The sequence below is a fragment of the Catharus ustulatus genome, chromosome 16 (assembly GCF_009819885.2).
Source record: "Catharus ustulatus isolate bCatUst1 chromosome 16, bCatUst1.pri.v2, whole genome shotgun sequence".
Classification (NCBI taxonomy): Eukaryota; Metazoa; Chordata; class Aves; order Passeriformes; family Turdidae; genus Catharus; species Catharus ustulatus.
In genome coordinates, this window is record NC_046236.1 from 6,239,215 (window position 1) to 6,383,393 (window position 144,179).

General features: G+C 39.8%; 3 protein-coding genes across 7 annotated transcripts; 2 read left to right on the forward strand and 1 right to left on the reverse strand.

The window, feature by feature from the left end:
- Nucleotides 1–7,333: 7,333 nt before the first annotated feature.
- CIITA (class II major histocompatibility complex transactivator) lies at nt 7,334–35,148 on the forward strand. Its single transcript, XM_042779790.1, has 21 exons — nt 7,334–7,410; nt 13,290–13,425; nt 15,101–15,214; nt 15,622–15,681; nt 17,002–17,085; nt 17,656–17,718; nt 19,631–19,780; nt 20,943–21,083; nt 21,219–21,275; nt 22,030–22,089; nt 23,208–23,273; nt 23,719–25,426; nt 25,540–25,713; nt 26,553–26,624; nt 27,957–28,037; nt 29,044–29,136; nt 29,472–29,555; nt 30,300–30,383; nt 30,851–30,934; nt 31,600–31,692; nt 33,117–35,148. The coding sequence occupies exons 2-20, from the start codon at nt 13,299–13,301 to the stop codon at nt 31,670–31,672; spliced, it is 3,375 nt and encodes a 1,124-aa protein (XP_042635724.1). The 5' UTR covers nt 7,334–7,410; nt 13,290–13,298; the 3' UTR covers nt 31,673–31,692; nt 33,117–35,148.
- Nucleotides 35,149–36,996: 1,848 nt separating this feature from the next.
- On the reverse strand, nt 36,997–45,511 carry DEXI (Dexi homolog). The gene is made up of 2 exons (XM_033074367.1): nt 44,529–45,511; nt 36,997–37,644 (listed from the first exon to the last, which is right to left on the reverse strand). Exon 1 carries the CDS (start codon nt 45,053–45,055, stop codon nt 44,774–44,776), a length of 282 nt encoding a protein of 93 aa, XP_032930258.1. The 5' UTR covers nt 45,056–45,511; the 3' UTR covers nt 36,997–37,644; nt 44,529–44,773.
- A 964-nt stretch (nt 45,512–46,475) lies between these two features.
- On the forward strand, nt 46,476–106,953 carry CLEC16A (C-type lectin domain containing 16A). Of its 5 annotated transcripts, XM_033073888.2 has the most exons (25): nt 46,477–46,627; nt 52,866–52,994; nt 53,624–53,757; nt 54,506–54,654; nt 55,318–55,423; nt 56,940–56,945; nt 57,282–57,405; nt 58,273–58,447; nt 59,380–59,433; nt 61,825–61,938; nt 66,533–66,761; nt 68,128–68,257; nt 72,271–72,371; nt 73,114–73,239; nt 74,570–74,679; nt 75,175–75,219; nt 76,443–76,493; nt 77,201–77,329; nt 80,869–80,989; nt 85,256–85,407; nt 86,108–86,312; nt 86,995–87,162; nt 92,243–92,389; nt 97,910–98,033; nt 101,850–101,933. In XM_033073888.2, exons 1-24 carry the CDS (start codon nt 46,548–46,550, stop codon nt 97,984–97,986), a joined length of 2,862 nt encoding a protein of 953 aa, XP_032929779.1. In that variant the 5' UTR covers nt 46,477–46,547; the 3' UTR covers nt 97,987–98,033; nt 101,850–101,933. The 5 variants fall into 5 exon arrangements, with proteins under 5 accessions (XP_032929780.1, XP_032929779.1, XP_032929781.1 ...); XM_033073890.2 differs by lacking the exons at nt 56,940–56,945; nt 97,910–98,033 and adding an exon at nt 102,272–106,953 and having other exon boundaries at nt 101,850–102,170; XM_033073886.2 differs by lacking the exon at nt 97,910–98,033 and having other exon boundaries at nt 46,478–46,627; nt 101,850–106,953.
- Nucleotides 106,954–144,179: the final 37,226 nt, after the last annotated feature.

Consider the following 144,179-nt stretch of genomic DNA (forward strand, 5'->3'; position numbering starts at 1 on the left):
GATTTACTTGAGGGATCAGGACAATTTCTTTTAGCTGGGTGAGATATAACAATATACCATCAGTAGAGATCAAGTTCTGCCATCAGTTTGGGCCCTAAATATAAATATAAATGTAAATGGGTATTTTAGAAAAAGTATTGATCCTTCATTTAGTTGTGCCCAAAAAGGTGAAAAATAATTTTTGACTATGTGAAGAAAGGAGTATAAATCCCCATTATTGCACAGTAACTGGTTTTGATTCTAAGAAGTGCAGTAGCAGCTGTATTCCTTTCAGTTAGGAAAAAAACAAGGAAACATTGCATATTTTATTAAATACCTTATTCTATCCTCTGTAATCCCTGTGTGGCTTTAAGGCCTTATTTGACTCATGCTGTAGGAATGTCTAGTGCAGTCACCTGGGAAATGAAAGGCTTTGAAATTATTAATGAGTCTACTTCAGCATCATTTTCCTGCTTAGACTGGGCAGTGGTCACTTAGAAACATCCCAAAGACAGGCACACCTAAGCAAAGTCGTTGGCTGTCTTCCAGCCTGGGTGCAATCCCAGCACTTGCATGCAGATTTTTCAGTGTGTTTAGCTTTATATTTCTCTTGATATGTTCAACGCTTCAGTCACTCTCAGCTGCAATTCTTGGTAGTTGTTAATTTTGCGAATCGTCTCTCTCAGATGGAAGACTCCAAAAATAAGGAACTTTGGCTGTCAAAAGTTTGGTTTAAGCTACTTCATGGATCTACTGTAGTAAGCAGAGCTTATCCCTGAGCCCTGGGATCCACTTCTCAGAATGGAAGTGATTTCATCAGAAGAGGTGCTTAGAGTCCCATCTCTCCTTTGCTGCATGAACTTAAAATGCCTGTACAGTCTTACACCAGTATCTAATAGCTCTCCTGCCTTAAGCCTCTATAGTCTTATTGAGAAAAAGAAATAATAATCCAAACCTATTAAATAAAAGCCCCTAACAGCTATCAAACATTTCAGAAGCTTGGTACAATAGGAGGTTGATAAGAAAAATTGAACACTGTTTCTTCTACTGGTTTATCTGCAGAAATAAAACTTAAATTTGCTTATGAAAGCTTTAAGTTGCTTATTCATTGGATTTTTTTACATGTTTCCTTTTACTTTTGTTCCCCCTGGCTGCTAGTAGTATCTACACAGCCTCACTCAGCTCCCTGAGAACCTTGCTGGACAGTTCTTCAACCACTTTGACTGGCAATTTCCACTTCATCTTTTGTTGTGCAGGCTGTGGGTAAGCAGCTCTTGCCATAGTTGCTTGCATTTGTTTTTCTTATTTATTCTGAATTGGTGTCAGGGAGATGGTAAAGGCAATTCCTTTATCAGAAAATATGCAAAGATAATTTAGACAAAACACAAAGTTAGAAAGGGTTTCTAATCTGGTGATGCAGTGAATTGAAAAACTTGTACCTACCATTCTTAATTCTGTGAATTTTTCTGTGAACTTGTGAATTTTTTTGAAGCGGTCCCTACTTCTATAGCATTATTGTTCAATTGTGTCTTTCCTAATTCATTAATACTTCCTTTTCTAGTTCACCATAGAGCTTCAGGTTCCTAATATTCCTTGTACCGAGGCATGGAGAACTTGATGGGAAATCTGAGGTATTAAAATTCCCAAAATCCAGTTTCCTGTGAGATTGAATGGTACAAAGAGGAAGAGATGTTCCAGATTGGTCTGTAGGTCCTTTGATCCCCCAGATAAGCTGTAGAGACATAAAGTGCTTTGTATGGGGTCTGACACATTGGCTGATTATTCTTTACAAGATGCACCAGGTGCTGCTGGACATAACTCACTCTCTGTGGAGCTCTGAACCTCTGCTAGAAGCAGGAGTCCAATCTTTTGGCAAAACTGAAAGCAAGGTTCATGTCTGTGGCCTATCAGCCCATTTTACAAACAAGGCCATGATTTAAGAGACCACAATTTCCTCTATGGCCTGAAGAATGACAAGGCTCAACCTCCCAGCCTAGAAGAGGAGAAGGTTCCAGCTGTGCTGGACATCTCCACAGCTATTCCTGAGAGCTGTTATGCCTGAATTCCCAACTGGAGGGTGTTTCTCCTGTGACTGGGCCTGAATTCATGAGGCATGCACCTTTAAAATCTATAAATAATCACCAATAAAAAATAGTGAAATAAAGTTTGGATAAAGGGCAAGAACCCAAACCTGTTGGTTTCTTAGAGCATACACTGACTGACTGTTTTTAATCCTTCATGCAGAGCAGAGCAGTGTGAGAGCTCTTCTTCTCCACATCAGAGCAGCCCAGAGACCACACTGCAGAACTGCGGCAACATGGACCTGAAGCTCCTGAAAAAGAAAATGGTGTGACCTTTCTGTGATACCACAATCACTGTGTGCAGTTACAGTAACAGCACAGATACTGCAATGGAGGTCATGATAAATGGTCCTTCATTCAACTGACTGCTGGCAGGGCTGCTGTGTGTGGAGTGGATTCTGAAAGCTTTTGTGTCTGGTGTGTGTTTTAGTTGACAAAGATCAGAAATGCTCCAGGGAAGCCCCTAAAATATGTGGTTTCTTCAACTGCCAGTTTATTATTTTTGCCCAGTTTTTTTGCTTCAACCTGAAACTTGACACAGGCTGTGGTTTTTTGCACGCATCCTTTTCCTTGTTAGCTGGAGTTTGCATTTGTATGCTATTTCCCATTCATGCTCTATTTAATTTCAGTGTAAGGGAAATTGCAGGGGGTTTATGTCACATGCTCCAGTGTACCCTTGTACTGGACTGCTTGTATGAATTCCAGTGGTGGTGAAAGGAAAGACAGAAATTTCTTTTGTTTTCTTTTAATTGCCCTTAGCTACAGATAAATGAGAAGTTCTTCTGTTAACAAGATGAATACTATTGTGCACTGCCTGTCCCAATACTAATGCTAAGGGATCTGTGCATTTGTGATGTTCACAGACTACTTGAAAACCAAGGGAAGCATAAGAAGTTTTCTCAATGTCTTCTCCTCCATCTACAGGCCAGGCTGCTGGCAGCTGCTAGTGGAAATGCTTGCTCAGAGCTCCAGGACATGTGTGACTGGCTGTGAGGGGATACACTAATGGGAGAGTGGTAGACTTCTTGTGGAGAAAGAGCTCCACTCCATAGGATAGTTCCCTCCAGAAGCAGACAAGCAACTGAGCAAACATCTTGTGGTACATCATCATAATTGCCACTTAAACATGAGAAAAGCAGATTTTCTGCAAGAGTTTCACCCCTTAAGCAATTTCCACCTGCAAATGTTCCCAGGCAGTGTTCATCATGACCAGGAGATTACAATGGATGTTTCCTCTAGATTGGAGACATACCAAAAGTAAGATGGACTTTGAATGGATGATAAGATATGAGCATTTCGAGTTTGTTCCTGTTTACTCTTCCCATGGATTCCTAAAGAGTTTTCCAACAAGATCTGCGAGATCATAACTTGGGAGGAAGTCTAGTTTCTATAGAGCTGTCCCTGGCTTTTGCTGGGCTATAGGCAAACACACCAAACAATAACAAGCTAAAAGTACTCTGTCTTTGAACCCAAAGCTGATTATCTTGTAACTGATACAAGATAAGGGAAAGGGGACTAGAGAGGCTTAACCTTTGAAGTCTTGGTTCAAGTTCTTCTGCTGCTACAGTCCTAATTTACAATAATCAAATGTGATTTCTATTTCTGGTTTTGTTTTTGCATTTGTAGAAACAAAAAAATTTTCTTACTGTCTTGACACCAGATCAAATCTACCAAGGTTCAAGACATACCCAAATGCCATGTGCTGAAGAACATAATGTGGCCTACATTGGTACACTTTCGTCTACTTCACTGCCCCTTGGAAAAATAGTGACATTAATTACTGGCATTTTACTAATATTATTTGGGTTCCAAAATTAGCAGTAGACTTTGCGCAGCACCGTATTTACTTAGAAGTGATACTTCCCCTCAATGCAGAGAAATCAAAAGCACAAGTTCTCCTTTTCAACTCACTTTCCTCTTTATGATGTATCACAGCACAAACAATGTGTGTGAAAAAGAGAACTAAGTCAGGCTGTGCATTTTTACTGTTTGGTGCTTCTTATGTATCTATTGCTTAGCACTTTCCATAGCTAAGGCATGTGTTTTCTTTTGGATCTTGAGAACACTACCATGACAATCCCTAAGAGAGGTACAGTTGAGATGAAACATCTGTCTTAGCTACAAAAGCTGCATATGAGTTAAAGAGAATCTGTAGAACAGGAAGGGAAGTCATGCAGTAAAGCAAAGTAGTGAACTGCTGATGTCCATAAATTGCACAACTCAAATCATAATAATCAGAAAATAGGGAAATTTGTTAAATAGACTTTCCAGTCTATGAGAAATTGTTGACAGAAGGAATCTGAACAAAAATTCTGCTATGGAAACCAATTTTTGTCCAGAGAGGCCAAAGATGGTAGCTGACTGGAAAACCAGAGCTCAGATACAGAGCCAACATGAAAGGAATTTCCAAGAAAGCACAGTTCCTTGTTCATAATACAGTATTGAAATCCATAGGGACTTTGCAGCAATATCCAGGAGCATTAGAGAACATGGCCCTGAGTGAATACGCACCAGCCCATTCCTGAACGGTGCAAAGCAGAACTGCAGGAACATACTTTGGATAAGTCTCAGGAGCCTTTGGTTACCAATGTTGTGCCTTCCATCACACATACACACTCACACAGGATCTCCTCAGCAGCTCCACCAAGGAGCATTGCTGCTCTTAATGCCAACTTTTCTATTGTGTAACTGACTTCCTGTAGGAAAGTAAAACTCTGATATTTTGGAAGATGTTTTGAACATAAAATCTCAGTCTTTTAGATTGCAGGGGTGGCAGTTTTTCTCTAGAGCTTGTTTTAAAAGCTGTCTCATCAAGCCTTTTCCTTACTAGCTCACCTCAGAAACTAGCTGTGCTTCAAAGTCCTCCAGAATCCTTTCAAGCCTACATTTCTAGTACCACTTACTGTATTTCTTCCCAAATGCTATGACGAGCCTCAGTAAGGCAGCATGAAACACTGCAGGTGAAACACACCAAGATAGCACTCTGCAATGCTGCTGGTCACACCTGCAGCTTCCTAGAGGTCATTTCCTTAAGTGAAGTTAGGAATTCAAAAGATTCAACATTTCTAGTCTAGTAGATGCAAAAACAGATTACAGCCTCGAATATTTGTGGTCATTCAGAATCTCACAAACTTTGGACAAATATTCTCAGAGAGCTGATGGAGCAAGACTCAAAAGGAGAGAAAGACTAGGCATACAGACTGACTAGCATGAGAAGTGAGGGAATCTTTTAACTAACAGAAGATAGAATACAAATTAATAAGAAACCTCTGTAACTTGTAGCCAGTGAACATTGATCCCTTTGTTTGTCAAAATGTATTAATAATGAAAAGTTCTAATAGCTGTGGTGCTGCTATTGTGAATTTGCCACCCAGTCTCCCTTTCTGTGCAGAACTGTAAATAAATCAAATACCTTGACTCTGTGTTGGGATTGGTACCTCTCACACCAGATGAAAAAAACATTTTGGGATAATAAAGGCATGGATGAAAATACAGGAGGAAATCCTCATATACAAATTAAGATAGTTCATGTGAGGGCAAAATACTGACCTCTATTATCATATCCATTCCAATTAAGTCCAAGAATTAATATTTTAAATATAGAAAACCATAGAAAGTAGCCTAGTATCACTTATGCCAGTGCTTCCAATACTACTAAGCATGTTCTGTCTCTTACTTTGGCAGTAGGATAGTGTCCCAGTCAACATCAAAGCAAAGAAGCTGATGGTCACCTGAAAAGCTTGGGCAGTTCTCAGCTGTCTCTTCTTTTCCAGTCTGCTTTTCCCTCGAAGACCACCTTTATAGACTGCTCCACTAGATGATCTATGTAAGCTGAAATCTGGTTCCCCAAACATTTGTTCTTGATGTGTATGAGGACTGCCTCATGGATTTCAGCCTCAGAAGCTGGGGAGATGTTCCTGCAGGGCTGCTGAAGGAGTTTATCACTTGAAGGGGTCATGCTGCACATTAGAATAGAGCTAACAAATAACCATGTGAAATTATGTACAGATTTCTTGTGAAGTGATTGTCTTATTGTTCCCCATTGAAACAGAGCACTAAAATACAGAATCTGTATTTGTGCAGCCTTTCATTATTTTCTGCTCTGAGTGGTTATTTTGAGATGTTGCTTTTCTTTAAAAGTGTGCAGAGGAGTTCCAACACAGCCTGGGTGCGAGAGAGGCTGAAGAGGCTGATGTTCTGCAGCAGAGATCAGATCCCATGTCTGTAAGTACTGGGAAGAGATCAGCTGCTCCCAGGAAGGAAACAGCTTTGTCTCTTCTCAGTGAGCATACTCCCATGGAACCTGGTAGAAGTGGATCTCCTCTGCAAATAGAAAATTCTTACACAGGTCAGCATCTGCTTTGCTCATAGGAGCTGCTGTCTTGTGCAGAAGCCATTTCTTACTGGCACTGATTAAAATCTTGCTGTCTGAAGCAGGGAGTCTGGATGTCCTTGTATTCATCAAAGCCTATTGCCTTTCCCCTTCAGACTCTGGTGGAACTTTTCTTAAAAGCTATAGCCAGTGGAACAACACTACAAAGAGTATCTGTTCACTCTTCTATAATTAATTTCTAATTTGTATAGGTCTATGCACGATTAAAAATAGAAAACTAAGCAAACAGACTTGCAGTTCACCACAAAAGCAGCTATAGGCATCATGAAAGGAAGCTCATGAATGAACTTGGTTTTCAAAAGATTGTGTGTCTTAACACCAGGTAGGCATGGCAAGGTAAGTGATGATTAGATGAACAAACATTCTGTTGGATGCTGCTACAAGTAAACTGTGAACACCATGTGCAAGTCAGACAATCCTGTTTCATAGAACATCCTACTTGTCATTTTGGGCCAATGGCAAGAGACTGCATAAGATGCAAAGCTGGTTTTGTGTTGGTAGAGTCTGTGAACACGTGAAAGACACTTTCACTTCTGTTACACCAAGTGGAGCTGCAAGGTAAGTGCCCACATGCTGTTGGCTTTATTCTTACTGATAAGCTGTTCAACAGTTTGGGGCAGATTTGAACTGGAATGAAAAAGGAGAGCAAGAATTTGGGAAGCAATGGAAACTGTCAGGTCTCATCCAACTCTGGCTTCCATCAATTAGTGACAAGATCAAGCTCTTCTTACAGGGACAAGTGACCAGTAAGGGTAGCACTGATTTTATACTGGGGCTGCTAAAAGGGAGGTTCCTCTTAATTTTCCTTTTTGGAATTCCCCCTATGAGTGTTCTGATCTTTCTTATTTCCTCCTTGCTGCTGTCACTTTCTGTTAGCCCTGGGCAGGGCTGGCAGTTCTCATCATTTTTTGGTACTGAATCCAGAGTGAAAGAGCAGGAACTGTCCAGTTTCTTAAGGTCAGTTTTTCCTCAAACCTTGAATGCATGCTTTTTTCATGGTAAATTCATCTTATCTTGCTTTTTGTACTTATTTGTAATTGCAGTGTGTCAGTATCTGGACTTGTGTTGCTTCAAATATTAGTAGGATGATGTCTGAATGTGGGTGAAATTTTAGATATTTTTTTGTGATTTTGCTTTGTGGCTAGCCCTGCTACTTGCTCAAAGGGTTGCTGTAGTTTGCTTCAGACTTTATTAAGAATATTCTTTTTTTTGTATAAATGTTGTTTCTATGGAAAGTGAAACTGAGAATCACTTAAACTTATTTCCATTTTTTCACAACTCTGGCTAAACAACCTAGAGCTTTACTTTCCCATTGAGGTGGGCTGAAATGCTGTCTGGAGAAAGCCATTAAAATATAGACAAGTGTCTGCTGGGATGCTTTACTTTATCTCACAGCTGGGATGGGAGAGCTGGGGACACAGCCAGGCACAGCTGTGGCGCAGGAGGTGATACTGGACATAAAAGGCAAATTCTGCTCTAAATCACAACTCCAACACCTGCAGGGCACTTGTTACACAGCTCTGTCTGAACTTGTCTATCTCCAGCACCAGACAAGTAACATTGTAAACTCTTTGAAAGGCAAAAACTCCTTTTACCTAATATTTATGGGTTTTTTTAAACTCATCTCTAACTGAGACAAAGAATAACATGGCAGGATATAGATCAGGTTCTTTTTCAGCTCCGTCTCTGTTTTTCTTTCATTTTAGACTATAAAGTCTGTGGAAAGTAACACCATTGCATCAGAAAGATAAAGACTCTCTGCAAAAGTAGTATCTCTTCTTGTGCTGGGTAATGCAACAGAAAAAGTGAAACTAGCTTTTCAGTGTATATGTTTTTCACAGATCTGTAATAGAAACTAAACCTTCAAAGGTAGATATAAATCGAGCTCCACTACTTGCATTTTACAAATAATCAGGACATTTCTGAAAGGAAAAAAATCTATGTGGTTACTGTGGAGCAGAGGAATTATTTGTCATTTATTTGGGAGGAGGAAAAGAAGATAAGTGACTGGAAGATGGAGGGAATTTCAACCTTCCTTACTGCTGGGTGCCCACCTCCCAGAGAAGCTTGTCCCAAAACATTGCCTGCAGCAAAAGCCAGGAACAGCTCTCTCTTTGGAGGAGTGCCTTGTGCACCTTGACATAACCTTTGAGGGGGCACAGAAGATGAGAGAAAACCTTCTAAAGTTGGTGAAAGAAAACAAGGCTATAAAATTGTAGACAATTGTAACAATATTGAACTTTTCAATCAAAGTCGTTTTAAATCAAAGTACTGGTGTTTCACTGGACTCCTTATATACAGCTTGATATAATCTTTTTTTTGTCAGATTGTTTCACTCAGACTCATGTGTAGCACTTAATAGGTCTGGGGTATTGCAGGAAAATAGCATTTGTTCAGCAATCTTTATATTTCAGTTTTCAACTTCCTGTCTTTGTAGCTGTCCCACTCTTCAATTTCTCTGTATTCTAGGACTTGGAATGTTATGAAAGACTTGGATGTTATGTCATCCTCTGGTTAAAAAGTGTGTGATTTGCATGGCACTAGTACTCTTTTCTTTGAATTATCCTCAACTTCCTAAACTGGTCCAAAAGTTAAATTGGAGGGGGATTTCCTCTGCTCCTAAAATGACTTTACAAATTTTCATTTTCTTAACCTCTATACTCCTGTGGGAGATTCATTGTTAGTTCATATGTCAACAGAGGTTTGGGAAGGAAATCCCCTAACACCTCTCAAATCTTCTCTCCTTTATATTATTATTGGAGTAAATGTTGCATTTTGACCTTTAAAATCTTTGTTGTCTTAGATAACATTTGATTTCAATTAGAAGCAGACCCCATTGCCTGGAATATTTAATATGTTGACCCTTTGAAATATAAGGGTCAGTTTTATATATAATATAAATTGTTTCGGGAAAATGATAAATCAAAATGACCTCCATTACCTTTAGAAATCTAAAATGCCCCATCTAGGTCCCATGATTAATATGTGATTTAAGTGAACATCTACTCCTTCTTTGTCCTTGTACAGTGATGGCCACTGTTTCTTTCACTATTTTTCCAGCATTTTTAATTCATATATCACTTGAACTCTGAAAGAGCACTGGAAAAAAGCACTGTGAGTCTTGGAAGTGAACCATATTGTCATGCCATGTATGCTGGATGCCAAGCTGAGCCAAATGCATCCTGAGTCGAGACCTGGCAGTGTCAGATGTACCCAGAGTCATTCCAGAGAGCAGAGGTGCACAAAGGGCACACAGGATGTTGGGTGCACAGGCTGTGCAGCTGGAGCATATTGGCTGCTGGGGAAAGGAGGTGTTATTTAAGGATTTAAAGAACAATATTTGTCTTAACCAGTGTCCAAACCACAAAGGATTGAATCTCTCAATGGCATGGAAATACATTTGGAAGTATGTCCTGTCTTGCCTCCGCCCAGCAGGTGCCCTTGGTGCATGGAAGCCTTGCAGGTAGCCCTGGGGGCTCCTGTCCTGCAGGTGCTTGCTCCTGCTGAGAGCTGGCACTGGCCTTCACAGCCCTAACACAGAAATCATTACAAAATTTGGTATTCTTCTGGTATGAAACCCTGCCAAATAAGTACCCGATTTGGCAGCATGGGGTCTCATGAGACCCCAAAGAGAATGTAATATCAGTAATACATGTATTTCATGTATAATAATGTAATACCATTCCCAAAGGGAATATAGTATCAGTAATGCATGTATTTAATGTATATGAATGTAATATCATTCCCAAATGGAATGTAGTATCACTAAACTAAGTTAAAATAATATATGAAACAACAGAGGAAATGCTGAGCAGTACAGAGCTTATTCACCCTTCACCTCAGACCAGACTGCTGGGATGCTGTGACAAAAAAAAAAGGGGAAGCTCTGGGAAAGGAGTTGCTGTTGTAAACAAGCTTGATAAAGGTCTGGTTTCATTTTGTGTGCTTCGGTTACAATATGCAGCAAAACACTTGCTGTCCCTGATGTGTAATTTTTCTTGCCTCTGATTCCTCTCCATGTAGAAATTTCCATTTTTCAAAAACTTGCTTCTTTATTCACAATATATTTTCCATGGTGGGACCATGTCTTTAATGCAGCAGAATACAGCTGCTATTAAAAAATTTTTGGCTCAGGTTAGAAAGAAATCCCATGATTCTAAATCCAGTGTAGTCAATAGAGAGACAGCTGTATAAGGATTTGTGTCAAAACCAAAACAATTAAAAAAAAAATACCAGAGTAAGCTGAGGGGCATTCAGACTAGTGAAGAAAAAAAAAGGCAAGCAACTAAGTTTTTCATTTTTGACAGAGTGGCAATCTTCATCTTGTTAAGATAGAAGAGTATGTTTCACTCCTGTGCACCTGAGCTATACCATCTTTTACATTCTTGTTTTAAGCTCTGTAGCCAGACTTGGCGCTGCCAAGACTTGCCCTTGGTTGCCTCCTGACTTCTTGCCCATTGTAGCTTCAAACATTTTTGCACTACTTACGTATTTATCCACAGAGAAATGCTATAGAAAGAAAAGTTTAAAGATAGAAAAGCTCTTCTGGCTATAAATTAATTAAAGCTTAGTATTTCCATGCAGATCAAGTAGTCCTACTGAGTCTCTTTCCCTAGGACATGCCCTTTTCTTTGTGCTGTAACCAAGCAGTTTGTCAATCACTGAACTTGGACTGACGGATTTGTCTGCCTTGCATTCCCCTTAAGCCTTCTGCCCAATTTCTTTGACTCTAACCCCAAAATTATATTGACTCAGAGGTAATTTTTTAACAGCTTTAGTCACACAGTCTGGCAAATTTGCCTTCTGAAAGGCCCTATTTGGATTTTCTGTTAATTCAAAAGAAAATGGAAGGGACAAAACAAACTGTTGTAGGAAACAAAAAATTTAATCTGGTGTGTTTATAACCTCATTCTTGGTTTTCAGGCAGGTTTCTCAACTTCTGCTTTCCATTAATAGCTGCCAGGCAATAATATCAAATTTTTGTAATCTTGGTGATGTAGTAAGGCCATAAAATATGAAAAAGGAGAACTATCTTAATGCAGGCTATGCCTACTCATGGAGCCACACCATGTCATGTTCACCTACTTTTCAAACTTCTGGCTCTAGATTTTGGCATTTTCTGCAGCAAATGCAGAAATATCAATTTCCAAGCTGTTCAGAGGCACAAACCCATGGAGGGGTAAGAGGAATGAAGATGAGTTTATAACAAGGCAGCACATGGTAGTGTGTGACGAGGTCTGCTCTGCCTTCTTTCATTACAGCTGCAGTGTTAGGTGTATTTCTCTTTTTCCATGTTGCAGGTAGATTTCATGGTGCAGCAGTTGCTCTATGTTTGCACACCTCAGGAACAGAGATAGATGCAAACAGGGACATCCATGGTCTTCTGCTAAGGGCAGAGTACTTGCGAGCTGTTTATTAGATATTCTTCATTGCAAAATATGGTGCTTGATGCCAAGCTGAAACCTTCCATGGTTGTGGAGTGTGGACATCTATTTTAACAGGATAGAATCTGAAAATTTTGCTGGTTGTTCTTTTCATCCTGGTATCTCAGTATGATGCTGGAGTAAGTCATTTGGAATACCAGCTCAGGTGGCATTTACACATTTACACCAGTGATGTATAAGCACTGAAGAGCCAATATTGGGGTTTGAAATAATTTGATAAAGATGATGAATAAACACACAGTGTTTTTCTATACTTGTGGAATATCCAGGAGGAATGTTTGAACTGATTCTAGTGTCTGCTGCAGTAACTGGAAGGAAATAGAAGGGAATTTACTATGATGTGGAAAAACAGATAAGCTTTATGAATAAATGTAGCTTCTGGATTCTCACATCACATTCACTGCAGTCTCCTAATTTCCCTGATACCTGCTGGATTTGTGCATTATTTATATCCTGACAAGATACTGGGGTTGCCCTTTGTCCTAGTTTAGGGCAAATTTGAAAAAAAAACAAACAAACCAACCCCCCAAGACTCCTCCCCCACCACTGGGTTCGGGAAAGAACTTCCTCAGAGGAATAAAAGTGGAAAAAACCTGTTTATTAATTAAACAAAACACTCCCAACACGAGAGAGGTAAATTAACAACCCCTGATGACAAACAAAACTTTTTCACCGGTGTAGGAGGGTGACAAGCTCAAGGAAAGTCTCTCCTGTAGGTAGCGTTAGTTTCCGGGCAGGATGACTGCTGCAGGTCTCAGCTTTGCAGGGTTCCCGGTGTCCCTCGGTGATCCAAGTCCGGTCCAAACAGGTTTAAAGAGTATACAGAAAAGAAAAAGGGAAAAGAACAAAGAACAAAGAACAGTCCACAGAAAGAGATTGGACTGCCTAACTAATAAGCAAAACCAAACTAAAGCTAGCAGAAGCAAGCGGCATGCGGCGGCAGCAAAGCAGCAAAGCAGCAAAGCGGCAAGCAGCAGAGCCGAGCCAGCAGAGCTAGCCTCCCAAGCACAGACATGGGGGAGGGGAGCCAACTGATAAGTAGACTAAACAAACTTTTGCTTAAACAGGACACACGATTGGGGATACAGGCCACCATAACGTCACCCCAGGACACCCTTACTCAATACCTGGCACTTCTGATCCGGGTGGTCAGACTGCAGTATCCCACTCCTCTCACTGGAGTAAAAGAAAGGTGAGTCTCACTGCAGGCTACCTCTGGATCGCTAAAGAAACTTAGGGTTATAATTCAGTGCAGGTCTTGCTAAGAAATACTAGCTCTCCAGCCTCAAGATCTGTGTCTTGCCAACAGAAAGTCACAGTGCTGGACTTGTGGATTTGACTGACAAAAGCTGTGGCTGTGTCATAGCTGACCGCTGTGCAATTTGATTTCAGAGACAAACCATGGATTCAGTATTTGTGCCTGAAAATGGCTACCTTGATTTACTGAACAGTGATATTGATCCATTGCCTCTGTGTACTTTCTTGGATCCTAAGTCATCTGGAGATGAAGAAGGTGACTTCTCTACAGGTTAGTAAAACACTAAAAAAATACTTGACTGGTTTATTCCTTATGTTATAACTTATTGTTGTCTCCTGTCAGCTACAAAGCCACCTCATGGTAGTTTTTCATGGTGGCTGAGTTAAAGTCTACAAGCACTTGGTGTTAGGATGTGGTAAGTTTGTCTGTGCCTGCAGATACAGTGACTGCTTTCAGGAACTGCCATGTTTTTAAATTGTACGTATTTATAGCATCCTGTTCAGTGAGTCTAACAAAACACACTGTACTGACACTCATCAGGGCATGACAGTGTTTTTCATTTGGATATCATTCCTGTAGGTAGTTTATTTGCAAATATTCCTGTCATAAGCTGGCCAAGAGTAATTGTCAACACCTCTGTGGCTTGAAACCAAAGATTTTGCAAAACAGAGACCTTTAGATGAATTTGTGATGAAGACAGTCCACAAGCAAAAGCATCCCGTTGCCTTCTGAGATCCTAAGGCACCAAAACAATGGAGTTGCATTACCAGATGCCATTTTCCAGCTTTTTGGGACACAGTGATTTTATAATTCTATTACAAATGAGAAAGCAGAAGGGCAAGAATATAAAGTTGATAATTTCTTGCACTTCAGTTCTACAGGTAATCAGATCAGGAGGTTGCCCTGGATCTCAGACTTTGTCCTCCTGACTTTGTGTGGAAGTTGTGGACTGTTCTGCTCTCCCTTCCCTGAGTGGTCTATTATAAAAGTATGAAAGTGTATCTACAGTATGGAGTGTTAGTTGAGCTTACTTTAAACAAATGAGCTGGACCATGGATTGAAAATGGCAATGAGAGGAGAAGAGCTGGAGTATTCCAGATAGGAAGTCTCACAGCTGTGTGCCAAATAGGTGGGAAATGTTGCAAATTAAAGCATTGTGGCTTTCATGAGTGGCACCAATGCCATTAGGCACATGGGCCTACTCATGTGGAGAACTGAGCACCAGAATCTGGAATCATGTTTGTGATTGATCATTTTCTCAGGCTGGGCTTTTCCCTCTCAGCTTCTGGCTGTTAAAAACAGCTGCAGGAGTGTTTTTTACCCCATGGCCTCACTTGTTCAGTGACTGAAAGGATGAATTAGGGGTCAAGCACTGTCTTGTGCTATCACAGATGTTTCACTGATTGGAATACTTCTGAGTCTTAGCAATGTCTGAGATGATGTTGGTAAATCAAACATCATCAGACATGGCACCAGTTACTGGAAGCTAGGCATGTCTGCTGGGAAGATGTTAGCATGGTCCCTGGCAAGGCCAACTGGCAGCTTCACAGGCAATTTGCAGTGCAATTCAGGGATTAGCATGGACACAGATTGTTCTGAACAGGGCATCTGAGTGATAATATCATATTCTGAAGGATTAGAAGGTTTAATAGGCTCTATGAGTCTGTCCTTGATTGTCATAGAATAGATTCAGGAAGTATTTTATTTACTAGGAGACATGAGGTCTCAGAGTTCAGCAAAAGAAAAGTGCTGATTTCCAGGTGACTGTGAATTACTGAGAGTTCAGTTCTGTTTCTTCTCAGCCAACACACAATGAAAAGCCAAAGCCTTCTGCTGAAGTAACAAATCTGCCTGTTCTGCATGTTCTGCTATCTGGCTTTTTTAGCTTTTTTACTGCTTGGTTATGGCATTCATTGAACCAATGCATATTCCTTATTAACTCTAGCTCTTGAAGTTGATGCCAGCAACTATGAACAGGTAAATAATGTGGATTTCCCATATGAAAATGGAGATGGGTTCTACCCCTGTTCCAACACCACGGATGCTTATGCTAAAATAGGTATGAAAGCAATTTTTGTTTTTTTAATCATTATTTTACAATCATTTACTATAGCTATTTCTTATCAATTCTATTCTCAACCTGAAGCTATGGCATTTACTCAAGTAGTCTTTCTCTCATGTGTGATAGATGTAATTTAGAGTACCTGAACCTGTGCAATGTGGGGAAACTGATTAACAGTTGCTGGTGGTTGTTATTAATGTCTCCTTTTGCTTAATACTTCCTTTCTCAACTTCTCTTTTCTTGTGATCTTTATTTCCTGAACAACAAGTTACAAGAAAAAACTTAACTCTTCCATTTTACTTACACTGCAGAGTTCTGTTAATGAGGATAAGCTTACAGGGGTTTTGCTGTGCTGTTTACTGAGTCATTATTGTGTTCCTCATTTTTTTTCCCTTTGTTGCTAGCTGAATTAGTAGAATATGTGCTCAAGGATCAGCAGGAGAAGCAGGTCGAAGACATTTTTGGTAAGATTGATAGAGCAAAGATTAATTTTCTCCACGACAGTTTTCTCTCTAACATGTGCTTCATGCCCCTGGTTTGAACACTAGTAAAGTTTCTATACCTCTGGTATAGAAAGTCCTCTTCTTTCCCCCTGGGTACAGTGTCTCAAGATTTTCTTGGAAAACTTGAGGATTTTATGCACTTTTGCAGGCCTTTCTCAAAGAGAGCAGTTTTGTCCCTGAGCAGCTGCTGATCATGTCACCATGGCCATAGAATATGCACAGCTTCACTGTCCATTGCATTAATAGCCTCAAGTACTATCACACTTACTCTGGGCACAGCAGGGATGATACACATGAGTCCCCAGAGCACTTTGCATGTTTATAAATACAGTTCACACGCACTGATTTCTGTCCAGGATACACAGAGCTGTCTGAGGAAGTGTGTCAAGCTTTACTTCTCACCCTGATTAGTGCAGCAATGCAATTACATATATAATAATTCATTCTTTTATCCATCCTTGCCTAGGACATTGTTTGGCTTGTGGTACCAAATCATTGTTTTGGTCACAGCACAAATCCAGCTATTTACTACTCCAGAAGAGATATATCAATAGGTGGCTATTGAGAAATTCATAGAACAAGAAGGTTTACAGAATATCTGTATATCCTGGTTTATGTTTAAGCAAAATAGTTTGGACTAATTTACCAAAGGTCAGTCTTCCCTAGAATAATTCTGGCTGCAAGAAGCTCACATGGCTTTTTAAATGATTTATGCTGCTCCCTGGTGTGTTTAGAATTTGGGGGTTTGGCACCTAATGGCAATATTTTTATTGGTTTTAGAGAAAAACAGGATACAATATTAGTACTGTACTTAAGTATTTTCCAGTAAAAGCATGGTGTGGATAACTTCAGAGATAACTTCACAGTTCTTGTAACACAGAATATAAAATCTTTTTAGAACCCTTTATTCTGCCTCTTAGACGATCTAATCCCTTCAGTACATAAATTGAGTGGTACTGAGATCACACTGTGACACAAGTGCAATGTTTTACCCTTTGCTCATCATTACAGCATTGAGAAGTACTTATGTTTTATTAGCCATTGCCAGTAGATTAATAGTTTGCAATTCAGAAATTAACACAGGATGACAAAGTCTCCATTCAGAGCTCTGTGGGCTTTCTAAATCATCTGGATCTTTTATCGCATGATTTGGTTTTTATCTTATGTTTGGAGCATATTTCATCTTTGTTCTGTGCTGGTGTGTTTCTCTTGCTTTTACTCCTCTCAGTAATTATTTTAGGAGAACCAAGTTTGACATTGGACCATATTTCATGTTTTTAGCAGGGAACCTTGTTTTGGATGACATTGCTGCTGAAAACACTGAGAAATTTCCTGACATAAAGATGCAGACATGTCTTAAACGAAGTAAGTGTAAAACAGTGAAAAGCTTTGTGCCTGAGTGCCAAACTTTCATTACAGTGCCTTGGCTTTAGCACAGCCCCTACGCACTTATCAGGCAGTTCTCCACTGACACCAGATGTGCTTCCTCTGCCTTTGTTCACACTCATGGGCCGGAACTGAAAGCAGCTCTTCCAAGCGTAGAATTTACAGTTCGCAGAAATTGTTGTCCTGTAACATAACATTAAAGCTGTTATATTTCTTTGCATTTTTGTCATCCTCATGGCAGCGTTGGCTTTGTTTTCAGTGTATCTATAGCTTAGCAAGCATTGGCTGAACAATGGCCTCTTTAACAGTAAGAACAACAGCAAAATCTTTGGCACAAAAATTTGCAGTCTAATTAAAACTTCACAGTCAGAGTGAAATAACATGAGGCTTTTCACGCTCATTTTTATACAGTGGAACTGTACAGTTCTGAAATAGCTGAATTGAAACTGATAACACTCCCTTCTAATTTAAAAAGTTAAAATAAGTTTCATGGGGTAAATTTTAAATTACCAGTATTTCCCCCCTTACTATGACTTTGCTTTCTTTCAGCTTTCCTAGGCTCTGCAGCAGAGAGTTACTGTGATGCTTCAGAACCCAAATATAAGAAAATCAGTAAGTCATAGGAATAGGAAAAGGTTATTGAACATATATTGTCTCATGTTCCAAAATCTCATCCTCTGTTACATATTGTAAATTCCAGAATAGTTTGCTCTTATAGATTTAGTGATTTTAATCATCATGCATTTTCATGCTTCTGCAAAAATTTCACGTTTAGATTGCTCTGACTAATTTATGATATAACAAATCCACATCCTCTAATCTGCAACTATTAAATTGTGCAACTTAGGATCAGCTATATGGTAGCCTAAGCACAGTCAGATCCTTATGCTTCAAATATACTTGTTCCTGCCAGGTGGTAGGAAAATTACTCGCTTAACATCAGCAGAGGCACAGTTGACCTTTTCTAAATCCACATGAGAGAAGAAAGGAAAATAATGGAGACCTAGGTCAGTGCCAAATTCTGTACATTTTATCACATCCACCTTTTTTTTCACTGGACTTTTGGAAGATGTTTCGCTTGGAACAAAAAGGATCAAACCAAGGAAATGCAGAGCTATGACATGAGTCATGTTACCGTTAGGTCATAGCTCCACATGAGTTTGAAAGTCCAGTGAAACATCCTAGGGAAAATAATAACCATGAAGAGATGATTTCTTGGCCCAGTCCATGCTATAAAGTTCTTTAAACTGAAGAAAAAAAATGGAGAAAGGGAATTTTCTAAGTTTTGCGCATTGTTAGACAAGACAACACCTGGGGCCAGCAGGCAGGCTGGAACTTGTCCTCTAGGTGTGAACTGGTGCTAATGTGCTTTCCCAACTGTAGCATAAAGGGGCATGTCAGGCAGAACTAAACCAGCAAAGTACTCTTCCAAAATCCAGGTGAGAGCAACCAGTTTTGATTATTTTATATTGTGTTTCAAATGGACATCTGACTCATTGTATGTCAGTACACCTCACAAGCCTCCTAAAGAGGAGGGGGCCCCTAGGGACCATGTACACATTAGGGAGGGCAGCCAAACCAATGTTTAATCTAGAGATCCATCCAGAGTGCTGGGATCTGGGACTGCACCTCAGCACAGTTCAGGTAAGGAACTGGCACAGACTGCATGAAAGTCAGAGAGAACATGTATGTGCACCATGACTGTGACCCAAGCTGTTTTTACAGTGTTGTAGAGTTCAGACCACAGAAAGTGATGAAGTATAGACTTACTTGTTGCAGCTAGACAGGAGAGAGAAGGAAAAAGTAAAATCAACTCTGATAATACAGTTGTTGTAAAACCAATGAAATTAACAGACTAATTCAAATAAGCAAGTGTGTCTTACTTGATTTGTAGGAATCTTTTGATAAACAGATGAAATTGTACAATGCACAAGCCTCTCTCCTCATTTGTTCTATTCTTAGAGGGAAAAAATGTGAAGAGGAGATGCATCTTTGAAAGCTCTGGTGTTTGTGACTGTTCTTTGAGAGACACTTAACATGCACTTTTTGTCCTTGTAAGCACTGTAGTGTCTAATAGGGAGTCAAGGCCCCCAGTTTATTGCTTGTAGGCCTCTCTGTTCTTGTGCAATACTGAGACAACAAACTGTGCTTGGAAAATTGGTACAGCCAGTGTAAGGCATTGTGATGTCTTACCTGTCAATCATCCATGTGTAGGGTCATTTACATCTGGATACATGTGGAAATAAGGACAGGAAAGATGAAGAAAAAGAAAATTTAAAGACAGAGGTACTGAGAAGAAAAATTGGATTTAACACTACTACAGAATTTAATAAATACATTTTAGATTTTGAGATCGAAATAATTTTCAGAAAGTTATTGTGTATTGTTCTTCCTTTTGGAAAATCAAAACACAACTGATCAGAATCAAGTGGTTTATCATATCTACTGAGACTTCTTCTTTGGTTCCTTTAACTTCTGCCAATGAGATAACTTTCTCCTTTTGTTTTGCCATTTTATTTTAAAGTGGAAGACCCTGTAGTGTCTGCAGGGAATGGCAGTTTCTTTCCTATGCATCTCAACAGCCTCCCAGTGAGCTGCACCTCCCTAACTAACCAGCACATGTCCTTTTCTGTTCCTGCTGCCCATGGGCTGGAAAGAAGCCTCCTAATTCCTGGTACGTAGAGTACAGCTGAGGGTGTGCACCTGCACACAGGCTGATTTACACATGGGGAACACTCTCTTATAAATCTTGTCATTGATTTGAACAATGGCAGGAAAATGTAGGTGTGGCATCTGTCTCAGTCAAGCCCTTAAAAGTGTGGCACTCACTAAAAGAATGAAAAATATCCAAGGGAAATTAAAAGGGCATTGCTTCTAATTGAGTAGAATGAATCTTTCATTTAATTAGCGCAGGTTATATTTACTATATGCTAATCTAAGTAATTACTTACTTGTCGTAAGAATAGGAAGTCACTAAATTTTCATTATTAAACTTTAATTTAGTTCCAATTTCTTTTGCACCCAGAGGTTTGTAAAGGACTGAGGGATAATTACATTTGCAACAGTAGAGCAAAATCTAGGCTGTGATTTAGCTCATGAAAACTGAGCAGTAATCCCACTGATGGGCTCTCTAGGCACCTGGCCTGGGCCTTGCTGGGTAGCAGCGGGTGCTCATGGTACACTGTGAAATGCCAGTGACCAAGGCCCAGTTCAGCACCTTTCACTGTTAAGTCTATGCTGGAAAGGAACCAAAAACAGTGTGTAAGTTGGAATTCTTGAAGTACCTCATGTGAGCTGAAGCAGCATAAAGGAGCAGAAGAAATTCTGTCCCACCTACAGAAACTCAGAGCTATGGCTGATTAAATTGCAAGCACCTAATCATCAAAAAACTTTCCCAGTGTGGGTTGAGAGGGAGGGTGCTTGTTCAACCTGCATGATGTGCAGTTATGTGGGAAGAATGTAGTGCAAGGAAGGTAAATTTAAGCAGATACATACTATTTACACATTTTCTCTTCTCTTGATCTCTGACTATACATTTACAGACTTTGCCTTAAGCACTTTTCCTTATGATACTAGAGTTTGTCTTTCGATTGTTGAAAACAGTGGCTGCTAAAAGCTGGGTAATCCCTTGTATATCATGCTCATTGTACCTTGTAAGAGGTCTTTTTTAGTGGGTTCTATGAATCTCGTGATCCTGTGAATTCTCCACAGGAAAGATTTGTCTAAAAGCTGCCAGAAAGGATAAGTAGCTGTTAGAAAGCTTTTTATCTCTCACAAAGCTTTAGAAAGCAGAACCCTATGAAAATAGGAGAGTAATTATTCTGCACTCATTTCAGGATTGTCAGAACCTTTGACCTCAGAGTGCCTACCAGTCAGTGTGAAAGGGTACCAAGAGAATCCAGGCTTGGCAGGTCCTCCTCAGCAGATATTTAACATTGTTCTTGAAAATGGCACATCTGATGTTATAGTATATCCAGGTAAGAGCAATAGCCTTTTATCCCCATAAAGAGGCATAAAGTGCTGAAAAAATCAATGCTTCCAACAGCAGCATTGATCAAATTCAGTTACTGCTAGCTATGATATGCTGAAAACTATGCTTTGTTTCTTGCCAGTGCTGACATCTTCCATGGAAGCATTCATGTCTCCAAGTTTTCCAGTTAATTTATGTGGTAAGTAGAAAATTGGGGTTTATATATGTACAGCACTTTGAACTGGGAGAGAAACCATATTGCTTCTACTGAAAGCCAGTTCTCCCTGCCATGCTTTATTCATATCTACCTTAAAAATGGATGGTATTTCCTTCTTTGTATAGATCACTGGCTGCTTAGACTGATCCAAACTGTACAGATAAGAGTTTAAGAGCTTCAGATTCAGCAGCCAATCCCCTGTGTTTGCTATGACATCCAGTTTCCAGAATAAGTCAGGTTTAGTTAAAACAATGCAAAGCCCAGGGTGCTGGAGCACCCTCAGAAAGTGGGAGATGATCTGATGCTGGCATGGCCTGAGCATCTTAAACAGTGCTGGCAGCCAGACTGCAGCCAGCTCCTGTGGAATGCCCAAAACCAACATGATGATGACTTATTTGACTGAGCAATACAGAAAGCTAATGCACAAAAAGGATTATACTGAAATCAGAGCCTTGGTCAGGATTTAACAGTCCCACTTCAGGTAACAAACTTTCCTGAGACATTTCTTCCAGCCCTCAGAGAGATGTTCGAACCCAGAGTTTGAAATCAGCGCTGTTTCTGGTCCCTGTGCCCAGTGCAGGACTTTGTTGCCCTCTGGTGGCTTCCACTGCCCCAAAAGCAAAAGTATAACAGCGATTAAGAGGCAAATATCCCTAGGTGTGGGGAAGTCTTTGTAAATTGTATTTACTGTTTATGTGAATAAACAATGCTAATAATTCCAACTGATTTACTGCAGCACAATATACGTATGCCACGAGCCCTGGAATTCCAGATGCAGCAGCAGACAAGTTAGCATGTAAGATGCCCAGCCAATTTATTTTCCTTTTTAAAAGTTCTTCACTCCTGCCTGCTTTGACCAGTTTTCCATCTAAATGTCATTATGGATTGTTTTCTCTGTTTTCTTAGTTAATTAAATAAAAGTAAATCAAAACCCTCCTTTATTTAATATCTTTCTTACTAGAAGCCTGTAGTGCTTCCCTTTTAGAAGCAATTCTGAACTCAAACTATTCTGAAGGTTGCTGGCATGCAGGGTAGGAATTAATTTCCACATCTCTGAAACACTAAGATTTTTATTTCTTTTAGACCACATTCTATGTCAAGATGAGAAAGATGATATTATGGTATGAAACACATCTGCACATATTTAGGGAGATTAATCAGTTTTGGTTTGGGTAATTTTTTGCACATCTCTGCTGTGTGTGGTTATGAGACTCTGAGTTTGAGTTTGTTACAGCCTCTGTCAATTTAAATTCTGTCTTGCATCTGAAAACCTTTTCCTACCAAAAGTTTTGTCAAAACTGATACTCTGCAATTACAAATCTATAGAAAATACGTTCTCTCTGAAAAATTCCCAATTTCTTTGTGTAAAGGAGACACTGTTCACTTGACCCAACTGCAAAAGTCTGCAGTAGTTTGACAGCAAACAGGTGAAAAGAAAATTGGACAGCAAGAGGACTTTGTCAGGGAGAGTAATGGGTAAATACTGTTACCAAGAGTCACTTCTCTGTGACTTTCATCCTTAGTGCCTGGTTACAAGGTGTAGAATAACAAAAGGAAGCTATTGCTTTTGAAGGCATAAAAAAGCACCGTGTATGAACATGAATTTATGCAAAACACTGACATTTGAAAAGAACAGTGGATGTCACCTGGTAATGGTACATCTGCTTCCCACTACTGTCAGAACAGCTGTGGTCTTGTTTGACGCCATTCTGCCTCCAACAGTGCACATCAGCAGAATTCTACTTGTGGGAGAATTTTATTAATTTTCCTTGTAAAATTAACAAAATATCTCTTACTCTGAATATATGCTACAATGAACTTGGAAATTTGCATTAATCTAACTGTTAAAATTAGTAAAGCTGAATCAGTGATTATCTAGGTGTGTTCATCAAATATATTGTTTTATTTCTCCAGATTTAGAGAAATTTCAAGAAATTCAAGATTCCATAATTCCTTCTGAAGAACCTTTCAAAAAACCAGGTAAGTTTAGAACTCTTGAATTTAAACCTTCCAGTATTTTTTGGAAAAAGACTCTGTATTTCTTTCCATACAGAAAAGCTCCTTGTAGGAATCATTCAATAATTTGTGAAGCTGTTCTGAGGGTCTGAGTACAATTCCCAGTTTCAAGTTGTTAGGCTTGGCTTCCTTTACATGTCTAGCTGTAGTACCTACTTAGCAGCTCAGTGTACATAGGTGGTTATATCATCTGTACAGACACCTCCAAAATTATTCAGTTCATAGATCTGAAAGTGTCTGTTGTGCCTGCACTTCTCAGCTGCAGTTGCATGGGATAAATCCAGCCCTATGGGCTTTATGGGTGCCTGTGCTTTCACCATATTGCAGTCAGGCACTTAAGCCACCATGAAATGATGTTGTAGTTTGTGGACTTGTTCCTTCAGTTTGTGTGTGCTCTTTATTTCTCTAGAGCAAGTGGAAACTTTCTGTTCATCACTTAAGGATTATTTCCGAGACACATGCAAATCTGTGACCATGGAGCAGGAAGTAAATCTGGATCACCTGTTCATTGACGGGACACTTGTTCAAAGTCAAACTGAAAGCAAGACTGGAAAGAATAGTGCAAAAGCAATGGAAAAGGAGCTGGTAACCTGCAGCCTACAAGAGAAGGAAAAGATAGCCATTGATAGAAGCCAAATATTTCAAATCCCACAGCGTAAAGACTTAGAGACTAAAGTAATTGTGGTGCTGGGAAAAGCAGGAATGGGCAAAAGCATTCTTGTTCAGAAGATCTGCCAGGACTGGTCCAACGGAGAGTTTCCTCAGTTTGAATTTGTATTTTGGTTTGACTGCAAACAAATAAGCTTGCCTGAGAAGCAATACAGCCTGAAGGAACTGCTGCTTGAATTTTTTGTAAAACCTCAAGAGGGAAGCAAAGAGATCTTTGAGTATATATTGGAAAATCCTGATAAAGTCCTTCTGATTTTTGATGGTTTTAAAGGATTGCATGATCACGAGAATTTTCCTCGTTGCTCAACCAGCCAGCCTGAAAAGGATTTGTGCAGTATAAAGGAGCTGCTTTCAGGACTCATCCAAAAAAAGATACTCAATGGCTGTACTTTATTATTTACAGCAAGACCAAAAGACAAACTGTACCAATACATATCCAAAGTGGATAAGATTATTGAAATTGTTGGATTTTCCCCTCAGCAGAGAGAACTGTACATAACCAAATACTTTGAGGAATCACCCTACTGTGATAGTGCACTGAAATTAATCAAAGAGTGTGAGTACTTGTTCAGTCATTGTTACAGCCCTGTTATGTGTAGATTTGTTTGTTTTCTCTGTGAGACAGTGCTTGAAATGGGAGAGAAAAGTCTTCCTTCAACTCTTACTGAAGTCTTCCTGAAATTTTTTCAGCAGAAGATAATGTTTATGCAAAGAGATGTTACAACCACAAAAAATCAAGAGAGTCTTGCTACCCTAGCCCGTGTAGCATGGTGTCTTGGAGAAAAGCACCAAAGTGCCATGAAAAGTGATCTTATTCCTTCTGAGGAGGTTAAAGAGTTTGCTCTGAAGTATGGGTTTTTCCTGCCATTTGCATTCCCCAGACATTCAGATAGTGAAGAAGAGGAATTTGGGAGCACATTCTCTGATTTTGTCATTCAGAATTTCTTGTGTGCACTTCACCTTTTGTTAGCAGAGGAGCTCAAGGATAAAAATCTAACAAAGTACTTGTCTTTTCTATCCAAGAAGAAAAAGCCTTATAACTGGTTAGATTTAATGCCTAGGTTTTTGGCTGGTTTGGTGTTTCTCCAGGATGACCTCTACTTCTGGTCTTTTTCAAATGAGGATGAAAAACAATCAACCAAGAAGCAGAAGACAGTCTTGAAATACATTAGAAGGCTGCAGATTAATACTCTCTGTCCAGAGAGGTTGCTGGAGCTTTTACATTGTGTTTATGAAACACAGCACAATTATCTTCTGCAGCATGTGGCCTTAAGACTCGAGCCAGACTTGTCTTTTCTGGGCATAGTTCTTACACCACCTGATGTCCATGTACTGCACTCTATTTTGAAAAGGTCAAGAAAAGAGTTTTCCTTGGATTTGCGAAACAGCAGCATTGACATGCAAGGGCTGCGAGCCTTGGTCAGCCTAAAGAATGTGACATCATTCAGGTTGGTCACTCTCTGTACCCCATAGCACCATCCATAGCACTGTGTGTAGATGACACTTTCATGCAACAACAGCAATCACATCTGGTGGTTTTGCATGTTTTGTCACTTCACAGGGCCTCCCTCAGTGACACAGTTGGGCTCTGGAAATCTTTAGAACAGACAAAAGACTACGAACTGCTGAAAGCATCCACAGAGAAATTTGTTCTTGATCCCTTTAAGGCAAAGACGATGAAGGACATCAGTGACCTCTCCAACCTTGTAGAGATGCAGGAGAAGATGAGGAATTGGTAGGATCATTTATGATCAAAACTCCTCTTACACCAGGAATGTATGAAAACAGGGTTTTACCACCAGTGCTGAACAATGGAATTGTCTGCTTGTCCAGAGAAGAAGTAACTAAGGCAGTGCAAGCTCCTGGGTCATCTCAGGGGGTTCTCCTGCCCTATGTGAGGTGCCTGTCATGGCAGGGAGGAGCAATGACAGCACCATGCACAGGAGTCATCAGATCTGCCAATGAAAGAGCCAGCTGTCATTCTCTTTAACCTCTGAGTATGCCATCTTCCCATTGCTTTCAGTTACATAGCTTGGGCTGGTTCTTTCTCCCTGTAGCACCTGGGCATAAAAAAATGCCTGTTCTGCACTGGTCCCAAATGGCCTGAGTCAGTCCTTTAGCCCAGGAGGTAAAAACTTGTGTTGCATGGTCTAGAAACCCTGTGCTCCATCCCTGCTGCTGATGTAGCTGGGGGACTGGCTGCAATTGAAACCATGCAAAAATAAAGTTTTTGGTTTTTGTTATGATGACTTCTATTTTAACATGGGTGAAGTATTTTGATTAAAATATAGACAAAATAATTTCACATTTGACAGAAAAGAGTTGATTTAGAACAATGTATTTTTAAGTTTTATTGGAAAATGAGCAAACAATTGCACATGAAAGGCAATTATTGGATTGAAATGACTCAGATGAAGAAAGGTTGGAGCAGAAGTTACTCTGAAGTTTCCTAGTTCTTCAGTTAATGCAACAGTGGTTTATTTTCTGTAAAAGTTTGCTAACAAATTATTTTTAAAGCACTGGTTTGGTTGTTAAAATATTTATCATACTCCAGTTCTACTGTGTTTTATTTAGTGTGCAAGATGCATCTGGTTGCACCAGCTATGAAATTCCTGCCATCAGGAACCTCAGAAAACTGGAATTTGCGTAAGTGCTAAACTTCTACTGACTGGGACAGTCATGTTTGGGTAGGAACAGTCATGGCTGTTTGTTACAGCCACTGCACTGATGTACAGTCAGCTTAAAGCATTAAGTAAACCCCATTAATTGCTAGCTTGCTTTTCTCTGAACTAGATTTATTAACTTATGGCCAAAACTCAAAATCCATAATTTCTGGCTCCTGCAGCAACACAGATCAACAGGGTTTTACCATTTTTGTTTGGTTTTAGTACAAGTTATCTCCTGACTACAAGGTGTTGATCTTGTACCGCACAGCATAAAATATTTTGACTGTGATCCAACTACCTGGAAAATATTTTCCCCCACCAGAAATGCTGAAATTTTCTACCTGAATCTTCTGGTGTAATTTTCTACCCTATCGGAGCTAAGGCCGTGAGAGGATTACATCAGGAAATGCCTCCCAAATAAATTATTTAGCACCCTTTTCCTGGAAGACAGAGGGTTGACTTGGTAACACTAATTTAAAAATGAGGTTTTAGTAACGCTTCTTTTTTTCCCCCAAACTGTAAGCAGCCTCCAAGGCTATTCTATTGCTCAAAACATCCTGCCATGGCTTGTGAATTCGTTTGGGCAGAAACTGCAGTAGTGCAATGGAGAATTCTCATCAGGTCTTCACCTGTTTCCTGCTCTGCAGATCTAACCCAACCTGGGACAGCCATGCTTGGCATCACTTCTGATTTAATGCTGATTTTATTTTCTCCTTTCTTCTTCCTGTTTCCCTTTATTTAATTTTTGTTTATGATTCGAATCCTTTTAGCTAGCTGAACTTGTTCTGATACCAGAGAAACTCCAAATAGGATCTGAGAGATAAATGATTGGAGCATGAATATCAAAGTACAACTTATGCTTTAAGCTGAAGTAAAATGTTGATCCTAAGTTAGACTGAAGTTAAACTGTTATTAGTTGGAGGGGAAAATAATTTTGGTTTCCTTTCAGTTATACTGAGATAGATATAAATTGCATCTTAAGATTATACTTACAGTGAAAAATCTGAAAAAGAGAACTGAAATACAAGAATCTAAAACAAATGAGATGAATCTTGCAAAGAGGAATAAACAAGTGGCAAATGCATGTCCCAATGCTGCTGTGCAAGCTCTGTCCTGCCTGACCTTAGCCTTGTTGGTCCTCATCTGGAGGTTTCATAACAGAATTCCTTGGAGCAGGCAGTAGGGAATGGCTGCTTCTGAGGAGTGTAAACTGGTTTGCATTGGGGGTTGCTGGGAAAAAAATCAAAAATTCATAAGTTTTGCTGCTTGTGAGCATGTAAAAAGCCTGCTGCATGTCTGTATTTTCTTCCAGGTTGGGTCCAGCATGTGGCCTTCAAGGATTGCTAAAACTTGTGAAAATTCTTGCAGCATTTCCATCACTTCAGCATTTAGAGTGAGTTCTGCTAAAGATTAACTTTGCTAACGTTTTTCCTCAGCAGCCCTTGATGATGGAGGAGCTCTTGTACCCAAGAAACATTTTATTTGCCAACAAGACTCCTTGTTTGATGACCAAACTGAGCAGCAGAAACATTCCCAAACTGTAACAGCAACCTAAGAGCTGACACTCCCTATTGTCCCTCAGGACTCCTGGTGCTGGTTTGTTCAGAGCCCTCAGTCCCTTCCTGGGGTGTTCCTGGCTGGGTAAAGGTTCAGTACAGACCCCCTGGGTGCTTCCACCTTCCTGCCCCACCGCTCATTAACTGCCTGCAGTGACTTCTGTGTTCACTGGAGCTCCAGAACACCCATGACAAACCAACTCTCTCTTAGTTTGAAGCTGTACACTAGAAACAAGTGTACTAGCAGTAGTCAGTGTTGTGCCATGGCACCTGGAAAGGTTACTGGTTTTTGAGAGGGCCTTATGTAGCCCATTGGCCATTTGTCTGTATTGTAGCTGGCCTTTTCATGGCATTTCAGGAAAACAATAAAGCTTTAAAATATGTCCAGTATATTCCAGCATTATCTGTCAGATTAGAAGGGGTTCTAGTATCTGAAATTGTGACTAGATGTGAGGAAAACTTCATTTTTAATACTCCCTCTCTGGAGAAGGAATGGTTTAGGCAAGGATTTAAAGATTGCTGGATTTTGTCAGTTCTTTTTGTGTGCACAGGAAATCTCATTTCAGCTTAGCTGGAACACAGCTATTTCATAACCATTTTATAACCTTGCATATCAAAGAAAATGGGTCAAGACATTCAACTTGTAAAAAAAATTCTTAGGCTGTAAATTTGGGCAGCAGAAAGCTGCTTATTAGAGAAGCTGTAATTTGTGTGATGCTTCATGCTGATTGAGGCTTCTGCAGAGAATAAGCTTTTCAAGATAGATAGAGTGGTCTCTGAGGTGAATAAACCACACAAATTTAGATTAAAAGGGAAGTTAATTCTCTCTTTGTCATCACACAGCCTTGATGCTCTGAGTGAAAATGGCATAGGAGATGAAGGAGCAAAGAGTCTGTCTGAAGTCTTTCCAACCCTGACATCACTGGAAACATTGAAGTAAGTGCAAGGTTAACAGTTCAGGGAAATTTTGAGAAGAAAGAGATTAAACCTAGAGGCTTAAGGAGCTGTGTGTTAACAATTATGGGCAAAGGTATCCTATGGGCATGGGAGACCAGTGAGTCTATGGAGATACTTAATGGGTACATTCATTAGATAAATAGATTAATCCTTCCTGACTTCCCTTCAAGGACTCTATTTTGTCTTTTTCTCTGCATTTGGTCTAAACAGACTGTCCAAATTATATTTTTTAAAAACAGAAAATTAATTTCCCCCATATTGTAATAAATTAGAATAAATGTGCTCAACTAACAAAGTGATCTCACTTACTGTAGTTTATCACAGAACAAAATAACAGACCTGGGTGCAGAGAACCTTGCTACAGCTCTCCCTTCCTTGTCTTCCTTAAAAACACTAAGGTGAGTATTTGTTTCCTGTTAAGCTGTTTTGAAAACATACCTTCCTGTCTCTATCAAAAACTTCCCTGAACAGGGAAGAAAGAGGTAACACTGTGCAGCAGCCAGGCTTTTGACTTCATGCTTGGATAAAGTCCTCAGAAAGAAGAGGAGAAGTATGACAGCCATACAGAGGGCTCTCCAGGAATATAGCAAGAACTGTACTGATGTTTAAATCCAGTCCGTAATACCCACTTACTAATTGTGCCCTGCACAGATGTGCACCCAGGGCCACCATCTGCTGCAAACCCAAAGCTGTCTGTGTTTGCTGATGTAGGAACAAGGGTCCATCCCACTGCACTGGGATATCTGGCACAGGCCTGAGAAAGCAGGGAATGCAAGAAACCCTGGTCTGCAATTCTGCAGTAGTTTGGTGATGTGGAAATCTTCTGAATGCTGTACTCCAAATCTTAGAGTTTTATTTTTAGGGCATATTTTTAATTTGATCTATGTAGACAGAAATGTTCTTATTATTCATAGAATAATAGAATCTAGACCTATTTTTACTGTACCTGTGCTAGGTGAAGAAGGATATGGCCATTTGCTTACTTGATACAGGAAATATGAATGTGTATTTTAAACTTTAACTGCAAATATGGATAAAATGTAAGTGAAGATGTACTAATCGTGTTTGAAAACCCTTGATCTAATATCTGTGTACATTATCCATCATTCAATTGTGACTATTCTGGGGGTTTTCTTCTGCAGATTGTACAACAACAACATCTGTGATTTTGGAGCAGAAAATCTGGCAAAGGTTCTTCCTGCAATGACATCTTTAAGAGAGCTAGAGTGAGTGTGAAATCTTTTGAGATTGCTCAGGAAAGCTTACTTCCTTGCAGACTGAAAATACAAATTCCATGTTTGGTTTTATTGGAGACAGAAACTGAGGAAGATGATTTTAGGGAAATTTCACTGGGAGAATGTGCTTCTGCAGAGTCCAGATAGTCAATGATTAGAAAGGATTAAGGAACAGTTCACCATAAACCTGAAAATATTGGTGTTAAGGTGGGAGAATAGGCTTATGGGGGAGCTCAGAGAATGACCTCAGGAACATGGAAAGAAGAATCCCTCAGATGAATTAACCAACCTTCTGAACATATTATTACAGTTTTTTTGAATCTACAATCTATTTTGTTTTTTTTCCTTTTTCTTTCTTATCCCATCAGCAGATTAACCTATATAGTATATTTTATTTTGAATCAAATGTTTGATTACACCATTTGATTTGGATTAACAAAGTTACTTTCATTCCTTAGTGTTCAGTACAACAAAATAACTGGTGTTGGAGCCCAGCAGCTGACTGACAGCCTACGAAAATGTCCCCATATAAAGAACTTGCTGTAAGTCTCTTGACAGGCTCTTTGCTGCACCTTCATCCTGTAAAACTGGGTTAGTGATCATGCTAAAGCCGCCTTTCGTATTTGTCAGATTTATAAGAGGCACAAAAGAAGACATCACCAAAATACAAAAGCAGAGATGTTAAAAAATGTTGTCTCTGGTTTCAGCTGCATTAGTTCCCAGAGGTCCCAGGCAATCCAGCTTGTTTTGCCTCAGACAGTTTCCACTGAGCCTCCTTTTGTTAATCTTCTACCCTCCCAGAGAACCTACTCTGTGCTGCACCACTTGTGTTTGAGGGATAAACAATGAGCAGCCATCATTAGAGATTAAATAGACTGAAGCTACCAGTACACATTCAGAGGAAGGGAATTTGATGGGAGGTTAGAAAACTGTTACAGAGACAGGAGTGCAGGTGTGTCCTGTAACCAGAGTCAACAAGATTATGGAGTACTGTTTTTTTTTTTCTAAATCAAAATGCATTTTCCTTTGCTCCATAGCTTATATACTTTTATAGTATGATAGTCTAAAAGAAAGACAACTTTAAAAAAAAAAGTAAGGAAACAACAGCAGTAAGCAAAAAAAGTCACAAACATATTAAACACACAAAAGAAGGGGGAACAAATTACACTTCTTAAAATCTCTTTCCCTTCTGAATTTGCCCTTACAGGATGTGGAATCCCACCATTCCCCATGGAGTTCTTGAGCACCTTCAGCAGCTGGACTCCAGGATCAGTGTGTAGATTCAGAGGATTCCAAAAAGGTAACAAGCCTTGGCTGCCTGAGATGATGAGGTTTGTTTCTGTGGGAGCTGTTGAGTCCAGGCTCACTGGCAGCAGCCACAGTAGCAGCATCTATGTGTCCATGGGCAAGACTGGAGATGGTGCCTAAGAGTGGCACAGATCAATGTCACATCAGGCCCCCTTTCCCTGCACTCATCTTGCATCCCCCACCTCCCTGGCACCTGCGGTAGCAGACTGCAAGTGCTACATGAAGAAAAATGGGGTTCTAGAACTCCCAGTCCAGCTCAGCTTAGTGACTGGCAGCTGCCCTGCTTGCCTTCTCTTTTCTGCTGCACAAAACTAAAACTCTGTGTACTTCTCATGTTTAATAGATGAGTTCTGTACTCCTTAGAGGTTGTTTTGTTTTCATTTCTACTAGGTCCTTTCACTTTTCCTTTGCTGAATACAAATCCTCAACAGCTGCTTGTCTGACTATGCAGCTGTACCTGTACTGTACTCAGAGCAAAACAGCAAAACCCTCCCTCCTCCATTCCTTGTTCTCACTGTCATTATGTGGTTTAGCCACTGACAGCCACTTTCACTTCCTTGATCCTGCCTGCACAGTTTCAAGGATCCTTGAAGTTATTGCATTGAGAAGAATTTAATGTTTGTCCATGATTACCGGCATCTGACTGCCTTGATGGTCCTGGACTGAAGGGGCTGGAGCCAGCATGGGAAGTTGGGGGGTTTGTGAAGGATTTCTGTTCCCAGTTTTCTGCCATGGGCTTCCTCTTGCTCTTAAAAAAAAAAAAAAAAAAATTAAAAAAAAAACCCAAAAAACCAAAACATATTCAGTTAAATGATCCCAGTGAAGAATGAGATGCCAGAGTCAAGCCAGGTATCAGAAGTGCTCCAGCTTTCTTTAGATGGCTAGAAAACAAATTGCAGTGTGATCACTAGCTGCATGAGGCATGCTTTGAATGGGCCTGGCCATGGGATGGCTGCAGCTGCCAGTGGCTCCCTGGACCATGCAGTGAGCCAAGCTTTTGCACAACTCCTGCTCTCAGTGCAGTAATCACCAGATGTGCACTGGGCTGTTTGTATGGCGCTGACCTGGCTACAGGTTGTGGAAGGTTGAGGTGCCACAGCAGCTTCACAGACCAGCTTTATACAGCAGTAGTGAAAATGGTGGTGCTCCTTACTCACCTACAGTCCACTAAATCTTTGTCCTGTTGAACAATCCTACAAGACACTAAGGATACTAATACCGTGAGGAAACCTGCCTTAGCTCTGAGGATAAATAGCAGCAGGAAGTCTGGATCCTGTCTCCCAACCTTGAAACATTCAGCACCCACCAGTCATTGCTGTCTGTTTACAGAGCTCATCAAATCTATGATTTTGGTAATCTTAATGGTGGTTAATCTGATGGGTGTCCATCTAATGTTCTGTTTTCGTTATTTCACAGGTGTCATAAAGAAGAGGGGAGGGTGTCCTCTCTGCTGTCCTGTCTTCTTGCTGCTTTATGAATCAGTGTTTTCATGTTTGTTGCAAAAAAGAGTCACATTTAAGTTTCTAAGCAATGCTTAAATTGGGTGAATGATAGTTTTAAAATGCTATTTAAAGACACAACTGTATTTCTACTTAAGTGGTAAAAGAGTTAAGCAACATCAAGTTTCAAAGATGAAAAGAGCATCTGGATACTGTGATCACCATTAAAGGAGACCAGGAACCACCAGGATATTGTGAGTATAAAATTCTACCATCAAGTCATGGAAGAGCAAACTGAAAGCTGCTCAACCTGCATATCTGAAGCACTGACAGATCAAATCTGATTGTTTGTTTCATGGTGCCAGTGGTAACTGCCATCAGATTTGGTCTGATGATTTTGGACTTTCAAAGCTCGAAGTGACAAGGTTTCACCTGTCTGTATGGACTGATTGGAAGCACTAGGGTGAGTAGCATTAAAAAGAACCATCAGCCCTAGAAAATGTTCTGATATTATAAGATTATGCACAAGAATCCAGAAGTTGCTCTTTTCTTCACTAATAATCAGTGCTGCCTTAAGGGATACAAACATATCTATGACTTGTTACAGAATCCTTCAAAAAGATTGGGGAAAAAAAAAGAAGTAATGACAAGAAAAAAATTGAAAGTGAAAAACTATGAAGGATTCTTCTAACATTTTTGCAAAAATCCAAATGGATAAAAATAGCGTGTTTATTGCACACAAATCCTCAAACAATCTTTGAAGGTTTTTACTTTGTCTCAAATGAGAACTTTAAATTCATATACCTGGAATGGTATTTAATTTCTTAAGTGCAGCTGGCAGCATAAATGTTTACAAGCATCAATTTTATACTTGACAGTGATATCACTACTGTATATGGTTTATGTGGCCTTCTGGTACAGAGTTATGTGTTACCAGGCAATCAGACAAAAGTACATTTCAAAGCACTATCATGTCTATGCTGCTGGTCTCAGTCATATGTGGGCCAAATATTCATCCTGCTGACTGCAACAGTAAACCAATTGTCTCTTTCATTCTTTTATTTCTGCTTTGTGAACATGAAGAGAACTTAAAATTGTGCAGAGGCTATTGTCAGGTCAGGAGCTTCCTATCCAAATACAGTCTGAGACAGAACAAGAAAAATGGATGAAAAAAGCTAGGAATGCTCAAAATGCTACAAATTGGGAAGTCTTTACTTCACAGTTAGCTCAGCATTAGTTCAACAACCTCTTTGATATCTCTTCTGCTAGGAAGCACTGACAATACTGACCGAAGGATCTATGCCAACTGAAGTCTCTCAACTAACCTCTCAAATATTCTGTTTCTTGGTCTTTAAAAATTCCCAGATTTAAACTGTTCAAAACCACAACATTAATTTTTTTTCCAGCAAGTTCTGCTTCTCTGCTTAAGTCTCAGTGCCTGCACAATCTTGACAGCAGGGATGTGGACAAATGCAAGAGAGTGGACAAATTGAAGAAAGAAGGGAGGAAGGAAGGTCTGTTTGTTGTTTCTGAGAGCAGGGAATCAGACATAAAATGTGGAGGAACAGAGAGCAAGGTGGAAGAACTCTGTGGAGAATATGATTGTAATTAGAATGGGGTATCCTTCTTAACTACCTGCATGGTTCTTCTCTCTAGCCAAACTCTAGGCAGAGCATTGGATAAAAATTCTTATTTATCCTCTCCTCTTTGAGCTGCTTGAATGGGAGGTAGTTTGAGCAAAATCTTTTGTGATAGTCCCATCAGCCTGTGGCACTCCAGCCGTGCACATCCTTGTCTTGGCTTCTCTTAACTAAGCTTTGGATGACAAAAGCCCCCTTTAGGGATATATTCTGCAGCTGCACTTTACTATGACTGAGTTTAAGAATGTGCTAAATATTCCACAGGCAGCTGAATGTTACAGAATGCTGTCTGGACTGCTAAAATCACGTTGGATGTACTGCTGTTCTCTGAGTTAGTGGAAGATGTATATTTGTAATGTACAGATTGCAAATTTTGATACAGTGTTTTGATTGTCTTTACACATCTTTTTTAAAGTATTAATAAAAGTAAGTATTCTGTTTAACAGTACGTTGTAGTACCCATTGTAAATTATTTTGATTTTTCTCTTGGAAACACACAGCAACTGCTGGCTTCTGCCACAGTGACGGGTTTGGGGCTTCATATTGCAGGTTAATGGGAACCACTGTGTGTGAGGGAGACAGGATGGTCCTGCTGGCACTGAACAGTTCAGTGGGCTGGAAATGGAGAAATAATGCTTTCTTAACAGGAATAAGCTATTGCAATGTCAACTGACAGACTGTAAGTTCAGGATCAGGAGCTACAAATGTGCTGACTGAGGCTGCCTGCTAATCAAAGCAAAAAGGAGTTTTCATCTTTTCTAGATCTTTGCAGTTAAAAGTTCTAAAATTTTGTTGAGTAAGTGCCTTGTGTAGAGAAACTGAATTCACTGGCTACCCTCTAAGAAGCCTCTAAGAAGATCACATATTTTCTAAAAAAATCTTCTAGAATGAGAAAAATGCTGCTCTCTTTATGTCCATCTCTTTTTGTTCTCAAAGAAGCCTTGCTAAAATGCCAAGGATTGTGTTATCATGGTAGTCAGAGCCTGTAACACTCTCCCATCCTTTAAATGCATGAAGCTGAGCTGTTCTGAGAAATCAGAAATCTTGATCTAAGATTCAGAATCTCCAAAGTGACTGACTCAGGGAAATTTGTATTGTTTTATTGTGCACTGTGTGGCACAAACCCAGTGCAGAGAATTTATTATAAACTACTCGGTACTGCAGTAAGTACCAATAGTGCCAAACTGAACCATGTTCTTAAAAAGGTTTATGTGGGACCCTGAAAAACCAGTGAAGCCATCTGTGTGAACACTATGAATTAATAATTGTAGAAGCAGCAGGAATGTCCCCTGCAGTAGCAAAATTCAGCCTTTACTGTATTAGTACCAAATGGGCACATGAACACAAGCTTGACAAATTTTTAAACTTGGTTTATTCTTTATATAGGTACCTGAACGGGGACTTGCCTTCCCTAAATGTATCTTTATGTGTCAAAATATGTGTCCTAAGTCACTTCATTCCTGAATTGCTCTCCAGGGATTGTGTGGAACAAAACACTTGTCAGTGTTTAAAGGTCCTGAACCGCACCTGATGAAACCTATCTTGCAAAACGCTACTTGGTTCGGTGTCAGTGCTTCCCTTCCTGCAGGAGTGGTGAAAACTGCATTTGGAACACAGAATTTTGGGAACTGGGAGGTAATTTCTACTGCCTAGGAGCTAAAATGTGTTATTTGAATGCAAGACACGGGGAGTATCAGTATACACAAGTTTGTCATTGTTTCGTGGGGGATCTAACCATCACCCTCTTGTTCCCTCATACGGGCTGAAAAGAGACTCCTGACACCATCTGTCTGCAGCAGGGAGCCCACGCTGGGAGCAGATGGCAGACAGACTGCAGAGGACAGACATCATGCAGAGAGTGTCAGCAGAATTGTTTTCACTTCTGCTTTATACAAAATGTTCTTGATACATCAACTCGGTTTAAAAATTGCAGTTACAAAAATTAAACTTTTCTACAAAGCATAACAATAAAACAAAACCAGTCCAATGCCTGTTCTAATAGCATGTGGGCTACCCCCCTCCCCCCCCACAGTGCCTGGTTCTGATTCAGTTCAGGTCTGATTTTTTAAGTTGCTGTTCATGAGAAGGATTTCCTACCTGCTGGCCATGTCAGCAATCTGGAATTACTTGCAGGTACCTGCAGGAAAACTGGAATTTCTTTGAAAGCATATTTCAATTATTTTCTTTTCTGAAGAAGAACAACTCCAACACATCTGCTTACTTTTTCATGGAAAAGGTCAGTCTTTATTGTATTGCTTTCACATCTCTACATAGGAACGTGAGCTTAAACAATCTGTGAAGGATCCTGTGTTAAATAATTAATCCACCTGACATATAAAATTCACTATCTGATCTATTTCAAAACTCTCATTTTAAATAAAATATCTTGCTAGCACATTTCTCACTTTTATACTCCCTGAACAGAACCTCCTTCAGTCATTCCTGCATATTTTCCCCTGAGAAAGCACTGCCTTTGAACTACTGGCTGGTAGAATTTTCAACGTGTGATTGTAAAACTGGCTTAAGCTATATGTAGGGTGTGTCCATTTGGGTGATACAGTATTCATCCAAAAGTTTATCAAATCTGGGTAGTATCTTGATTTTCTGTTATAATGTTATCTTATTTCTTCATATAGTCCATCCCAGAATTACCCATGGAAGCCCAGCATGGTGCATGAATCACTGCAGTAAGTGCACACACAAGAGGCAAAGACCATGAAGAGAAGTCACAACTGACAAGGTCTGATGACAACTCTTCTTCTTGTTCTCTTGTCCTTATTTTCATCTCTGTATTTCAGAGTATAGTTTCTTTCCAGGACTTGATCCATTAGCCTGGTCATAATCCATTTCAGGTGTTTAGTGAATCTGTTTAAAAGAAAACACATAAATGCAGAATAATTCTACATACCTAAAATGAACAGAAAAGTCACTGAGTATGTGACATACAGCACCATGTTGCTGACTTATTAGAAAAAAAAAATTTAAATCAAACTCTTTTGTGACTATGGGTAATAATCCTTTGAGAAGTAAAGACCTGCACAACCTTTCAGAGAAATCAATGTCACAGCTTCTGTTAATGTCAGAGCATACCAGTCCTTAGGAATTTTAACACAGCCATGAAGTTAGCAGCGTGAGGGGTGTGAAAGTAAGCTGTAAACCACAGTGCATCACATCAGTTACTAGGGAATGTTCTTAAGAGTAAAAATAGCTGTGGCATACAGTGGGATAACCTATTTTATCCAGATTTTATATCATTAGACCTACTAATTAAAACTGATGTTTGAACTGGCTACAACCTCTTGACTAGATACCCTTCATTAGAGTGCTTTTATTTTTTGGATCATTATGTTAATTAAGTATTGCCTACATTTGATGTAGTCTCTGATTTTGGTGACTTTCTCTTCTACTTTAGAGTCACATTGTTCCAACTATTTTGGGTCCACTGCTAAGTAGTTACAGAGCTAAGTAACATTTTGGGGTAACTTCTTGGTCTTACTGCCAAGAATAAATTACTGTTTTATTGCTTCATCCCAGTCTATCTAATATGCCTTGACTGAGTCAAAGTATCCCGTTGCTATCAGGAGGTCATTTTTTACAATCATCGGGGTAAATACAAGGCTGAGAAGATTCCTTAAGTAGAATCAGAGCTGTGGATTACAAAGGTGCTGGGCACTAGTGACAGTATTCATCTGGTCCTGTGATTTTACAGATGACTGATTAGTATAGTGTAGAATGGTGCAGCTCTGAGAGGGGATGACTGGAAATGAGTCTGTGCTGGGGAGGAGTTGAGGTACAGAAGACCACGAGCAGGTCCCCTGGCTGCCTGCAGGCCAGGGCATTTCTGTGTTGTGTGCAGCAAGTTTGAATGGACAGCTCCTCCCTCTTCCCCTTTAGGGCTCTGAATGAAGAATGAAACCTGATGGTCACACGTTCTGCATGAGCTTGGACAGAGCACTAGTGTCATTAACAAAGGTGTTACAGGAAGCCAAAAGCAAATAGGTTGACACAGGACCGGGGGAATCTTTTATGGATTCAAAGCAGATTGAAAGCAAAGAATAAAGCTTGGTAGGAAAGAACTCAGTAGCAGAGTATACCAGGGACCAATTTTTGTTCATCATCATTACTGACTCAAAGAAGAGGATGAATAGAGAAATTTTCAAGATTGCAAAAAATAAGCTCTTTCAAGTATTCAGATCATGTACTAATAGGAAGGAAATCCAGAGGGATTTCATAACACACAGTGGGCAAAGGGTGGCAGGTGTGGAAAACATTTGCTAAAGGGCTGGGCAGCAATGTGCCTTCTAACACCCTGCATTCTGCCTTGTGGATTTGGGAAAGCACAGAGAGCAGCCTGCAGATTTTGGTCAGGGACATGAGCTCTCCCAGAGGTGGAACACAGGGCTGTGAGATCATGGTCTGACTCATCACAACACTTCCCATGCTCCTGTGTGCCACTTACTGCAGATTCTAGGTCAGAAACAAGAAACACTTTGTGTCCAGTGAGGCCTTTCTGTCAAATGTCTGTCAGCTATAGTACCTGCTAACAGAACACATCTGCTCAAAATCCTTTCTCTTAAAATGAGAACATGAAAAGGGGAACAGCAGCTCTACCAGGTTGCTCATTTCATGTTTATCTGATTGCTTTCCAAGTGGAACTGAAAATATCTACAACAGACAGTTCAGTGCAGTTGTCAGTATTCTGCACTGTAGATCAGATTCTAGGCTGAATTTAAAATAGCACAGCAAAATGTATTGGGCCTCCAAAGCAAAGTGTGAAGCTGTCTAATGGTAGTCTCAAACTCTGCTGTAGGGCTGCTAGTCCAAGACTGTAATTCGTTGTGGCAGATATTAAATGGGGTGTAAATTATACAATTCGTCAGGATATTCAATCCTGCCTTTCTAATTTTCAGATTAGAAATCTGTCTCTCAAATTTACTGAAAACCTATTTTTTAACAGAAAACTTCAAAAAATTCAGAAAACTAGAAAATTAAGAGGTAGAAAATATTTTAAAATAGTTTTTAAATCTCAGCACTAGAAGTTTCAATAGCCTAGAACATACCTGCAAGCACTGAACAGTATGGCTGGAGTATGACTCTAGCATCAACAGCTCAGTCACAGTATCTTTGTTAAATCTGCCTTTGAAGTTACTGTTCCTCACGATGCAGCTGGAGCAAAGGACACGTGTGGCTCTGTTTCACACCCTGACACTGCTTGCTGTTTCCTCACTTTCTGCAGCAGTGCTTCAGCTCTTGTGGCCTATTTGGCTCTACTGCCTGAGCCACCATTGGGCCTTTCTTTCTGGCCCTGCAAAGAGTATTTAGCCTTAAGTCTGTGGACTGACCTGGAGTTTTCCCAGCAATCCATCATCTTCCATTATATCATTATTTCCCATATATGGCTCCTATTTGTCTTTGCCCTTTTTATCACATATATTAGACACATGCTTGTGTCTTCAGAGAGCATCATTCAAACTATTCAGCTATTTTTCTTTCCAAATCTGTAGACAAAGTAATAAAATTCAACTGCAAAAAGAAAGACAGTCTGACAGTTTCCCTGAACAACTGGAAAGATTTAAAAACTTGTGCATATTTAATCCTTTGGGATAGTCATACTCCTTATAAGCTACGACCATTATGAAAGGACAAAGAGTTAGAGACTAAATGTCTCTAAACAAATTATTCTTTTCTTCTATTTTAGGATTGATAGTTATTAGCTGAACTATAGTTCCTCCTCCAGGGGAAACAAACATGAAGAATTAAATTAGATTCATTTCTTAATTCCTTTGACAACTTAAAAGTGGTAATTGGCTATTGACACCTATTGAAGCAAGTTTGTTACAGAAAGTTTGATTTTTATAGGAAAGAACCACAGACTTTAAAAAAAAATATTCTTTAAAGTTACTTGTGGCTGAGGCTTTTAACACATGCAATACTCAGGCCTAAACTATGTCTATCAAAACTTGAATGTCTCTCTAATTTCTGTGCCTCACTTTAATTCACATTATTAACAGCACTATTTGGAAAACTTTCAGAAAAATCTGCTTACTCTCTTGACATTATATAAATAAATGCATTTGGTAGAAAATCACTTAGAACTGTCCATGGCTGTGGTTAATGAGTCTCTACAGACAGTTGAGCAGTTAACCATGATTTTGTCTTCCTTCCATCTAGAATGGAATTCCTGTTAAGTAAAAGATTCTTTAAAGCAGAGCTGTCAGGTGAGTTTGAACACTGGACTTCTATTAATTTTAATAACATCTAAAAAGTCAAAACACGGTTCTAACAATCATGGCAATTGCTCAATCCTGTTGCTACTTTAACTCACAGAACAGCCAACTGATCTGCATCATGGATCTGTATCTGTATCAACAAATCACCTTGGTGATCTCTACAAAAAGGGGGAAAATAGTGAAAAATGGCAAGGTAAATTAAGTAAGAAATTAGGCAAGGTAAATTAAGTAAGAAATTACTCTGCTCGTTATTTTTAATATTTAAAGTCTGAAAACAAAGAAGTTGGGAAGTGGATTCTGATACATTTAAATGTATCCTGACAGTGCTAGTGACATCATTCTTCTGATCTGTCCTTTGCAGGACATCTCTGCTTCAGAACAGAGGCACGGGGGGAGGGGGGTGGCTGTCTCCTAGACACTGAGCCTGCAGTTCTAATTGGCACTATATTGATGAGCTGGGGAGTTAAGCTATGTTTTCTTATTCAGAATTTAGATGCTGGCATTTATTAGAAGTGCTGAGTCACAGGTTTTTGGGTGCTGGATTCTGCTCACTGAAGATATTAATCAAAATTCATCTTATGAAAAAATCCAGGTAAAGCATGTACTGCAAGATTACATAAATTCAGTCTTTTATATTCAGTTTTCATTATTGATTACTTTTGCCCATTTTTCTCATAGGAGAGCTTTCTGATGAGTCACATCTAATTTTATCAAAGTATGAGAACAGTCATATGACCTTATTCCAGGGGGCTTCAAATATAGTAAATAACCTGGCACACTCACACAAAAAACAGTAAATGACATGAATGAGCTCAATTCTGTTCAGTTTACACAGATTAATTTCTTCATTTGAATAGGCCAGGAAACATTTCTCAGCTGCTTACTTATCTGCCTGCCTTCAATCTCTGCCACCAATTAAGCTCAGAAACTTGGACATCATTTTGCTTCTATTGAGTTTATTCAAGTGAGGGGTTTGCTGCCAGAGAGCACAGAGCTGTTCTGATCCATGTGTTCTTTTATTTTTACATCTAAATTAGCCTTTCCACATACTGCAGAATGGCTCCTGGGATTTGCCCCCTCTGTTTTCCTGTCACCCATCACTCACCCAGGATGTGAGGCACTGCTCTCCCAGGCACGGAGGACGCTGCAAGGTTTCAGCTCAGGCTAATCATAGCTCTTTGGTTGTTCTGAGAAATCACTGGTGAGTCACATGAAGAACCCTGCTCTTTAATGCAAAGAGCAGGCCTACGTATTTCTCATCACTGCTGGCAAAACAGACCCATTCTTCCTGCAGTGTCTTGTGAATCCTCAGCACTTCTGGGTGCAAGGGAACAGGGCAGGTGGGAAACCTTCCCAGGCCAGGAGAGCAGGGGTTAACACTCACAGGGAACTCGGGTCACTGCAGGCAAGGCACCACAAGAATTTAAATCTTCCCTTTCAGGGCCTTACTGCTGCTCCCAAAACAGAAAACACAGCTCCAAATTAGGGCCCTCTTCTGCCTGCTTTGCTGCTACAGAACTGTTGAGGAGGAATGGCACAGAACAGTGAAGAAACCTGTAACCAGGGTATTAACTCAAATCCCTCATCACGGGGATAACACTGTGTGTTTGCCTGGTAGCTAAATAATTATGCAGTTTGTGGCCTGGCTGCTACATCTATAAGTATAATTTAATATATAAATAGATGAAACACAGTATATTTTTTGCTGCCTAAGGACTGATCTAACTTTTGGGATTTGTGATTTGATTCTCAATGGAAACCACCATCTACCATGACAGCTTTCAAATAAAGGATCAAGGCTGGAGCTGGTACCTGCACAGAACTCCATTAGCTCTTGGTGGATATAGACTAAGCCTTACTTCTGAGCTTTGAGAAAACCCCTGCAATTTGATTTCTGCATATGGAGAATTTTATATCAAGAAGTTTCCAGAGCTGCTTATCTTATTAATAGAAAGGGAAATTTTAAGAATCCCATTCACCTACACTGAACAGAATTGTGCTCATATCAAATTATGTATTCACACAGTAGGAAAAACCCACTGAGGAAAATTGTGTCCGGTGCTCTCTTTAGGTCTTCCTGAAAACTAGAAACAACTCAACAAGACACATGCTAGACAGGAAAAAGATTATTTTTAAAAAGTATTTTTAATGCATTGGAGCACTAAGATTTGGAGTTTGGGGAAAGGTATTTTGGGGAAGAAAATAGATATGGGTTTTAGCACCAAAGATTTTCTTAAATTACCATTAATTTTTAGGAATTTCTTTCCTGGAATACAGAGCATGTGTGTTTGTCCAGCTGAAAAAGAAGGAAACAACCACCAAAGTAGTCAATGGTGTTTTGTGGGGAGGATTGTTCTGCTCCACACTTTCTATTCTAGCAGAATTGATTCTAATCCAGTTGTTTGGGATGGGCCACCAAATGTTGGCATAGACACTTCCATTTGCAGTGACTATATGCAGTGAGATTTCTTCAGTAGCAACAAAATCTGTTCACTCCCTCGTTAGGCTCCCACATGCCTTTGGCCAAGCCTTGTTCAGCTGTGTTTGTTCAACCAATGTTACTCCACACCAAAAATGTCCAATTTTTCCTTCTATATTATTGGCCAAAATCAGCTAATACTGCTTAACACAGAATCTGACTAGAAACATTCAGGACATAATTTAAACCTATATGAAGGACAGAACTACAGGAAAGGTTAATTTGTGTTTGTTAAATTAGAAGACTGCTTAAAATAGTTTGATATTAACTGGAATTTGTATAGTGTGGTCACTGAGTTCATACTTGTAACCTTAAAACTTAATTTCTTATTTCCATCATTTCAAATAGAAAAATAAAGATATCTGAACTGGTTTTCAGATTTACAGACAATATTTTCCTAAAAAATCTGCTGGCAGATTTGCCAACACATTTTAATTTAAACTGTGAATGTTTTCATTAACATACATTTGGCACAGAATGTCCTAGCTAGAAATAGTGATTTTTCTTCCCAAATGCATTTCAGTGTTTTAAAATGCTAATTCCTTCCATTTCCAGAGTTTTAGAATCACTCAAAACTACAATAAAACCCCAAAAACTGCTCAAGCAACCCCTGGAGCTACAATTAAAATGGGAAGAATGGTGAGCTGGGTAGTTTGTCATTATCCGAGAGAGTGGTGTTAAAGGGCAGCAAACTAAGATGTACGTTTGGCTCGAGGAAGGTCTCTGAATTGTAATCAATATTAACCGGGATGCTCGTTTCGATTCAGGGCTGCTTTCAGGATCGGATCAGCAAACTTGCTCTGGGCTGTACAGGCAGCCCCCAGCAGCACAGCCGCTCGGAGGAGAAGTCCCGCGGGCGAGGGTCGCTGTCCCCGCCGGCCCCCGGGCGCTGCCGGGCAGGGAAAGCGCCAGGGCCGGCCCGGGCCCTTCGGCCGCATCGCCCGCCCGTGCCGGGAGCTGCACGGAGCGTGTCCCGGCGCTGTGCCCGTGCCCCGGCAGTGCAGTGCCCGGCCGGACAGCAGCAGCAGGAAATTACTCACTTCCCTTGCGAGCCCTCTGCGTCTCCGCGGGCCTGCCGGGCGGCAGCGGGTCCCGGCTGCCCCTCTGGCTCGGCACCGGCGAGGTGGGTGTCATTTGGAAGTGAAGATGTTGCGCACAAGGAGCGACGCAGCGAGGGCAGCCCGGCGCCGCGGCGGTCCCCGAGCTGCGGCCATGAGGGCACGCCGGGCCCCTGCCCCGGGCCAGGCGGCAGCAGAGCTCCGGCGCTTCGGAGCGCCCTGGGGCGTCACTCCAAGTACCCGTCAAACACATCCAGCTCGCTGTCCGTCTCATAGAGCACGGAGCCGGGGTCGGAGAGCATCCCCAGATCCACCAGAGCTTGGTCCATATCCTCGGGCAGGAAAACGATGCCCACATTGAGGACGATGTACTCCATCAGGAAGGCATAGTACAGGATCAGCACGTTGACAAAGAACAAGCCCACGTAAAACATATAGGGCAGCACCAGCAGCGCATGGAAGGCCCAGGACTCCACCGAATCCAGACGTGCGGAGACCGTGGCGGTCATGCAGCCGTGGGGGCTGCGGGGGCAGCGGGCACCGACCCGCCCGGCCGGCGCGGGGGGACGGACGGCAGCGGCGGAGCTGAGAGCGGGGCAGGACTGCACGCCGCAGCCCCGGTGGCAGCAAAGGGCAGAATCCCCTGAGGAGCCGGATTCGGACCCCGGGAAGAGGCGAGCCCCGCAGGGGCGCGGAGCGGCCGGCTCGGTCCCTTCAGTCTCCGAAGAGGAGGAAGAGGCGCCCCGGCGGGCGGCCGGCGCGGGTTCAGCGGCGCTGCCGCAGCCCCGCCGCTGGCAGGAGGCTGCTCAGCGGCATCTCCAGCCCGGCCACTGCAGTCCCGCCGCGGCTCCCTCCTCCTCCTTCTCCCGCCCGCAAACTTTGCGGAAGGAGCCCGCAGGCGCGTTGGGAGGTCGGCGCGGAGCACCTACCAGCGAGCCCGGCCTGCGCGGCAGGACCGTGCTGCCCGCCCGCCCCTCGCTCCCCGCCCCGCGCCTGACCCGCCGCACGCCGCCGTTGTTTACCAGCGCTGCTGCTGGCGCGGGGCGGCCGTGGCGGGTGCCGGCGCTTCAGCCGCCTTGTCTGCATTCGGGTCCCGCTGCGGCTGCACGGGGGCTGCAGGGGACAGGGGGCGGCCCTCGCCTGCGCTGCTGCCTGCCCGAGCTCTGCCGCAGCCTGCGGGCGGCTCTGGGCTTGCCTTCCCCCCTGAAAGTTGTTTCACGACCTCTGCTGTGACCGAGAGCCTCCTGAAGCAGCACGGCGGGCCCGGGCCACGCTCGGCTGCGGTGCAGGTGTTTCTTTGCTGACCAAGGCTTTACCGATATCAAAATATAACCGAGGGCGGGATTTTAAACTCCGTGCATTTTTTATATTGACTGACAAACTGTCCAGCTTTTATATAGATTTAGTTCATTGCTCTGTTTAAAGCAAAAAAGAAAAATAACATAAAACTCCCAAACTAGGTCAAGACAGTCAAGGGTCCCCTTCTCTTTGTTCTTCCTTAATTTTTAAGCCGATTCAAAATCCTTCCTGGATAAACCTCAGCAAGGGGGATGTCAGCAGCTGAATTTCTGACGCTGCATCTTGCAGTACAGGAGCAGATCCCACAGAACAGCTTCGTGTGGGTTATGGAAGCCGAACAAGGAATGTCAAGGGCACAATTTGACTTCAAATTACAATGCATTTAGAAAGTACAATCACGCGTTTATTTTTTTTTTTTTTCTGGTTCGGGTTCCGTTTACTCTCACGTTGTTCTAACCGAGCCGCCCCCGACGCAGGCCCGCTCCCGCCCCTGTGGGGGCTCGGCCCCGCCCCCGCGGTGCTCCCTGGGACTCGTAGTCCGCGGCCCGGGGGCGGGGCTGGGCCGGCGCTTTCCGGCGTGCCCTCGCTGCGCATGCGCCATGCGCGCCGGTGCCGCCGCCGAGGCTCCGCGCCGGTCCCCGCCCGCCCGCGGGGCTATGAGGCCGTAGGGCCCGCGGGCCGGAGCAGCCTTCCGCCGCCAGCATGTTCGGCCGCTCCCGCAGCTGGGTGGGCGGCGGGCACGGGAAGGCCGCCCGCAGCATCCACTCCTTGGACCACCTCAAGTGAGCGGGGGACGGCCGCGGTCTCGGTCTCGGGGCGGCGATGAGGGCGGAGGGTGGCGGGGCTGTGAGGGGGCTCGGAGGGGGCGGTTGCGCCCGGGGTCCGTCCGCGGAGCTCCTCGGGGCAGGTTTCCTTAGGAGACACCTGCGGGGTCGGGGGAGGAGGGGGCGGCTCGGCGGGCGACGCTCCCCAGGCGCTCGCTGCCCTCACCGGGGCGTTCTGCTGCGGCTCTCCCGAGGGGAAAGCGCCCGGAGCCGTCCCCGGTGAGGAGACTCTGGGGCCTGGTGTCTGCCTCACGGAAACGGCCTCCTGTCCCAGAAGGTCTTCAGGGCAGACGCGGTTCGTCATATAATGTCACACTGGGCTGCCATACGTGTTTGTTTTGTTTTTGGTAATGCCACAGAGTCTTCTGTGGAGTAGAGTGTGAGGCGTGATAAATACAAGAAATACCACATTCCTCATGAGGGAGAACTTTGTTTCCTGGTGGTGGCTGAGGCGAGGGGCTGGTGCCGGTGTGTGAGCGGCGCAGTCAGGGTGTGTGGGGATGTCGATAGGCAGCGGTGAGTCACGGCTCTCGGGCCGGGATGTGCGCTGGGCTGCAGGACGCAGCAGCTGCTGCAGAAGGAAAGATTTGAGCCTGAGAACTATAACTGTGTCTCCGGAGCCCCACAGCCCTGTGTTACTGCTGGCCGCAGAAGCTGGAATAGTTTTTTCCTAGCTCTGCCACTGGAGAGTTGGAAGGGTGGCAAGGGATAAAAAATTTAATTTCCCTTTTCCATTTTAAGCGTTCCTCTGTTGCAAGGAGAATACGAGCCACCTTGATAGCTTCTCTGTACTGAACGAGAAAAAGAGGTCTTAAAGAGATGAAGCATTTTCTAAATGAAATCATTGTGAATACGTATCTCATTGAGAAAAAGTGCCTGGTAGTTTTCAGTCATCTTTCACGGAGGACATGAATGGGTTCTGACGGTAATGAGCAGGATGCCCTGTACAAGACTGGGATCTTAAAGTTGCTTTATCAATATGTTTTATGGATTCTGGTCCTTGTCTCTAAACTGGAAAAATGTTCAAAATTAGCAAGACTAACTGAAAGGCAATGTTTTTTACCAGGGATGCAGAAATCAAGTCCATGAATACAAAACTAATGAGACAGAAGCCTCGCAGAAGTAATTTTGAAGGCATTGTAGGTCAGACTAGGAAGTCACTGCAGTCTGGTTTTACAGGAAAAAGGGGAAAAGTCATGCTCAGATGTAAACATAGGAATGTTCTATTGAACGTACAAGGAGTAGTCATTATGTACTACCCAGTATTAATGGAGCTTTAGCTCTGTCTGGCTTTGATATTTGACTTGAAAATAGAGCAAGAATGCTGATGTGTGATGAAATTTGAAGAAATTGAATTTTAGTTTATGGAAAAAAAGGCTAGTGAGAGGGAGATTTGAGGCTTAACTTTCAGACAAGAAAAGTATATCCATATGTTCTGTTGGGGCCACAAAGAATAGAAAAATGACACCCTACCTCATTTGCAGCAAAAGGGAATTGGGCTGTAAGTTTTGTGGCTTGTGCTTGATTTGTTACCTGAGAGTTGAAGTATATAGTTATCTACTAAAATATGAGCTTTGGTCTGTTTGCTTTTACATGTGAGTTCTGTAATTATGAATCTGAAATGGTCAAATGTAAAGGATAGCTGACCTTTGACCTGTTTAGACTACATATATTGTAAGTGCTTGTGTATCCAGGCTGCCTGAATTTCAGCTTCTAGCTAGATGCCAGCAGGAAAGGTGAAATTTAGGTCTTTTCCAAGTGTTGAAGTGGGTAAAGTAACAGAAGGAAAAAGAGCAGAGAGCCTTTGTTTTGGGCTCATGAAAGAAAGTCTTAATATGCTCACTTGATAAGCTGTTTACCTTCTCATCTTTTCAACTCATCAAAGCCCATTTTGTGTTCCATATGAAGGACCTGAGTACAACACACCTGCCTTAGCTCAGCCTGTAAAGGTATTTTATGCTATGTTTCTGTTGAAATCAGTCTGGGCTAGCCTTGTGGGAACATTTTTATTTTTAAGCTTGCATAAGGTAGAGATTAGTCTTAATTGTAAACAATACTCAGGCTTAGCGATACCAGCAGCATTACTGCTTTTTGTCAGTAAATGGTGGATCTTTCCCATAAGCTTTAATGCAGTTTGTTTGAGGCTTGCTTTGAAATTTCACTGTTCAGTCTTCATGCAAACACGCCAGAGATTGCATTGGCTGAAGGAAAATGGTGAGGCTGTTTGTAATAAGTGTTTTTATACAGTCTCTTGATCTAGTGAAAATAGTTAAAATTTAATCCATCTTCTGAAATGTGATCTAGAGAAGGATGAAACAGTGCTCCTCACTGCCTGGGTGCTTCTCAGACAACTTGAAGTTTTTGTGTGTCTCTTTCTAAGTCAGACTTTTCCCCCTACTTTTCTATGGTATTTTACATAGCCCTGTTGTTAGTGCCAAGCACATTTTCCATTGTTGCTTCTGCACTTGGTATTTTAATTGCATTGTGATCGCACAAAAGGTTCCATGCCATTAAATTTAGGTGCTGAACATGTCCCATGCCTTGGTCAGGTGCAGTGTCCATAAAGGTATGCTTGAAGTCTTTTTTCGTGGGTGATTCATTTCCTGAGGCACTGTCTGTGCTATGCTTCAGGTTTCCTCTGTGAGAACAATATGTAATTACCCGATTACAGGCAGAGGGAAGGAGCAAGCCTGTTATGGTCTGGGCTTTTAAAATTTGAGTGCTTGACTTCCTAAACTTTTACCTGTTTTAGTGTATTTTTATAAGTAATAAGTAGGAAAGTCATTATATGCACTTAAAAAATTCATGAGTTACTATGTGGCCCCTTTGAGCATGGTTCTAACCAGAAAAATGTTCAGAATTTTATTTGTTTTTTTAAAGTTGCTGGCAACATCTTCCACTGATTCTGATGGTATTGGATGCTTTGACACTTCCTGCATGATGTGTTTTTGTTTGAACCCAGTCTTCAGATATAGTGATGGCAAAAGTCTCCTCTTTGATAGTTTTGTGTTTTGCAGCATAAACCTGACCCCTCTGTAATCAGCATTTAGAGACAGCCTTTAAGGATTTACCTGAATACAAATTACTGGGTTTGTGGGATACTTTGTGTTCTCATGATGTGATATTTCATGTGTCTATAATAAAGAGAAACAAATACGTGTTTGCTTTCTTGTTCATTTTCAAGCAAATAGGATAAATAAAAGTGAAATACCAAGGACTAGCTTGTAGGTGAAGCCCAGGTTTCTTCTAAGTGCATAAATGCCTTAGCAGATTAAGGAATTTTGCAGTAATACTGCTATTAAGTAAATAAATTTGGAGATAACGTATTCCTGACTATTAAATGCTTCTTGCTTTTTGTGTTTGTAATGCTCTGTATTCCATAGGCTCCCAAAATGAAGTAATAGCTTGTTATTCTTTCCAGTGCATCCCCTACCCAAAATTCTACTGTTGGAGTAAACTTTAATCCCAAGTTTGTATCATGTAACTTATTAATGAGAAATACATGTTCACAAATGCAATAATTTCTATGTGACTTAAAATAAATTGGCTAAAATATCTGAAGTAATGTAGTATTAATTACTAACTGTCACAGGAAGTTGTTCAAATTATTGTGGAATGAACTGATCTAATTGTCATTTCTTCAGGTGTTCTCTGCTCCATTAACTGCTCTGAGCAGTTTGTGCTATCTCTTTTGATTCACTGTCCTGATGGTGCACACAGTGCCCTAATGGGAAGTTTTTCCAGGGCTTGTGTGCTATGCTGGTTTAGAAACCCTGGGAATTCTCACAGCCTTAAGCTCTCACATCTTCACTGTGAGTCATCCCACTGTCAGTCTCCACAGAAGGAATCTTGAACTGTGATTCTCAGATTAGTGGAAGAGGATTTCCAGGTGCTCTCTGACTTGCTATTTAATGACTGTTATGGTACAGCACGTGTACCAGGCACTTTTGACTGTAGGATACAGCTGAGAATCAACTTTTCCTAGAGTGGCTTCAGTGTGATCAGTGACTGTTTTGGATTTGAAAATGACTTGATTTTTGAGGGGGAACAAAACCACCATGAAGGGGAAAGAATTTTTTTTACTGAAAAGAAAGATTAGGAAAAGACAATTCCTGCTCTTCCTCTCCTCCTCTGCCACATATTCTCTTTTTTCTCCTTTTTGCTGTCTGGTGTTATGTATTATATAGTAATGGCTTTGGTGATGTGGTGCAGGCTTTGTTGCATTGCTGATTAGGGGGGTGAGGGAAGGGAGCACGTGGCATATCAAATGTGTTAAAGCTATGAACCTCTGAGGGCTGTTTGCCTCTGGTGTCCTTGTGCAGTATTCAACACAGCAGAATTGTCGTTTGATGGTTAAGTAACATCAAGACTAGCAAGCACACAGTGTTTTACCATGACAGCACAGAGCATTTTATCAGCTTCTCTGAAATAGCACCTGTTCTCTGCATGGCTTGTGAGGACAGCCTGTGTCCTGCAGCAGGTCCTGTGAAACTCTGCCCAACTCAGTGGCAGCTCAGTGGTTTAAGAAGACTCCCAAAACCAAATTTGACATATTTTAAGTAAACTGTAAATATGATCAAAGTTCTTGTTTGTTTGGGGGGGGGGGGGGGTTGAGTTCAAGCAAAAGGTGCTGAAACGAGGTAATGTCTTGTCTTTGTAAGTCTGATAAATAGCTGGAACAGCCTCACATGAGTGTTCAGTTAAATGGCATTTTAGGCTCTGGCTGCATGCGTGCCAGAGATTCAGTGTACAGTGATTCAATTTTTTAGTGTTTATAAAATTGATGGGAATCCTGTTTTTTGAAATGCATTTTCAAGTTTTTTTTTTTTTTTTATATAAGCATCTTTCTTCAAGCCATAAACCAGACACCCTAAATTTTTGTTGCAGAAATGCACTGTATTATTTGGAACCTTACCAGAAGCTTGGCAAAATTCTACTAATGAGTTTCCTAAAATTTCAGTCTGAATCACTGAACAAACTTTCATGGAATACATGGAAACAATAGTGAAAGGCTACCCCGGGGTCAGGGCACAGGTTATTTTCACAGAATGAGATCCTGGGAGTTTTGGTTAACTCCAGTGTTAATGACAAGATTGCTGATATGGGAATTCTGTCTTCCTTTCTAAGCCCTTGTGCATATATTGCACAGAAATCCTGAATGCTGAGGTGTTACTCCTGGTTTTCAGTATACAATCACAGTATAACAATATAGGAGCTTGTGCAGTTGTACAATTACATGAAATTTCCCTCATGATTTTATTTATTTTCAAAATTGTGCACCTTTCTTATATTTATCTGTTGTCTTTATTACTATGTAAAAGAAAAAAAAAATGAAAACGGGGAAAGCAGTGGTGATTTTTGTGCTTTTAATAGAATTTGCCCTTACCCCATCTCTTTTTCTTTGTGAGACATAAGAAAGTAAAAAGACAGAAGTTGGTACTTGGATGTGACAACTTATTTGGATAAAAAAATACTTCATTGAAGAGTAAAATTCTGAGACTTAAAACCTGAAAGGCTTGTATTCTCTATAGCTTCTTATCACCTGTGATATAGACATCCACTTTTATAAACTTCACTAGACAGTCAAAAACTCTTGTCCTTTGAAATAATAAAGCTGGACTTTGCCCCCTTTCCAGTCAGTATTTCTGTTCTAAGAGAACAGAGACCTGATGGTGAGGCTTTGCCAAGGTGAATGAAGGGTCTTTGAGGGTCCTGTGTTTGATATTAAAATCAGAATTGATGTGAGTCTGTAAGGGGTCTCTGCAGGCAAGAGAAGGGATCAAACTTCCCTGGTTAGACCTCATGTGCCACTTTCCCATATCACCTACTGCATGCTTACCTGCTTCTTCTATTTCTGTTTTCTTGCTCATCACTCCTTTGACTTCAACATATTCCAAAGAAATTCCCAGAAGCACTTGGGACCAGTTGCACGGTTTCTACTTCATGTTAACATGTGCATAAGCAGTCATAGCTCACCTGACTGGAGGGGATTTGTTTCCTTTGTCACTTACTCTGTTTAACAATTCCTTTTCTCTCTGCATCAGTATTGAAGAAAATTTTAGAGCATTAAAATTTTACAATTATTAGACTTAGTATGTGCAAATATGTGTCTGCATTGGTACAGTGATGAGAGACAAACATGATGTGTGTGGAAGTGGCAGGATAACACATTACTTGTACTTCTTTTTTCTTTTAGGTACATGTATCATATTTTGACTAAAAATACAACAGTAACAGACCACAACCGCAACCTGCTGGTGGAGACCATTCGTTCCATAACTGAGATCCTGATCTGGGGGGATCAGAATGACAGCTCAGTGTTTGAGTGAGTACTCCTGAGCCAGTTCTCCCTGACACTCTGCCTTTGAAGAATGCTTGGAGTTGTACTGAGAGCTGTACAGTGTTACTGGTAACTCCTCCAGGACTGTATTTCATGACTTTATGTAAACAGCTCTGTCCTGTGGTAGATGTGGATTTGTGAGCAGGTTCATATCGTACAGGAATTTACTGCTTCCAAAAAGTGTTTGGACTCCAAAGCCCCTTTCAAGGACTGCTTTTGCTTGACTCTCCATTCTTTTAATATAAATACAAACTCTAACCTATTTTAGGGTCCAGATTTACTCAGTACATCTATTAATATCACATTGCTTCAAATTTACCTAAGATATCACAGATAAATACCTTATTGTAGTTGTGGTATCTAGAGATGTCTGATAAAGTGAATATACTAAAAATACAGTTAGAAGGGCCCTAATTTCTTGATACCTTTTTTCTGCGTAATTTGAATTTTTAAACCCCCTTGTTTAGTATTAAAGTGCAACTTCGCGAAGTAATTCTTCATAAAAGCAAAACATGCTGTTTGTCAAAGTTGCCTAGAATCATCCCTGCTCCTAGCCAAATTATGTTCCTGTTACTTACAGCATGTGACTTAATGACATCTTTATTTTATTTCAGCTTTTTCTTGGAGAAGAATATGTTTGTGTTCTTCCTGAACATCCTGCGTCAGAAGTCTGGTCGTTATGTGTGTGTGCAGCTGCTGCAGACTCTGAACATCCTTTTTGAGAACATCAGCCATGAAACATCCCTGTGTAAGGACACACTTCCAGACTGCTTTAGATGAAGTGACTGAGATTTGATTGGATTCTCTTTCATTCAATGAAATTTGGTTCTAGTATCCCTGCACAGAGCTATATGAATTACTAACAATCTTTTAAACTGAGCACTACCAAATATATGGTGTAGGCTGACTCCACAATACCTTTTAACATAAATTTTCAGTGGTACAAAAATAGTTTTTTGCTACAACAAGCATTTAGCATATTTCAAGGGGTTCTTTAAATCAAATTAGTTGTGATCTGAAATGTTCGCTTGCTGCCACAGGTCATGTGATAGAACTCTGGTGTGTAATTTGTACTGTAACTGTTCTGACATCATTGGTGCTGGCAGTCAGCCACGGGAGGTTCCTTCAAGGTTTTTGGCAAAATATATAGAGGTTGGAGAATTAATAATTTGAAGTATTCCACAACTGTTATGAAAACCATCATCAAGCCTTGGAGAGTTGGGACTTTGGGAGGAAAAGAATTAAGTGTCAATAGCTGCAGAGCTTGCCTGAATTGAGGAAGTTGAAGTGTATTCTCAGTTGACTTGTTCTTGGGAGCAAAGACCTTTGTAGGATGCAGATCCTTTATATTAATGCTCAAAGGCATCACTTGAGTTGTTTCGTTCAAAGCTGTGATCTTCAAGCATCAGGATGTTACTTTCTAGCTGGCACTTTAAATACAGCCTGTTACCACAGTGGTTTCTTTGGTTAACCTGTGTAAATACTTTTTTTTTCAGACTACCTGCTCTCTAATAACTATGTGAATTCCATTATTGTCCACAAATTTGACTTTTCTGATGAGGAGATCATGGCATATTACATATCATTTTTGAAAACTCTTTCCCTGAAACTCAATAATCATACTGTACATTTCTTTTATAATGAGGTAAGTAAAGAAGGTTGCAGTATAATGATAAAAGGACTTGAATTAGAAATTTATAAGTGTGGCGCATACTCTGTTTAGTCTATTGTCTCATAATGTCTTGCTTTTATTTTTATAATGACCATACCAGTGGTTGTGCATTTGTTTGTGAGGATCTCTGCACAAGCACAACTTTATCCTCTTACAACTATAATAAACTAAAAATCCGGAAGTTATTGTTACATTGGATCATTTTGGTTTTCAGATCAATTTTAAAGTCTGCTTCCTTGAGAATTCAACTTGTTTGTGCCTTGTTTTCTTGTGCTGTCATAAACAGGATCTTTTCTGTTGCATCGTTTGTTTCTAAGATTTGGTTTAGTCAAAGTCCAAAAGGCTGAGTCAGAAGGGCAAAGTGGAAATGGGTTTTTCCTCTCTGCACTCTGCTTTCTGCCAGAAGAGGGCATGAAAGTACTGAGTATGTGCACAGTTACCCTGGGAAGCTCTGATGCTTAAAGCGATTTATTTTAATGCAGAGCTACAAGTGCAGCTGAATGTTGTTGTAAAATCATTTTGATTACTTAAGTAGAAGGTAAAGATACTAAGTAAATACACAGAAAACATAATTTATATAGAATCTCAGCCCATATTGTACATGTTTAATGAATAAATGTTTTCTTCTTGTTACAGCACACTAATGACTTTGCTTTGTACACTGAAGCTATTAAATTTTTTAACCACCCCGAAAGCATGGTCAGGATTGCTGTTAGGACTATAACTTTAAATGTCTACAAAGGTATGCTTTTTATATGTTAAAAAAGGCATGTGTGCAAATCTTGATTCATTATAGTCAATTTTCAGTTATTTACTTGTGAGGGTTTTCTTTCTGTTTTGTGAAGTTGAAAAGCTTAGCATGTTGACAAATTTCAGATACACATTTTGACTTTTGTGACCACTATCCCAAGCCTGCAGTACGTACTTGGAAATGGTATTATTTTCTCACCAATGAAACTGGCTTTAAAAAAAACCCCAAAAGTGTCAGGCATTCAGAAGGATCTTTAGTTTCTATTCCAAGAGAGGTCAGAATGTGACTGTATTTAAAAAGTAAATAAACAAAATCCCCAAAATCAGTGTTTTAAGAATATGAATGATCTTTTACTGATGAAATTGAGCTTTCTAGTGTGTGAAGCAGTAACCAGCATCTCCCTTTTGGACTGGAAATGCATTAAAATGGCTGTAGACCTGTTGGGTGCTACAGTCACTCCAGTCTCAAGAGGAGCTGCACCATTCCCATAGGTGCTCAGTGAAGGCCAGGATGCTGCAGTCTCAAATTCCTGTGCTGAGCATGCCAGTAGGACATAAGGAAAGAACCTAAATCTTCACTGTGGCAGTAGTTGAGCACTGCAATAGGGTTTCCAGAGAAACTGAGGCATCTCTGTTGTTGGAGGTCTTCAAAACTCAGCAGAGACCTCAACAACCTGGTTGAACTTTGAAGTTAGCACTACTTTGAGAATGTCTATCCTAAACCCAACGTCCAAAAGTCACTTCCCCCTAAATCTTTCTTGGGATATGTGATATATAACATTTTTAATAAACTGAAAATATCACAGTGTTCTCTGTAAAACAATTGTTGTTTATTCTGAACTTCTACCTCTGAAATTAGCATGCTATAAGGAAATATGTATTATGCAACATGTTCATACAAGGATTCTTGTTCTTTAGTCCATTTTAAGTTAAATTGCATGTTGAATTTACACGATTTTCTGTCAATTAAGAGAATAAATGGCTTGACAGTCTTCATAGAAGGTCGTTTTTTAAAACAATGAGCAGTTAATGGCTGGATAGCCTGCATAGCAAGTAGGGTCTTTACAGTGTTGGCTGCAACACTTTTTCTTCTTGTTGAGAAATGGGCACTTGGTACTTGCTTTCTAGTTCAAGGAACTGTAAATGCAAATATGAACTCACAAAAAAAAAGAGCAGATTAGAGGCTTCATATCCTATCTGTGATATATTTATGCAACTTAGAATTTTTATTAAAAAATTTACTTGTCTAAATTTTCGTTGAATGTTGTAATGATATAATGGGTAGAGTTGAAAGGCAGAGCTCAGATGTTCAGGTTAGATAATTTTCTGACTACCTGTTTGCATATATTCTTCTCTAACCTACCCTGTATGTTTTAGTTTAGATGCTTTGTGCTTTAGCATTTTAAACCCTTTTAGAGGATGTCACTATCCTGGTTCCTAATCCTGTTAACTGTTGTCTGTTTCTTTTGCCCTTCCTTCACTGATGATTCCCGTGTTCCTTAATGCAGTGTCATGTAAGTCTAACTAGCTTGACTCTCAGCATTGCTGCTTTTTTCTTGCGCTTCTCTCTTCTTTTTAATAAATATTGTGCTAAAAGAACCTTTCTGAATTCCACTAGATTTGTTTATTTTCAGACATCTGTAAATATATCAACATTAGGCTCATTCAAGCCAGCTAAGAACTGATGTGACATTTTTATAGATTTCCATTTCATGCTTAAGATTGTGTCAGGTGTATACTTGTATGGAAAACTAGCATGTAATCAAATTCAGAAGGTATTTTGTTGTATTTCTTAAAAAGCAATAAAAAATACTGGCAGCTGATTTTTCTTTTTAATGATTTCTCTTCAGTGGACAACCAGCCTATGCTGCATTACATTCGAGATAAAACTGCAGTTCCTTATTTCTCCAACCTTGTCTGGTTTATTGGCAGCCATGTGATAGAGCTGGACAACTGCGTGCAGACTGATGAAGAGTAAGCTTTTACAAATGCTGCTTATTGAATGGAAATGCTTTTCCCAGATGTCAATGGTGTCCTTATTTTGTAGTCCAGTTAAGTTAGTTTCTAGATGTGTTCCCTTGCAGTCACTTCAGACTGTTACTCTTTAAAGTTTTTTAGTGCTTCTTCAAGGTAACAGTGCTGTGTGCCTGATCTGTGGTGATATCCCTACAAGTAAATTAGTGTTTGCAACGAATCTTTTCTTTATCTTTGTTTTGTTCTGCTAAAAGATAGCAGATATCCAGAAGATACAACAGGTATTTTGTGCTTCTCAATTTTAGAAACTTTCTTTCTAACATTCTTCTTCTATGTGTTGTCTTATTAGAAGAGCTTTCTGAAAAGATTCCAGGAAAAAGATTTAAACTAGAAAGATGGACTTTAATATGTGAACTGTCAGACCTAACATGGCAGTGTAATATTGCACTATCAACTACAGAAATACTTCATTGATTCAGGTTATACTTGGTTTGTCTTGCCACCCCCACCTTAGAGTGGGTGTGTGTTTCTTCCTTTCCTAAAGTGAAGAGGTAGGTGTTAAATATAACAGTGAATTGTTCTTTCATTTTTGGAAAAAAATCTTCTCATTTTTGTAGCTGGCTTGTGAAAAGACTGGCAATGGAAAGCAAAGCTTTGTGAAAACAATCTTGTGAAAACGGGGGGAAAATTTGGTATGTGCATTCTAGAGAAAATACAGGCAGCTGTAATTGACTTCACTGAAACATCTGCTTTGGGCAGTCAACCAGGTGATCCGTGATAGGGTTGCACTTTGATTTTTTTCCCCTAAGTTTTTAAGACTTTTGCAGTTGATCACATATAATTTTTTTATTTCTGCTCTCTTTCCAGGCACAGAAATAGGGGCAAACTGAGTGACCTGGTAGCAGAACATCTTGATCATTTGCATTACCTTAATGATATCCTTATCATTAACTGTGAATTTTTAAATGATGTGCTGACAGATCACCTACTTAATAGGCTCTTTCTTCCCCTCTACGTGTATTCATTAGTAAATCAAGACAAGGTAAGTTAATACCTATAAACAGTAAATTCTCAAGGGTACTGCTTACTGCCAGTGTGCAAAGTGATTTGGACAGTATGATACTTCTGGTATCCATGTGTGGTTTACATGAAACAGCTTAAATGAGGTGGCTGTAGAGGAAATACCCTGAGATGGAATTCAGGACCACAGTAGACCAAATTTTATTCACCAGAGAAATGCTGTTTTGGGTGACATGGTGATTAAAAGTTCACAGTAGTGGAGACCAAGAAGAACTGCAAAATTGGAACAGAGTTTAAATTTGTGCAACACTGGGAGATGTGTGATTTCCTGTTCTGATAAGGTAACTTGTCTTCTGGAAAAAGCAGAAAAAGCAAATTTGCCATAATCTAAAAATCTGACCAGGTAGAAAATACAGATTTTTGGGTTTGGTACTTGTTTCTTCTATTTGTAGGGAAACTGTGTTTTAATGTGTTGTAGCTGAATTTATTTTTAAAGCATAGCCTTTAAGTGGAACACTGTTTTTTTTAGTGAAATAGAAATTATTTTTTTAAACTTGCACAGATTCCTGCATTCAGTTGTCTGTTGTGGGTAATATTTCATGCTATCTGAATAGCTAATTTTCAGAGCAGTCTTTAATGAATGTTAACTGAGCAGAAATTTTTGAACCAATAGTAGCATAGTGAAAACCAATGCACTTCTCAGATGCTCACCTGTTTAAGTTACTGAAGTGACCATAAGAGACAGTAATTAATTACAATTCTTTAACTGAGGAAGAGGTTATTCAGAGTCTTCATTTCAAATAGGTTATAAGTAGTGAATGTTATGGAGCATGATGCTTTCTGCATAGTTTGTTGCAGAATGTGGAAGAACACAGGTTTCATTTTAAATAAAACATTAAGCCCTATAAATTCTTTGTAGAAATAAATAAACATTTTTTGTAACTTTTTCTGTAGGGTGGAGAGCGTCCAAAAATAAGTCTCCAGGTTTCTCTCTATCTTCTGTCTCAAGTAAGTATTTTAAGTATTTGTCCTATTTCAGAACAAATCTTGCAGTACTGTTGTGATTCTAGTGTATTTTCATAATTTTGGCAAAACCATAAAAGAAAATTTGTCAAAACAAATTTTTAACCTTTCAGTTTCCATTAAGAAAAAATAAAACACTTTTGGCAGACAAAGGAGCTTCTTATTTGAGGTGATGTCATTTTTCTGTGGATCCCATTGCACATCCCCTTTAGAGCATTCCATGAACTGCATACACTCCCTGACAAGTGAAGTGTAACAGTCATGCAGAATGTGGGGCAGAACTTGGTACAGTGGCAGATGAAATTCACCTAGATGCTGTACTGCATTTTGAATCTGCTTAAGCTATGGAAAAAATTCAGGTTTGAATTTTCCTCTTTGAAAACCCAAACCCCAAAAACCACCTACCAAAATCTCACTTTCTCACAATATGAATTTCATTATGCCTATAGGTTAAACCTGTAATTGAGTACTTACTTCTTACTTGTATCAGTTCAATCTCCTTTTTTTTCTGGAACTTATTTTCAAATTAAGAGTTTTACAGTAGATTTTTTTGTATTGTAGAGAAAATGCATTTGTTCTCCCTGTAGTCTTCAGTGCATTGCTATGAGACTGATTTTCTTAAATTACATTGTCTGAAAATAGTTTTGACTTTGTTCATAGAATTTATATTTCTTTTTCTGTGACCTTAGAATTTTCAATGCTCATTTTATTATAATCTGGCCCATAATTTCAACTTTTTACTAGAAGAATGGGGTTGGGGTTTTTTCCGTAGGAAAATATAATTTGATGCTCCTTAATTTAAACATAAAAATTTTAGTGGTGTGAGGATTATTTACCACAAATAAAACTGTGGGAGCAGCAGCTTCTTGTAACCAAAGGGATCTGCATCATACAGTTGTGTAAGGTGGCCTGTTTTAAAGTTTTTGCTTTTGGTGGAACTATGTACAAGGTATCACTTCAGGATTTGTATCTGTGTTCTTCATTCTTTTTAAAGAAGAAAATGGAAGTAGTCATAATGAACTGAGAACAAATTTTGTGTGTCAGAATGGGATGTGATATAGAAAATGAAGCGACTGTTTCTGTGGCTGGCAGAAAAGCATCTTTTCCCACCTCTGTTAACCTGGAGCTTGTCTGTGGTCAGGTGGGACCTGCCAAAGCTTACTGACTATTTCTGTTCCTGACACTAGGCATATGCTCTAGGCACTACTCTTATGTTAGAGACAAGTGCTTGAGAGACTTTTGCTGGCACCTGGAAATGCACTGCTGGGACTTCTCAGCCACTGTTACAAAGGAACACATGCTGTTCTTGCAGCAGAGCAGGCCTGTGGACAGTCATGCAACACTTGCTGAACTGGCAGAAGCTTGAATGATTTGGAGGTTGTTCAAAGCACTTTTGAAGTGTGTTGTGACTTGAAAGTTTTATATAGATCACCACTACATGCTAATAATCACTTTACTTTTGGAGGTCTGGAATGCTTCTGACTTTAATCAGAAAAACTGTGGAGAATATTCAGCTAAATATTGTTGACGTGATTAGATTTAATGACTTAGAAATTATTTGGGAATTTTACAGCTAGAATCACTGATAAAGGATCCAACCTTCATATTCCTGTGAGGAGAATGGATATAAGCTGACAGAAGGCTATTGCAGCTGGACCTGAGCTGGTTCTGTCCAGGAGCCAGTTGTTTGCTGGCCCAGACTTGTAAGCCTTGGCTCAAAATAGAGTAGTCAGTGTAAACACATTACTCTGTTAAAGCACCAAAGCACTTGAGATCAAATGTCTCAATGCTCCAGACATTTTGGTCCTTACTCTTCTGTTCTGTAGGCACTGTGTAGCTGACACTGATTTGTTGCAGTGTCAGAGCCAGAAAAGCTGCTTCTGATGCAGCTCAGCCTAGTGTATAGCCTTTAGTTATGAATCACTACAACATGATTGTGTGCACAGAACTTTCTGGAGTCTGGCCAGTTGTTGGCACACAGGAAGGTCTGTGAATGCTGTGCACCATAATCAGTTTGTTATTTCTAAAAAAAAAAATTAAATTTCTGGAATTATTTAAATGAGTTCCTTGTTAGAATATCACACAACTTTCCTTTCAAAGGTGTTGGAAAGACAGAATTTACACTTCTCAGAAGGAGGAAAGAATATGAAGAATTAGTAAAACTAGGTAGCTTCAAAGGTAGAGAAAGGTCAAATAACAATGTCTCCTGTGTTTTGAAGTAGATTTAACGAGCTCTCAGTGTTACCAGTTGTACTTACATGTAAGTACATGTAAGATAGCACTTAACAAGGTCAAAAGTATGTTCTGCTAGTGAAATTGTGAAACTGTGTATTCTGTAAACATGTCTGATATTTTTTTCTGCTCTTCTTTCCATAGGTTTTTCTGATTATACATTATGCTCCCTTGGTGAACTCTTTGGCTGAGGTTATACTCAATGGGGACCTCTCAGTGTTTTCTTCTAAGGTTGAGCAAGATATACAGAAAAACTCAGTAAGTGGCCAGCTGTCTCTAATTTTATTTTTTTTAAGGCAAAGAAAATATTTGAAAAATAAAATCAGGTATTTGGTAAACCAAGGTGTTTATGTTTAGGAGAGGAGAGCAGCAGCAGACTTCAGCTTTTGTTGTTGGATTATCATTTTGATGGAACACTTTCTGTAACCCAATCTTCTGTGTTCAGTTTTTATCTGCCCTTTGGTAGTGAAATAAAAATGATTCAGCACAACTTTCCTGTGAAATTTCCTTGTGCAACTTGTTGTAGATATGGGAGACTTAAAAAAATCACCTGGCTTTAGATTTTCATCTGAATATTCCCAGTGTTTTAGCAGTAAAGCTGATCATCTCTGACAGCTGTGCATTGGCGAGCATGTGAGAAGTGACCAGCCACAGAGAGAGGGGAGCATATTGCTCTGTCATTGCCCTTGTGCCTTCATGTTTAACCCTGAGTAGATGTTGCTAGATCCTGATGTTACTGGTTTTCTAGGTGTCATGTTTATAATATTTTTCTTTTGTTTGTGTAATGCATGTTACCTTTTAAAGGCCTGTTTTGGGGATGGTAACAAGTGTAGGGGGAATGACCTTACTGTAACAGGCCTCTGACTGTAGTTCTGTCTAAAAATTGAAGTGTCCCCTGGCCAGCAGTTGCTGAATATTGAATTTATAACAAGCAGTAGATTGGTTCTCATGCACCTTCCTTCCTAGCAGTGGCTATAGCTCTGGGAGTTTCAAGGTGGGGGGGATACATTTCAACTCCCCGAGATACATCAACTTTTCTAGATTTCTTCCCACTGGGCATTGGAAGCTGTGTGGACTGATCTTAGCTAGTAGGTTTTGGGTTCTAGTGTTTTGTTCTGTTGACCTTGATATTTAGAATGTAACCTTTCTTTAGATAAAAACTATGGTAGAATGGTAGAGTTGACTAATTGCTTTAAGCTAAAGCAATTTCTTAGTTATGTTAGGAAATGTCTGACATTCCGTTAGCTGCATACTGAATGTTGTGTGTTACTTGTGCAGAAGAAGCTTTGTTGCTAGGAAATTTGTGGCAAGAGGGTGGAGTACCAGTTGTTACAGAAGTGAGATTTTCTTTTCCTGTCATGGTTACTGTACAGAATTACAAAATACCTATAGCATGTGTTTGTGTGCTTGCACTTATGTTAGGAATATTAGGTGTTTTTTATAGACTCCTGTTCATCTCTTAAGTTTTATAATACCTTTTAGGTTGGTGCTCCTTACTGACCTTAAAGATATGTCCTCTTAACATATAAACTGAGGGTTCTGCTGTACTTGAACAGGTGCTAAATAGGAGAGGTACTGCTGCAGGCTTTGCTTAGGCTTCCCTGCTAATACACAGCTCAGTAGGGAGGCTCAAGTCAAAGTACAGAAGAAGGCACAGTCAAGGAAATTAAGGCAGTTTCTTGTTGCTCTGTGATGGCAATTCAGAGTAAGAAGTTGATTTTTGAGCATTGTTAGCCATTCCAGGGGCTGTTCCCTGGACTGTGAAGAGAATCGGGATCATTGTAGGGTTGTTGCTGTGATGTTTTCTGTTGCAAAGGAATTGCAAACTTCTCTTGAATACTAAAAGCTAGTTCAGAGGTTACTTTAGAATTGTTAAAGAGAAGTGATGAGCAAATTTTTAAATTTACTTTTAGTCTGAATGTAGAATTGTTTTTTTTTCTTAAATCAGACCCAAATTTATCATTTATTACTTCCTTTCTCTTCTAATTTGTCATGATAACCATTCTGATGCTGTCCTAAGATTGTTGTTTTGGGGATATCTGTGTATTGTGGTGTACTGCAGCTATTTCTAAACCCCTATTCTGTACTTAACACTGCTCATGTGTTTCAACTGAGATGTCTTGATATGTTTAAGTTGAAATGTAACTGTCAGTTTCTAAGTAGCACATCGTTTCTAAACCCAGAAGTAAGCAGAACCTCATATCTATATTCATCTTTCTAATAAGATAAATTAAAGAGGAATGAGGGGTAAAGACTGATTACTAGGCACAGAGTCTTGTGTCCTCTTGCTGGGACACTGAGTAAAGAACACTTAAAAAACTTAAAAGCTGAGAAGAGTTGCAGTTGCTGTGTAAAACTGCAAAATGCCCTGAGTTATTTAGTGCAAAGAGCAATGGTAGTTGTTACAGCAGGAGCATGTGATACTGTTCACTGGAAACCAATTTATGGAAAAAATGACCTGCAGTTGTAACTGCTGATATCTGAATTGCCAATAACCTACCCATGGAGATCTGCTGAACATCACTGGGCAGTAGTGATTGCCTAAGCTCCATTGAACAGGTTCTTCACATCTTTCCATATTTTTCCCTGTGTTTCTGGTTTTAGGCATCATTAGAAGCAGTACAAACCTTATGTCACAATGAGAGTTGAATATGTGTAGGCAGCAGAATGTATTTAAACTTGTCAGATATCACACTAAGGTTTACCTTACTTCCTGTGAGATCTGTTCTCCTGCATCATTCACATGTGGGCCAATTCTACCTAGTGCCTATTTCTTTAACCTACTTTCTCCTTCCCGTAAAAGGTGTTACTGGTATTGCTTTATTTTACCATCACACATTGCACAAGATAAACCATTAAAATGTGGTGAAAGACACTTTAAATGTATAAACTAGCAGTACCTCAAGCTGAGTAATCAACTTGATAAACCAAATGCTATCCAAATTAATTTTGTCTGATTTTAGAATATTTTAATTATCTAGCCTTGTTGGCTTTAGCAGTACAAAATATTTGTGTAGGGTTTTTTCTACAGCACTCCTTGGAGCAGACCATGGCTCAGTGTTTACAAGCACATCACTGTCTACTGGTCTCTTGTGTTACTTTGCTCAAGTGACTGACAGCCTATGAGAAATGCAGGGATGTTAAGTGTATGCTTTCTCCATAAAGAAGTAACTGCAAGATTCTAGGAAGCAATGCAGAAGTAAGAAGTGAATGCAGAAAGGGGAAAATGCATTATGCAACTTGTGTGCTACTTTTCTGTTTTTCCCCCTAAATAACAGGACTTAAGGTGCTCTTCCCTTTTCTTACAACTTTTCTGGTCAAAAACCATCAGTAAAGGTACCTGGTCATTTTATAACCTTCCTCTATTGCAGTTGGATCACACAAAAAAATGCATCTGAGAGGTTATCAAGGGACATAAGTGTAGTAAAATTTATATTATGGGGGGTTTTTGGTATTGTAAAACAGTCTTCCCACTGTGTGGTTTGTTTCGGGGCCAAGTGTAAAGTCACTTATGCAATATTTCTATAAAACATTTGAAGTATGTCAGAAGATTCAGAGAATCATTTTGGCCTTTTAATTTGTAGACAGCTTCTTCCCTGATGTTTTCGTTATCTTTTTTTTTTTTTGTGTATAGATGTTCCTAACTAGGTGAAGGGAAGGATTTTTTCAAAGTTTTTCCCTGAAGCCTCTTTGATGCAGTCATCTTGAGTGCTTATTGTACTGTCACCTAAGGCAAAAAAATGTAACCAGTTTGGTATTTAGTCTTACTACTTTCCTCTTGTTGCCCTTAAATTTTTAACCCTTTAGGCAGTGTCAGCTAGATGTGATTGAAATATTGAGCTCTGGAAGGTAATGGGTTTTCTGCAGCTGTCTTGTTTAGTGTAAACCTGGCAGAAAGCTCCAAACCATGTGTTCCACTTCTCAGTAATAGAGAGGTTTGGCTGATCAGTGTTTAGTGATCAGCTGCAGGCATAGCCAGCGAGAGGGAAGCTCAAACAACACAGCTCAGAAACAAACTGCAGAATTGTAAAATGCTAAGTTTGTTATTCCTTCTATTTGCAGAGCTTCTTGTAGCGTCTTGGTCACTTTCTATTAGAATCCATTGTTCTGTGTTGTTAGGATGACCACTCTTGGAAATAACTTCGTTTCTTCTGGGAGAAATTTGTTATCTAAACTGATTTGCTTGCTCTGTAAATTAATACTCAGGAAAATAAGATGTTGGTTTGCCATCTTATCCTGTCATAACTTCGTAAAATACAAGTATATTAAGTCTAACAAATGAAGTTGTGTTTTCTAGACTTGGTAAGTCAATGTCTGGAGGCTGAAAAAAGGTTAATGAGAATATAATTTGTTCCTAGTTGATATGTTAATTAGTTTGATGTTGAGGGAAGCATAAGACTCTAGAAAAGCAAACTAACCCAAAATCTCACAGTGTAGAGCATTAGATTGTCCTTCCTGCTTTAAAAATGTCCTTGCACCTTTAAAAGGGTTGTGTTTCATGTTAATACACTGCTGTCAGCACACATGTAGGATTTTGCTTTATCCTTCTTATAAAAGGTGTCTGAATTTTATGTGTACTATCTGTCTCAACCCTTCAATTTAAAACTTGTAGTGATGAAATAGGTAGTTCTTGTCTCCAGAAGACCTACTTGTTAATGACAGATCTTTGGGGTATGTCACTTTGGAGATTGTTGTGCTACTGATACTTTGATATTAAATTTTTGTATTTTAAAATGGATTTGAGATTTTTTGATAGTGTGCTGATTTACATTTTATAGTAACTGAAATTTCTGTATCAATTACAGTTAAAAATGCTGTGCTATAACTCAGTGTAAACTGTTCAAATTCACAGGCAAAGTCAAGTATCAGGTGTTTCATAAAACCCACAGAAACACTTGAGAGGTCTCTTGAAATTAACAAACAAAAAGGGAAGAAGAGGATGCAGAAAAGACCCAACTATAAAAATGTTGGTGAAGAAGATGAAGAGGAGAGAGGATCTGAAGATAACCAAGATGACCTTGATAAAAGCAAAGGTACAGAAGCAAGTTCAAAGGGTGTAAGAACAAGCACTGAAAATGAAGGTGAGTATTCCAGCAAGAAAATGGTGCTTACAATTTAGGTACTTTGGTTTTCTTATGGATCTAATTGTGGTTTGTTACACCACTTGTTCTCTCACTGCACTAGGTAAACATGGGGCTGTGACATTTGTTTAAGGCTTTGGCTGGATTTTTTTCTCATGTTAAATCAAACCCTAAGAACATGTACACCTAATCTGATTAAAAACTATGAAAGTGTGTTCATATCTGCCTGTAGACCTTGGCCCTTATCACAGTGCATGCCTTGCACCTCAGTGTTGGTGGTTGTGGGCACTTGATAAGCAAGCTTGACAACTTTGTAGCTTGTCCTTTTGTGGTAAGGGAGAGCTGTAGCCACTTCACCTTTGCAAGATGATCAGCAGCATTTTATGCATGTTTCAGTGATAAAATTTAACTGGTGTGCTAGAAGTAACAGTACATGATAGAAGATAATATTAAATAGTTCAAAGCTGAAAACATCCTAAACTCTTTGGTTTTGTTTTTTTTTAATTTGAGGCAGCACAAACCTAAGAACTGCTTTTATAGGATGAGTGGTCTTACAGCATATTGTAACTGTTTATTTTATGGTTGCTAACTTTTAGAAGGATGTATGTAAGTCCTAGTATTTACATTAACATAAATGGAGAAAAATGTGGCAGGATTGCCTGCAAGCAATTGAAAACAAGAGTGGTATGCTTTGACAGTCCTGTCCAAACATGACTGAGTTTAGATTTAGGTAAACACTCTTTTTGAGAAAGCTTTCCTCAAATGGTGTCAAATAACTGATGGTGTATTTTCCACCATGATTTGAAAAAAATCTGAAATAATCTACTGTTTAAACTGGTGCATTTAGTTGTGAACTTTGTCCAAATTCCTAAGGAAATGCAAGAGTTGTTTGTTCTACTGAGAGTCAGTAGGTGTGAAGCACTGGGGACCAGGTGTCCTGTTTGCTGCAGTTGTAGAGGCCTCTTTACACCCTCAGTGAAACTTGATGTCCACCCATGCCCCAGTCTCACCAGCTGTTTCACAAATCTTTTTTTCAGAAAGAGGTTCTATGGCTTTTCTTCCTGTGGTTTGCGTGGGAAGGGAGCTTACAGGAGCTTGTTTATTTGCCAAAATGATATGTATCTTTTCTTTACATATTTTATATATATGTATACATTTCTTATGGTGTTACATTCCTTAAAGAAATGTAAACCAGGTTCTTTACTGGGAAGAAAATTTGCCTAAATCTTTTCATTAACCTTTCTGAGATAATGGTTATACCTCATATATAAATGAGATACTTTTAATACCAAACAGAAAAATACAGAAGAGCTTGTGATAACTTTGTTAAAAATATCAAATTTTGGTGGTATGTTTTGGTTTTTAGAAATAGAGATGGTAATCATGGAGAGATGTAAGCTGTCAGAGTTGTCTATCTCTGCTGTGACAGAACAGAATACAACAGATGAAGAAAAAAGTGCAGCTGCTTCTGGGAGTGAGATAACGAACTGGAACAGGTATAAAGGAACTGTAAAAGATTTTACTGAATTGCTTCCTTACCTACCCTCCCCTTAAATCTTTTGCTTTTCTTGAAGCAGACTCGAAACATCCCTTTAAGTTAAAATTAGAGGATTTTCCTGCATCACAAGTGAGTGAATCAATACAAAAGTGAGGTATAACCTCACTGCTGCTCAGTTTTGAAAATGATCCTGTTCCTTTGTAATTTGTGCTTTTCTTTATGGTAATTGTGATGCACTAAGTAGATAAATTACAGAATATTAAGAAAAATAGAATTTAAATGTTTCCATCCCATAATTTCATAAGCCTCAAAATTAAGATAGAAGTTTTACTAAATATATTTATGGTTACATTTGTTGATCTTGTATGCACCTGTAAGGAAAAAATTAAGGAAAATTCCTCAGTTCAGGGCTGAGTTTGGCAGAATTTTAATAGCAATAGTTATAGGCAAACCTTGTAACCTTTGCACTATTTAGTATGTTTTAGGGTTATTGGAAACTTCTACTGGAAATACAGTTTATAAGTGTTTCTGGGAGAAGAAATTGCCCTGACTTCAAAATGTAAGCTTGGATATAATGAGTACCCCAAGACACCTTCTCAGTAGGGATTTTGTATTCCTGTTAGTAGAATGTTAAGAAACCATGTGCCTGACACAAAAGTAATTGCAAATGTGTCCACTGGGGAAATGCACATGTTTGATAGGATTGAAAATTTATTTTTAAACTTGGGAAATGCTGCCTGGTATTCCCAGAATTTCATTTTGTCTCCATTATAGCTTTGTAGTTTAGATTACATTCATTAATAAAGATAACATTTAATTTCATTGTAAAAGTGAAATTGAACCTTGACTTGAACTGGCTTTAAAACACATTGTTCTAGATTATTGATAATTTGACTAAAATATGTGCCAAATGGCTTTTAGAAAGAAATTGGCAGTGAGTGCATGGAATACTAAAATGACTGGTGTGCTCGGGACTTAAAAAATGCAGAATGCTTAGAAGTGAGCTACCAGGGCATTTGGCAGATGTCTGCAGTTCAGGCTTCTCTTGATCTTCAAGTGTGGTCCCACAGCATTCTGCATCTTTTCTAAAAATAAGCTACATCAAAGAGTGTGTCCAGAGCTAAAAATAGTTTTAAAATAAGGATATACCTTTGTATAGGGCAATTCTGGCTTTTTATATGTGATTTTTATTTTTTTTTAATATCAGTGGATTAGCTGCTTAGTTTAAGATGTTGTATTATGTTATATACCAAGTATAGTATTTGAAACAGCAGCTAAATTTCTCAAGAGACTTGCTCCAGTATGTGTAGTTTCTGTCCTACACTGGTTGGAATCACTGAGCCTTGTGGATAAGGCACCATGTGGGAGTGGAAAATGCAGTGTTCTCTCTGCCATACTGGAACTGAAGCTTCCATACCTGGGGTAATCATTAACACTTGTGGTAACAGTGGTTCCTGCTGTGTTGCAGTCTTCAGTTGTGGATGTACTCCACAAGAATAAATAATTTGAGAAACAGTTGTATGGCATTCTATCAAGCCCTTAGTAAAAGATAGTAAAGGAAACAAATGCTTACAGTTAAGAAATACATTTGAAAATACTTATGATATAGCCTTTTGTGTGAGAAGTGGGGATTTTTTTTTTAAACAGTCCAATAGTTGTTGAAAAATAAATAGGAAAAACAGCACAGATGGCAGTTAAAAGTCTGCAGCTGTAAAAGCTAAGTCAAACTTTTCATTTCCCTTAGCCCTTTTCCTGCTGTGAAAAACAAAAGGAAAAACTTCAGTATTTTAGGTGTTATTTTATTTTGATAGGCCTCACCACTGGAAAGTTTAAGCTTTAAGACCTGTTTTAAATTAGCTTCATTTTATGAAATGCACACAGGAAAGCTTTTTTCCAAAGCATGTCAAATCTTCATGCTATGTTGTGGCTTCTGTTGCTACTTTCTTAGGCTGAAGTTTTCCTGGGTCTATTATGTATTTAGTCTAAATGAGGAACATTGAGGGAGATTCTTGGAAGTTGTTTCAGCCTCAGGTTATTGTGGCTGAGACAGATAATGCCAGTAAGATGCTGTGAAGAAGCATCTGAAATGAAAATGGTATCTCTTGCTGCTGTAATGATTTTTTCCAAGTCTCATAATTTCATGAATCTAATTAGTATGCGGGGGAACAATGAAAAATGCATTGGACATCAAATAAGTAATTTAATACTGTGTAATATTGCTGTTAATGGACCAGCTACTGATACCTCAGCAGCTTTGACCTGGTAAAACACTGACTTTCATTAAATTATATTAAATTATACTTTTATATTATAGGTTAAGGTGTAGGTTGTTTACTGTCTGCTGTTGGTCTGAAAACAAACCAAGTGCTATCTTGCATTTAAGTATTTTGATATCTTAGTCCTCTTTATTCTTTAGACCTTGAAGCTGAGCTCATTTTATGGAGTAAAATCCCCCCGCCTGAGGGTGACACGAGGCTTGCAGGGCTTGTGTAATGCTTAAGAAACCTCTTACCTTGTTTTCAACATTGCTAATTCTTTAGGTTGTTTTTCCTTGAGTAGTTACCTTTTTTTGAGATCTACAGTATGTGGGCAATTTGACTGAAGCACTTTGAGCAGTGCTGAATTTGGACAAAGAGGGATCAGTGCTGGTGGCACTGGTGGTGGAGGAGCAGTGTAATCCCGGCTCAGAAATGCACAGACACGAGCTGAGCAGGGAGCAGCGTGGGCTGGGTTCTGGTCACTGCCTGCTTTCAGTAAGAGAGAACAGAACACTCTGCTGAGATGTGCCTGGGGCTGCCAGGAACTTCCAGTGCATTGCTCTGCCTTGGGCACCACGGCTTTCCTGGGAAGAGCTCGGTGTGACCGTCAGGGGCCACAGGTCTGCAGTGGGGATTGGAGTGCGTGGTGTTCTGGTCTCTGACCCCCAACAACCACAGCACTGAGTTTGTAGTGCTTGCTTCTCGTCTGCTAGGCCTGAGCACAGCAAAATGTGCTTGCTTCTGTGGCTTTGATGTTATTTTTATGTGTTTTCTTTGAATGTAATTTAGGTAATGTAAGGATATTTTTCGTTTCACTGTTAAAGTGTAATTTAAAAGATAGGAATAAACCCTTTCCACTTGGGCTTCCACGCTGTCATCTGATGACTGTGACATTTCCCTGACATATCATTTGTTTATCTGGGCCAGTTGTGAAAATATATTCAGTTTCTGCTTTGCTCTGAACTTGAACAACTGACTAGATGCAAGCCAGTTTAAGACCAGATGTGAAGCTGCCTTGCTGTCAGGCCTGTGCTAAGATGAATCTCAGCCATATCTGATCTGTCCAAATGCCTTCTGGATTACACTGACTTTTGTTGTCTTTCCAAGGTACAGGTGAAGAAAAGGTGAACTTAGCACTGGTTGTAACTTCCTAAATATGTGTCATAGGTCACACATGTTTAAACTCCGGAAAGCAAAAGCTCATCTGCAATCCAAAGTGGATTTTTTTCTCTTCGAATATTCCCTCCTAATTAATTTTTCTTTCCTATAACTGGTAAATTGGACAGTAAAATTGTTGATTTAGAACAACTTAGCTTCCTCCAATCTTCTGTTAAAAATGCTTACTTGTAATAGTAAGAACTTTTCAGCTCTGTTTAGCACATGAGTTTTAAAGGAGTCTGTTTTATACAACAGTGATAGCAGCTCCTTAAATTTACTTACGTATGCACTTACAACAAGCTCTGCAATGCTTTTGTATACTTACTGAACAGGCTACAAACAACCCAGTAATGTTTGAACAGTCGATTCTTAGGAAACTATTATGTAATAAATCCTGTTAAAGCTCAGAATTGTCAGTATGTAAATACAAAACATAGCTGTAATCTGAGTACTCTGTAGCAGAACTCTTTGTTATAATGCCTGAAAATATGCATTACTGTAAATTTGCCTCTTCCATTAGCTACATGTACAGTATGATAGTTACCCATTTTTCTGTAGATTTTTTTAACTGTTTCTAAATTACTCCTTTCCACAGGCCTTTTCTTGATATGGTCTATAATGCACTGGACTGTCCTGAAGATGATTACTATGCACTCTTTGTGCTCTGTCTTTTATATGCAATGTCACACAACAAAGGCAAGTGCTGTTAAGTAGAGTTAACTGGAAGGCCAGGGCTGGAAGAAACTGTAAACCTCAACAGTCATCTTCTGATTTATGGCATTGTTTATTGCTGTTCTTTAGAACGAGTCGAGAAGATCCCCACAATCCATAATTGTGCATTGTTCCAAGAGGTCTCACAGCAAACCAGTCTTTTCTGAGAAATGACTTTGATATTTTAGAGGAATATGTTAAAGAAAGATAGGATTAGTTTCCTTCTATACCAAGTCAGTGAAAATTTTATTTGTGTCAAGGAGGATACTGAATTGGGCTACTACAAAATAAAATTCCTGTTTCTTTTAAACATATATGAACACATTACTTAAATACCAAAGAAGAATTTAAAATCAGACTTTAATCTTCTCCCTTTTAGCAGTTATATTCTCCAGATGTATGGCTTGACTTGGATTTGATTTAGATGCAAACAAATAATCTGAGAATTTGAGAAGCAGCAAAATCATTTGCATTTCACCTACCTCTTTGGGATTTGAGTGTCTTCACCCAGTAGGCCCCATTTAAAGCTGATAATTTTCAAAGATTCGTGAATATGTTTGGTCCTTGTTGTTCCTCCTTTTCCATGTAATACAAAGTCAAAGCTATCTTGCCAAGTTTCCTATTGCTAATTGTTCTCTTCTGAGAAAACTGCTGTGGTCTATTAATGTTTGCCTCAGAGCACACTCCTGTTTTCTAATTTGCTTTTTTCCCTTCACCCCCATGAAAGGACTTGACTCAGTCAAGCTGGAGAGAATTCAACTTCCGGCTCAGCATGCTGCTGAAGAGAGAAATTCCTATAATCATGTCCTTGCAGAAGGACTCATCAGGATAATGAATTATGCTGCACAACCAGGTATTGCTTTTCCAGAGTTTGTTTTTCCTTGCAAGGTGAAATTTTTGAAGATGGAAAAAAGTTACTTAGCCTCTTGTGTTTGAGGAGAAGATGACTGTTCAGCATGCTCTTTGATGAGCAATATGTGGATACAGTTTGTGAAAGACAGCTACTGGCTTTTCCTTGGTTGGTGAGGAACCAGAAACTCTGGATTTGTGCTGAGTAGTTGTTTTTATACTCAGAACTATACAGTGATCTGTTATCTTAATTCCTACTTTCTGCACTTCTGAATAAACAAAAATTGAGATTTTGAGGGGTTTCACCTTAATGGATTTCATCTTGAAAATATGATCTGTCTCACCTTTGCTTGTAGAAATAATTCCAGTGGAGAAATAGTCTTAAACTATGGTGACTTTTGCTCATAGCAGTCCTTTGGCTGTCTACCTCTAGGTGGTAGCAAATTTTCCCATACTTGTTTTTAATCTAAGATTGTGTTTTCAGTTCTAAACTGCTTTGCAGAAAATGTGTGGGGGATTTCTTCCTTTTTTTTTTTTTTTTTAATTTTTGTTGAAGCCACACCTCTCCTCCTCGCACTTCTGCCCTTAAAACTTCAAATGTGTAGAACTGGTTTTCCCCAGAAACTGACACACTATCAAACTTTTGAATGTCTGTAGAATGAAAATCTGTTTGTTTGACTTGCAAAACTGATCTACAGCATATTAACTTGTGTGATGTGTCAGAGATGAAAAATGTGTTTATACATGATGATTTTGTACCTACAGCAGCAGGAAGAAGTGCAAATGAGCATATGTACTTATTTAAATAAAGGCATGTCTGGGGAGGGAAATGCTGGGGAAGGATGGAAATGGGGGATTTTTTTATTCAGCTTGTTGCATGCTATGAAGAACATCTTCTTTCTTCTCTTCAAGGCAAAACTGTGCCTTATTAATGTCTTATGTACAAAGCTTCCTTTCACCTTGCATCTTCATCCATCCCAAATGTCTGGGATCCTTTTGTAATTTTAGTGTAATTCAGGCTTGTGCTGCAGATTGATAAAGGCAGCAAAACCCAATTTGGGGTTTGGACTCACTGTTCAATAGTATTAATCTTTGCCTTCTTATTGAATGGTTCTGCTCTAAATTTTCTTCTGCTTTAAAATACTCTTTCCGTTCCTCTTCTTTGTAACCAGCAGCATTGAAAGCAGCATCGGTACTCACCCCTGTCAGATGGGGGGGTTGACAGAGGAACAAATTTTGACAGTTGCAGGAAGAGTACAAACATTTAAGAACATGGGATGATGAGAAGAACTGTAACTAAATTGCTACTATTTTGTATGTTGAACTTTTCACAGATGGAAAAATTCGTTTGGCAACTTTAGAACTTGGCTGCCTGTTGCTGAAGCAACTTGTGTTTTCCAAAAATGGCAGGATCATAAAAAGTGTGCACCTTGATTGTCTTGAGGTGAGTATTTTCTTTCAAATTGCCAGTTACTGCATTACTGGTGTCTGAAGTAGAATTGAATAAATTTGTTCAATATCTAATTCCAATTTTAAAAAAGTGAAATTAATTAATTAATCAGTGTGAAATTTGAGGTTCTAGAGCATCTTTGCATTGGTTGCTCTGTGATGTGGACATCATAACCTATGTTCTGTGTTCATCTCTTACTTTAACTTGTACCTTCTCCAGCAGTTTTTTGTTTCATTGTATCTGTGAAAGTGATATGTTATCCATCTCAATAACATCAAGAAAAGTGCACTTGAAATAATAAATAATAAACTCACATAAGTTGCATTTTCGTAAGTAGAAGAACTGTATTCTATCAAATTCTGGGATTAAGGCCATGAATCAGGATATTATTTGTCAGTATCTTCTGTATGAGTTTTTGGGTGGGTTTTTTAATGTGACTAATAAGTAAGCAGTGTATGCATTCCTTGAAATGCATTTTCTCTTTCCTAGGGTGCAAGGGAGGAAAGTGTTCATCTCCTTCGTCGTTTCTATAAGGTAAATATGCAAAATGCTGTAAGAGAAAGGTCCTTTACATATGAGGAGTGTCTGCAGCCCAGTCTTTGGATAGTGACCAAAGAAGCACTTTTTTTAAGATGGGAACTCCAAATTTGTGAGAGAGAAGGAAGTGTTTTCTTGGAGAATTCCTCTCCTTTCTGCCCTTCCCATTACACCATAACATATGTCACAAAGGGCTGTTGAAAGACTCACAGGGTTTGTGCTGGAGATCAAGTTTGTCATTGACACTTAATATGGAATATGTTTGGTTTTGACCTTACTTTTTGTTTGTATCATATCTGAAATGATGATCTAAAGTTTTACTTTTTTTTTTCTTATTGGAATCTTTACAACTTTTTACTTTTGTGTGTGTGTTGTAAACAATGAAAGAAATTCCATTTTTTAGCCCTAAGCATTAACTTCTATATAAGCAGCAGTAAATCTGTGACAGATTTCAAGTGTCTAAAATATCTTCCTGTTATTCTTAGAATTCTCTTGAAGGATGTTTGCTCAATGTGGCTTACAAAAAATAAGTAGCTTGTGGTGGGTTGACCTTGGCTGGCTGCTAGAGGTCCACTCTCTTACTGTTCTCTCACTGCCCTTCCTCCACAGGATGGAGGGAGAATAGAATATCTCGTTAAGATAAAGAACAGAGAGGTCACTTGCCAATTACAGTCATGGGCAAAACAGACTCAACTTCACAGAAATGAATTTTTTGCCAGGAAAAAAAAAATCTAGATAGTGAGAAACAATGACAAACTACAACACTGCTGTCCCCCACCTCTCCCTTTTCCCACGCTCAGCTTCATTCCTGGCTCTTGAACCTTCTTCCCCTGTGAGTGGTGCAGGGGCAATGGGAACTAGGGATTTGGTGTCAGTCCGCAAAAACTTCTGTTGCTTCTCCCTTCTCACAGTTTCCCCTGCCCCAGTGTGGGTCCCCTCCTCCATGGGCTGCAGTTGCCTCAGTGCGAGTCCTGCAGCTCCTTCAGAGCACGTCTGCCTGTTGTATTGTTGGTATCTGCTGCACCATGGTCCTCCAGGGGCTGCAGAGAATTTCTCCCTTTCCTAAGTGTGTTCTCCCAAAGGTGCCAGCAGTGCTGCTGAAGGGCTCAGCAGTGCCTGCAGCCCTGGCCTCCCTTCACAGACACACTGTACAGAACCAAACCTAACAGAACCCCAAACAGCAAGGCTTCATGGGATGTCCATATTCTTTCTTTTGGAAGGGAGAAGAAATCTTTCTGGATATGTTTGAAGATGAATACCGGAGTATGACAGTAAGTGAGACCCCCTCTGCCCTGGCAAATCCTCAAACCCAGATACAGCACAGGAACAAGAAAAAGTACTGATAGCTGCTGAGGACACTGGAGTCTTTATTACTGGAAGTAGGATAACAAAATGTGGGTGGTGTATTTGTCTCTGAGAAGTTGTCTATACTTACATAAATTATTTTATGTGATGCTTCACAACTCTTTATTTAATAAACTTTCATTACTTTCTAAAATTGAGTATACAAAAATTTCTTCAACCTACTAAATGGGACACTGGATTTATGTTTTTTGCCTTGAACAATATCAAAATCTTCCTATACCTGTCTGAAACTCAGCAAGTTCTCAGTTTTGAGGAAGTTCCAATTTGGAGAGAAAAAGTTATGAGAAACTTCCTTGTGATTGAAGTAACCACAAATTTAAGTCAAAACTTAAAATCAAACCTTGCAGAATTTGATTCTTAGTATTTGGGAAATACCTTTTCTGTAATCTGGAGTTTTTCCTGTGTTTTATTTATATGAAAACTTCAACAGTGTGTCCAGGAACAATGAGATATTGCATGTAGTAAATGAGGGATTGCATGTACAGACCTAAAATAAGGCATGGTATTAAAAATTCTCAGAATTTTAGAATGCACAACAGTGAGTTGTATATGAAACTAAAGAGGCAAATGCTTATTGTTCTGTATAATTACCAGTGCTAAAATATTTTTATAGATGAAACCTATGAATGTAGAATACTTGATGATGGATGCCTCGATCTTGCTACCCCCAACGGGGACACCACTGACTGGGATTGATTTTGTGAAAAGGTTGCCTTGTGGAGATGTGGAAAGAACACGAAGAGTGAGTAAGGCTATTTTTCTCATTTGTCATTTGCTCATGATAAAATGATGCCAAAATCATTGAGCAATTCTAGGAATACAAATACTTTTCTTTGAAAACTGCTTGATTGGAAGCTTCATCTATGAAATCATAAAATCATGATGAAGACAGATCTATGTAGAGTATATATAATAGTTAGCTGCCTCAGGGGAGAAACCTTTTTTGATTTCTTGTATCTAGTCAACTCAAAATGTTCTTGCACTGAGGTTTAAATTTTTTCAAACCATGCAGAAAGCTGCTTACAAAGGCATTTTGATGATTCTCCATATATTGTCAGCTTCTTTTGTGATCTATCTCAGTCTCTCTCAATTATATTCCTGTAGTAAGAATCTCCATGGAAGACTGACTGGCTTTGTATTGCCCATATTTCTAGACATGACAAAAAATTAAATTTGACCTGAGAGTTCATCTTGCCAAGGTAATTTGTGATAGAGATTTGAGAATGAGGAGAGAACCAGGAAAGTATCTATTTTTATGACAGTCTGTAGAAGTGATACTGACCTGAAGGACAACATCCTTGTTTCCATTCTTCATTAATCAGTTCTTGGCCCTTATCTGGCTGTGTCCTGGAAGCCTTGCAGTGTCAGTAAGTCTAAGAGACATGTTACAGCACAAAGCCATTATTTGGAAGGTGCTTTTCTTCGCATTTGTATAAGTATATTATGTAAGTATATTCAAGTACTCTTGAAGAAAAAAAACATATTTCCAGGAATCTTCTAAAAAGGTTTGTTTTCATTGCTTATAAGCCACACAGCTTTTGTTACCACAGCACGTTGTTTGATAGAATACAGTGAATTATTTTGAAAAGTATTATTCTTAGAAAGCACAAATGCCTCCTGGAATGCTCTCTGTGGTGTTTAACAGAAGGCTACTTAGAAATGCACATTAGTGGGTATTGACTGTTCCAGGATTTTCATGTCCTAAATAAGGAGTAGCTTAACTTCTGTTGGTGGAAATAAAAAAATCAATACAAATATTCCTGTATATCTTTTGGGGTGAAAGGGTCTCTATCACCAGCAAGAATTCCCAGAATGATTCCTTGTTGGCACTCCTTCCCCAGTCACATTGCACTCAGGTTTTAGAATCTTCTCAGCTCCTGTGCTGCTTCCTTCCAGCCAGGCTGCCTCGCCCCAGCTGAGCTGCCGTGGCAAAATGCTGGATTTGGCTGTACCTTGTGACATTGCCTGCTGAGGTTCTAACAGTGCTTTCAAATGGAAGCAGATTTGATTCTGAGCATGTTCTGACACGATTCAAGCAAGTCTTGAAGTTTTATTTCACTAGCAAGTGAACTTTGATTATATTGTGAGTTCTTAACTGTTATGATCTTACTTCCTTGCTATAGAAAGTTCCTCTAAATGGCAGCTCTTCTCCTCTTTAACAACTTTAGGAGAAGCTGTCAAATCTCACTTTGTGAGAAGTTTTTCAAGTACTAAGAACACTTTTACATGGGAATGTACTAAAATAGTAGTCGGTTTCCCTGCAAATCGCTGTTTCTTTGCACATGGAACATGTATATAAATGAGTAAATCACCATTATAATGCATAATTCTTTAATGTAGGTAGAAATCCTTATTTGTTCTGAGTTAACCAGGCAAACAAAAGTCAGCCGAAAAAATTCTAGGCCACAGAACTCTTCTATTTTGTTGAGATCTGATAAAATGTGTTAGACACAATATATTGTTATTGGTAACAAACTGAGGGTGGTCAGTGTTGTAGGAAGCACAGCATGCTTCCCATGTCATCTGATGTTCTTGGGTTTTTTTGGTTTTTTTTTTTTTTTTTGCAAAGGCTAAAGTTCTGATTTTATTTTCTACTCCTGTACTTTGTTCTGCACTAAATGGGATTATATGTCTGGAGATGAGGGCCATTAGTTTTATAGGAAATGAATGTGAAAGAAATTAATGCAGTCTAGGAGGAAGAGGTTTGAGGGGGAAGATAAGTGAAAGTTGAGTGATGGTTACCCTCCAAATTAAAAAAAAGAAAAATCCAAACAAAAACTTTGTTGGGTTTAACTTTTGGTTTGCAAAAAATGCCAGGATTTTCCTGTTCTTGATTGAATTGGCAAATTTTAAACTAAATACTTTGAATTCTTCTTGAAGCAGCTGGTGGAGAAACTGCTTTATAGTAATCCTGTATAATTTCAGTAAATCCACAGTAGTCACAATGCAGTCTGCCTACATGGGAGAGATCATCTCACATTCTGGAGTGGCTCTGTTCTCATGAATTAAATAGTATTATTGTCATATTTTTGTTAGATGCCCTTGATGTCCTTTGCTCCACGTAATCATATTGCCCTGTTAAATTTCAACAGCCAAAGGCATTGCTTTGGGGTCATTTCATGGAAGAACCTGATACATGCCTTCCCTCTCTTCATCCCTGTTCTGCCAGAAATTTCTGGAGGCTCTGCCAGCAGCGAGCTGGCCAAACACTCACAGCATTTGCTGAGAGGCTCCCTCTGCTTCACAGAAGCCACTGTTGTGTTGACTTTAAAAATAGAAGAGTGAAGGGTTTTCCCTTACAGCACTTTAGATTTGTTTTTCCTAATACTTCCTGCAATCTGGGAGTTTCTGGGCATTGCAGCTGTTCATGAATTCAGTGCTGTTACTGTAAGGCAGCAGTTAATTTACAGTATGCCACAGAGTTACTGTGTAGGAAACTCTTAAAAAGCAGAAAACCGGAAGTAATAAAAAATGATTTTTCATTTGCTCTGCTGAAAATGCAGTTCTTGTAGGGAAAGAGGATTGTAAATGGTACCTTTCAAAATGTGGCTAACAAAATGATTGTTCTATGACACTCTGGGCCTTTGCATACCGTATGTCATGAATTTGTAAATCAAAACTAGCGTATTCATTTCACAGAGCAGCTGTTGAAAGTTTCTTGGGACTGTTGCAGCTTTCAGAATGCTTTGCCCTGATGAAGACCTTCTGAGAATATAAATTAAGTGCTCCAAGAATGTTACATTACATGTGGCTAGTTTTGGTGAGCACAGCAAATTAAAATACAGAAATCCCCACCATTTCTCTCTTAGCTAGACTTGACCAGAAAAGTTATTACTGTTTTAAAGTCAAAATATGAGAGTTCCTGAAGGTGGCTGTGTAGGTTTCTGTAGCACAAAGTACTATAAATAAAATCAGTCTTAAAATAACGAAAGAAAAATATTCCAAGATTATTGTTTTTGCTTAAGCAGCTCCTGGAATTGTTTCCCTATCAGTCACAATCTGTGTAAGTGTGCCAGTGCTCTGCTGCTTCTATTTCACTGAAAATAAACAGCATGTTTCAGCTTCTTTCATGTCTCTTTTTTAACTAAGTTGGAAATTATATTCTACTTTTCCAATTTAAAACATATTAAAATTTTAATTTCAATTTTAAATGTATTAGAAATATTTACTGTAGGACAGCAGACTTGGTGGTTGTAAAAGCCAGTATATGTTAGTAAGATTCTGTTAAAATATATAGTATTGGGTGTAAAAATATTTTACTATTTTCTTTAATTTTTCAAGGCAATCAGAGTTTTCTTTATGCTTCGTTCACTGTCACTGGACTTGCAAGGTGAGCTGGAAACTCAGTTACCACTCACAAGGGAGGGAGATCTGATAAAGGCAGATGATGTTCTGGATTTGAGTAAGTAGTCCCTCAATTTCCTAAATAGTCTGACATGAAAAAATTACTGACATTTTTTTTCTTCTAAACTGCTCATGATTGCTATTCTTACTTAAACTACCTGAATTGAAAATTAGTATGGTGTTGGAGTTCTACTGTGTGTTATAGCATAAAATGCATTTTCCAGTTTGAGTCTTTTCCCAAACAAAAGACAGAAGATCAGCATTTTGGCATAAAGCACATAGGATGCACATCATTGCATAGGTGCCATACCTTGGGAGGAGACTTTGCACTGGGCAAAGCGTGACCCAAAAAATTACATTTGTGTGCCTTTTTGAATTACCACTTTGGAGGTGTTCTTGATTTAATAAATTTTCCTCAATCTCTATTAGTACAAGGCTTTTAAAATTCTTGGGAGCATTAAGATGCCTGCAGTGTTTATGCTTGTTTGTGTACATCTAGCCAAGAGGGGAGTGGAGGTTAACATGATTCAGTAATGGCTTCAGCTACTGTTTTGATTTGGAAAAATCCCACAAAACTGTATCAAAATGGCTTCTTTTTTCCTTTTGCCTGAATGCAATGATGGTGTTTTATGTGAGCTTGATGAGGGAGATTCAGGTTTCTTGTAAAAAAGCATTTTTAATACTTTGATGCACATATGTTGAATATGAGCCTTTAGGTGTAGTTCCAAGGTTGTAACCATATCTATGAATGTATGAATAGAGAGCCTGGTAATTCCATAGAGGGTCCATTCCATACTGCTGGATATGGTGTTACCAGAATTACAACTGCTGTTACTTTGCAGTGTTTTTCTGCTGTAAATATTTTGAAGCAATTGCATATTATGTGATTACTGTCTGCCTTGGACTGCCTGTGAGGCTGGAGGAGTTTTCAGTCTTATTTAGCAGCTCACTGTGTGAAGTCACTTGCAGCTCAAATTAACAGCCTCAGTGCTTGGTTTCAGGTGGTAACAGGATCCTGTTAGTGAATGCCATGGCTAAGAGGTAAATGAGGATACATTTAAAGCTGTTATTTCTTTGCTGAAACAGAAAAAAATAGCATTATAGTTAAGTTTCTTTGCTCACTCTGTCTGCCAAGTATACAGGCTTTTCAAGGCCATCACAAGCAACGTTTTTTGAAAAAGATTTGAGAAAAGTTTATCGTGGAATAATTGAGGTTGGAAGGAGCTTCAGAAGATATGTAGTCTTAACTTTCCTGCTCACACCAGGGCCAGCTAGAAAAAGGTGCCCAGGACAATTCCTTGTTATATTTGTAACAAAGAGAGTAACCCAAAAGGTGGTGCAGGTGTATGATCAGGGACACATCTTCTAACTTCAGCTAAATGTACTTCATGGGAACAAGGTGAATTCATGACTGGTTGCTTTTCTGGTTAGTAAAGCAGAATATCATCCCAGATGGGCTGCCTACTGTTGGGAAGAGTTCTGTCTGTGAAGTGGGAGGTGCTGCATTCACTATCTCCACCCTAATGCTTATCTTGGGCTGCCAGCTGTGTATACAGACGGCTGAAAGTTTTCTGTAAGAGCTTTTAATGTCTGCAGATCGTTTCTGGAATTAGGATGACTGGAACTTATGAAATCATTAAAGATTAAGCCCCAGAGTAGATCAGGTACATTTATACTATCTCAAGTAGCTGTTATAGTCATAAAGATTTCTTACAATACAATCTTTTCAGGCAAATATTTTCATAAACAAAGGCAACTGTTCTCACTTAATTTATATCTTCAGCACTGCAAGCAGCTGAAGTCTCTGAATTCTCCTTATTGGCTGTATTTCCTAAAACTTGAATTTTCCTTGGAGAAAGTCCACAGAAGTCTTGGATCCATGTAATGGAGGTGTAGTGTCCAAACTGGTTACAAGCTTTATTTTGCATGAGGTGTTAGCCATTGCAGTTAATCTCAGAAGGACCACTCCAGTTCTTTGCAGCAGTGTCACACTGTTCAGCCTGTGGTTCACTGTAATCCCCAGACCAAATTTGAATAGTACTGAAGTTTACTGGGCTTGATATTTTCATCTGAATGTGGTTGGGTATCTCTAGCTGTTTCACAGCATAGCTGTAAGTATTCTTAGATCAGTTCACTGAAAATGTGTTTAACCACACTTTCTCTTCTGTTTTTGTCATCAAGGATGACAGTTTGACTCTTCAGCAGCTGTGAACTAGAAACAGTCATGTAAATGGACTATGTGCAATTGTATAGGCTCAAAGGATTCCTGTAACAGTTGCCTAGTAAATGAGTAACTTTCCTTTCTGTTCTTTGAAAGACTTTTACAGTAATGCTTCGTTTCAAGGTGTTGTCAGGTCTAAAGTAAAGACTTTCTGTTCTGGAAAGCATTCTCCCTTTTGAGTTCTTGAAGTAGTGCATTTTTGTAGTTGGGAAGTTGAATTTATACAGCAAGTATTTTAACCTGCTTGTTGTTGCACTAAAAGCTTTGTAAATACTGGTCAAAAACTAGTATTTGAGAACTCCACAACTCTATTTGGTGTTGTGGCCTGTTAGTTGAGAATCTCCCAAAAGACTTGAAAGTCATCAGCCTGATGTACTGTGTTTGGAAGAGTCCTAATCCAAGCACTTTGTGTCTTGAGAAGAATAGGACTGCTCCAGGAATTCAAGTCAACTGCAATAAATATGTTGATGGACTAATTTGGTTAAAGAATTAAAGAGGCAAGAAATAAAGCACACCAAAATAAGAAATATCAGTTCTGCCTGGTGTGTCTCAGGTCCTCTTCTAAACAGGAATAAATCTTCCACAGATTCTATAGTAATACTTGCCAATCCTGTATGGATTTCTTGAGCCTTGCAGGGCTATGAGAAGGTAATAGCAATCAATCCTCATGTTAACTGAATCATGTCCTGTATGTATTGCATTTATTGATTAAACTTGTTTTCTCAAATTTCAAAAGCTCACAGTAGATTCACACTGGTTAGCATTAATTATCCTCTTAATTGTGTTAGGGTTCTGTATTTCATGCCTTTCTTTCCTACCACCCAATCAATTTTGAATGGATCCTGCTGGTAAAGGGTAATTGGTAGCTTCATAGAAATGTGAGTTGGAAAGGACCACCCACTTGTGTTGCAGGTTTTTTTTGGTGGGGGAAGAGGTGATCAGTTTGGTTTTTGAAACTTGAAAACCTTTGGTCATGTAAATTCCACAACATCTCTGGGTAACCTGCTGCACAAAAGAATTTCTTCCACCTCCTGACCACAATTTATGGCTGTTGTCTATAGTTGTATGACCTGCTGCTGTGAAGAGCTGTACACTTCCACTCAAATGTTTCTAGTGTGAAAAATGGTGTGAAATGCTTGTTTAGATGTTTGGATGAGTAAAAAAGTTTAATGTATTGTATAGATTTCAGAGTATTTTACTTGCTGAAAGTTGGTACTAGATGAGAGAGACAAAAAGACCTGTGTGCATCAAATATATGAATGAAAGTGTCAATATGAAGCAAAGAATAAAACAACTTGTAGTGGAGTTAGCAGAGCTCTTCTAGGGGTTGGCACTGCTGTTTAGGGGCTGTTTGGGGCAGCTGGTGATAAGAGGGTGATTTAGTCCCTTTTTATGAATAATGAGTTTGAACTGGAGCAGGGCAGTGAGGAATCTTAAAGAATGTATTTGGGAGTTTCTTGGAGGGGTTTCTGGAGTAGGAGAGGGTATGGTTTTCAATGTAAGTGAATGAAGTATGTGGATAAAGGAAAAAATGTCACCTCATTTAACAAACATTGTCAAAACACCACTACAATTTACCTGAAGAGTCCAAATAATCTTGAGACTGAAGTGTGTCCAAGAGCCAGCATAGGTTTCAGACCTGTACAAAAGTAGCTTGTGTCAGGAGCCAGTTTATAACAAGGTAGAAGTGTGCAGTGGAGTTGGTGAGGTGCAGGTGCAGACTGTCTGGCTGTGGTTGTTAACAAGACTTCTTGAGACTTCCACTTAGTGAGAGAAATCAGCACTGTTGCAATTTCACCCCTGAGATGAAGGGAACTTTTCTCTGAAAGATAATGAAGGTGGTAAGAGAAAGCAAGGTGCTTGTAGTACCCATCTTAAATCTAACTTGTAAGATGTCTAAACCACTGTTGTTAAAATATCTCGTCTTTTCTATGTAACTATTACAGGGAAGTTAAAATATCTGTTAAAAATGTGAAAAAAAGCTTTAACCATGTGTTGTCAAGGTTATTACATTTTCTTGGGTTAACATTTTCTGTTATGTAAAATACCCACACTCCAGAATACTCAGCTTCAATGTTATGTAACCTTTTTCCTTCCTTTTAGATAACAGTGATCTGATTGCTTGTACAGTCATAACAAAGGATGGGGGTCAAGTTCAGAGATTCCTGGCTGTGGATATTTACCAGATGAGTTTGGTTGAACCAGATGTTGCCAGACTCGGATGGGGAGTAGTTAAATTTGCAGGCCTTCTGCAGGTAAGGGAAGTTGTAGTTTGAGTGGTCAGCTTTTCTGAGCTGAAAATCTACATTTTCTGTTGGATAAATAGTAATACCAATATTAGCTTATATATTTAGGGTCTGTACCATGCTTCCTTGTTTTTTTGGTCACTAGTCTTTTTTCTGCTTCCTTCCTTTTAAAACATTTCTGATTTTCTGAAGAAGTTTACGTAGGTAACCAGAGTCACAATTGCAGATGGGGTAACTTCCTTAACAGGCATTGGGCTCTGCTCATTTGAGCACTGAATTCACATCCTGTTAGCATTGTGTTCCAAGCACTCTACTCAAGTAGCTCATTAATGAACTCAGTTCTGATTTTCCTACAGGTAGAGAAGGTGACAGGTTGTTAATTTTGAAATTATCTGTGTTTAACTAAGGAAGTTTTTCTCATTTGTCTTTTTTTGCCTTAACCATCACTGTTTGTATTTCCTGAAAATTTGCTATGCTCAAATAATTTAACTCAATCTCTATGAATACTGGTTTCTGAAGAAGTAAATACAAGTTATACAACTTGCAGAGTCTGTTTTAGTTTTATTTTGTTGGGTTTTCTAACACTGAAAATGTCTTTGTAAGCTTGAATGGAACATTAATGGGATTTTCTTTCAATGTTAATATTTAACCTAGAATTTAGAAAAGCTTACTTTTTCTTTTTAACTACTTGCCTTCTGCTTCTCATTAGGATATGCAGGTGACTGGAGTAGAGGATGACAGCAGAGCCCTGAACATAATAATTCACAAGCCTGCCTCAAGTCCTCATTCGAAGCCCTTCCCGATCCTCCAGGCCACGTTTATTTTTGCGGATCACATTCGCTGCATCATCGCCAAGCAGCGCCTGGCCAAAGGCCGCATCCAGGCTCGGCGCACCAAAATGCAGAGAATAGCAGGTGAATGAATCATTTCAGGTTGTCCTGAAATAATTCTGGGACACAAGACTTGGCTGTCATTGCAAGTCACTCTATAATGTAAGGCTCAGGCACAAAGAGGAGTGGTGAACCACAGAAAGCTTTAAACAAAGGCTGAGTTTCCAAGGAATAGATTTGGTTTTATATTTAACTTTGCATTTATAAAGTGGATGTGTCACACTTTTATGGCTTTCTTCATACAAAAAAATTTATAGCAAGTTTGAAGATGTTACAGTCTACTTGATATTGAAAATTTTAGGTTGAATGTAATGCAGAGGCATTTATTTTCCATTTTAAAGCAAATTAAAATTTCCATTTTAATGCAAAGGCATTTATTTTCCATTTTCCATTTTATTGTTAATAACTCCTATGGTTTTTTAGTGCAAGGGGCTTCCTGTAATCCTGGCATTGTTTTCCTCTCCACTGTATTTTGAGGTTTCCCTAGTGTCAATGTGGTGTGTACAGCAATGTAGGAAAGGTTGCCAGAAGCATTGACTCTAGTTTGTCAGTGCATTTGTAACCATAAGTCAGAGACAAATGAAGGCAAGTTATGCTAAAATCTGGTTTAGTCTTAAGATCCTGAGCAAGCTATCAATTTTCTTGTCACCTTCTCTTCCTTTTATGTATTTGAGTAACAAAAACTATCAATTGTGATTAAACATAGCTCTCCTGGATCTTCCTGTTCAGCCTTCAACTGAAGTTATGGGTTTTGGACACAGCTCTGGAGCTGCAGCCCAGCACCTCCCATTTAGATTCTATGACCAGTCCCGGCGTGGGAGCAGTGACCCGACGGTGCAGCGCTCTGTCTTTGCATCTGTTGACAAAGTCCCAGGTAAGATTAGCATTCATTAAAAAGCAGTTTTTGCTTTGTGGTTTCTATCTGCAAAAACTGTACTGTAACTTGTACAAGCAGTGAAAAGCTTGTTGTGATGTGTTCCTTAACACACAACTCCAGGATGAGGAAGAATTTTCTCTGAGAGAAACAAGTAATACCTGGGTGTGTATTCTGGGTATGTTGTGAGCAATACTTCCATGCAGTTTCCCCAGATGTCTTAATACCTTCCTTACAAATCAAGTTAGTTTAAACCATGCTTTGCAAACTCAGTATTTATGCAACACATCTCTCAGTTGTGCAGATTTCCTCCTTTAATTTAGTTGTGAATGTTTTTGTGCTGGATTGTGAAAACAACCAGGATGCTGTGCACTTCCTCACCTCCCTCACTGAGCAAGACAGAAAAGGGCCACAGCTACTCCTAAAAACATTAACTTGGAACTGGGACTAAAGGAATGATTCTAAATCAATGAACTTTTTGCTTTCTTGTCTCCTTATTGTCTGTTTCACAAATTTACTTCCAGATGGTGACATTTTTCTTTTTGGGTTGAGTCATTTTAAAGGGAAATCTCATACTGCTTTGGAAGTACTTAACTGTGCTGTATTATACAAAAGATCTCATTACCACTTACTGCCTGGCATTTCACAGAACTCAGCATTTCTGTTTAACTGTGATTCAGAATTCAAATGCACAGAATTCAAATTACTTAGAACAGTAAGCAGATGTTTTACTGCTTTAAGACTAAATTGGAACTCGCTTGCCCAAGTCCTAACTGAGGAACAGAAATTATAAAACCATAGATACAGTCAGTCAGGTGTTTCAAAGACAAGTGTACATTGTGTGAGGGGAGTGTTTTCCTTATTTGACATGACTTCCACAGAAAAGGTGTGGTTGGAAAGATGCCAGTGTTGCTGTTTCAGCTTTCTCTAAGGAGAGTGCACTTTGTGTTCCTAACAAATGACTTCATCTACTAATATGAAGGGGGTATTTGAGATGATGCAAGTCGTTTGTTCAAGCAACCACATACTTTATTTGAATCCAAGAAACATAGTCTTCCACTTGCAGATCCAGAGGGAAAAGTATTTTGAAACTTTTATTTGATACAAAATATGAGAAATGAGGCACAGAACTTGAAGTATTTCAAGTGCAGCATCTTTGAAATGCATTTTATGACAGGTAGTAATATAATAAAAATTAATTTAATATCCCATTTTACATCTGATTATAAAACAAATATCAAATGTGGGTTTGTTCTCTTATCTTTGCTGAGGAATGAATAAGGTTTCCTCATTCCTATTGATTTTCATAGGAATCTGTGCTTATCTCCTAATCAGGCTTGCAGTGATTTTTACTTTTAAGAGGAGAATTTTGTGGCTTTGAAAAAATCATTTAACAAGTTGCAGTTAAATTACTGGCTTCATATATTCACTTCTTACTGCTACAAACTTTGAGTTTGAGTTCTGCAGAGCTCTCACAGTCAGTTAATTTGGTTGTACCTTTAAGAAACAAATTATGCTTTCCCTTGATGATGATGTCCTTGCAGATTTAAAGGACAGCTGTGTTTTTTTGGCAACATTTTTAGAAGACTAATTACTATTTTTGGTAAGACCACATTGACTATCAGTGCTGTGCATCCAGTGTGGTTTTTAAGAAATTAACAATCATATAAATGCTTTCATTCCTCCTGCAAATTTCAGTCTATGAAGAACTTTCACACAGCTATTGAATCAGTTCCCCACTTCATTACTGTCAATGAGTTTAGAATTTTCAAGAAGACTCATTGTAGTTGTCGGGTTCAGTTTCTCTCCTAGTGCCTACATAAAGCTCTGCATATGTCACTAGAGAACTTGCAGTTACTTTCTCTGCTCCCTTACTGTTGTCAAAATGGACTTCATTTTCCTTCACTGTTCCACAGTTAAAATCTTGGTGTCTGGGGGGAAGAGGATGAGGATTGTTACAGCTTAAAACAGGGTTTTATGCAAGACAAGTGAAGGGTGATGAGAATGCCACAGACAATGCTTCAGAATATCTCCCTGAACACAATGAAAAGTGCAGGTTATCCAAGTGCAGGGACATGCTGTAATCATCTCCTGCTGGACTGGACAGTTCTCAGCAGAGAACGCAAGCAAAACCCCGCCTCGATCAATTTTATCATTATGAAGTCATGGCTATGAATATACTCCAAGGTCTATTTTAAGTTACTGGCCTTTGCTAGAATGTTAGAGCATTTTAGGGATAGTGTAGTTGGCTGGATTGTTCACCATCTCATGTATTAGCCATGTATGAATGTATTGTACTTCTGAAGCACTCTGTGTAAATAAAGAATTACACTGTTTTCAAAGAAACCAGCAGACTTGGTCAGGACCCTGTGAACAAAGGTCTTCAATTGGAAGTAAATAAATAATGACTTCCTCTTCAAGCAAACTCAAGAATTAGTTTCAAGTATCAGCTGTATTCTGAGATTTATATGCCCAGTGTGTCTTAAGGGAAATGTTAACGATTTCCAGCAAAAGGTACATCTAAATATTTTAACAAGTGTGGTTGCTTACCTACTAAGTAAATTTTGAAAAGCAAAAGGAATCAATATATTCCTCTTGCTATTTTATCCATTGTTAATATCTTAGTAGATGGTGATAAGGTTTTGAGGGAAAAAAATAGGAAAAAACCTTCTTGTTAACATTAGCATGGCAAGCAAACCATAACAGTCTTCTTTTTAAAGTCTGATGGAAAAAATTCATCCATAGCTTTGGAACCCTTTGTGTAGTATGAACTGATATTCCTGTCATCATCAGAACCTTCTAACTGTTATTTTGTTTCCTGTAGCTATGATTAATTCTGTTCACCTTTTCTTTACAAGTATTTCCTGAAGAAGTTTCCTGATTCTAATATTTTTTCTTGGTCAGTGGTTTCCCATTTACAGTATTTTGAGTGGTTTAGGCTTACTTTTCCCTTCTACCTAAACTAGCTTCTGTTAGTACACTTAAAATCCTTCCTTTGCCGTTGTTTTGGAAGAGAAAATACGTTGAGGTCAGTTTGAAGCAAATACTCCCGTGTAAGGAATCAGTCCATGAGTGCTGTTCTGCAGAAGCTTTGGGCTGAAAATCCTGCTAAATCAGGCCAGCTTTCCCTATGACAGTCGTGGGAGACCTTGTTTACTGTTTTGTACTGTTCAGGTGAGAGTGGAAGGTTTCTTCTCCGTTGAAGTGCAAACTGTGGGTATAGAGTGCTTCGGATGGGTATGGCTTTTACCAGCACTGTAAGGGAAGCTAAATATCTTGATGTAAGCTCTTCTATGCCAGTGGCTTTAGGAGTTATTATTAATTTTATTCACATTAACAGTTGGCTTTGCCTCACTTCTGTGGCTGCAAGTCCTTGTTTCCCCATCCTAACTGGTATTTCAAACTATGAAGTGTATATGAAAAATCTAATATACATGGGCTATGATTAAAAACTATAGTGCTCAGGGCCAGTGATACGTGTGGAAGTCTCTCACATTTGAGGTGATTCAGTTTGTGGTCAACATTTTTCAGACTGTCAGACATCACTGTGTGTAACCTCAGTTTAACTTACCTGAATGATTGTAGAAGATTGATCAGTTTAGTTTCTGAAATAAAATATGTGGATTTATCTGCATTTATGGGATTATTAGCTCCTTACCAGCTATTTTGTTTTTCACTGGAAGATTGGTGATCACTCGGTGATTTAGTTCTTTCAAGTGGTGTTCATCTGGAACATAATCAATTATAATTTAACTTGGTGAAAGTGACATTTAGATGCCTGTCTAAAACTGCTGCGGTGCTGCAGAAATTGAAATGGCATTGTGTTTCTGCAAGTGGTTTGGGGTCTAGTTCTTGGTGTGGGAGGTAGGAGGTGGGACTGCAGATGAAGTCTGATTATTAACAGTACTGATGTTTGTTAGCTTTCTTCTGTACTTTCTTCACTGTTGTTTTCACTTGTAGCACAACCTGTCAGTGTGTTGCTGCTAATAGCATTTTCCTGACTTATCATATCTATGTTTTAAAGCTTTCAGAGCTTCTTGTAACACGTCCATTTAAACTGAGTTTTGGGTGGCCACATCCTGTGTGGCTCCAGCATGTTCCCCATATGAGATTCTCTGAGTGAATCATCCATGTAGTGCCATGGGAGATTACCTATATAAAAGGATAAAGAACTCTGTGGTGCAGTTCCAATCTTACCTGATTATCAGATACCTTCCCTTTCCATGTTGACTGTATTGTTAGGTGTTTTATAGTCCACATTGTGGCTACTTTCAGTAATTCATAGGACTGCCAAAAAAAACTTTCCCATGGGAGAGGGAGGAGAGCTGCAGAAGCAGAAAAGTTGTGTACTCACCTGACCTACAGCCCATGGTGAAGACAGTTCTTTTGCTGTAAGAAGTGTATCAACTTCTGAAAAGCTGCTTGCTATCAAACCCTGAAGAGGTGACTATAGGTATGTAGTTATTGAAGAAGAAAGGAATGAATGCAAGGTGGTTAGGAAAGAAAAGGATGCTACACTGCAAAGAGTTTGAAGAAATATGCTAGAAGCCAGAAAACAACTCATCTAAGAAGTGCTGTTAGACACTGTATAGACCTTTCCAGTCTTCAGACTAGAAAAAGTTTTGTTTTAGAGGCTGGATGAAATTCAGTGCCAGCATTAGATGTGACTGATTAAAATTTTCTGAAGTTATGTCTAGTAAAAAATGTAAATCTTCTATCTAAGAGGTTTTTTTTATTTGCTTTTGACTCAATTTCCTTTTCGTGTTAAGGTCAGTGAATATATTGACTATATCAAAGTTGAAGAGTTTTGATACATTTTGACTGTTTGTGCAATCTCTACGTTTTAAAATGCTTTGAATTCTTTAAACTCTACTTCCTTATTAATCAGCACTTGTAGCCTATTTTCAGGTTTTCTGGTTTCCAAGGTAAAGTTGGGAGAGGGCACATCCTCTGGGTCACTACCAATTAGGTTGGCACCACCTTGATACAGGATTTGCTTTTACCTTTTCCCAGGTTGCTCAACAGCTTGACTCTTTCAAGGTACTATTTAACTTGTAAACTTCACTGTCCTGTTTTGCAGGCTTTGCTGTAGCCCAGTGCATAAATCAGCACAGTGCATCCCCACTCTCGTCACCATCCCCTTCCAGTGGCAGTGGCAGTACAGGGCGCTGTGATTCAGTGACTGCAAGCTCGACATCCACTCCTTCTGCTGCTCAGAGCCCTGCAGGTATCCACTCACCACCTTCAGCCTAGGCACTGAGGGATACAGAGCAGTTTATTGTAAAATTAACTTACTATGTTACTGGATTAAAAGAGTAGAGCTTTATGGTTTTAGATCACTAAATCAACTAAGCCAATTAAAAGTAAATTGTGGTGTAAATTGCAGTGATCTCTTCAGCTTTCTGGAACTCTAAATACTTGGTTTCTTTCAGTAGAGGCTTTAAGTACTTGTGAAATAATGTCCTCCTGTTTCTCTGGCATCTCTCCTAGCACAAACAGTTTAGAATGTTGAGGGGTTTATTTGTTGGTGGTTTGTTTTAACCTGAAGTATTGCTTTGAATAAATCTGTAATGTAAACTGTTAGCCTTTCACCATAGTGGATAAGTTGATTTCCACATAAAGCATCTTTTTTTGACCTGGATGACATTTGCATTTGTGTGTTTATCTGATCCTCAAGTTAATTTGTAGCAATGGGCCAAATATGGAATATTTGAAAATTGTTATTTAGGATGTTAATATTGTAAAGTTTTTCCAATAACACTCTTGTGGCTGAACACCTCCACATTTCAGGAGGCTGTTTCATTGGTGCAGAAGAGGCTGCAACATAAATAGACTGACAGTGTAACTTTCACAAATGTAGGTTGCATGTGTTTGCATTGATCAGTATATTTAGTGGTGTGCTTAAACTGGAACTTCTTGTTGCATTTTCCCTCCTTTTTATGTAGTAATTGTAAAGAATCTTGTAGTGGTCTGTTGAGTGCAAATTGTGTGAGGCAAAGCCTCAGGCTGGAGTCTAAACAGGGAAATCCCAAACAGTGCATCCTGAAGTGCTTTCATGCCAGAAGTGACCTACTCTACCTCATTTTGGATGTAAAACAAGAGAGATCACTTTATTCTCAATACTTTTTTAAGCAAGCCCTTGTTTTAATGGTCACTTCCAATATTGATCACTCCTTGGGAGGGTTGTTCTGGCTGCCCCTTCTAAGACATGCCATTTTGCATTTATTTGGAAAACACATCTATATCTAAAATTCATTGCAGTCCTACATGAAATGATGCAAACTTTGTTAGGTATTGAGTGTTTTCAGGTTTTACTGAACAGTGTCAGCAGGTCAATGTGCATTATAAGTTTAAAGTGAGTATCCCTGCTGGAAAGGGTAATGAAAGGGTGCTGATGAAGTTAAGGAACAATAAATCTGTAAAGCTTTCTAGCACCCAGACTTTAGATTAAAAAGCATCTATTACCTTGAGAGACTAACATACAGTCAAAATAGTCCTGCGATATATGTAATTTCAGAATAAAATTTGGTATATTTTTCTGTATACCATCTATTCAAAATTTTATTTTCTCTGTTGGTAGTACCCAGTCTCTTTATGGCCCATGTAATATGTAGTCGTTGCACAGAGAAGTGCTGCCATTTGTCAGAACTCTCAGGCTGGAATGGCACTACAAGAAAACATGGATTTGATGACATGTTTCTCCTTAGCAGTGTAAAAAGGCTCATGTACCGTGTCTTTTGCAGTGTTTGAATCCTCTATGGTCAGGAAGAGAAATGCAACTACAGGTTCTTGCCAATAGTGACTAAGAGAAAACTGTGGTAAAGGAAATGATAATAAAGAATCTGTATTATTTCTGTAGGTATAAGCAATATGCTCATTCACACAAATATTAAGCAAGACTGTGCTTCATTTCAGACTGAGGTCTTTCAAGCACACAAAATCTGGCTTCTATGAAAAAAATGCATAGATCCCAAACACATAATTACTCATCAAATATAAAAATATAGTGAATTATTGAAGTATAATCACATACTGTAGTTAATAAAATTGCAGTCTACTTACACAACATGTTGGCATTTGTGTAACATAAGGTTCTGTTTCCTATTCCTGCATTTTAAAAAGGTTGTCAGGAGGCTGCTCACTGGTTTCCAAAAAAAAGGAAAACAACAATAAACCCCAAATTCTTCCCTACCTTCCTCACCTTCAAAAATAAAAATAATGAAAAAAAACCAAACCAAAAACAGAGGGAAAGTAGTTTGAAATGCCTGGTTCCAGGATGCACTTTACCCAGTTCTGTTGCCTGAACTGCCCACCTTGACCTTCACTGTGACTTAATCATAAAATATGTGCAAAAATGCCACATGTCATGCAGGAAAACTCTTTGGGTGTGCTTTGATTTTTTTTTTTTTTTCATTTTTATTTTGTGATGCTTTAACAAATATAGCTGTGAGGATCCACTTCTGTGCCTATCATTGGGCACAGTCACCTTCAGTCAAGTCAGAGAAAATGAACCTGGCAATGTCCACCAGCTGCTTCAATGCCAAATCAGCAGCCTGCATTAACCTGCTGCAGGGATAACTTGAGCTCAGCTCCTGGATTTTGTTCTGCTCAGAGGGCAGTTACAAAGAGGAAGACAATGACTGTAGGTGCATGAGCAGATGTTCTGTTGCAATAGGGTAGCACAGTTGGTGCTGAAGTACATGCAATGTGGCTTAGGGGTTTTGCTCTGATCTTTAGGACCAAGAATTCCTGCCATGTATGTGGTTGTTCAAAGTATGAGTGATCAGTTCAGACTAATATTAGTGATTGAAGTATATTTGGTGCATATTATAGTTTAGTTTCTTTGTAAAAGAATGTCATTAATGCCTAGAAACTGTTCCTAAAATCAAACTAAAGCATCAAGTGTGTGTAATTCTTCAAAGTTGCTGCCCTGGTCTGTACCAAACTGCTTAGTGCAGTTGGAGGCAATAATGAACAAGTAGTGGTTTAAAACCTGTGACTGAGTCTCTGATGGTGTCTCAAGGCCCTTGTTACAGACTAATGAGAATTCTGAAGTCCCTGGAGCTGGGTCTTCTGGGAGGTGTGGATGTAGGAAGGGTTTTCCCCAGCTCCTGGAGCTCTGTTGACGTTTTTTGCCCGTACTCAGTGTCAGTTCGGTAGTGTCATTCTCAGGATCAGTGTCTCTGCATTGACTGCTTGACCAGTTTACTGCAAGTTTGCATGTTCTCCCCTTTGTGGTATTTACATGTAATTGTGATCTGTAGTGGTAACTTGCCAGGAAGTGAGGGTCTGTTTGACCATGTGCAGGTAGCTGTCCTGTGGGCTTGTGCATGAGCAGAACTCTGCTGAGGTAGGTGACAGTGTCATGAGCACAGTGTGGTTTAGATCAGGTCACTCAGCTGGGATATGGAAACAATTGTTGGTATTCACCCACTTCTGTGTAAAGCAGTGGTTTTCCCTTAGCTTAACCACTTGAGGACAGTTGAAACTAAACTGCCTTACTCTGCTGTGAAGCAGAAGAGGAGACTTGCATGATGTGAAGTGGCTTTTTTGAGGAGGAAGTAACCAGTTACTGATGAACAGCAAGCAGTTACCAGAATCTGTTTTATGTCCCAAGGTAGCAGCTGAATGCGCTGCAGTCTATCATGTGTGACTCTGTCTCATTTCCCACTCCATTTTGAACACACAAATTTGTAGGAGCTCTCTGCCCCTCCTTCCCTGTTCCCCTGTTGATTCTGGCACCTTCTCAAGTTGTTGAGCCTGAAAAGCATCCTGGGTTGCTCAGGAACTTCAGATGAGAAGGCCAGAGTAGATAAAGGGGAGATGCCTATCTGGACTTCAAGGAAACTCCCTCAACTACCTTCCTTAAATCTTGAGCCACACAGCTGTTTATACTGTGAACTTGTGATTATAGCGTCCTAAGCTACAGTCTGTTGACAGATTTAAACTAGTCAGAGTTTGATATATTTGAGATGATACTTATAAATCTTAACAGAGTTGTTTCAGGAAAAAAGATTTGGAACATAGGCAATTTTTACATAACACAGTGATAGATGAGAACAAAATAAAGACAAACTGCGTGTTAATTAAGAGAATGTTACAACATGGAGGGTATACTGATGATTAAGCAGCAAAAGAGCTTTCAAAAACATGTCACAGGAAAAAGTTACACTAATTCAACATTTTGTAAAAATAATTTGTTATCACTCGAACCTGCATCAGTCACACAGTGTTGCATCAACTGCTTTGTCATGAGTGAAATAAACTCCTATGATTCCCGAGTTTGTTGGCTATCCCGCCTGGTAACTATCACACTGCTTTATGGCACAGATATTTTAAGGGCTGGCAACTCCAAAAAAATCATCCAGAAAAATCAGAAATCATCCCTTAAAGAAAGCAGAATGCTTAGCAAGACAGAAAAATCAGTATCAGGTTCTACAAGTGCTGCTGTCAGGTTGATTTTTCCTTGTATTGACATGATTTTTTTTTTAATTATCATGTGCTTTTGAAAATGTTGCTGTGCGTAAGGTAGAAATGTTCTCTTGTTAGGCAGATTTTAGTCATCAAGTTTCAGAGCTTAGAATACAGTCATGTCTTGGCTACCCTTTCTGGAACTGTGCACTTCTTTAAAGTGCTTATTTTCATATATGTCAAGGATTAGATATAGAAGCTCTGTTACTGTAAGTTAGCAGTCTTCCAGAATTATGAATGTATTAATGTCATGTGTGCTGTATTTTATTAATTTTTAAGTTGTCTTAACTTTTAAAAAGCAATTGGCTTTAGTACTTAAGAAAATGTTTACATGGGAGCAATAGATAATGACTTCACAAGGCACTGATCTGTGCCACTTAAGCTGTATTTTATGCTTTTGGCAGGTATTGATGATAAAAGATCTAAAATAAGTACTAAGAGCTGTCCCTTGTTGCAGAGAACATATTGGATTCCAGTCTGTAAAATTAAATTTCCATTCCAAGGAGAGGGTGATTAATCAAGCATGGAGAGCTTCTAAGAGCAGTGTCTGCCTTCCTATTGAAACCATCTCTGTCTCTTCCCTCTATAATCAGTAATGTAAATGTGGTTTGACCTCCTGCTCTATGATGCTGTAGTAATTTTCTGACTAGGTGAGGAAGTACTTTTGTTCTTAGAAAGTTTCTTTTCTAGGAACTTTCTATGCACCAAACATCATCATCTGAACTGCTGTTATCTTTTCAAACTGTGTTTGACTTTGTCATAAACCAAGTGCTACTGTTAGGTATGAGAGTAGTAGGGCTGAACAGTCTGCAGTGTTGTCAGTACTGCACTGCATATAATTCATGGCCAGGGGAAAGGAGAATAATTCTGTGCCACCAGAATTTGTGGTAAATAACTTATCTCAAAGTTTCCAAAGCAGGTGAGTAGATTGTAATGCAAATAAATACCTGCCATCCCGCCTTGGTGCAAATGCTGTTGGTATTGCCGGATACAGCCCAAACTTAAGAACTTTTTCAGATAGGAAGCAGAAAATTAAGTTCATATAAGCTCATTTATTTCTAAAGAATGAATACTTCCAGCTTCAGAAGTATTTCCCAAACATAGAAGGCTCCTGGTATGATGTCAAATTGTATTTAAGATACCAGCAGTTACGGGTGTGTCCTTGTCACTTATTCTTGTTGCTGCTCTAACATTTATCCTTTGTCTCCATTCCAGTTTCCCTTCCCTGTGTCATTGTTGAAGCCTCTGTATGATTTCTGGCTGTGTTTCCCTCTAGTAAGGTCTGGCAGGAAAGGACGCCGGCGGGTGTTTAGTCTGTCGGAGGCTGACAGTCACGGTGGACACTGGGTTTAGGCCTTCCAGCAGCAGCTGCAGCAGAAACTCCCGCAATACCCACTCAGGCAGGTTCCTCCATAAGACTTCACAAGCCCATAACAATCAATAGAACATATTTGCTTTCCATGCTGACAGCAATGACAGTGAGGTAGGAAACTGAAGAAAACATGATAATGTCTCTGTGTTTTGTTTTGGGAGAACTGTAAAGCAATAATCAGCTGGTTTTGAAAACCTTGTCTGCAGCTTCTCCCATGTCTCTGGGCACTCTTGCCAAAGGTGGAAATTGTGCTATTGAGCCTCCAGCTTCAAAGCAGCCATGTCTTCATTTGCACAGGGCAACCCTGGCTGTAGTGAAATTTAGTAAGTGCAGGCTCCTTGGATGGACAGTAATGCAGGTCCTTGGCCAAAGCAAGAGATCTTTTTATAGCACAGGTCAAATGGACAGGCATTCAGTGTAAGATTGTCTCTGGACTCTGATGACAGAAACTTAATTTTTCTGTGATCATCAAATTCTGGCAGCTGTGACTTTATGGACTATTTGATTGTCCTCACCTGAGGAGGTGAGGAGGGGGAAGCAGATGCAAAAAAATATGAAATCCACTCCAGATGACCTTTGTTATATAATATATTTTAACTTGTATTAATTAACTCTTTTCTTTTGTTACTATTGTGGCAGGAAGATACTTTGCTCAGCTAATAGTATATAAACACCCTTTTTGATCTTTTGGATTTAATTTGCAACTTTTTGGTTAATGTCTTGTAATTTGTGTTTTTGTTATCCTTTCAGAGTATGTTGCTGTACAGCTTAGGACACTTCTCTGTGGATGATATTAATTCTTTCCTTTTTCTGTCCTTTTCCATCTTCTTTCACAATAACCCTTCTTAACATAAGTTAATATAAAAAGTTGAGTGTTTTAGTTGGGATTTTTTGCTGTAGTTATAATCTTTGTAGCATCAAAGAAGTGCTGAAAAACATTTAAGGCTGTTGAAGGCTCTGCATCTGAAGAGAGCTAGTAATACCCCAAAACTTGCAAAATTACACCTTGGTTTCAGTAAGTAAAATAAGTTTGGAGTTATGGAAGGATGTTTGTTAGAACTCAGTGTTAAGATTAGAACCATGTTAAGAAACTGACTTCACTCTCCCTGTTTTTTTTGCAGATCTGGCATATATTTTGTGCCAGAACACTATTTCTTAAATACATTGAGGATAGCTGGAGATAAATAGAAATGCTGTTTTCTAGTATTAGGTGGTATCCTTTTGATATTTAAGAGCAAAGCATATCTCAGTGACTGGTAGTTTTATCCAGGGAAAAATTGCAATTTTTTTTCTTTCTATCCAAAAGTCAAACTGCAACAACATGGTGGGAGTTTAGGTTTTTTGAAAGCCAGTTAGTATTTTATATGCAGCATAAAGGGAATTTCCAGATAATCAGTAGAGAAATTAATCTGTAAACGTGCCAGGTACATGAAACTCTGGAGAACCAAGAGCTTGGTACCTGCTTAAAGACAGACATTCTTGTGAGCTCTAGACAATGTTCAGAGCTCTCCCTCCTCCACCCCTTTTTGTGTTGGGGTTTGCTTTTTGTCATTTTGACAGTAGTACCACCATGGGTTACAGCAGTCAGCACCATTCCCTGAAATTCAGTGCCAGAGTTACAGAAGTGAGGCAGGCAGTGACTGAGGACTTCCTGAGAGGAGAGAGAGACTGGCTTCTAGCAAGAGTAAATAAAAGCTGGAGGGAAGCAGAGGAGAGCTCTGATCTTGTATTCTCTACAAATACTGCCATTGAAATTCTGGCCAGTATATTCTGCTTACAGTTTTTGATATTTTTTCTTTCTTTGTTTTTTGAGACTTTTGTGTAGAAAGTTTGGACTTGTTAACTCCAGATACTTTTTTTTTTTTAATGGAGATTTTTTTTCAAATACTTTTTTCCCTAAGAAGGGAATGATTTTAGCATTAACTTAGAACCTGCCTGGAAGGATTTGGGGACAATCCAGCATAGCAAAAGAATATGTATGTCTTTCATTATTTCAGTAAATGCAAGTGTTATGAAAATACATTGATATTCTATTGGGAGAGGGGAAGGAATGGTTTCAGAAATGGAGTGTGGATTCAGAAGTTGCATAGAGCTGTAATAGAAATGTGGTGTATACAATATTCTGAACACAATGCCATTGATTGATAACACCTACCAGAATGCCTCAGGTTTCTGAATCCTGAATTTGCATGACTCTTCATGCTATAGTGTAAGATTAAAAAGTTATCTTGGCAAAGAACATTTGATATCCTTTTAAGATTTTATAGATTCAAAAAGCAGAAACTCACTCTTCTGTGCATACTGAAATGTTAGTGTTTAGCTTGGAATTCAGAGAAATGAGCCTGTATTTCATTGTTTTAGCAGTTCATTTTCCATGTGATTCTTGCATCACTTCCTCTGTTATCAGTTGCTACATTCTCACTAAAGCTTCTTGACAGATAAAAAGAATTTGTAGGGTTACTTTGGGTCTGTCCTTATAGTTCAAAAATAACCACTGATGTCTCTTATTTTAAAGTAGACTTTTTTACCATCTATAAATCTTGTTTTTATCAAAGCAAGAAGCTTTAGCCACCAGTTCAGCAAAAAGTACGTGTGAGTGGTTTCTGAAGTGAGAATGCACCATTGTTTGGGTTATCTTACCCATAAGGTAAAAAAAATCAATTATTTTAGTGTTACCCACTGATACCTTACTGATACTCATTCCATTCTCTACTTTTTTTTTTTCTTTTTTTCCCCCCCCTCCTTTGTCTTGTTCATGCTTTCTGTTCTTTTCCAGGACTAATTGGAATCATATTAAAACTGAAATATTTTTAAGGTCGCTATGTATTAAAACCATAACAATTCTTAGCTTCTGTATTCACTACATTGCCTTGTAGGCTTTTCTGCAGATGCCTGTACACTTGAACACATGCTGTTTCTTACAAAAGCTTTAAAACTGGTCTGTCTTGAAGCTGGATACCTGTTACTTTAATGGCATCTATTATTGTAGTCTGAAAAAAACCTGACTTTTCTCGATCATCTAAGGTTGTATCATCTCATCCCCTCCACCCTCTCCATCCTGAGCCAAATGAACAGCTTGCTTGACAGTTCACTAGGATTTTTAGGGGGAAAGGACAGTACAAATAGCTATTAATGTTGGAGGGTTTTTTCATAACATGGGAAGGTACAGTAGCATATCAGTTTTCTGTAGCATTTATGCTTATTCTCAGTTTTAAGACTGTTTGATGCTCCATGCTTAGGAGGACAAAACCCCCATGTCTCACCAGGCTGTGTAAAACAGGCCTCTTGCAGCACCTTTCAGTTGCTGTAAGGACATGATCCTCCTTCCTCTTCTGCCAAAATTCTGCTTTCTGTGGTTGAGGTGTCACTTAAATGTGAATCTGGAGGATGAATTGAGAGAATGACTTCCAAATTTTTGTAAGAAACAGGCCACCTTTTGGGAAAGCTGGCTGTAGAGTGGTTCTTACATTTTTTCTTTTATTTCTAAAGATCTTCCTGATATGGGGTAGTGGTTAATTTTACTTCATACTAAATACTGGGGAAGTTTTCTTACCCTCAACTTCCTCTCTCTAAGAATATTTCTAATATTGCTACATATTCTAATACTACATGTATGTAATTTCTGATTCCTAATTTGAACAGAATCTGCTGGCATTTAGGTTATGCTTTTATAGTCTTTTGGTTTATTTCTAATTCCTAAAATTTGGATGTGTAAGCACAGTGCTTCACAGAACTGCATTTTCCACCCAGTTATTCTTGAACACTCATGAATAATGGTATATTGTTAGGCTCAATGTGCATAATGACTTGAATATTGATTGTTGTTTGTGTTTTTTATTCTTAGATGATGCTTCAGCTCCAGAGCAGCCTCTGATGTCCAGTCAGACAATGTTGACTGATGAAACTCTTTCAGCTGTTTCAAAGTCCAGCAAAAATGCTGTAAAAACCAGTGACATAGAAACAGCCAACCTGTCTCCCAGCCTGATTCCTGCACAGCAGCCCACGATTTCCTTAATCACAGATGACAACACAGACACACTGAGTGTGGAGTCGCTCACCCTGGTGCCCCCAGTTGATCCCCACAGCATTCGAACATTCAGCTGCATCCCTCAGGCCTCTCTGCAGCCTGAACTTGAAGCTGACATGGTGAAGGAGGTAGAGGGAGAATGTTCTGACTAAAGCCACCATGCAGACTGTAATAAACACTGAGGGAAGTGCAACCAAATTGTCATTTGTTTTTTCTCTGGGAGTGCAGATACTTCTGGAGGCCTGAGAGGCCTCAGGTCCACACTAAGGGACCAACTGGTGATGGAGAATGTCAGCAGCTTTTAGAGCCAACATTGGATCCTCAGCATATCTGAACTGGAGAAGAGAGAAAAACCCCGAACGTTTGAATCTGGACTGCTTCTTTCCTACCAGTTTCTGTTATACAAGAACATGAACGTATTTCAGAGGACCTACTGCCTTTCTAATAGGAACTAATTAATTATAGAAGGTCTACAGTATTATGGCAAAGTGAAGAGACTTTTGGATACCCAGCTTCATGGTACTGCATTATTACGTCTCTGAAATGGGAGACGTGCCATTGACCAGAAAAAATTATATATTATAGGACAGAGGTAAAGCTTCCTTTTGAGTCAGGGTGTGTTTTTTCACTTTGGTGTTTGGTTTGGGGCTTTTTTTCTGGAGGGGGGCGTTTTGGGATTTTATTTGGTTCTTTTGGTTGGTTGGTTGGTTTTGTTTTTTAACCCTGATCTTGTTCATCTTTTGGAGGTCTGCACAATACCAGCAGGCTTGGTCATATTCAGTATTGTCTTGGTAGGACTTCAGACTTAAATACTACGTTTTCCATATGTAATATTTATTTCAAGGTTTGATTCAAAGTTAAAATACAATGCTTGTTCAAATTAACATAAGGAATTTTTGAACTACTTTAGTCTTTGCTTAGCCACCTAGAGCGGAATGTAAAACATTTTAAAAGATTGCTATAGCTTGTTTGTTCACTTCTGACAGTCTAATTGCTACACATCTGAGGAGTGGTGATATCCCTGCAACTGAAAGACAACTTCAAGAAGCAGACAAGCAGTTTTACTCTAAAGAGGTTTTTCACATATTTTATAGTTAGGTAGGAAGAAGGTCACCATATCTAACTGATAATTCCTTTGCAGGTCTGATCTTGAACAGTATTGTGTAATTTATTTTTTTTTCTTATCTGGGATAGTATCTTACTTAAACAACATTGCTACATAAAAGTTAGTGAGTTAACATTACTTCCTAGATCCTGACACCAAGCTGACAGAAAAGGGAAAGATGTTGATTAAAGTCTGGAATGTTCTTTGCTGACTTGATGCATAATTTAACATGAAAGGAATTTAACATTTTTCATCAATTTCCAAGTAAGTTAATTTAATAGTAAAATGAATAGATTGTCATTGCTGGTCTGTTTACTGAGTTGGCAATTCCTCAAAGGAGGACTGCTGTTTACTTGGTATTGGTTTTAGTCACCACTGCAATCTGTTTCCTCATTCTGTCTCTACTGACATTGACTTCGTACCAAATAGGTGAATCTGCAAAGTTTTTACCCAGTTCTTAGCCTCTTCCTGGCTGTTACAGGGAATACTCGATTTTTCAGTGTTTTATGTATGTATATGAGATTGACTAATTCACAGGTACCACTTCTCTCACTTTTTGTCTTCTCCTTCACATAATAATTGAATCTTTGCCATCTGGGTGTATGAGGTGTCTGCTACTGAATCCCAGTAATTTTTTTCCCCCCTTATTAACTTTTACATGCAGTTTTGATTTCTAATTTTCTGTGACGACTTCTTTCTCTCAGACTGAATTAACTGGTACTCTGACCATTCCAGAGTGGCCCAAACTCTAAATGAACTCAGAGTTAGGTGTCCTCAGCACTGCAGTGGATTTTGTGTGAAAATCTGGCATTATTAGGATAAGAGTCTACATTTTGGATTGTTTAGTCTCGTGCTTAAGATGAATTTGCACTCATGCAGTCATTGTTGCAGCTAATGTGCATGTACCTGAACAAGCCTAGACATCAGTAACAATCTGGGCACAAGGACCACATGAATTTTCATTAGCTGAACTGACTGCAGTCTAGCCTTTCTCTGAAATGTTGCAGCATTACACTGTAGTCTCAGTAATATTCTAAAGACCATTATAAAAAATGCCTCACTTAATTTGAAAGCATTTTATCTTAGTTATTAACCTGAAATTCTTGACCTAGTTTACACAAAATACCACTGTGCAGGCTGATTTCCCTTAAATAGAATTCATTTTAAACTGGGAAACCTTGATCTTTATTTATCTCATTTCAAATTCAGATCTAGCAAGATTAGACCCGTGCACAAGGAGTCTCTTCGATGCATGTTCATAATGTCACTCCTGAGCACAGGAAATGGAGCAAAGGGAAAGAAGGGTGACTCTGCTTTTCATTACTTTTGAGTGGCTTTTAACTCTCATGATTACTTGTCTAGTGAGAGCTTCACAGGAAATGACTGAGACAGGTACTGTTATTAGGGAAATAGAAGAATAAGTCTGCTGTTAATTTGCCTGAGCCACCTCTGAGGAAAAAACCTGAGATCCAACCTAAACCCGCCCTGACTCGGCTCCAGCCGTTTCCTAATTAAGCAGTAAAATGTGAATAACTCTAATTTCCAGACTTACTACAAGTGTAATTCTTGTGATTACTTCAAGCAATCCAAAAATTCAGTAATTGCCCTGGAATTGAGTATCATTTCACTAGCAGTAAAATAAACTTTATGCTTGAACACATAGGTAAGCTATCAGACAAGCAGGTGAAACTGTGTGTGTAAGGATGGAGCCACTTCCTAAGAGTGAACACTTCACCCACATGGTGCTGCTTTGCTCTGGTGTAGTCAGTCACTTCTCTGCAGGAGACAGGGAGCTCCAGAATAGCCTCAGGAGCTGTGGCACTGACCAGCAGGGAGTAGTAGTCAGAAAACCACCACTAAGCTAAACATTCTTCTCTTGTCTCCACTAACCAGCTGAAGTTAAACTTGTTTTTAAAAGAACATTGCCCAGGCAGGCAGTCGCTGTCTGGGAAAACAAATGGTTTGGTTCTACATGTAGTTGAATCAGAGATCTGCAGAGACATTGGCTGGGGGCAGGGAGATCGAGGCCTTTTGCCTCCAAGGTAATTAGTCTCCTTCTTTCAGACAGCCTAATGTAGCCATCCAAATATATGCTGAAAATTCTCTTCTTAACTGCTGCTGTCCTCCTTCTTGAAAGAGTTTTTTGGTGTGTCCCTGGTTCACCACCACTGTCCTACCCTAGGATATCACCCACCTAGGCACTACTCTTCTGTTATCTGGCAGTCTTAGGAGAAGTTCTCCTGTGCTTGCCTGCTGTGTTTCTCTTGAGCTTTCCCAACATTTGCAGCATGAGTTAGAAACAAATAGAATAACTCTTCCCATATCCTATTGGATTCTGAAAAGCAGAGGGGGATCCAAGCAGGGCTTGCTAGGGTGGGATGTTTTTAGGGGCTGGGAGGGGAGTAGTTCTTGGGGGTTTTTCTGCTGCTCAAGACTTGAGCAGCAACAAAGACACAGGAGATGCAGTTCTTGACTGAGTCTCAGAGGGTTCTTTCATATGGAAACCTATTTTTATATTATATTTGTACAGAATTTTCCCTATTTTGATCTCCTAACATTTTTAGATTTGCACGTTGCTCAGATTTGATTTGCAAAGTGTTAAAATATATATTTGTGTTTGTTAATGTATTATAAATGTAAAGCTAAATTTTGGTTGTCTAATAAATGTGCACTGTGGTGGTATCTGGTTTATTGTTTTGCTAAATTGAATTCATTGGTTCTTAATGTGAAATGGAAAAACTTGTCATTGTTGGGACTGTCTTGTTAGCATAAATGTGTGGAGTGCATTTATTTTAAAAGTAACTAAAAATGGCTTAAACAGGTAATGACTAAGAATACTTGATAACAAAAGTTAAGGTCCAGACTAGTACACAGGATTCTTTTAAAATCACAATCTGAAGATGCATGAGATTTTTTTTTAGCCTGTTTCCCATTACTTTTGGTTATGGTTACTCATGCTGAAGTGAGTTTAAGACACGTAATAATTGCAATCTGATCACTTCAGTATGTATGAGAAGATCTGGCAGTTAGTGTTTGGGTGTGTTTAAGGATTAACTGGCAGAAGTATTTACAATGAACATAATAATTTTTAAGATTGGTAATAAATTCAAGTGTGCAGTTTCATAGACTATTACAATGTCTAGCAGCTTTGTTTTGCCAGGGGACAGCACTGAATATACATTGTCACAACTTCAGGAAGCCCTCTAGAAGCATTGCAAACTTCAGAAGATAACTTTAGGCATCTCCACTTGTGAATAGCTTGTGTCGATATTTTTGTTGCAAACTCTTTCCTTCATTTTTAGATGTTTTGTAAGTTTGATTGTTTTCAGTGCAAAGAGGGAGAAATGTATTTTTCTAGAAGAATGAACGTACCTGGGATTTAAGCACTACAGAAAGCATTTAATGAACATGGACTATCCTCCTATGAAATACATGTCAGTAAAGTTGTCTGAAATGTAGTTCATTTGGGAAATCAAAGTCCTGAACATGCACTTACATAGAAAAAAGCCCAAACATGTTTGAATTGAATTCTGAAATGTCTTTCTACAGGCAATAAGTATTAATTTAATCTAAGTTATGTTAGACATTTGGAGTAAATGTGATATCTTATGTTAATTTAAAGAACAATATAACTAAGTGTCTGGGAAGGGAGTGAAATTAGAAAATATTGGTGTATGTTTCTGAAATCCAGACTTCTGAGTCTGTATTTGCTGGCATTGATGATTTGTTGTGGCTATTGAAAACCTGGACAAGAACAAGGAATAAACCTTTGTAAATGGAACTTGGCAATAAAAATGGTGTTACTAAGAAAACTTCTATCCCTTTCATGTGCTGTTGATGCATTTGATGCACAAGGACATCCATAAGCAGTGAAAGGCAAAATTTGCAGAACCTTGCTTTTATTTAGAAGAATGTTGTGCATATGTGACTGTTAGGCACTTTTGTCTTTAAGCCAGGGTAATTTGCACTGCATATGCAGGAAAGACATCACAAGAGGGGAGCAGAAACAAACCTAGAAGGGCAGTGGAAAGTAGATGAGACCAAGAGGGGCTGGGCAGCATCTAAAATATGTGAACCACTTTGAAAGTGCCTTTCATGTGTGATTTCTTCCCCAAATATATGCTTTCACCCTCTGCCTCTTTCTCTGGTGCATGTTGCCAGTTCAGGATATGGAATAAATCCAACCAAGTTATTACTTAGATTTTTGTTAATTAGCCTCTACATCTATAGGAATTCATCACAGCCAATATACATTCCTTGGGAAATGTGATCTCAAAATAGTCATTGCTCCAGAAGCTTTCTTAGGAAGAAACTCAATTGCATTGTACCATCAAATAAGCAAGCTAGTTATCAGAGAAAGGAGACAATACTGTAATTTACTCTAATGCAGGTATTAAATCATGGTGTATTGTGGAAAGCAAGCTTAAATCTGCTCCTGGCAGCCAAAGTTTCTAAATTTTGGTGGTAGTACTGCTTTAAGGTGACAATTTGTGATCAGGAAGGTCCCTTCCATCATGTTTGAAACTGTTTTGTGGTTCTGTATCCTGATGCCTCAGAATTCTTGCAGCCTTTTGTCTTGTCATTTTTCCTGTGTCTCTGTACTGAACTTTTCTGGACTCTGACACTGAGTCAGATTGAGCCTAATAATTAATACTAATGATCTGAGAGGGAATGAAAGCACAGCCTCCAGACCTCTTCTCATGCTGACTGGGTTGAAAATGAACTGGACAGACATGCAGTGCTGCATTAGTCCACTCTTTTCCTAGTCCCCACAAACATCTAAGTGCAGCAACTTAGTCCTGTAGTGGGTAAATCCACTTTATAGACAAGATAATTCCAGCATAGTTATAAAAATAAGGAAGTTAAACTCTGAATACATTTGTCAAAGTAACTCTTGTTGAAGATACAGCATTTAGAGATGTTCTCTTTGTTTTTTGACACTTAACCTTTGTTTTTGTGTCAAGGAAGAAGTTCTTTGGGACTTCATGGATGCAACTGTTGGAGCAGAAGAAATTGGATTTCTATTCTGTCATGTTAGAGCTTGTGTGAAGACAAAAGCTATCATGGTACTTTCTGGTGATCTTGAATATCTGCTGCATACAACTGGGAATTGTCTAAGAGATGGTTATTTATATTAATTTATTCCCTGAAAATTCTACTGAATTTTAAATTCATAGGTTTAACCAAATAAGGAGAGGTAGAGGGAGTTGCCACACCTGGAGTTGCAAATGTCCAGTGACAAAATTGGAAGAAAGGTTTCAGGCAAATGTTCACACATAGTTAAGGCAGTTGAGCTGATGGGGAGTAAGTCAGTCTGGTTGGATGCTGCTCAGTTGTGTGTCTGCTTCTGGCTGAAGGATTTTACCATCAGCTTATCTGCAAATATGTCTAGGTCTTAAAATTATTACTGATTTTGGATGTCAGTTCTCTAAAATGGATTTTATGAGGTGAAGTTTTTGCCTTATTATTCAGACTTAAGATCTTTTGAAATAAGTTGGAATCTCTTGTCTGGCCTCAGACACTCAGCAAAGATGGGAAATACTGTGGTTGTTGAGTGGAAAATACTGATCTGAGCATTCCATTCTCCCTGTCTTGTCCCCAAATAAAGGTTTATATTTCACATAGGCCACAGCTGATTTTTTTTTTTTTTTTTTTTTTTTGCCTATTTGGATTACTGATAAGGACAGATGAATTCCTGGGCTCTGTTTCTTCCACAACATTTTTCTCAGCTTTAGTTGGGAATAAACATCGTGACACTGGATTGGAAAACAAGCTGATATTTTACTACAGAAACAAATTTTGTCTTCTGTTTAATTGAATGATGACATCTTTTTGTAAATTTGTCCTCATTTAGGGGTCATTTATTTGAAGCAGGTTTAAGCAGCTGTTTGAAACTGCATTGTTGATGGACCAGTGAATTGAGAAGGAAGATAGCCAGACTGGGTCACCACTGCAGATGTGCTCAGAGCTGGTTCTGCATTAGCAGCCAGAGCTACCAGAGATAGACAAAGGAGTTTCTGAAGGAAGAGAGAGGCAGATAACCATAATGTCTTAGGAAAAAGAATTTTGTGTCTGCAGAGAGGTGGGGTCTGCAAAGTAGGAAAGTAGTTTCACTCCTCCTGATAGGTAATTTGAGGGACAAGAGAAAAGAAACATGGCTTTATAGCACTTTATATGAAACCATGACCTCTGTGCAGGATATTGGTTACTTAACCGATACTACAAAAAGCACATCACCTGTAAGAATATCAGATACAGCTGTCCATAGCCACACCTGTGTTGAAGTTTTACTCTTTTCTCCACCACTGTATTATCCTATGCAAACCCGGTTGTTTATGTGAGAGGGGTGTAGCTTAATTCCAGAATTCTTGGGAACAAGATGTAAGCAGCCTTGCTTTGCTGCTTCTCCACTGTGCAGTTCACTTGAATTTGCTTATCACAGTTTATCAGCTTCAAGGCTTTCCTGTGAAAGTGGTGTTGGTAACCACTGTCTGTTAGATAACCTGCAATTCTTACGTAGCTGCCAAAGTGCTTTGGAGGGAGATAGGTTCACTCAGCTCACTAAACTTTGGTTCAAACAGGCCTCTTCGAGAGTTTCTGAACAGATCTTCAGATGAGATGTTTTGTGAGGGAGGGATACTTGTCAAATTTTGTCAAACCACAGATCTCTTTGAACGGCAGCCTTGGAGCTAAGCTTCCTCTGCTTTGACTGAATCTGCAAAGAAAACCAGACCTGTTATGGGAAATCAGAGGTGTCTTTTCTCTTGCTATGTTTAGATCAGCTCACCCTGCAGAGTGTATTATGCTGGTATCAGCAAGCTTCACCTATGCTTTAGCTTAACAGGACATTGGACAGGTCCTTCCTGTTCCTGAGTTCACCCTTTTCAGACAGATTAGTGGTGCACTTGGGAAGCCTAGTTCATGCTTGTAAAATGCTTTCAGGTTGATGTTAAGCATTAATCTTTTTATCACCTTGTTGTAAGGAAATGTCATTAAAAGCATCATTCCAGTCTTACTGCTTGCGCCAGTTAACGTAGTTCCTGCTGAATACCTGTAATTTTCAGAGTGAATAGTTTTGGTCTTTTGTTTGCACCATATCTCTGAGTCATCCGAACAACTTCAAAATGATAAGAAAACAAGTCTGTCTTCTAGCTTCTAGGAATGTTTGATTTAAGACTTGGTCATAATTTGCAATGATTCGCTATTGACCAGAATGATTAGTTCACAGAAATGAGTTTGCTTGGAAAGAAGACTGGTGTCTTTTGAATTTAGGGAAAAAAGGAAGTGGGGAAAAAACCAGTATATTTAAAATCTTTTCAATCTTTCCTGCTTCATAGTAATGATAGTAAGGAAATGATTAATCCTCTTAGAAATCAAATTGAATATGTGAGTCAGTCTTAGAATGCTGAAACTGTTTTAAATGTCTGTTTATACATAGGCTAAAAGAAACATGGGACTTAAGAAAGAGAAATTGCTAAGAAAAGCAAGAAACTGTGAAGAGTTTGCCTTCAATTTAACCATAGCAGGATGATGTACAGACCACCTCTGTAAAAGTCTCAGGTACTAGTTGCACAATTATTTGAGGGGAAAAAAATTACAAGCATGGCATAATTTAAGACATGACAGTAAAATGCCAAGTCACTGAAAAGGAACATGAGAATACTTTTCATCTGCTTCAGTTGCAGCCAGATGTCTTACCTGAAACTGATAGGAAGTGTAATCTGAAATAATGTGGAGGGGTTGGTGTAGGTGAGTAGATGTTTGCTTTTGCCAGCTCTGAGCTGGGATATGACAAACTTTTCTCCTTTGTTAGAGGGAAATGTTACGTGTTGGTAATCATGAAAAAATCCTTAACTGCTTAAGAGTTACCAGTTCCAGCACTGAAAACAAGGTATCTGTCAGCCTAAGAACCTCTAACAAAGGTCAAATACAATAAAGAACTGTTCCTCAGAATAATTGAGCAATCCCACTTGGTCAGTCTCTTGCACAGAGTATCTGTCAAAGACCATAGGAAGCTTGGTTTTGGTATAATTTTTCATGTAGAGCCTGTTTGTTAGATTTATCAGGAACTAGCTGAGAACAACTGGAGTGGGAATAGAAAATCTTTATGCAGAAAGCAATAGAGAATTCCTTGGAAAGCTTTTTAGATATCCCAAAATGAAAAACCAGAAGTGACCAGCTGTGTGGGTTCTATATAAGGCACTACAACAATGAGACCTAACCAAGAGTCACTAATTAAGTATTTCTTATAATAGTAAGTTAAACATTACCTGAGTGAATGAAGAGAATGTATCTGAGGGAAACTAGTCTGTTGATTTCTCAGTATTTTCAAGAAAACAAACACAGAAGTTGCTGCAACCTGGTGCTAGAATGTACCTTTTGTCTCTTGGCAAGATTTCCTCAGCTCCCTGGTTGATAATGTACCATTCATTCTGGAAACAAATTTCTCAGTAGTCCTGTGACTAACCTTGTTAATGTGAAACACTGAGTGATGTATTCTTTTATAATTACTTACTGACCAAGCTGGATAACTGGAAGTTGATTCAAGAACTTCTCGTTCCCTTCCATATGTCACAGACATCCATCCCTGCTTGCACTGAAAATGCTGTAAAAAACCAGACGTGAATTGACTCAAAGTCTGTTACAGTGAGTTTACAGTGTGTAGGGATGACTTGTGTGTAGGGCAGGTGTGTGACTTGTGCAAGGCAGTGACACAGAAGCAGTGATATTGTTTCTTTGTTAAAGAAAAGGAAAACATATCACAGGCTGATGGCTCAGAACTGTACATGGAGTTTGTGAATGACTCGAGAAGTAAACACAAAGCAACTGCCTTTACTGATGACTGGTTTGAATATCCAGGGGCAAGAGAAATTGTATGTAATATCTGATCTTAAAATGCATCTTCTAGACAACATCTTTTTACTATTATATATGTGGAAATTTTTCCATGTAATATTAACCTTCAGAATAATATGATGACTAAATAGATGTTTTAGGAAAAGTAATAGGACAAACCCAGAATGATTGTTTGGCCAGTATGGATGAGAATCGTCTGGAATATTGCCTCAGCTGTCAACAAGAATTGATAAAAGAGCAGTTTTGGGGACACTACATGAAAAAAACTCCGATTTCAAGCTTTTTGATAAGAGACAACGGGAATGAAAAAAAATTCCAGTTTTTCTAATGAGAATATTTAATTCATAAGTGCATTAAGAAATTTCTGTGCAAGCCTTCCTTAGCCAGAATTACTAGAAATCTTGCAAGAGGTTATCTCTTCTGCACAAGAAATCTTTCAGAGTTCAGTAAGATGCACTTTTCCTCTGAAGAGCTATTTCAGGGGAAAGGCTGCAGACAGCCAGATTTAGTACTGACTGGAGATTTGTCAGTGTTAGCTCCTGTAATTCTGCTTTACTCATAGAGCTGTGATGTTTCCGAATTGTTTCTAGATTAAGGAAACAATAGGAAAGAAAACCACAGTATTTCTCAACTCTCAGAAATAAAGTTCCGCAAATTGGCAATTTTCAGACATTGCAGTGCAAATACTCCGCCTTTGTCCATGTTTGAGATGTGCCTCGGGCTTGAGTTCTGGAGCAGTTATTAATTTACCTTTGTGATTTTTTTTTTGGTTTGTTTGTTTTGTTTTTTGTTTTGGCTTGTTTTGTCTCATTGTAAGAAAGAGAACTTAAAAACATAATCTGTCCCATCTGAAAGCAGAAGGCTATGACACTTGCACAAGTATGAACCGGCCTTTGTAAAGACACCCCTGTGCACTGGGGTTTAGATCTGCAGCTGTATCCAGCTTCAGTCTGCCAGGAGAAGGAAACTGCACCTCTTCTCTCGGACCCTCCTTTGTGAGAACAAGCCAGTGTTTGGCCCATGGTGTGGAGGGTTCATTTTGGAGCAGTTCTAAATCTGTACACAGTAACATTTCCCTGTAAGATGTTTTACTTTTATGTGGTAGATCCAGTACACTTCTGTATAGTGAAGCCAGAGATCTCTAGGAGGTCAAACCTGACAAACAAATGGGAGCAGCTGCTCCTTGTTTTCATAGCTTTCCTCCTTCATTCCAGGAGGCTTGGAAGGATGGATCCTTAGCTCAGTGTGCAATGTCAAATCCTCTTTTTTATATTAAAACAGGCAGGAAAGAGAATGAAGTGGGAATCTGTAATTCGACCTGCTTGAGCCAAGACAGCAAACCACAACCTGAATGTGCAAGGCATAAAATAAGTAAGGGGCCCTCAGTGAACTTTGCAGTCTTGGAGCGAAGCAAGCAGCTTGTTGCTCCCTGCTGCTTCCAGAGTCAGTCTGGAACACGTGGCAGTGGGAGGGTGGTGCTCTCTGAACCGTGTGCTGTGGTTGGTTTGTCAAATGAAAGGAAATCTCTCCTTGTGCAAGAGTTACCACAGTGCTGAGCAGCATTCCAGCAAGGAAGAGGCATCCTGAATTGTACTGCCTACCCGGCCAGGGAACAGGACTTTTCTGTCGCGTCTTAGGCTTTGATTCTGCAGTTTCCAAGCTCTGTGGCTGACAGATAATCTCATTTATAGCCCCCCTGATTACAGGCTCTAAGTGTGTACTTTGCACTTTCTCTCACAAGAGCAAAGTATGTAAAAATGTACTTGGCTGCCTCTTTTCCTTCACTGAGGATTTGTTGTCTGCCACAGAGCAGCACTTTCAGAGTGGTCCAGCCATACTGGAACTGCAGAACCGCAATCCTGCTTCCAAGGTTTATTTGCTGGCCTCCAATGTAAGATCCAGGTGCAAGATTTTTGTGGGAACGTGGGTTTCAAGAGTTTTATTAATAGAGACTATATATTTGTGTTTATATTAGTGCACTAATTTGAATAGCACTTCGCTTTTGCCTGAGGGGTTATGTGTCATTTTGTGCTTGCAGGAAAACCTGCACAGATGCTTCCAGTAAAAATACTGGATTTTTGTAAGAAGCAGATTAATTAGGATGAGCATCAGTACATGTGTGCATATGGACTCAGGCATATTCACTTTGTATCTCTGAGTCCATGTTAAATCAACTAGAGCTAAAGTAGAAAACCAAGAGAAGTGGACCATTACCTGGTGCAGGTGTTTGGTACAGAACACCACTGGCCTGGTTCTGTCTCTCACTGCAGAATGGAGACCTGCAGGACTGATTCAGAAGCCTGTTCTTCCTGCACAGCCACTCTGGAGTCTCCTTGGTTTCCCTTTTGCTGTTCCAACTCCTCTAGGATGTGGTTAATTCTCCAATGTTGCAGTGTGGCTACAGGGCAATTACTGTTTGTGTGAAACTGGAGAGAAATGGGTGGTTAAGTCTGCCTCAGATGTAATTAAGTCTGAAATGTCTCAGTGGTCACATTAGAAACAGTAATTTTAAGCTCTCTTATTGGTTTAGACCATAGCCATTTGTTATATAAAGAGACAAAGGATTTTTTTTTTGTCCTTCAAATGATTTTCTGTGGCAACATGAAAAAACCAGAGTTCTTTAAAGCATCAAGACAGTAAAGACTCCTTGGCCTGCCAAAATAAATTCGTTAAGAAACCTCAAACCATTTTTTTGAATGGAAAAAATATCTAATTATCCTTTTTAGTCCATTGGTGAAACAAGCCATGCCTGCAAGCTCATCCTTTGGCTGACTGTTTCACTATCTGTGGTCCAGAGATGGAATTTTAATGTTGTTAGTCATGCAAAGGCTTAAATTGCTTGCTCTCAGGACTGTATCATTCAAATACATTTTTCCATGCAGGAAATGGTCTAAGAAGTAATTTGCTCTTGCCTTTATGTTGTAAAGATATGTCCTTGTTTATATTGATGCAATTCATTTTGAGTTGCATGTGTTGCAACCAGTTTTGATTACATGAGATGGATTTGAAAGAACAAAAACATAAAGTATACTAGATGTGGGGGGCGAAAGGTAAGAGTAGCTAATATGAAATTGTTGATAGGAGTATTTTTGCCATATTCAGTCCACTATTGAGAACAAGCTAAACAACAGAAACAAATTTAGGTTAAGTAGGTGAAACTGTGTCCAGAACTGAAATACCATAATTTTTGTGTTTTGAAGGAGGACCAGAGCAGGGGGAAGTCTGATTTATGCATCAGGGTGCTTATGTGTCAGGAGTTTGCTGGTTCCTGGGAATGTTTGCAGAAATGTTTATGGATTCCTCAGCTTGGAAGCTCTTCTTGTCAGACTGCAGGAAACCTATGGTAAAGAGACCATTTCTGAGAAACAGAAACTGAGCTCCTCGCTTCCAGACAGGCACAGTAGAATTAAAAGTGAAACTACTGCTGTCCCACAGTGATAATTAATTTAAAATTAAACCACAGAGCTGGGTATTTAATTCATCTACCTCTGGCTCCCTGCTAATGCACCGGGTAAGGACCCTGAACACATGACTCAACAGGTGGTGAAAAGCCTGTCTGCAGGCTGGGCTCCTGCATGGCCACCACTGAAATAGGTACACCTCACCACTTCAAAGTTCGCTCAGCTCAAAGTTGGGTTTTTTCTTAAACCACCTAAGAAAATGTGTTAAAACATATTCCTTTTTAAAGGAGTGTTTGAATTCCCTACAAACTAGACAGAGACCTTTTCTCTTAGCTAGCTTTGAACCTGGATGGGTTAGGCTGATATTAACTTTGTCTGACAGTTAAGTTGTCTAATTTCCCCGGCCTCGAAGCTTTTGCATAAGTTACTTTCACTTTTATATAACTCTGTATCCTGATGTGGTAATACCAAAATGTTCATTTAACACACATTACAGAAATAAACCTAGGTATCATAGACAGAACTGAGTTAACAATAGTCCATCTAAAAGAAAGACAGCCTTACAAAGGTGTCTGTTAAGCCCAGGTCTGCAATGTTACAAATACCTTAGAGAGATTAATCACTCAGGTGGTGGCAGCTTCTGTTTCCCTTCTCTCCTCTGTCAAATTTGGCACAGTAGAACCAAAGACTTAATGGAAGAAAGTTTAATGAATGAGTGATTTTAATTGGGAGCTAGATTGATTGCAAGGAAAATTATTATTTGGGGTTCTTTTTCTGGAAATTTTCCTACAAATGCCTGCCATCAGATGACTGAATGAGCATTCACTCAGCTGATAAGTCAAATTAAAGATATGTCTTCAATGTAACCTCCAGAAGCTGAGAGGAGAACGTTTTTAGCAATTGAGAGAGTTTAGATAACAAATATCTGAGGAATCTAGCAGACAGATATATTAATACTTGTTTAGTATTGTCCCCTTTCTACCAACACAAAGCATTTTTGGAAAATGAAACAGGAAAGCAAAGGAAGCCAACTTAAGTCTGAAGCAAGGAGAACAACTGTTGAAGCTTTTTGGAAAACAACCCTTTGATTTCTCTCACATCCCTGAGTTGTTCTCTGCAGCTTTCCCACTAATCACCATCTTTAGCTGCTTGGTCTTCTGTGGTCTCACTTCCACCCTCTACTTAGCTGATGCACTGACACGGTTTCACAGGAGGGATTTAATCCTAAAACCAAAAGGTACTTGAAGCACATGGGCACTGTCACATGGATACAGACCTGCTTTGTCTTGTGGCCCTTCCCCAGCCCGAGGCTGTTCTGACTGCTTGGTGGGACACTGCTGGTACAGCCCCTACACTGGCCTGGGATGGTTTGGGGCCCTAGGCCTGCTGCAAGAAATAGGGCGCTGGATGCTCAGGTGGGAGGGAGTAGGATGGAATGAAGAATAGAACTTTCATTTTTCTTTGATTTTTTGCAGGGTTGTGGGTGTGAATTGACAAAAGTCTGGAGCAGTAATGCAGGACAGGGAGGGAACTCTGGACTTCATGGCAAACAAGGGAGGAAGCAGAACAGCAGGATTAAAAAAGACAATGTCTTATTGATATATGCCAGCCAGAATGTGCAGATTAGTGTTGGAAGCATCCTCCTGTTTAAGTGTGCCCAGAAAAGACAGGAACAGGTATTTATGCATGCCCAACTCTCTCAGGTTGTTTTCTAGACACTGAAGACAGGTCACAGTATTCTTGGGAGAGTAACATGTATGACATGTACAACTTGCATCACTGAAGGGAAAGGCTTAATAGCAGTGGGAATAGTTAAACATTAAATTCCCTTCTAGGAGTAGAGTTCATTCAGCTTCTTACCCAGCAAAAGTTCATTTGTGCTGTTTGCTCAGGCAGGCACCCCCTGAGGGCACAGTTTCTGCTGGCCAGTGTAACCAATACATGCCATTCTCTGACAGCACTTGTTCTTTATCAGCTCATTAAGTGTGGGTTTTCAGCCAATGAAAACATTGGATATTTGGCAATGCATTTATAATTAGTGCTGTGGCAGAATAATGGAATCTGAGGTCTCAGAAATTATCAAATGTGTCTGTTTTCAGCCAATAATCCCATGGAGACAACAAAATGGAAAGTGAAGAATAGCAGATTGAAGGAGGTAGTATGGAGTGTTTGGATTTACTGCGGGGTACCCAGACTCTTTCCAGAGTTCAATAGTGCCTGAAGACCTTGCAGAGAAAGATGTTCTCTCCCCCTTCCTTGCTGTGTCTATCAGGCATTGCCAAGTCATCTTGCCTGTACCATTTATTTCTTCCCAATGAGAATGCTTTTTGTGTTTTGACAAGAGGTGTGCTTAGGGAACACATTTTTATAGTCTTGAAATGGTTTGATATTGAGGATACATTGCTAGGAAGAGAGGCTGACAAAGGCTTGAAGTACACTTTCTGTAGGTGTAGCTATGCAGATGTCTACTCAGTCTCACTATTTTTAAAGTGGGAATCTCCATTTATTTTGCCTGGTGATCTAGGATATTTGTAGCCAGCCATCAGCCACTTTGTGCTTTCACGTAGGAGCATCAAGACATGGCTGCTTTCTGTCAACTATGTTTTTGTTTTCCCCTCTTTTGGCATGCATTTGACAAGCATGATTTGGCATCTTCCATGACTTGCAGCCTGTTCCCTAAGAACTGGCCTCCAAGCTATTGACATTTTCTGGTTAGATGTCATCTTCCCATAGCAGAAATTCTTCTCCCTTCACATCAGTGTCCATTTGGTATTGAGAGCCAACCCATACAAATCAGATGAAAAGCTTTTCTGCACTCAGACTGGAGAGTCTGAAGTTAATGTTCCAGTGGTTCAGTTTATTAATGCTAAGTGGATTGGGAGTGTTTGAGATTTTTTTAATGTTTTCTAGAAGGTTGCAAAGAACTGAGGTGGGGACTTCGTGAACTTGTTTACTAGCAGATAGTGCTCCTGTGACTGTGGTGAGCCAAAAAATCTGCCTGAACTCTAACTGGAAGAAATAAAGTTCCAAAATACTGAATTTCTTCTTTTTTTTGCCAGACATTCTTGTTACAGAGCCACATGAGCTTTACTGCTGGCACAAGAGAGAGGTGGGGAGGGAGGGACAGGCATAGGACCACATCATCCTGTCTGAAATTCACTTCAACTTTCATGAAATCTTACTCAAGGTTCTCAGCATGTCCCAGATGGAGTGCCAGGCATGTGCTTTCTCTGAGCTACAGTCTTGGCTGCTACTGCTCTCTGCTGCTTCTTACCTCTATAATACAGCCTGTCATTCCCTTTGTGACTCCTTCATCTGTGTCCAGTTCAAAGGAAGCCCTTCAGAAGTATGATTTAGTCCTTGTCAGGACTTGATATTTGCAACAGTACTGTGGGCTGTAGCTTCCTTTTGGCTTTATGTATTATACAAATATTTGCATAGAAAGGAACAGGATTAGTTCTGTTCTAAGTCTGAAGTGCTGAGTGAAAAGTACTGAGAAGATCTGTGGGATTTGCACTGTGGGATCAAAACTGTACTTGCAAGCAGTAATTAATGGCATGGTGACAGTATCCTTTGCATTTAAAACCAGGACTCAGAACATATGAAACAGATTTCTTCTAAATGCCTAGAAGGGGGACTGAGAAAAGCAAAACATCTTATATTTGAATCCCTATATCCAGCATTGGAGCCAGAAGAGTCTATATTCTTCTGCTCTTTCTGGTTTGTTTCCTTCTTTGGAGCATGAAGGATGGTCTGGGGAGGGAAGGCACTGGCTCCGTAGATACAGGGTGTGTGATCCAGGGGCTCAGTTCCAAGTGAAAAATCATCTGTTCTCAAATGCTCATTTCTGTACTAACATAGGAGTCATGACTGGGCTGTGCAGCTACATTCAGGCTTTTCCCTCTACAGTCTCAGCAGTGTCTCTGGGTGTGTTGACCACAGAGTACAGGCCCAGAGCATTTGAAGTGTGCTGACTTACAGAGCACCCCATGCTCCCAGTGCATGAGCACTGGAGATGTCTGGCAGGTCATAATCAGTATTTTGCAAAACTAAATGCAGGAGTGGCCATATGGGCACATGAGTAATGCATGTGCTATTGGTTAGAGGCCAGGCTTTTACCTCTGTGCCCGTAAATCACACTTAGTCCTCTTTTTGTTCCGAATGGGGTGAAGCTCTTCCCACTCTGACTACTTGGCCCAGTCCTAGGTGTTAGAGCAACTTCCTACAGTGCAAACTCCTACAGAGTTGAGATCTGTAGTGCTGTTTCGTTTCCAGGACTCGTGTCAGACTGGCATTGGCACACACAGTGGGAAGGCAGTGTTGGACAAGAAGGAATTGCAGGATTTTTAGCAGAGTACTTTCAGTACTGGCCTTTGGGAAGCCTCGGTACAAACCATATCCACGGAAGTTTGCCAGACTGACTTTGCTGCAGCTGTACTGATCTCAGTGTCGGAGACTTTTTTGTCCACCCATCTTTTCTCCTTCAGCACAAACAAGGCTGCTTCTATGCAGAAGTTTTTCCCAAAACTGAGGGGAGAGTTGTTTCTCCAAGTGCTTTCTTCCTTACCCACTGATTAATTTAAGGTGTGCCTTTGTGTCAGCACTGAGGGGCCTTACAGCAGCTTTGGTATGGGAAACCATGTGAGCTCTCCTGCAGCTGTTCAGAGGCGTGACAGTGTTCTAGTAAATGCCTCATGTTATTGTAGACACTGAGATAAGGTAACTCAGTGGAGTCAGATAACATTTTCTGAGACTGTTTCACTTTCAGATTCTTGGATTTTCTGCTTTTCCCCGATGCAGTGAATGCATCCAGAAAATATATAATTTTTTTTTCCAGTTTTGAAACAGGAGTAGTTATCTTAAAAATTTCCGTTTAAATAAATAAAAATTGCTTTCATGAAATATAAAGATGGAACTCTTCTGAACATTGTATTTCTTTTTCTTGTAAAGTTTAGAAATGTCTCCTGCTATGTTTTCCAACTGGCTCAGAATTGAAACAAACTTTTATAGTCTTTTATTTCCCAACAGGGAATTTCTGAATAAACTTTGTTTTTCCTGAGGCCCATCTCCCACTCTTCCCTGCTGAAAGGTATAGCCTTATTCAATCTCCTTGAGGGAGTGGGTGGAAATCCTGATGTCTTCATAGTTGTGGGAGAAGGTAGATAGAGAACAGAGAGACAGAAGCAGAGACAACTTCATGAAGAGGGAGTAGTAGCTAATCTTTGACATAAACAATGACACACAAATTACCTGATAGGCTATGGGGCAAAGGGACAGCCTTGTCGAAAATGGTTGATGTAGAATGGATCACAGGAGATCAAGTGCTCCAGAGAAATAAATCCACTGCTACCTAAGTATAAACACTCTCCCCCTGCTACACTGACAGCACTAGCAATAATTCAGAACTCTGTTATAATCCCACCCTTAAAACCAGATCCAAGTCACCATGCTGTCTGAAGAGCATTTAAATCTTTGACAATAAACCCAAAAGTGATCTCTGAAGTTAAGAGAATCTTCAGAGCTCAAAAATTGGTCATCAGAATTGCACATTTGTGAGCACAGTTTTGAATTTAGGAACCCAGAATCTGCCATAGTCTTGCTTCATAGACCTGTATTTCTTATCAGCTTGCTGGGGAGGAGGGTGTTTAAATGTCTTATGAAAATCTCCTCCTATGAAAGAAAAGCATGGACATGAATTATGTGAGAATTCTGATTTATCAGATATAAGCTAGGAAAGAGCAGTTATGTGAATTACATACTGAGGCAAAGTAAGATAATATTGCTACCCATTTCCCTGCTTTTTCTTCTCAGTTTTAACACATTTTGAAACAAGACTAAATACATATCTGTATAACGTGTAACTGAAGGACAGCAGGGAAGTAGTTGGAGAACTTAACCTTATACTGTAATGGGCTATCAACAGCAAGCAGGAAAGATAATTGTGAATTTCCTGTGTATTTTTTTTCCTCCCCATGAATTTTCTGTTACTCCTGGTAAAGTGAGGAACTACAAAATGAGGCAATCTTTTAAAACTGTACAATTCTTCCGACAGTGATGCATTGGTATTTATGTAGGAACTATTTTACCAGAAGTACACATGATGGGGAGGGAGGGATGCATGCTGTGCTATTCTCTCACAGAAAAGAAAAATCAATCCATTCTCATAAATAATATACAAAATTCTCAGGAAGATCTAAATTGAATACACTTAAGATGTCACCAGGGTTCTAAGCCTCATTGGCCAAAGAGCTAGCTTGGGAAATGCTTTATTCAGTTCAATTACTAGCAAAATTTGGGTGGACCTGATCACCCTTACTGTCCATTACAGCCTCTGGAGAGAGGACACCTCTTCCCTGGATAACTGAACAATCATTGCATTGCTGCAGTAAAACATTTGCAGGGGCCAGAGGGGCCACTCCTACCTCCAGAAGATTAGGCAGCACAGCCAGGGGCATGGATTACAGTGGTAGATTTTCTGCCTTCAACTGACACAGTGTCAGACTTGTGTAAATGCAGGAATTGCCTGGTTTAATTCAGGAGTGACATTATCATTTACTTAACCGTAAAAGAAGTTTAATGTGCCAACAGCTTTAGTGTTCAAAGTAAAAAATATATCAGGTCTTGTTTACTGGGGTTTGACATTTTTACCTTGCAAATCCAATGTTAATTTTCCTATTTTATATGTTTATAAATTTTTATGTATTTCCACTCTTCCTCTATTTGCAAAGCAAAATAACTGAGCTATAGATTATTATGAAAAGGCCATACGCAATGACTGTATTTAATTGTTTTCTGGATAACTGGGTAATTCAAGACTTGAGTACATTCAGATAGGAAAATGTTGACATTTTGCTTCTCCTGGATTTCAGTGCCCTTATCGGAAACGTCACTGATTGCTCCATAGCCTTGCTTCTGATGTTTGCTTTTAGCTTGCCTTCTAATGTTGTAAAAACCTAGGAGTTTAAACTTAGCAATATAGAAGGAGTCAGTGCATCATAGGCTTTCCATCACTTGTAGTTAGTTTAATGTTTCTGCTGACTCTATGACTAATGGCCTGTGATGGCAAGTTAGAAACTAGGAGTATGTGGGCTCCCTGGGGTCTGTGAGTTCAGGTGTTTCTGACAGAACCTCCTTCTAGCACTATCTTGTTTAATGGTTTGTTTTTTTTATGATCACTGAACTAAGATTGTTGCTATTGGTGCTGGTCCCTGAGTGGTTAATCTATTGTTTGTGAGCAGAAGTTGTAACACAGCCAAAGTGACGAGTCATTAACTTTTCAAGGCTAAAAGAAGGGGCCCTCTGCCTTTTGGGTAATGAGTGCAGTGGAGAGCAGCTCAGCCATTAACAGCAGACTTACACAGCTGCATCTTTCTGTGATTTTGTCCTGTATTTCTGAGCTCCTCCTCAGGTCTGGTATAAATTCCTACACAGGTGTATTTTTAACTCCCTTCCTGTCAGTACCTGGTGGCCAAGCCTCCACCTTCTTTTATTTCACCTGCTCACAGGGCAGGGAGCAGCATATCCTGTGGCTGGTCAAGAGCTGAGTGGCTGCTGGCTCTTGTCTCCCAAGCCGGAGATGGGTCATCCCAGACAAATCTAAGTGGAGCTGTTTGTACTTTTCCCTCTGAGATTAGATGTGCAGAGAAAACAAAAGTATTTCTCTCTTCTCAACCGTGCATATTCAGAGGGCTGGAGAGAGTGGGTAACTCTGGTATTTTAAGATTTGTAGCAAACTGGATTAGAATCTATTGAAGCCTTCATAGCAGGAATAGGAGGCAGAAGAGGCACATTAACATGAACTATATTTTTTTGAAAAATCAAGTTAAAAAACCAGCATGCTTTGAGAATATTCTATGTGCGTCAGCAGCTGCTGAATTTAAAGCAAGGGAGCTGTTCCACTGAAATCTCCTGGCTGTCCCATGGAACCACAATTCTGCCTCCACTGTATTTCTACGCCAGCTGTTTTTCTATCCTAGGCATTCTTTCTAAAGTAAGCCAACGCTTCCCTCCTCAGTCCCCTCCCAAAAAAAAAAAGTAAACAAATCTTTCATCATTTTCTAGAAGCAAGTACGCTGCAGGTGGTTTAAATACTAAGTGTCCTTCTATTTAGAAATTAAAGCCTTTTCCTTATCTCAGGGCTGACAGATCTTTGACTAATGGACGTTTTTTCCTATAATAAAAAGTTTTTTAAACTACTCAAAAATACTTCGGCAAATATTTCTCTGTCAGGCAGTAATTGAACAAAGTCTCAAGATGCTTGATGCTGCCCCTCCCTGTACTCCTGAGGTTTTTTTATGCACTGCTTTTTGCCTATAAATAACAAAGATATCTGAAAAGGGAAACCTCTTTTGAGAGGAGACATTGTCATCTGGCTGCTACCCAATAAGGCCCTGTTGGCTGTAAGTCAGTGCTGATCTTCCCTAAGTCTAATGTTAGTTTAGGCAAAAAACCAAACCAACAACAACAACAAAACCACTCAAAACCTGATTCTATTGTGTTTGCTGTTTAAAGGGAAAGGAAAAGAATTGTTTATCTTCCTGTATTAGAAGACATAGACTTTAATGCTGCAGCCAAGAACACTTCTCAGTTCATTTAATCCATTGCAAAGCTGAGGATGGTCCTTTCTGGCAGGTACCTGAGAGCCAAGCACCAGCAGCCAAAGCACAAAAAACAGTGCCAGGTTTTTGTCTGTGCAGGGAGCTCCAAGTGCTGGGACTAAGAACTCAGTATTCTGTGCATCTGCAGAGGCTAAGGCTACCTCTGCCTTGGCTCAGTGCTTCAGCTGTACCACCACACTTTGACTGAGGAACCCAGTAGGCCAGAGAGTTTTTTGATTTTTACCTATGGGATATATCTGTCATGCCATTGTAACTGTGCTTAAAAATAATACAGCAGAAAACTCGAGTGTCTCTGTGCAAACCACAGAATGTAAATGAGTGTGTGTTGATGTCATGATTGAAAATATAGCTAGTCAGCTCACTGCCACTAGTTATTTTTACTTGCCCATGCCTAGGAACTGAAATGTCTGTTCTGGCCAGCTAGGCATCCAAAAAACAATGCCTGTTTCCCACATCTTGTTCTGTTGATTTCTTAGTTGCATTCATGCTATTTTTCTAAAACAGTCTAATCTGGTTAGTATTACTTCACATATTAGGATGTGATATTTGGGTTATAAAAATAGTGTTTTTAAAGACTCTTGAGTTCAGAAACTTCAAATTAGACTGAAATGGTCACGATCACTTCATATAAATGGCCTCCTTACACCTTAAAATGTTAAAAGATGAAGCACCAAAGTTAATTACATCTTTGTTAGAGGCTTTTTTTTCTCTTCTCTGTCTAGATATAATTCAATGGTATTAGCACTCAAACAGCCATAGTTTATATGTAAGTTACTGAGTTTGACACCTTCTCTGACCTCTCCTTATTACATGGAAGCTTATCTGGGATTTTCAGTTACATATTACGATAGATATTTAAAGCTGGTTTTTCTGTTGTTCTTTTGAAAAATGTGCAAGGGGCAAATAGCCCAAACCTACTCTCCATTTTAGACAGGAATCCAGCCTGAAAATAACTTTGTTTGTAGCTTGGATATAGCCAAAATTTCCTTGTAAACTTAGATAATTGTTTCTGAAATTGCTTGATAATTCCTTCTGGAAACAAAAGGAAACAAACTTGAAATGCTAAACATTAAGTTGATAGTTAGGCTTTAATCAGATTTGAGCATAGTCGAACAGCAGTCCTTGTTAGAACTTGAACCCCTTGTTCTCTGCCCCATATTAAACTTTAGAAATCTGAAGCACAAACATGAAGCATGCACATGGAAATCAGGTCAGTATATCCATATGATGATTGTACTAGTACTAGTACTTTCAAAACCTTAATGAGCTCTGTAAAGCTAATTTCCAGATGCCCCCTCCCATAGCTATCCAGAGGTGTATGAGCTGCCACCTCCTTTCTCCCAGCTGTATCAGCTTTGATCAGCTGTGGACAGTACCAAAGCCAAGTGTATGAGTATACTTTGCCTATATCTTGAACACAGCAGGAATATGTACCCTGGGTTCTCTTACAAACTATTTTCCCAAGGCACATCTGGTTTGCAGCAGGAGCAGGGGAGAAGGTTCAGAAGTCGGGTGATCTGGAAGAAGGAAATAATAGACTGTGATGAGAAGTGTGTGAAGAAAGATAGGATCATCCTCGTACCCAGAAGGTAAACAAGGTAAACACATTTTAGGAGATGGCTGGGGCTGTCACTTGGTGAGACTTCAACATAAAAATACAGAGGCTTTCATTATTTCAAAATTGAATCATTGCTGCTGCTTCTTTTCTGGTTAATACCACCAAAATTTCCTAGGAAATGTTTCACAAAGGACTGCCTGGTTTCTGTTTCTGCTTATTGTTTTCCTTCAATGAAACAAGCAGTTAGTTGCTCAACTGAAGCATTTGGAACCACGGAAGTAATATCTGATTCATCAGAAGGTGAAATTTGCCTTTCTTAATTGCTGTTATGCAATAAAATGTGACTGTTTAAAGTCTTTATAGCCAAATCCGACTACACGATAAGCAAATGTGGGAAGGCCCGGAAATTGTTGGAGGTTTAGAGTGTCTTTTCCTGGAATGATAAGGAAATAGATTTCTTGTTAAAGCTGGTACAGGTCAAGGTTCTGTAATGGTTTGTGACATTGTGAGGACAGTGCTGAGACAAAACCACAGAATGGGTCAGGTCAGTAGGGACCACAGGGGCTCATCTGGTCCCGGCTCAGGCAGGGTCACCCCAGAGCACACAGCACAGGATTGTGTCCAGACGGGTCTGGAATATCTCCAGCCAGGGAGACTCCACAGCCTCTCTGGACATTCTGTCCCAGTGCTCGGGCACTCAGAGGGAAGAAGTTCTTCCTGGTGTTCAGGTGGAATTTCCTGGCATCAGTTCCTGCCCGTTCCTCCTGTGCATTGCTGGGCCCCAGGGGCACAGCCTGGTCCCTGCTCTGAGCCCTCCCTGCTCACACTGGCAGGCATTGCTGAGGTCCCCTCTCAGCCCCAGCTCCTCTCGAGGCTGAGCAGCCCCAGCTCCTGCAGCCTTTCCTCACAAGAGATGCTCCAGTCCCCTCATCCTCTGTCACCTCTGCTCCAGGAGCTCCGTGTCCCTTTTGTCCTGAGGAGCCCAGAACTGGACCCAGCACTCCAGATGTGCCCCAGCAGGGCTGAGCAGAGGGGCAGGGTCACCTCCCTGACCTGCTGGCAATGCTCTCCCTGATGCATCCCAGGATCTCAAGGCTGAGTTCAGTGTAAGCATTGTGACTAGGGGAAGAGAAGACATCCTGCTCTTCACAAAACAAATGAAAGTGCTCTGAGTATGTTACAGTTCCCTTCAGGATCCTCCTGATAACCTTCTGTGTTTGTTATGGGTTCATCTTCCTCCCACTGTGTGAGCATTCCTTGGGCTTCCACAGCCCTTTAGTGGCCACACAAATGCTCATGTGCTGTAATTGCACTTCCAGAGAAAATAATTAATTTTAGGCCAATTTTTGGACCAGTTTTCTTCCGTGTTTTGTTTTGTTTGTTTGGTTGGTTTTTTTCCTGTTTATTTTGGATATTGGAAGCAAGCCAGCAGAAATCACAGAGAAATAATGCAAAGGATTTCTCAAATTGTTTTTAGGGGAGAAGCTGTGCCAAGAGACTAGAGCCAGAAGAGTAGAGCATGTCACATCAGCCTACATGAATAGGAGATCTGCATATGTGCACATTTCTCTCTCTTCAACAAAGTATTGTGGCAAAAGCAATGATCAGGAGAACCATGTAAAGTTACTGAGAAATTATTTGACTGTTATCAAGGATGGTCTTGCTCTCCTTAACCTTCTTTCCTCAGTAGATTAATTGAAAATAAAATGAACGTACTTCTAACATTCTCTTTGAGTAGAAACTGGGCGATATAAACTACTAAGCAAAGTCAGTGGGCAGCTTGTTGCAGGTTGTATCTTGTAAACTTGATATTCCATATCGTGTTGAATTGTTTATCAGGAAGGAGCCTTGAACCTTATGTTTGCTGCAGGCAGCTTTAACAGGACTGGGCCAGCCAGGGAGTCCATGGTGTAATATACAGGAATGATGGAGCTGCCTCAAAACAAAGAACTTTTAATGTAAACATAACAAACATAGAATCCAGACGGTACAAGGGACAACCTCCACAGACCTGGAAACCCAGACAGCACAGAGGTATAGATGGGATGGAGGGTGCAGGATCCAGTCAATAACGAGGATAAGGAACAGAACCATAGATGTAGCTGGCAATTAGCCAACCATACATCAAAACCAAGAACAACACCCCATTTGTAACAAACTGGTTAACATGTCAGTTCCCATGAGACAACTCTTCTCTCTATTCTCTCACCACGATGTCAAAGGATGTCCTGTCTCCTTGCTAGGTGTCTCCCAGGGTTTGAAGCTGAAGCTCTCTGCATCTGCAGGTGAAGCCAGCTCCCTGTCCACCCCAATTTCCACATCTCCCCCTTCCTTTTGTACCAAAACCATGCTCTGTAAATATCCCTTTAAAACTTTAAACATACATCCTATCAAGCATGGAAACAATATTAATACTGCAACAATGATTAAAACAATTAATAAACCTGTCTTGGCCAGCAAAGCCACTCACCCTGGTAGACCCCAGTTCCCAAATAGTCCAAAAGTCCAATCCTTCTCATCTTGTTTTTGGAGTTTCTTGACCCCTACTTTAAGAACTTCAATACTATGATGGATGTATTTGCTGCAGTCAGAGAGGTTCATGCAGCACATGCCCTCAAAGTCTTTGCAGCCATGTGCCTGAGGTAGCAAAAGGAAGTCTATAGCAGTTCAGTTCTGTAGAGTGGCATGTCTGGTGATGTCAACATCTGTCAGTAGCTCACTCAGTGATTTATATATATTGTTGGTTTGCCTACTTAGCCAACACCCAAGCCTGTCTAACATTTTTAAAGCTTTTGCTGCAGCACCCCAAGGAACCAATGTGGATGCTGCTAATCTTTGTCTGAAATTCCAAAATTTAATTTCATCTTTGCAATCTGCTTCAAATTGGTGAACTAATCTTTTTTGCCTAATCTTTCTGTTATGGATCATTGTTAGAAGGGTAAGCCTCCCCAGGCTGCATGGTCTGCCCTTGATGTATGATGGGAGAGCGGGCCATGCTCTGTCTCTACAAATGAGAAAAGTTCCTGATGGTAACTGCAATGGGGAATCACTGGACCAGGAGAGAATGGGTGAGGTGTAATTACACCATATGCTTTCATTTCTGTAAATGGGATGAGGAGGAAACATCCTACCATATGTTTTGCTCATCTCTTATTTTTTGCATGTCAATGCTCCTATGTATTTTTGTAATCCTTCTATCTTATCAATGTAATTAAATTTAACACAAAAGTCCATTTTGACAGAGCCTAAAATTTCCAGTTCTTGGGGTTCTAGTGGGGGATGTAGCAGGTCCCAGGCCCAGTAATCCCAGTTACCAACAGGGTTGTGAATCCATTTATTGGGAGGACACAGTTTACAGATGGCCTTTTTGATTAACAGCCACTGATCTGCTGGTAACCCCACTAAGCAGGTGAAAAAGGGGCTGTTTGGTGCAGCTACTGATAGACACAGGGTGAGTGATGTTAGCTACTGTTACCCAAAGATTTTGCTTTGATGATGCCACTTTCCAAGACTTTGCAAGGAGCATGGAATAGATCATGAGGGCTGCAGTGAACAAGGGTCCTTTAGGGGTCATGTTCAGTGGGGTAATCTGTGAAAAAACTTAAGAAATTAGGTAACAATTAAAAGATTAGGTGCTTAGGAAACTGATAACATAGGGAGATTTTGCAGTGGGTTGGTGGCAGTCGTCAGGACTTCTTTCCTTGGGTCCTCCTTGTGGTTCTTCTTGCTGGTGTTCTTGCAGTGGCTGTAAGAATGGCTTGATGTTCTCAGCAGGAATCCACCGAGGTCCTTTTCCTGTTGAAACACAAATATAATCCTTCCCCCAGGTAATTAGTAGAACTGGACCTAAAATTTGGTGTGTTTCTGGGTCCTTAAATAGCACTGAGGGTCTTTATTTTAGCTTGTGTGGTATTTGAAAAATACTGGATAATTGGGGAGTTAGGTTCTGTGAAGGAATTATTTTTAAAAATTAAGAACATACACTGCTTTACTGAGCCTCTCTATAGTGGATAGGGACTCTATTCCCCCCTTTTTATTGTTCTAAGAAGCATTTTAGGGAAGACCTGTGTGGGAATGTGGGATACCTGTAGTGTGTCTTATTCCCCTTAAGTTAGAGAATTACTGTTCTTCCTGGGAGACACAGGCTAGACCATCATCCATTCCAATTTCTTGTGGGATACCCAAAGTTGAGAAAACCTGCAGGAAATACTTAATAACACCTTTGGCTGCTTCACCTAGGAAAAAAACTGCAACAGGTTGTAAATATTTAACAGTTTGAAACTATAGCCACACTCAGAGTTTAACTGAAATAAGTTTAGAAACACTAAAATGTTGAGGTTACTTCAGGAGGTAAAGCTAAGTAAGAAAATACAGCTACAGTAAAGTCAGTGCAATAATACAGAGTCCAGTCTAGGATCTGTCACTGCTGGAAGCATTTCTTGTATGGCAGTTGTCTGAGAAATCAAAGCAGTTCATGATGAATTGGTTCCTTATATTATCTGTCTGCCTCTGGTAAGAGAGAACTGCCCTAGAGCAAGTCTGGAGGTGTACAGCACCCTCAGTACTTTCCATTAGATCCACCTTTACTGACCTTCTCAGGGTAACTTTTTCTCAAGCAAACTCTTTTCATTCTTACCACCTTTCTTACTTCTTTATGGTCCATCATATCACTGAAAAGAGTCCTCATCCTCTGAGAAGAAGAAATTTCCCTGCAACTCAGACATCTTCATGACATAGTGGTGTACGGCAGATTGAGAGGCATCATGTCCTAGCAGCCCAAGAGACTTCAGCTGGCGTGTTTTGTGTTACATATTGCACTAAAAGGGGTGTGAGACCACGCTCACCAGGTTTTTTTTTATGTCTCCTGAGTGCCTGCTTGATGCTGCTGTCCTGTTGTGTTGCCTCATCTGTTTAATTCTGGCTTCACCTGCTTCATGACAGAAATCTCACAAGGCAGTGGCAAAAAGGGTTGTGGTCTCTAAAGGAAACAAAAGGGATTTTTATGCCTTTATCTTCAAATCAAGGAAACTAATACTCAAATTACTTAGAAACCTTTGGAAATCACAGAACCCTGGCTGACAGGAGCCAGCATTTTTCTCCTCCCAATGCTGCAACAGGAGACAAATTTTTTGTCCTTGGCTTTTCTGCTTTAGCAATCAATACTGCCCTTTACCTGCCATCTGCATGGCCACATTACTGTCCTTCACCCTGATGTCCTCATGTTCTGCTTTCCCCACTGCTTGTTCATGGTGTCAGAGAGCATCTGCCTCAGTCAAGTATTAGTAAGAGGGCCACATTTCTGTTAAAACAGGTCTTTAAGAAGAGTTTGAAGGAGTCATAGAAAATTCTGATTACTCTTTGAAATTAGACTGAATTGCAAAAATGCTTTTCATTTGCTGGTATGGTGCAGCATCAGTGCAGCCACCGTAGCCATGCAGGGCTTTAAGGACAGAGCATTGCACAGCCATGGGAAAATCTCCTTGTGTTGAGTTGCATCACACAAAACAAGCATTTATAAGGCTTTTTGCTGTGGTTTGCTTTATAGCAGCTCAAATGTGAAACCTGAAACATTTCATTTGTGAATGAAACTTTCTGAAGGAGAGGTTTAGAACTCAATGGAGGACCTTTTTTAATATCCTACCCCCAAAACCTTGTAAATTCTCTGCATCTAAACAGGTTATACAGGAAAGTGTAAAGATGTCCAGAGGTGTTTGGGATTACTAGAAAATTGGTACTAAGGAGTTTACTCCAATGCTAAAGAGACACATTAGGTCAAAACCTAAAATACTTACTTGGATTTTATTGGTATTTTATGGCACCTTTTCAGTACATTTAGTTATATCTCAGTGAACAAGTGGCTTATTGTGATATGTGTAGGATGAATCATGATGCCCATGTGTTGGTGTCAAAAGCTGCTGATGGCCAATGACTGAGCCTTCTGCCTCCAGAAACAAGGGACATGTGACAGCTTAATTGAGAAATTTAACAGGGTAGTAGAAGAGAAATCCTGGAAACAGTGTGCAGAGGCTCTGAACAAAAAGGCTGAACCAAGGACAAATCTGGGCCTTTAATCATGTCTTCCTACTGTTTTGTACAGTAAAGACTCCTGAGGAACAGAAGTTTGGTGATTCAATCAATTAGTGACTGGCCTGCAGTGTCTTTGGTTTGCAATGTACCAGTAACTTCAGGTGTGTGAGAAGCAGTGCATTAATCCCTCCCTGCTGCCCTCCTTGCAGCAGAAAGAAGCCTGCAACGTCAGTCGTGTTGAGACGCTGCAGAGCACAGGTTAAAGAAAAATTGCACAGCAAGTCCTTTGATTCTTGTGCTGCTTCTCTCAAAATGTAGCTGCAGAGCAAGGTCAGAGCAAAAGACAACTTCAGCTGAATAAAGCAGCTGTGTGAGAGCTGCAGGCTCCCACCAGTTGTGTGACACTGACTCAGCCCCTCCCCTGGGAGCTGGGAATGTTTGCAAGCAGTGTGTGGAGCCAGTGCTTAGGCTAGCTGCTCCCATCTGGGAATCTCATCCAAACACATGTTGGAGCTATATTGGTTTTCCAGGCCAGCAAGTTAGATTTATCCCTGCTCTGATCTGCTTCAGTTTATTGGAGTCATTCAAGGACAAGTCTGACAGCAGCATACCTGGCAGAGCTGAACATCAGGTTTGAGGATGAGGAAATACCGAGGTGTGGGAAGAAGAAGGGAAGGTTGGGATATGGAGCCTTTTCCCTTCATGTTGTGAGGCTGAAAGTAACCCCTTCCCCAGACACAGAGAATCAAGGATTTCCAGGATTACTGAGGCTTCACTTCCTCCACACTTGGAAAGTTAGAGTTTTCATGTTGAGGGGTGTGCACATAATGCTTTGAATCATTTTTCTTCATCTTACTATTGTGCTCTTATGGATCTCCCACACTAACAACATACTCTCTGCTTTTCTCACTGGCTCAAGGCTTTGACCCCTGTTGGCACTTCTACTGAGCAAGGAGAGCACTGGCCTCGACTGCCAGTCACAATTCCTGCCCAAGTGCAGTGTCTGGGACAGGGGACAGCATGGCCCTGGTTTCCCTGTGCTTTGGTTGCAGTCTGCAAGGAATGGTTCCTTTGTGGCAGATGCAGAAAAGACCAGAAACTCCCTTCACCTATTTAAAATTAAAAATCCAGCTCCGTATTTTATTTTTTAATGAATCCAAGCCAAACAAATGAAGAATTCTAACCAAGCAGCTGATTATACTCAGTGACCACAAATAATAGTAGGAACAATGCACTAGTGGTCTTCTGTGATACTCAGTCCCAAAAGACTGTGGCTTCTTCCTTATTTTTAACAAGCATATTTATGTGCTCCAAACCTCATCCACAGGAATGAAAACAGCATCAGCTTAAATTCAGGTGGTGTGAGCATGAATGACTTAATCCAAAAAAAGACTATATATTTGTTTTGATTTCAAAGCATATTTTACCAGTTGGCTAAAGAAATCTCTCTTGCAAAGGAGAGAGGAGGCTTCAGGATTCCCCACCCCCCAACACAGGCACAGATCTCCTGTCATGTGAATGAAACAGGGCTTGATGCCCTGAGGATAGAGATCCCAGCTTTTTCAGGATTTTCTCTTGTGTGAGAGGGACTTTCAAAGCAGCTATGTTTTCACAAGGATATGTTATGTCACGAGCAGGGAGAAGAATTCAGTGTTTGTCCAGGCATAACAATGACTTGGCATGGGCTCAGTTCTGCTCAGCATCTTCTTGTCTGGGGCCAGCCTATAAACTCAGGAGCAAAAATCTAATCAGCTGGTCCAACTGCTGTAGGGTGGTTTCTTTTTTAAAACTGCCGTCATGTTAGAACATGTGATTTATCTTCTAATGAAATAACATCCCCACCCTTAATTTGTGATTTAAAGACACAGAGACTGTGATGAGCCTCTTATAAATAACATTCATAAAATCATTTGCATGTGTCATAACTGTGGTGGAGGTTGCCAAGCCTTTACCCTTCTCTGGAGAGAAAAGGCATGAGATAGGGTTAGAGTGTTCTTGTGTTGTCACACAATAGGAGTGTTGATTTGTCATACATTTTTTATATCTCAATCACCTGAACCGCTGTTGGAACAGCTACAAAGCTCCATCAGATGAGTTCATGCACAGCACTTTCAAGGGCTGTCTGTGCAGCACTCTTCTTTTTTCACTTATTTCCTTTCTCAAATAAATAAATAAATAAAATGTAGGAGTTGAGGTAACTGACACTGTAAACACTAAATGAGCAATATTGTGAAAGCATGAGTCCCCCGGGATGCAGGGAGCAGAATACACTCAGGAAGCAAGCTTGGAAAGGAGCAGGAGGTTTACAGCATCCTCTGTCTTACTTAAGCCCGCCTGTGCACATGATCAGTGAAGGTAATGTGTGACTGAGCAGACACCCACAGCAGTGTGCTACAGACCAGGGATCAAACTGCTTCCAGCTAATTATTGGAGCAGCATCCTTTGGCGGTGCCAACAGCTGGAGGCCCCTCGGTCACTCATGCCATGTTCTGCTGGCTGTGTTCCAGCAGCACGCAGGGAAGATTTTCTTGCAGAGCTCTAAGAGTGCTCTTGGTGCATTCCCAAAATACAAAGATTAGCGGCTGAGGATCAGTCATTAAGCCAGGAGCTGATCAGATGGCCTGAAGGGATGTTTGTGTGTGCCAGGTGTACCTGTTAATGGCTTTCCAAGGAAAACAAGGGATCATCAGTGTCCGGAGGGACCACCTAAGGAGTGGGTCATTGACGCATCTTTGCCATGAGCTCAGAAAACTTTTCAGAAGTGAGAGCAGTGTTAGCAATAGCAGTTTCCCTGGAAAGGAAATTCGAATTCCTGTTAATCACATGCTCTGACACAAAAACTGAAGTACACCACATGCCTCTCCTAGCCATGTTTTCCTTCTTCATCTCAGTCCATTGTTTTTCAGAGCCCAAGTTTTCCTAAGGCTAATTTTTCTTTGCTTTTTTTCTTCAATAGGATTAATTATTTGTTTTCTTCTTAGAAATGGCCTCACTTTTCCTATTCCCATTTTTTTTTTACCCTCTTTCTCTTTTTTTTTTCTCAAAGAGCTGGCATCACTACACAGTGCCTGCCTCTGGGATGCAGGAGAACAGAGATGACATCCCCTCCCTGGCACACAGCATGGATGTATGTACCCTAAGCTCTCTTTGGAGTCAGTGGAGAGAAATGAGAATTTTGAGGGCAGAAATGCCCTCAGGTATGTTAGATTATGCTTTGTGTTTAGATAAAACACACCTAGATTATTTAGTATCCAAATAATCAGGGACATGGCTACATTTAATTAAATTTATGTTTAACCCCACTCTTTGAGTCAGCTAGTGACATAGTGAATGACTCAGGCAAGTCACCAACCTGTAAATGGAATGCTATTGTGATTTTCCTGAAGACTGTAACTTGGTTAAGTCTTATTTTGGCTACAGAAGGATTGGGCTTTGTGCAGTGCTGTTATCCTGTATTACTTTTGCCTTCTTTTTTAACCTTTGGACTCTTTTGCAATAGGAACTTGTGTCATTTCTTTAATTGGCAAGGGCTAGTCCAACATCTGCAGGCTCAGAGATTAGGGCTGGAGTTTAAGGCCCCTCTCTTACAGGCCAGGGCTCCTTTGTCCAGAGAGCAGCTAACCCCTCTCTATCCAGAGGGGTGCTGCTGTTTTGGGGAAGAGAGCAACAGAGGATGTTGAACCTTGTCGTCTTTGTTAAGGAGCAGTTTCTTTTCCTGGCTACATGATGGCACTAGAAAGGCTCACTGCACCAGAACAGCCCTCCAGCCTGTGACAGGTGGAGGAAGCAAGAGGCCAGGGTCTGCCCCTCTGTTCTTGTCTCCTTGAGGGAAGGTGGGGATAGGACAGCTGGAAGCATCAGCAGGTCACAGAGCACCTGAACTCAGACAAAGCACAAGTCATGGGTGAAGGGCTGAGCAGAAGGCTCAGCAGAAAACGTGCCTGATGCAGTGGCTTTGGCAGCATTACCAGCTCTCTCAGGTTCAATGTGGATTCATAATATTTAGTGATATAAAATTCTCAGTCTGCTTTCAAAAGCAAATAAAGTCCCTTAACAAAACTGAGCTTTTGTCAAGGAGAAAAAACTGGCAAGTATAAACCATAAAATTCAACCCTCCAGAGCAAAAGAAATTGTTGACCAGCAGGATTAAGTTAATTGTGAAGTTGCACAATTTTAAACAATCCTATCAATTTTTAAGGTCCAATTCACAGATGTTGAGCACCTCCAAGCCTCCTCTATTTTCTGTAGCATTGAGACACATCAAGGTCATCCTATGGTATTTTCTGTCTCGCTCCCTGCTGTGTCCCATTTTCAATTGCATTTCAGATCTGAGGTCATCAGTTGCAACTGTGCTTGCTTTTGCACAATTATTGAACTGCACATCAGCACAATTGAAATCTTTCTGCTATTTTCATCTATGCTTTTTACCCAACAACATTAATATTCTTAATTTTTATATCCCACAGCTCTACCAAATTCTTTTGCCATGCAGTTTTCTGCTAGGTTTGTTTCTACCCTAATTGTTTCTTTGACTTATAAAAGGGAGGACAATTTGTCCTTCATCCTTTGCAGGTTGGGTTCACAGGCTCTGTAGGTTGAGGTGCTGGTCATGTCCTTGAAAAAAAAACCCTGCATGTTTGGTTCCATGACAGATGAAAGAACAGGATATCCGGTTATTAGTTTTCTTAAACACTTCTGGCTTTGGTACAGGATGTACCCAAGGGAACGACCTTGCTCAGTCATCATTACAGTGACAGCTTCCTCCATCTGCCCTCTGTGGAGGCATCTGCAGGGACTCCCTGTTCTTACACTTCACCCCAAAGTGCAAGAGAGATGTTTGATGCCCACAGTCAGTAGGTGCTATGCTGTTTTAGCAAGTTGCTATCTAGCTTTTGTATGTTGGACCACAAGCATGAAAGTGGCCTTCACCTGTCAGGGCATCAGCATTTGAATAAGACAGGATAGTTCTGATGTTGTGCAGCAGTGTGGGATAGCACTTCTCAGCTTGTCAGTTAGATGTGCAGGACCTTTGACCCTTGTTACCCTCAAGATTTACAATTTTCAAAGTGTGCTGCTGGAAAAATCTCATGCTGTGATGGTGTGAAAAAAAAAAATTGCATGAGAAAGAACAGCTTCTCATAGCAAACCCCTTTGGTTACATCTCTCCTTTCACTTCCTCCTCACCAGCTGAGCAAGAGCAAGCAAGAACAACAAGGACCACAAAAGCAATTGTGGCACAGAGAAGCTGCCATCATTCTGTTGCTGGCAGCTGAGCCCCACACAGCCCCTCGCTCACTCCCTCACAGTGGGAGGGAGTTAGAAGAGTAAAAGTGAGAAAACCCGTGGGTTGAGACGAAGACGGTTTAATAGGAAATGCAAAAGCCCCATGCAGAAACAAAGCAAAACAAGGGATTAATTCACCACTTGCCATGGCAGGTGGGTGTTCAGCCATCCCAGGAAAGCAAGGCTCTATCATGCCTGTCACCTGGGAAGAAAATGCTGTCATTCTGAACATTCCCCCTTTCTTCTCCAGATTTATGTGCCGAGCATAACAGCCATATGGTCTGTGATATCCTGTGGGTCACTTGGGGTCAGCTGCCCTGGCTGTGCCCTCCCCACCCCCCCAGGTTCCTGCACACCCCCAGCCTCCTGGCTGCTCGGGTGGGGTGAGGAGCAGACAAGGCTTTGGCTCTGTGTAAGCACTGCTTGGCAGTAACAAAAACATCCCTGAATTATGAACACTATTTTCAGCACAAATTGAAAACACAGCCCCATACCAGCTAAGTAGTCAAAACCAACACAAGTTCTAGCTCAGCTGCCTAGCAGTTCTTCCTATCAGAGCTAAAGGAGAAGCTGATGCAGAAGATGTTTTCTATATCCTCAGATTTTTAGCAGTTACAAGCACTAAAAATACATATGAAAGAAGAGGACATAGTCTGAAACCAGCATGGACTGCCTAAATTTGAGATAGCAAAGTGACTGAGTTTATGATGTATCATTTGGGAGTGGGCATCAGAACAGGCTATGTATGTTAGTGCTTTCTCCAGTTATATTTGAACTTGTGGGTCCAGTTTTAAACCTCAGTAGTTAGTCCTGCTTGTGTAATTTACTCTGCTCATATTGATAGATGCCTTTCCTCTTTCCCATTTAGTTATGTGGAAACATACCCTAACTATGAATATAAGTAAACTTATGTAACTCTGTGCTACTTGAAAAACTGCAGCTGGCATATGGAGGCAGACTTAAAATCTGTCCTAAATCGACAGCTGTTTTTCCCAGGAAACATTCCTGGAATAGAATACATCAACATTTTCCTGCAAGACATTTGGCTAAATCATTTAGCACACAGTGCATATGCTATCTTTTACCTTATCTGTTCAGAGTGCTCTAATATCTAGTGAGCTGCTGTTGCCTGCACAGAATGTACTCATTTGGTTGAAATTCTTGTTAACATCAGCTGAGCTCTGTGTAACTTGGGAACAATCTGTGTTTTCTGCAGTCAGACCCTGCTTCATGTGCCCCAAAGGCATTTATGCCCTGCAAAATCTATCCCTCTAGGACAGCTGGTGGCAACCCAGTGCTTTTTTTTGTTCCTGGATCTCCTTGAAAGAGGATGTATGGAATGCTGTTGTTAACAGATGTGAAAACAGCTTTGAATTGATATCATAAATCATTAAGAGAAAGATCCATTCCATGCTGATGCAGATACACAGCCCTGCAGGCAATGAAGAAAATGTTCTTTGAATGACACTCCCTGTCACAGTTAGGAGTGAAACACAAGAGTAAGAAGCATTGAGAAAAATCTGGGGTTCGGGTAACCAGTTAAAACAAAGAATTCTCCCAGAATGGTTGAGTCTGAAGCACATAGAAAGGTCATTAATAACATGCAAAGGATCTTGCAGCTGCCCAGGATGTGGGAATATAAATGTGGGTTTTTTTCAAAAGATTGTATCTATCTTTCTTTCTGCAAGTATAAAGCCCTTGCTTTGTAGTTTAAACAAATTGGTACCAAAAGTTAAAAGGAAAAAGCTGTTCTCAGGCAGAAGCATTCTTGCATAAGAGGAGGTATTTACAAGAAGTATGAAGCTGTAACTCCTTTTGGTTTCTACCTCTTGTACTAGAATAGAAACCATTATCTCTCTAAGGGCAGAAGTCCTTATTCATGATTGCAGGGTTATAATATAGGGAGCCCAATTCTCTTTCTGAATTGTCACCTCATAAGGTTCGTAAGGATCAAATTCAAAGGCTTAGACAAGAACTTTATGTATTTTTAATGTAGACAGACTTTTGATATACTTTTATCTTTCAGGCAATTAAGATGCTTTCATGTTTCCTTGCTGTTTTTCCCCCCAAGGCACAGGGGGGATTGTGGTTCTCTTGCTGTGTTGGGCCCGGATTAAAGCCTAACACAGGTAAGAGATCCAAAGCTGTCAGGAGACAAAGCTGAGAGCAGGAAGATGAAAAGAGTGTCCCATGTGAATGACAAGTTTGTGCTAAAGTCCTTCCTTTCTCACCCACAACCAAATCTCCGACCTGCCCTTTCCTAGCTGGCAGTCTTGTTATTAAAGGAGCAGTTTGGCTTAAAATCCTAGGATATGTGAATCCTTTCATAACAGCTTTGATCTTCACTGTGGGAGGTCAAAAGCCTGCTATCCATACCTAATATCAACAGAAGAGTATAAGCTTTATAAACAGTGGATTGTTTGCTGGTGTCATTAGTTTTAGCCTAAAACATTGGTCCTTAGCACCTTGCCTCTGAAGATCTGGTGCTGATGTCACACACAGCACTCCCCTCAGCACACAAGCTGTGTGTCCCTGCAGCAAACAGCTGCTGCCTGTGTTTATTGGTACTACTCCTGTGTTTATTGGTGGCAGCTGAAGGGCTGTAGGCAGTGTTGTAGTCCCTGCAGCCTGAGCTGGTGAGTCCTTGCAGCAGTGGGCACTGCAGTGAGGCCAAGAGCTGAGCCAGCCCACAGCTGCTGGGAGAGCCATTCACACTTTGCTCTTGCTCGCAAGCTCTGCTGTGCCCTGCTCTCCCCAGCAGCAGTTTAGGAACTGGATCTGCTGCCACATGTCACCTCTACCATGTGATCAAACTTGCTTCAAAATGTTTTTTAGCTGGAGCTCAGAACCCCCTCTCCACACACAATTTTGAAGGCTGGTTCTTGAAAAGAGAAATGTCTAAAAGGAGAAGAAAATGTTTTGGCAATTCTGTGATTCTTGGCAGTATCTTGCTTAATTGGAGAAGACATTCAGCAGATGCCAGAGTTGACCTCAGCAGGCTGCTGGGTGAAATTGTGCTTTAAAATCCTGCTAACAGTTATACACATTTCTTCTGATAGAGCTCACAGCAACCCAATATAGCATTCCAGAAACCCATTTAACCACTCTCTGATATATTTTCTCCACCAAAATCTTTTATATGTCACTTACCTAATACCCAGCTGAAGTTTAAGACAGTTCTAGTGTCTGTGCCCTTTTAAGTTTGGGCTTCAGTGACAGAATTGTTCTGTTAATCCTCTTCCAGGACTCTGTGGTATACATTTTTCTTTTATACTAAAACAAATAAAGCACATTTTTAGAATAGTAAAATAAGAAAATATTTATACTAAAATATATGTGGAAAGGGAATCCTTGCATGGTTCATAGATAGGACATTTTACTAAGGGTTTTTTTAAATCAATATAGGATTTCATCCCATCTCAGACCAAACCATATCTAGTAAAGGTGCCAAAGTAAACCAGGGATAATAGCTTTACAATAGTTGTGTTCCTAATCCATGGACTTTAATTTTTTTCTGCACCTTCTTTCTTATTTCCTTCTTGCCGCTATTTTGACCACACAGGGTTGATATTCTCTTTCAGCCCCCTCTAACCTTTTGCTTTGGGGTTCACTGCAGACACTCCAATCTCACATCTTCCTTTTTTTCTCTTCAAACGTTTCTTTTTCGCTTCTCTGGACTTACGTGTATTTCTCCTGCTGTTAAAATATTAAAGTGCCATCCTTTTAGATTTAAGTTCACTAAAAGTACTGTACATTAGTTTCATTGACTATGCTCTATAAAAAGCTGTTTTAAATATAGCTTTTTCCAAAGGAAGTATAAACAATCTAAGAAATTGAGATCTGTCAGATAGAAGTATAAATATCCACCTATATTAAACAGACTCGGGAAACTTTGAATTGGAGTATCTACCCTGTGAGTATTTTCATTTTGTGATTTACCAAAGCTAGAGTTTGTGCAGGTTTTCTGCTCAATGTGATCTTGATACTAACTGAAGGTGTGTGTTTTGTCAGTAGGAGTGAGTGGCACAGTGCAGCCTAGAGTGAAAATAGAAATCGTGTTCAACTTTTCATGGCATAGCAGCAGGATTTCCCCTTCTCCCCAGCTTCCTGCTGCTTTTTCCAATAATTTTAACTACCAAATAAGGGCTATTCTGGGATATTTTCCTGAGTTAGTTAAGCTCAGTGATATTGAACTGTATTTCCCTTTGGTGATGTTGAATTCTCTGCCTACTCTTCTATTGCTCTTTAATATCCCCTCCATACCATTCATCCTGATTGTTGGTTCCAGTTTACTACAGCAGGAGTGTTTGTTCAGGAGAGGAAAGGCTCTGTAGTCAAGGGGAATTTCATGCCCCAGCTGGGGGATGCACATCTGAATGAGCAGCCAGCCAGAACTGGCACCAGCACCAGGCATCTCACCAAAGTGTGGCTGAATGGCTGCTGGGTGCTGTGAGTGCCCACCTGGCTGAAGAACTTGCATGGGGGACAGGACTGGTGTGCATGAAGTAAAATCTGAGGTCATTTACTTCCTGTTCCAGAATAGGTGAGTGACATGAGTTCTGAGGGGGAATTGCAGCAATACATTTCTGAATGTTCCTGGCATAAAATGCCCCATCCTCTAACAGTGAATCAATTTCCTTCTTCCCATAATCAACATATGTGTAATCCACCTTTGAACCTTGTTATTACTGCTAAGATGTGGATTGTGTGTCTGGCTGGGGCCAATTCCTGTAATTTGTACTTGCAGCACTGAAGGAGTCAGTCAGGGATGACCTGAGAAGAACAATACTATCAATAGTATTGTCTGCCACTTTTTATCACACTGAGTCAGTTCCACAGAGGAAACACTTTTTCCAGTCTAGCTTTTTTTGGTCATAAAGCAAACCTTTGTTTCATTACTGAGTAATTCTGGTGCTCAAGTCCAGTGTTTCTTCTCTCCAACTGGTGAATGTATAGATCTCCAGAAATGGATAAGGGTTAACTGGAAATGGTGATTAGAACAGGCAATTTGAATGTAGGAAGAAAGTAAATTGTGAGTCAAAAATAAGCTACTTTTTTAACATTGGTGAAAGTGGCGCTTACTCAAAATGCTTTGAAACAGTGAATGGCATGAATTTTGGATGTGGGCTGAAAATAGCTGGACTTAAGTCCTGGTTGAAGGGTTCATCTTAGAATCTATATTTTTAAAATTTCCAACAAGAGGCATTTCAGCTCTGCCCCAGTCAGACTGGGCTGCAGAATACTGGAATGCATTTTGTTATTTTCTATATTGCAGTCACCTCCAGAGGTAGGGGGGAATTCTCAGCATGTAAGTACTTTGCAATGAGATTATTGCTTAAAGAAAGGTTTCATGTGTCTGGATATGCTTCAAAATCCCCCTTTATTTTGAGGAAGAATAGTGTAAATATGAATCACTGCTGTCAGTGAACATCAGTTCTGGAAGGCTGCCAGATAAGGCGGCTTTGGAGCCCCGTGTTTGGCAGAAATCATCAGAGAGATGCTTTCTTAGTTTGTTGAGCTTTAATGGAGCTATTCTAGGACCTGGAACTCCTGCTTGTCATCCACACACATCTGGGCTAAATAATTCTCTTACCAGATTATTTTCAATTAAGGTACTGTCTCAAATGGATTGTGGGCACTGTAGAGTAATTCTGATTTGAATGAACAGACACGCAATAAGTGACTTACTGCTACATCTGTCTCTAGCTTTATGTGTATTTCTGACATCAGATCATACCTGAGGGTAGGCTAAAGAGAAGTTTGCTGCTTCTTTCTCTTGTTTTCAACCCTGAACCTTCTTCCAACTGCATGACAAAGATGATGTTGAAGTGTCTGTACTTTCCTGGACACCCCATCTGGAATTCAGCCTAATTTTTCTAGACTTAGGGAAACATTAGTACAATAGCAAAGGCACTTGTGAGTTCAGCTTTAGCCTGCAGGACACTTGCTTCTGCTCTGTCATTTCTTCCCGTAGAAGACACTGCAAACCAAATACAACACCAGGGATTACCTGGGCAGCAGGCAGATGAGAGAGAGAGATGCAGCATTCTTGTGCCTGCCACAGGGAGGGAGGGAGGAAGCAAATTGCAGTCCATGTAGTGTAGTCATAGCTGCTGCTGCTGCTGTTTGACAGCACCATCATGATGAGGATGTCTGCTTGCATGGGAAGGGCTGTGAGGAGGAGGGAGTTGGGACAAAGCCAGTTGCAGTTCTTTGGAATCGGGGAAAACCTGTCTGGGGTTGTGTAAAGGAAGAAATCTTAAAATGCAAGCTGAGAGACACAGCTGCTGACTGGTCCTTCACAAAGGCAGAAAGAAGGTTATAAAGAGGTCACTATGCAGCTGCAGCAAAGCTTTCACACACCCTCAGCTGCAGTGTTCCTGTAGGATGCGCCTGTCTCTGAAAGGAAAAGGAAGCCCATTCTCTGACCACGACTGATATGTATTTTTCCCTTATTTACCAATTCTACAGAGAGACAGCCATGTCTAAATCTGCAATCATCTTCTCACCAGGCCCTGGTTTTATTGAAATTATGTGACATCCTGAAATGCCCCAATATGGACAAGTTTCCTTGGGGTTCAGGACCCTCCTTGTAAATAAAGTTGTGCTCAGGACTCTTACAGTGCAGGTTCTTCAATTAGAGCATGCTTTAGCTTGGGAGTGGTGGTGAAGGTTTTGTGGTGACTGTCACAAGGCAGCCTCTTAGCCAAACAGCACACTTGTAAATTTTGATTGGTTTTACTCTGTTTTTCTAGCTCTCTTCTTATAAACCCAAGTTTCCTCTACATAACAGCAGAAGACTCTGGGGGAAAAGGAAAGTTATAATAATTTATTCTTAAAAATCTTTTAACTTTAACCAAAAATAGCTTAATCATAAATTATGTTGTGGCAATGTTGTGGCAATTCTTACTAAAAGAGATGAATCCCTTAAAGGAAAGCTTTGGATCTTTTTTTAAGACCAAAACATCTGTCTTTTGCTGATATTTCTGTTCTTGAGAATTCACTCTGTGATTACAACAGACGAGGTAAATGAAACTTCAGGAGACAGACCACACTAGTTGATGGTAGGGGAAAAGAGAAATGTTTAGCAGGGTGACTTCTGTCCCATGGACATGCCAGAGGGACAGTTATGTCCATGTATATCTCAGAAGGACAAAGCAGAAGGACAACTGCTTGCATTTATATCATGGTACCACAATTCACCACAAAGTCAACTCCATTTGCAGGATGGATGGATGGATGGATACATAGATAAATACATAGATACATAGATGTAATATTCCAAAGACAGAAAAGTTA

Bases quoted from the DNA above. Each gene is read 5' to 3' on its own strand.
- CIITA (XM_042779790.1), top strand. From the start codon at position 13,299: ATGGATTCAGTATTTGTGCCTGAAAATGGCTACCTTGATTTACTGAAC. The intron at 17,719-19,630 runs GTAAGTCATAGG...TTTATTTTAAAG, and splicing joins ACCCAAATATAAGAAAATCA to TGGAAGACCCTGTAGTGTCT. The intron at 23,274-23,718 runs GTAAGTTTAGAA...TTATTTCTCTAG, and splicing joins AGAACCTTTCAAAAAACCAG to AGCAAGTGGAAACTTTCTGT.
- DEXI (XM_033074367.1), bottom strand. From the start codon at position 45,055: ATGACCGCCACGGTCTCCGCACGTCTGGATTCGGTGGAGTCCTGGGCC.
- CLEC16A (XM_033073890.2), top strand. From the start codon at position 46,548: ATGTTCGGCCGCTCCCGCAGCTGGGTGGGCGGCGGGCACGGGAAGGCC. The intron at 53,758-54,505 runs GTAAGGACACAC...TTTTTTTTTCAG, and splicing joins CAGCCATGAAACATCCCTGT to ACTACCTGCTCTCTAATAAC. The intron at 55,424-57,281 runs GTATGCTTTTTA...ATTTCTCTTCAG, and splicing joins AACTTTAAATGTCTACAAAG to TGGACAACCAGCCTATGCTG.